The sequence below is a fragment of the Somniosus microcephalus genome, unplaced genomic scaffold, assembly GCF_052327205.1.
Source record: "Somniosus microcephalus isolate GS21.2 unplaced genomic scaffold, FLI_Smic_1.0 unresolved_chr5, whole genome shotgun sequence".
Classification (NCBI taxonomy): Eukaryota; Metazoa; Chordata; class Chondrichthyes; order Squaliformes; family Somniosidae; genus Somniosus; species Somniosus microcephalus.
The window spans coordinates 43438577-43582755 of record NW_028225183.1 but is presented as its reverse complement, the minus strand read 5'-3'; the positions used below and the strand labels follow the sequence as shown (position 1 = coordinate 43582755).

General features: G+C 41.5%; 30 non-coding genes across 30 annotated transcripts; all 30 read right to left on the bottom strand.

The window, feature by feature from the left end:
- Positions 1–61497: 61497 nt before the first annotated feature.
- trnak-uuu (transfer RNA lysine (anticodon UUU)) lies at positions 61498–61570 on the bottom strand. The gene has a single exon. It is a non-coding gene; the product is annotated as a tRNA-Lys (tRNA).
- Positions 61571–63289: 1719 nt separating this feature from the next.
- trnak-uuu (transfer RNA lysine (anticodon UUU)) lies at positions 63290–63362 on the bottom strand. The gene has a single exon. It is a non-coding gene; the product is annotated as a tRNA-Lys (tRNA).
- A 1719-nt stretch (positions 63363–65081) lies between these two features.
- Positions 65082–65154, bottom strand: trnak-uuu (transfer RNA lysine (anticodon UUU)). The gene has a single exon. It is a non-coding gene; the product is annotated as a tRNA-Lys (tRNA).
- Positions 65155–66873: 1719 nt separating this feature from the next.
- Positions 66874–66946, bottom strand: trnak-uuu (transfer RNA lysine (anticodon UUU)). The gene has a single exon. It is a non-coding gene; the product is annotated as a tRNA-Lys (tRNA).
- Positions 66947–68665: 1719 nt separating this feature from the next.
- On the bottom strand, positions 68666–68738 carry trnak-uuu (transfer RNA lysine (anticodon UUU)). Its single transcript has one exon. It is a non-coding gene; the product is annotated as a tRNA-Lys (tRNA).
- A 1719-nt stretch (positions 68739–70457) lies between these two features.
- On the bottom strand, positions 70458–70530 carry trnak-uuu (transfer RNA lysine (anticodon UUU)). The gene has a single exon. It is a non-coding gene; the product is annotated as a tRNA-Lys (tRNA).
- A 1719-nt stretch (positions 70531–72249) lies between these two features.
- On the bottom strand, positions 72250–72322 carry trnak-uuu (transfer RNA lysine (anticodon UUU)). The gene has a single exon. It is a non-coding gene; the product is annotated as a tRNA-Lys (tRNA).
- A 1719-nt stretch (positions 72323–74041) lies between these two features.
- trnak-uuu (transfer RNA lysine (anticodon UUU)) lies at positions 74042–74114 on the bottom strand. Its single transcript has one exon. It is a non-coding gene; the product is annotated as a tRNA-Lys (tRNA).
- Positions 74115–75833: 1719 nt separating this feature from the next.
- Positions 75834–75906, bottom strand: trnak-uuu (transfer RNA lysine (anticodon UUU)). Its single transcript has one exon. It is a non-coding gene; the product is annotated as a tRNA-Lys (tRNA).
- Positions 75907–77625: 1719 nt separating this feature from the next.
- trnak-uuu (transfer RNA lysine (anticodon UUU)) lies at positions 77626–77698 on the bottom strand. The gene has a single exon. It is a non-coding gene; the product is annotated as a tRNA-Lys (tRNA).
- A 1717-nt stretch (positions 77699–79415) lies between these two features.
- On the bottom strand, positions 79416–79488 carry trnak-uuu (transfer RNA lysine (anticodon UUU)). Its single transcript has one exon. It is a non-coding gene; the product is annotated as a tRNA-Lys (tRNA).
- Positions 79489–81191: 1703 nt separating this feature from the next.
- On the bottom strand, positions 81192–81264 carry trnak-uuu (transfer RNA lysine (anticodon UUU)). Its single transcript has one exon. It is a non-coding gene; the product is annotated as a tRNA-Lys (tRNA).
- Positions 81265–82997: 1733 nt separating this feature from the next.
- Positions 82998–83070, bottom strand: trnak-uuu (transfer RNA lysine (anticodon UUU)). Its single transcript has one exon. It is a non-coding gene; the product is annotated as a tRNA-Lys (tRNA).
- Positions 83071–84767: 1697 nt separating this feature from the next.
- trnak-uuu (transfer RNA lysine (anticodon UUU)) lies at positions 84768–84840 on the bottom strand. The gene has a single exon. It is a non-coding gene; the product is annotated as a tRNA-Lys (tRNA).
- A 1725-nt stretch (positions 84841–86565) lies between these two features.
- Positions 86566–86638, bottom strand: trnak-uuu (transfer RNA lysine (anticodon UUU)). Its single transcript has one exon. It is a non-coding gene; the product is annotated as a tRNA-Lys (tRNA).
- Positions 86639–88335: 1697 nt separating this feature from the next.
- Positions 88336–88408, bottom strand: trnak-uuu (transfer RNA lysine (anticodon UUU)). Its single transcript has one exon. It is a non-coding gene; the product is annotated as a tRNA-Lys (tRNA).
- A 1703-nt stretch (positions 88409–90111) lies between these two features.
- trnak-uuu (transfer RNA lysine (anticodon UUU)) lies at positions 90112–90184 on the bottom strand. The gene has a single exon. It is a non-coding gene; the product is annotated as a tRNA-Lys (tRNA).
- A 1701-nt stretch (positions 90185–91885) lies between these two features.
- trnak-uuu (transfer RNA lysine (anticodon UUU)) lies at positions 91886–91958 on the bottom strand. Its single transcript has one exon. It is a non-coding gene; the product is annotated as a tRNA-Lys (tRNA).
- Positions 91959–93655: 1697 nt separating this feature from the next.
- trnak-uuu (transfer RNA lysine (anticodon UUU)) lies at positions 93656–93728 on the bottom strand. The gene has a single exon. It is a non-coding gene; the product is annotated as a tRNA-Lys (tRNA).
- Positions 93729–95439: 1711 nt separating this feature from the next.
- Positions 95440–95512, bottom strand: trnak-uuu (transfer RNA lysine (anticodon UUU)). Its single transcript has one exon. It is a non-coding gene; the product is annotated as a tRNA-Lys (tRNA).
- Positions 95513–97233: 1721 nt separating this feature from the next.
- trnak-uuu (transfer RNA lysine (anticodon UUU)) lies at positions 97234–97306 on the bottom strand. Its single transcript has one exon. It is a non-coding gene; the product is annotated as a tRNA-Lys (tRNA).
- A 1697-nt stretch (positions 97307–99003) lies between these two features.
- Positions 99004–99076, bottom strand: trnak-uuu (transfer RNA lysine (anticodon UUU)). Its single transcript has one exon. It is a non-coding gene; the product is annotated as a tRNA-Lys (tRNA).
- Positions 99077–100809: 1733 nt separating this feature from the next.
- trnak-uuu (transfer RNA lysine (anticodon UUU)) lies at positions 100810–100882 on the bottom strand. Its single transcript has one exon. It is a non-coding gene; the product is annotated as a tRNA-Lys (tRNA).
- A 1697-nt stretch (positions 100883–102579) lies between these two features.
- On the bottom strand, positions 102580–102652 carry trnak-uuu (transfer RNA lysine (anticodon UUU)). Its single transcript has one exon. It is a non-coding gene; the product is annotated as a tRNA-Lys (tRNA).
- A 1697-nt stretch (positions 102653–104349) lies between these two features.
- trnak-uuu (transfer RNA lysine (anticodon UUU)) lies at positions 104350–104422 on the bottom strand. The gene has a single exon. It is a non-coding gene; the product is annotated as a tRNA-Lys (tRNA).
- Positions 104423–106125: 1703 nt separating this feature from the next.
- On the bottom strand, positions 106126–106198 carry trnak-uuu (transfer RNA lysine (anticodon UUU)). Its single transcript has one exon. It is a non-coding gene; the product is annotated as a tRNA-Lys (tRNA).
- Positions 106199–107929: 1731 nt separating this feature from the next.
- Positions 107930–108002, bottom strand: trnak-uuu (transfer RNA lysine (anticodon UUU)). The gene has a single exon. It is a non-coding gene; the product is annotated as a tRNA-Lys (tRNA).
- Positions 108003–109733: 1731 nt separating this feature from the next.
- Positions 109734–109806, bottom strand: trnak-uuu (transfer RNA lysine (anticodon UUU)). Its single transcript has one exon. It is a non-coding gene; the product is annotated as a tRNA-Lys (tRNA).
- Positions 109807–111511: 1705 nt separating this feature from the next.
- On the bottom strand, positions 111512–111584 carry trnak-uuu (transfer RNA lysine (anticodon UUU)). The gene has a single exon. It is a non-coding gene; the product is annotated as a tRNA-Lys (tRNA).
- A 1724-nt stretch (positions 111585–113308) lies between these two features.
- Positions 113309–113381, bottom strand: trnak-uuu (transfer RNA lysine (anticodon UUU)). The gene has a single exon. It is a non-coding gene; the product is annotated as a tRNA-Lys (tRNA).
- Positions 113382–144179: the final 30798 nt, after the last annotated feature.

The window sequence follows — 144179 nt, the reverse complement described above, 5'->3', positions numbered from 1 at the left end:
GGCAGCGTTGGACTTCGTCATCGACGGCTGCCCTTGTTGAGAGTAGGCTCCCGAGAAATGGGAAGTGGTCCACGTTGTCCAAGGCCTCGTCGTGGATTTTGATAACTGGGGGGCAGTACTGTGTGGCGGGGGCAGTTTGGTAGAGGACCTATGTCTTACGGATGTTTAGTGTAAGGCCCAGTCTCTCGTCCTTTTCGGTGAAGGAGTTGATGATGGATTGGAGTTCGACCTCAGAGTGTGTACAGACACAAGCGTCGTCTGCATACTGTAATTTGACGACAGTGGATGGAACGACTGTGGATCTGGACTGGAGGCAACGGAGGTTGAAGAGATTACCATTTGTTCTGTAAATTAGCTGCACTCGAGTGGGGAGCTTACTGAGGGTCAGATGGAGTATTGCAGCGAGGAAGATCCAGAAGAGCGTTGGTGCGATGACACAGCCTTTTTTGACCCGGGTCCGTAGTTGAATTGGGTCTGTGGTAGAACCATTGTTCAGGATCACGGCTTGCATGTCGTCTTGAAGCAGGCAGAGGATGGTGAAAAACTTTTGAGAGCCGCAGAATTTGAGGAGGACATTCAATAAGCCCTCACAGTTGACAGTGTAGAAGGCCTTTGTGAGATCAATGAAGGCCATGTCCCGCGGTTGGTGCTGTTCCCTGCATTTCCCTTGTAGTTGATGTGTGGTGAAGATCATGCCCATTGAGCCCCTCAGTGGGCAGAATCCGCATTGTGACTCTAGGAGGAGCTCTTCGGCCACTGGGAGAAGGCGATTGGGGAGGATTCTTGCAATTACTTTCCCTGTGGCAGACAGCAGGGAGACTCCTCTGTTATTATCGCAATCGGACTTGTCACCTTTCTTGAAGATGGTCACGATTATGGAACCTTAGAGATCCACTGGCATGCTTTCCTCCTTCCAGATAAGAGATATTAGTTCATGAATTCATGCCAGCAGTGCTTCTCCACCATGCTTTAGTGCCTCGGCAGGGATTACATTTGCTCCTGAGACTTTGTTGTTCTTCAGTTGTCGGATGGCTTTTTCAAACTCCTGCTGGGCTGGGGTTGTGCTGAGGTGGTGACGGGTAGTATGCTTTGAGATGGAGTTGAGGACACTCACATCGAAGACAGAGTCTTGGTTAAGGAGATCTTCAAAGTGCTCCTTCCAGCGGGCACTGACTGCCTCTCTGTCCTTGATGAGTACTTCTCCATTCTTGGCCCGCAGTGGGTTAGGACCTTGCGTTCTTGGGCTGTAGGTAGCTAAAACATCCACTCACGTCATGGTTGTCGGCTAGCTGCTGGATCTCCTGCGCTTTCTCCACGCACCATCTGTTCTTTAGGTTGTGTTCAGGCGTCTGTCGAGCTGCTTTCTTGCTCTCGAGTTGTGCTGCTGTTTCCAGATCATGAATGACTTGTGCTTTCCGCTTATTAGTGCCTGGATCTCCTGGGTGTTCTCATCGAACCAGTCTTGATGTTTCCTAGTAGAGTGACCGAGCGTCTCTTCACAGGTGCTGATTATGGAGGCCTTGAGTGCAGACCAGGTGCTGTGGACACTCTGTTTCTCTGAATCACTGGGAGTCGCCCGGTTGGATGTGGGACTGAGGCTGATTTGGGCTTTCTTAGCAGGGTGTTTGAGTGCTCCAGCTTCGATTTTCCTGCGGAATTTTTTCTGCTGCCGCCATCTTTTGGGTCTATATTGATGGAGATGACAGAGCGGATTAAGTGGTGGTCCGTTCAGCAGTCGTCAGCTGCTGTCATGGCGCGAGTGATGTGGACATCCTTGCGGTCCCTCACTCGGACAATGGCATAGTCCAGCAGATGCCCGTGTTTGGAGCGAGAATGTAGCCATGAAGTCTTGTACTTGTCCCTCTGATGGAACACAGTGTTGGTTATGACAAGGCCATAGGTAGACACATAGAAAGAGACAGGCAGACAGACAAACAGACAGGCAGAGGTACGCAGATGGACAGAGACACAGACAGCAACACAAACCGACAGAGAGAGCGAGAGAGACAGAAAGATAGAGCCGGAGGGAGGGAGAAAGCGACAGACAGAAATAGAGACAATCAGAGACAGACTCACTGAGACAGGCAGTCAGACAGAGACAGACACGCAGCAAGAGACAGACAGAGACAAGCAGACAGGTTGTGACAGACAGACAGAGAGAGACAGCCAAACAGAAAGAGACAGACTGAGAGACAGAGAGGACAGACAAAGAAAGACTGAGACAGTGGCAAACTGAATCTGAGAGAAACTGATAGAGAATGAGGCAGAATGAGACTGGCAGACTGTGAAAGGCAATCAGACAGAGACTTAAAATCAGAGAGAGACAGAGAGACAGAAAAAGCCAGAGACACAGGCAGCGAGACAGAGGCAGAGACATACAGAGATATACAGAAAGAGAAAAAGAGGACACAACAGGGACACAGACAGGCACACAGATAGACAGATTAACAGACAATGGCAGGCAGACACAGACAGACAGCGATGGAGACAGACAGAGAATTGGAGACTCAGACAGACAGAGATAGAGAAACAGACAGAAGCAGAAAGACAGACAGAGACACAAATGGAACATAATAGACAGTAGGGACCGACGAACAAAATCAGACAGACAGTGATGCGCCATCAATTACTCAAAAGACTGAGGTTAAGCGAGTAACAACCAGGCTTTTATTAACTAAAGAATGAAGGTCTTGTCTCAAGTGGTCGACCCGTCCAGAATACTAAGGGACTGGGAGGTAGTCACTTATATACCTGGAATAGTGGGAGGAGTCAGCCTGTACCTAGTGGAATACACATACACATACAGACAGGTATAACAGTGGTTTACCACATTCACCCCTTGTTTAAAAATGAGTCCGGCGGGGTGAAGTGTATTTAAAAGTTCGTGTATTGGAGTCTCTCTGGAGGTCTTGTCTGCTGCTGTGATCGACGTGGCGACGGCAGGGGTGGTGGAGCTTCCGGCGTCGTGTCCCGTGTTGCGTCCCGTGTAGGCTGGGGCCCTGGAGTGTAATCCTCGTGGGTGACGGTCCAAGGCGAGCCGGCTGCTGGGGTTGGATATCGGGTCATGGGGAGGGGTGGTAATGGATAGTGGGTTACAGCAGTCCGCGAGGGTGCGAGGTCTCGTATGGAGACTGTGTCGTAGTGGGTTACAGCGGTCCCCGAGGGTGCGAGGTCTCGTATGGAGACTGTGTCCTCCCGCCCGTCCGGGTATGCAATGTAAGCATACTGGGGGTTGGCGTGGAGGAGGTCGACCCTCTCGACCAGGGGGTCCGTTTTATTGGCCCTCACGTGTCTTCTCAGTAGTACCGGCCCTGGGGACATCAGCCATGGCGGTAACGATGTCCCCGATGTGGACTTCCTTGGGAAGACAAACATTTTCTCGTGAGGGGTAGCATTGGTGGCAGTGCAGAGCAGTGACCGAATCGAGTGGAGCGCATCGGGGAGCACCTCCTGCCAGCGGGAGGTCGGAAGGCCCCTAGACTTTAAGGCTAGTAGGGCGGCCTTACAAACTGTTGCATTCTCTCTTTCCACCTGTCCGTTCCCCCGGGGGTTGTAACTGGTGGTCCTGCTTGTGGCTATACCCCTAGCGAGCAGGTACTGGTGGAGTTCGTCGCTCATAAACGATGAGCCCCGGTCGCTATGGATATAGCTGGGGAAACCGAACAGGGTGAAGAGGCTGTTCAGAGATTTAATGACCGTGGCACTGTTCATGTCCGGTTAGGGGATAGCGAACGGGAAACGGGAGTACTCGTCAATGATGTTGAGGAAGTACACATTGCGGTCGGAGGAAGGGAGAGGCCCTTTAAAATCGATGCTCAGGCGTTCGAAAGGGCGAGTGGCTTGTATCAGGTGGGCTCTGTCTGGTCTATAAAAGTGCAGTTTGCACTCAGCACAGACTTGGCAGTTCTTGGTCATGGTCCTGACCTCCCCGATGGAGTAAGGCAGGTTGCAGGCCTTGATGAAGTGGAAGAACCTGGTGACCCCCGGGTGGCAGAGGTCATTGTGGAGGGCCCTCAGCCTATCGATCTGTGCGCTGGCGCAGGTGCCATGAGATAGAGCATCTGGGGGTTCATTGAGCTTCCCGGGCTGGTACAAGATCTCGTAATTGTAGGTGGAAAGTTCGATTCTCCACCTCAAGATCTTGTCATTTTTGATTTTGCCCCTCTGCTTGTTGTTCAACATAAAAGCAACTGAACGCTGGTCAGTGAGCAGGGTAAATTGTTTTCCGGCCAGGTAGTGCCTCCAATGACGCACAGCCTCCACAATAGCCTGGGCCTCCTTCTCGACCGCGGAGTGTCTGGTCTCCGGGCCCTGGAGGGTTCGTGAGAAGAATGCCACAGGTCTCCCCGCCTGATTAAGGGTGGCGGCCAGAGCAAAGTCGGACGCATCGCTTTCCACCTGGAAGGGGATGGATTCGTCCACTGCATGCATGGTGGCTTTGGCAATGTCCTCCTTGATATGGTGGAAGGCCAAGTGGGCCTCTGCCATCAGGGGAAAAGAGGTGGTTTTGATCAGCGGACGGGCTTTGTCTGCATAGTAGGGGACCCACTGAGCGTTGTAGGAAAAAAACCCTAGGCACCTCTTCAGAGCTTTTAGGCAGTGGGGCAGTGGGAGTTCCATAAGGGGACGCATCCGCTCTGGGTCGGGACCGATGACCCCGTGTTCCTCAACACAGCCAAGGATGGCGAGGCGGTCTGTGTGGAATATGCACTTCTCCTTGTTATATGTCAGGTTCATGAGTTGGGCGGTGCGGAGGAATTTCTTGAGGTTTGCGTCATGGTCCTGCAAGTCCTGGCCACAGATGGTCACATTGTCTAGGTAAGGGAAAGTGGCCTGCAGCGCGTTTTGATCGACCATCCGTTCCATCTCCCTTTGGAAGACGGAGACCCCGTTGGTAACGCCGAAGGGAACCCTAAGGAAGTGATAGAGGCGGCCGTTTGCCTCAAAAGCAGTATACTGGCGGTCTTCAGGGCGGATGGGGAGCTGGTGGTATGCTGATTTCAGGTCAATGGTCGAAAAGAAGCGGTACTGCGCGATCTGGTTGACCATGTCAGCGATGCGGGGGAGTGGGTAGGCATCCAGCAGGGTGTAGCGGTTTATTGTTTGGCTGTAGTCGATGACCAGGCATTGTTTCTCGCCGGTCTTAACGACCACAACCTGGGCTCGCCAGGGGCTGGAGCTGCCCTCAATGATCCCCTCCTTCAGGAGCCGCTCCACTTCGGCTTTGATGAAAACCCTGTCCTCGGCACTGTATCGCCTGCTCTTTGTGGCGATGGGCTTACAGTCGGGGGTGAGGTTAGCAAACAGTGGGGGGGGTGGGACTCTGAGTGTGGAGAGGTTGCACCTGGTGCGTGGCGGGCAATTTGGAGGCTGCTGGTTGCGGACTATGAGTGGGGGGAGGGGGCCACCGTACGCCAGTGTAACGCTTTTGAGGTGGCACTGGAAATCCAACCCCAGTAGGACGGCAGCGCAGAGGTCGGGCAGGACCAGGAGTTTAAAATTATTGAACACAGTCCCGTCTACTACTAGTGTCACCACACAGAAGCCACCAATGTCCGCTGACTGGGACTCGGAGGCCATAGAATTCCGCTGGTGCGCAGGCAGGACTGGGAGAGAGCAACGCCGCACCGTGTCGGGGTGGATGAAGCTCTCTGTGCTCCCGGAGTCAAAAAGGCAGTTTATTGCATGGCCGTTTATCTTAACGTCCATTTTGGACCGAGCTAGTTGGTGCGGTCTCGTTTGGTCCAGCGTAACAGAGGCCAGCGTAGGGGTCGGTGTGTCGCTGCGGGTATCAGATGGGGGGGGTTGGCGGTCTGCTGCGTCCCAGCTGGTGTCCAAGATGGCGGCGTCCATGATTCCCATGTGGCTGGAGTCGTCCAAGATGGCTGCTGCTGTGGTGGTTCGCACATGGCTGGGGAGGCCCAAGATGGCGGCCCGCACGGCCCACAAGTGGCGCTGTTGGGGGCCCAAGATGGCGGCTCACACAGCCCACACGTGGCACTGCTGGCATTCGGGGTGGCTTTGGCCTTGCAGACGCTGGCGTAGTGTCCCTTTTTCCCGCAGCCCGAGCAGGCCGCATTCTTCGCCAGGCAGCGCGCTCTGGGGTGTTTGGCCTGGCCACAGAAGTAGCATTTCTGGCCTTGGGATACTGCTGTCTGGCTTTGGGACACTGCTGCGGTAGTTGGGCCATTGTTGGGCTGTGGCTGGGGTGGCACGGTGCTATGGGGCTGTCCTACCATGTCCCAGGTTGTCGTTCCCCACGGCATCCACGGTGCAGAGGAGTAGGCTTCCATGCCCCGGTAGGCTGCATCCAGCGTTAGTGCGATTTCGGAGGCTTTGTCGAGGGTGAGGTCACTCTGCTCCAGCAGTCGCTGTCGGGTGTAGTTGGACCTGTGGCCCGCTACGAAGGCATCCCGGATCAGTTCCTCCGTGTACTTAGCGGGCGTTACCGCCTTACACCCACAGGCCCGGCGAAGCACGGACAGTGCTTGGAGGTATTCCTCAGTCGATTCCCCAGGTTCTTGCTTGCGACTCCCCAGAAGGTGCCTGGCGTATACTTCGTTCACAGGGCGCGTGTACTGGGTCTTGAGGAGCTGGAGGGCGGCTGTGTACGAGGTCGCGTCCCGGATGACTGAGTACACTCGGTGGTTCACCTTGGAGATCAGGACAGACAGTTTGTCCGCATCCGTTATGACCGCAGTGGAGGCAGTCAGGAATGTCTCGAAGCACGTGAGCCAGTGAGCAAACTTAGTGGAAGCGTCCGCTTCCCGACTGTCCAGGTCCAGGCATGCGGGTGTGAGGATCTTCTCCATTATAAAAAATTTAGTTAATAAAATTGATGCGCCATCAATTACTCAAAAGACTGAGGTTAAGCGAGTAACAACCAAGCTTTATTAACTAAAGAATGAAGGTCTTGTCTCGAGTGGTCGACCCATCCAGAATACTTAGGGACTGGGAGGTAGTCACTTATATACCGGTAGTAGTGGGAGGAGTCAGCCTGTACCTCGTGGAATACACATACACATGCAGACAGGTATAACAGTGGTTTACCACAGACAGAAAGGGAGAAAGATAGACATACAGAAACAGCGACAGAGAGAGATATGCAGAGACAGAGGGAGAGACACAAACAGAGACCCGGACAGACATAAAGAGAGAGTTAAAAAGTAACAGACAGAGACTGGTAGAGAGATAGAGACAGACAGAGACAAACAAAGTGAGAGATACAGACAGACAGTGACAGACAGACTGAGATAGTCAGATGGACATAGGCAGAGAGACAGATACATAGAGAGAGACAGGAACACAGAGACACAGAAAGACAGAGACAGACAGAGATAGAGAGGCAGAAAGAGGAATATACTCAGACTGACAGAGCCAGACAGAGTTAAACACAGAGAAAGAGACAGTCAGACAGAGAGAGGGGCGCAGATGGACGGAAAACAGACAGTAACCCCAAATGTCAGAAAGAGAGAGAGAGAGAGAAAGACAGAGAAAACGGGAGAGAGGAAGACAGATACAAACAGAAATAGAGACAGTCAGAGACAGACATAATGTGACAGGCAGGCTGCAGACAAACGCACTGACATAAACTGCCAGCTTGAAAGACAAAGGCAGAAAGAGCCAGAAAGACAGCAACAGCAATAAACAGACAGAGGGAGATAGACAAACAGAGACAACGATGTACAGTGACAGACCAGGGACAGATATGCAGAGATAGAAGGACAAGCAGGGACAGACTCAGACTAACAGACACAACAGAGGGAGAAACACCAGAGAGAGAGAGAGAGAGAGAGATTAAGAGAGAGAGAGATGGGCGAAAAGATACAGACAGACAGAGAGAAACAGAGGGACAGACAGAGACAGAGAAAGAGACAGAATGAGACGAAGAAACAGACAGAGGTAGGCAGGGGAAAGAAACAGGCAGGTAGAGACAGAATGACAGAGCTAGGGACACAGACGGGCAGAGACAGAGACTGCGACAGAAACTGACAGAGAGAGAGAGAGAGAGAACAGACAGAGACAGAGAAACATAGCCAGAATGTGACAGACAGGCAGAAAAAGAGATACAGATGGACAGAGAGAGAACGATAGTCAGAGAGAAGTATGTGGACAGAGAAACAGGCAGACAGAGAAAGAGTCAGACAGGGATATAGACAGACTGAGACAGAGAGACAACAACAAGGAGAGGCAGAGAGAGACAGAAAGACAGGCAGAGCCAGACAGAGAGAGAGACATAGGCAGAGATATGTAAATTGACTTACCAAGACAGACCAATAGACAGAGACAGACAGAAACAGACAGGCAGAGCACAGACGGACAGACAGAGGAATAGACTCAGGTTGACAGAGCCAGACAGAGGTAGACACAGAGAATGAAATAGATGGAGAAAGACAGGCAGAAAGAGAAATGGATGCAGACGTACTGAAACACAGACAGCAACATCAACTGACAGAAATAGAAGTGAGACAAAGAATGACAGGGCCAGACAGAGAGACAGACAGACAAGCAAACAGACTGAGACAGGCAGACAGCAGACAAAGACAGCAGCTGAAACTGACATAGTGAATGGCAAAGACAGACACAGCCAGAGAGAGGGACAGAGACAGACAGACACAGACAGAGAATCAAACACAAAGACACACACAGGCAGACAGATACACATTCAGACAAGAACATAGACAGACAGTGACAGACACAGATGGACATCGACGGTCCAACAGAAACAGACACACAGACATGGACATACAGACAGGGACAGATATGCAGAGACAATCAGACAGGCAGTGCCAGACACGGACTGAGAGGGACAACAGAGCGTGAGGACCAGAGATAGAGAGACAGAAAGATAGATAAACCAGACAGTGAGAGAGATATCCATAGAAACAGAGAGCCAGAGACCCAGGCAATCAGAGAGAGATTGACCGGCATACACAGAGAAAGAGACAGTCAAAGTGACAGATGCAGACAAAGAGGCATACAGACAGGGAGATAGACAGAGTCAGACAAACAAGCCTCAGTCTGACAGACAGATGCAGATAGTGAAACACAGACAGACAGAGACAGAGAGACAGAGAACGAGACAGGTAGACAGATACAGACAGACAGAGACATTGTTCTATATGGAGAGAGACACCGATAGCGACAGAAACAGACAAAGAGAGGTAAAGACAGAGAAAGACAGACATAGTTCAAATTTATTTGCTACCTGATACCATCCTGCAATCCAACGCCATAATCATAACCTTCTTCAAGAAAGGTGACAAGTCCGATTGCGGTAATAACATAGGAGTTTGGCTGCTGTCTGCCACAGGGAAAATCATCACAAGAATCCTCCTGAATCAAAATGACCTCTTAAAATATTCTTTCAAATAAAAGTGATTTGCAATGCAATAGCACATTGAAATGGAATATAACTTTGCAATTTAATCGTCATTTGCAATAAAATAGCACATTGCAATGGAATATCACATTGCAATATAAAAGTGCTTTGTTGCAGAAACTTCCTTTGCAATGGAATCAGACTTTGCAATGTAATAGTCATTTCCAATTCAATTGCTCATTGCAATGGAATATCACTTTGTAATATAATAGTCCTTTGAGGTGCAATAGCTCATTGCAATCTAATATCATTTTGTAATGTAATAGTCGCTTGCAATGCAATGGAACATTGCAATGGAATATCACTTTGCAATATAATAGGTTTTTGCAATGCGATGGAACATTGCAATTGAATATCACTTTGAAATATAATCAACATTTGCAATGCAATAGAACGTTGCAATGAAATATCAATTAACAATATCGCAGTCATTTGCAATGCAATAGAATATTGCAATGGAATATCACTTTGCAATATAATAGTCAGTTGCAATGCAATAGAATATTGCAATGGAATCTCACTTTAAAATATAATATTAATTTGCAATGCAATAGCAGATTGCAATGGAATATCACTTTGCAATACAATAGTCATTTGCAGTGCAATAGAACACTGCAATGGAATATAATTTTGTAATATAACTGTCATTAGAAATGCAATAGAACAATTCAATGGAATATCGCTTAGCAATAGCATAGTCATTGGCAATGCAATAGAACATTGCACTGGAATTTTGTTTGAAATATAATCGTCATTAGCAATGCAAAAGAACAATTGGACATTACAAGGAAACTTCACTTTTTAATATAACAGTGGTTTTCAATGTAATAGAAAATTGCAATGTCAAATAACTTTGCAAGATAATAGTCATGCCATGCAATAGGAAATTGAAATGGAAAATCTCTTTGCAATAGTCATTTGCAATTGAATAGAACATTTCAATTGAATATCCATTTGCAATATAATTGTGCTTTGCAGTGGATTCTGCACTTGCAAAGGACTCTGACTGCAATAGCCATTGCAATGGAATCTCACTAAGCAATAGCGTAGTCATTTGTAATGCAATAGAACATTGCAGTGGAATTTCACTCAGCAATATAAACGTCATTTGCAATGCAATGGAACTTTGCAATGGAAAATTACTTTGCAATATAATAGTCATTTGCAATGCAATTGCACTTAGCAACGGAATATCGCTTTGCAATTTAATCGTCATTTGCAATATAATAGAATATTGCAATGGAACATCACTTAACAATATCGTTGTCATTTGTAATGAAATAGAACATTGCAATGGAGTATCACTTAGCAATATAACTCTCATTTGCAATGCAATGGAATATTGCAATGGAATATCACTTTGCAATATAATCTTCATTTGCAAATCAATAGCACGTTGCAATTGAATATTACTTTGAAATATAATCGTCATTTGCAATGCAATAGAACATTGCAATGGAATATCACTTTGCAATACAATATTAATTCACTATTCAATAGCACATTGCAATGGAATATCGTTTTGCAATATAATCGTCATTTGCAAGCAATAGCACATTGCAATGTAATATCACTTTACAATGTAATCGTCATTTCCAATGCAATAGAACATTGCAATGGAATCTCACTTTAAAATAAAATATTAATATGCAATGCAATAGCACATTGCAATGGAATATCACTTTGCAATACAATAGTCATTTGAAGTGCAATAGAACACTGCAATGGAATATCAGTTTGTAATATAACTGTCATTGGAAATGCAATAGAACGATTCAATGCAATATCACTTAGCAATATCATAGTCATTTGCAATGCAATAGAACATTGCACTGGAATTTTGCTTTGATATATAATCGTCATTTGTAATGCAACATAACAACTGGACATTACAATGGAACATCACTTTTTAATATAACAGTGATTTTCAATGTAATAGAAAATTGCAATGTAACATCACTTTGCAAGATAATAGTCATGCCATGCAATAGAAAATTGCAATGGAATATCTCTTTGCAATATAATAGTCATTTGCAATTGCATAGAACATTTCAATTGAATATCCATTTGCAATATAATTGTGCGTTGGAGTGGATTCTGCACTTGCAATGGAATCTGACTGCAATATAATAGTCATGTGTAATGCAATAGCCATTGCAATGGAATCTCACTAAACAATATTGTAGCCATTTCTAATAAAATATAATATTGTAACAGAATATCACTGCAATATAATAGTCATTTGCTATGCAATAGCACAAAGCAATGTAATTTTGCTTTGCAATTTAATCGCCATTTGCAATATGACAGAACATTGCAATGGAATATCACTTAACAATATCGTAGTCATTTGTAATGCAATAGAACATTGCAATGGAATATTACTTAGCAATATCAACGTCATTTGCAATGCAATGGAACTTTGCAATGGAAAATCACTTGGCAATATAATCGCTATTTGCAATGCAATAGCACATTGCACTTGAATATCGCTTTGCGCTATAACCGTCATTTGCAATGCAAAAGAATATTGTAACGGAATATCAATTGGCAACACAATATTAATTTACAATTCAATCACACATGGCAATGGAATATTGCTTTGTAATATTATCATCATTAGCAATGCAATAGCACATTGCAATGGAATATCACTTTGCAATACAATCATCATTTGCAATGAAATAGCACATTGCAATGGAATATCGCTTTGCAATATAAGCGTCATTTGAAATGCAACAGCACCTTGCAATGGGATATCACTTTGCAATATAATAGTCATTTGCAATACAATAGCAAATAGCAATGGACTATTGCTTTGAAATATAATCATCATTTGCCATGCAAAAGAACAATGCAATCTAATATCACGCAGCAATATAATTGTCAACATGCAATTCAATAGAAGGTTGCAATGGAACATCACTTTGCAATATAATTGTCATTTGCAATGCATTAGCAAATTGCAATGAAATATCACATTGCTATATAATAGTCATTTCCAATGCAATAGCACATTGTAATGGAATATCACTCTGCAACATAATCGCCATTTGCAATGCAATGGAATATGGCAATGGAATATCTGTTTGCAATATAAAAGTCATTTGCAATGCAATGGTATATTTTAATGCGATATCACTTTGCAATATAATCATCATTTGCAATGCAATAGCACATTCCAATGGAAAATCACATTGCAAATAAGGTGGATGAACTGAAGCTGTTGATGAACATATGGGAGTATGATATTGTTGCTATTACGGAGACATGGTTGAGAGAGGGGCAAGACTGGCAGCTCAATATTCCGGGGTATAGAATCTTCAGGCGAGACAGAGGGGGGTGGGGTAAAAGAGGAGGGGGTGTCGCAATATTAATTAAGGAGTCAATTACTGCTGTAAGGAGGGATGATATATTAACAGGTTCATCTAATGAGGCCACATGGGTAGAAATTAAAAACAAAAAGGGGGGAAGCACTTTGCTGGGAGTGTACTATAGGCCCCCAAACAGTCAGGGGGAGATAGAGGAACAGATATGTAGGTAAATCTCAGACAAATTTGCAAATAATAGGGTAATAGTAGTGGGGGATTTCAACTTCCCCAATATTAACTGGGATAGTCAGAGTGTGAAAGGCTTAGAGCGTGCAGAATTTTTAAATTCCATCCAGGAGAGCTTTTTGAGCCAGAATGTAGAAAGTCCTACAAGAGAGCTGGCGGTACTGGACCTAATTCTAGGGAATGTGGCCGGGCAAGTGGTAGAAGTGTTAGTAGGTGAGCACTTTGGTGACAGTGACCATAATTTGGTGAGATTTAAGGTAGTCATGGAAAAGAACAGAGATGGACCAGAAATAAAGGTTCTAAATTGGGGGAAGGCCGATTTTAATATATAAGGCAGGATCTGGCCAAAGTGGACTGGGATCAGCTACTTGTAGGAAAATCCACATCGGAGCAATGGGAGTCTTTCAGAAAGGAAATTGAGAGAGTACAATGGCAACATGTTCCCGTAAAGGTCAAGGGTGGGTCAAGCAAGCCCAGGGAACCTTGGATGTCAAGGGATGAACGAGAATGGATTAGGAAAAAAAGGGGGGCTTTTGGCAGATACAAAGGACTAAAGACAGAGCAAGCCCTAGAGGAGTAAAAAAAGTGCAGGGGGATAATTAAAAAAGAAATTACGAGAGCGAGGAGGTGCCATGGAATAACGCCGCTGAGCAAAATAATGGAAAATCCTAAGGTGTTTTAATAGTATATTAAGGGCAAGAGGATAACTAGGGAAAGAGTAGGGCCCATTAGGGACCAAAGTGGCAATCTGTGTGTGGAGCCAGAAGATGTAGGTGGGGTTATAAATGAATTTTTTGCATCTGTGTTCACTATGGAGAAGGACGATGTAGATATAGAAATCAGGCAGGGGGACTGTGATATACTTGAACATATTAGCATCGAGAGGGAGGAGGTACTAGCGGTTTTAGCTGGCTTAAAAGTGGATAAATCCAAAGGCCCGGACAAAATGTATCCCAGGCTGCTGTGTGAGGCAAAGGAGGAGATTGCAGGGGCTCTGACACAAATTTTCAAAACCTCTCTGGCCACAGGGGATATGCCAGAAGACTGGAGAACAGCTAACGTAGTACCATTATTCAAGAAGGGTAGTAGGGATAAACCAGGGAATTACAGGCCAGTGAGCCTAACATCAGTGGCAGGGAAATTATTGGAAAACATTCTGAGGGACAGAATTAGTCTCCACTTGGAGAGGCAAGAATTAATCAGGGATTGTCAGCATGGCTTTGTCAAGGGAAGATCATGTCTGACCAATTTGATTGAATTTTTCGAGGGGGTGACAAGGTGTGTGGATGAGTGAAGCGCAGTGGATGTGTTATACATGGATTTTGGTAAGGCTTTCAATAAAGTCCTGCACAGGAGACTGGTCAGGAAGGTAAGGGCCCATGGGATCCAGGGTGCCTTGGCACATTGGATCCAAAACTGGCTTGGTGGCAGAAGGCAGAGGGTGATGGTCGAAGTTGGTTTTTGTGACTGGAAGCCTGTGTCCAGTGGGGTACCGCAGGGATCAGTGCTGGGTCCCTTGCTGTTTGTGGTCTACATTAATGGTTTGGATGTGAATGTAAAAGTTATGATCAGTAAGTTCGCAGATGACACGAAAATTGGTGGGGTGGTAAATAGCAAGGAGGGGAGCCTCAGTCAGCTGGATGATATAGATGTGTTTGTCAGATGGGCGGAACAGTGGCTAATGGAATGTAAACCTGAAAAGTGTGAGGTGATGCATTTTGGAGGGAGTAACAAGGCAATGGAATACACAATGAATGGTAAGACCCTAGGAAAGACAGAGGATCAGAGGGAACTTGGTGTGCATGTACATAGATCCCTGAAGGCAGCAGAACAGGTGGATAAGATGGTTAAAAAGGCATATGGGATACTTGCCTTCATTAGCCGAGGCATAGAATATAAGAGCAGGGGGGTTATGATGGAGCTGTACAATATGCTAGTTAGGCCACAGCTGGAATGCTGTGTGCAGTTCTGATCATCACGCTATAGGAAGGATGTGATTGCTTTGGAGAGGGTGCAGTGGAGATTCACCAGGATGTTACCTGGGCTGGAGCGCTTCAGCTATGAAGAAAGACTGGACAGGCTGGGGTTGTTTTCCTTGGAGCAGAGAAGGCTGAGGGGGGACCTGATTGAGGTGTACAAAATTATGAGGGGCATAGATAGAGTAGATAGAAAGGAACTTTTTACCTTAGTAGAGGGTTCAATAACGAGGGGGCATAGATTCAATGTAAGGGCAGGAGGTTTAGAGGGAATTTGAGGAAGAACTTTTTCACCCAGAGGGAGGTTGGAATATGGATCTCGCTGCCTGAAAGTGTGGTAGAGGCAGGAACCCTCACAACATACAAGAAGCATTGGGATGAGCACTTGAAATGCCATAGCATACAAGGCTATGGACCAAATGCTGGAAAATGTGATTAGATTAGACAGGGCTTGATGGCGCAGACGCGATGGGTCGATGGGTCTCTTTCTGTGCTTTATAACTCTATGACTATGACTCTATGACATTGCAATATAATCGTCATTTGCAATGCAATAGAATATTGCAATGGAATATCTGTTTGGAATATAATAGTCATTTGCAATGCAATAGAACATTAAAACGGAATATAATAGTCATTTGCTATGCAATAGCACCTTGCAATCTAATATCACATTGCAATATAATAGTCAATATTCAATGCAATAGAAGAAAGCAATGGAAAATCACTTTGCAATATAATCGTCATTTGCATTTGCACAATTCAATGAAACGTCACTTTGGAATGTAAACGTCATTTGCAATGCAATAGGACATTGCAATGGAATATCAGTTCACAATATAATAGTCATTTGCAATGCAATAGCACATTGCGATGGAATATCACTTTGCAATATAATTTTGCTTTGGAGTGGAATCTGCATTTGCAATATAATAGTCATTTGCATTGCAATTGTACAATGCAATGAAATATGAATTCCCATTATAATAGTCATTTGTAATGCAACAAACCATTGCAATGGATTATCAATTTGCAATAAACTAGTCTTTTGCAATGCAATAGCACATTGTAATGGAATATCGCTTTGCAATATAATCGTCATTTGCAATGCAATAGCACATTGCAATGGAATTTAACTTTGCAATATAATCGTGATTTACAATGCAGTAGAGTATTGCAATGGAGTATCTCTGCTATATAATAGCCATTTCAAATGCAATAGCACGTTGAAATTTAAATTAATTGGCAATATAATAGTCATTTGCAGTGCAATATAACATTGCAATGGAATATCATTTTGCAATATAATAGGCATTCACAATGCATTAGGACATTACAATGGAATATCATTTAACAATATCATACTCAATTGCAATCTAATAGAACATTGCAATGTGATATCGCTTAACAATATCGTAGTCATTTGCATTGAAATAGATCATTGCACTGGAATATCACTTAACAATATAGTAGTCATTTGCAATATTTGAAATCTCAGAGACCTTCTCCTTCTTCTGCTTCTTCAGATTCACCCTCCTGACTTCACCTTCTCCTTCTCCTTCAGTTTGCAAATGACTATTATACCTCAAAATGATATTCAATTGCAATGTTCTATTGCATTGCAAATGACAAACACATAGCAAGGCAATATGCCATTGCTACGTGCTATTGCATTCCAAATGACTATTTTATTGCAAAGCTCTATTCCATTGCAATTTTCTACCGCATTGCATATGACCATCATATTGCAAGGCAATATTCCCTTGCAATATGCTATTGCATTGCAACTGACTATTATACTGCAAGGTTAAAATTCCTTTGTGTTGTTCTACTGTATTGCAAATAACGATTATGTTGCAGTGATGTTCGATAATGCAATGTGCTATTGCATTGCAACTGACTATTGTATTGCAAGGTGATATTCCATTGCAATGTTCTATTGCATTGCAAATGACGTTGATATTGTAGCGATATACAATTGCAATGTGCCATTGCATTGCAAATGAAAATAATATTGTCAGTTGATATTCCATTGCAATATTCCATTGCATTGCAAATGACTATTATTTTGAAAAGTGATATTCCATTGCAATATCCTATTGCCTTGCAAATGACTATTATGTTGCAAAGCGATATTCCATTGCAATGTTCTATTGCATTGCAAATGACGAATATATTGCAGTAATATTTCATTGCAATGTTCTATTGCATTGCAAGTGACTAGTATATTGCCAAGTGATATTCCATTGCAAATCGATATTCCATTGCAATATGCTGCTGCATTGCAAATGACTATTATATTGCAAAGTGATATTCCATTGCTATCATAGAATCACAGAATCAAAGAATGTTACAGCATGGAAGGAGGTCATTTCGGCTCATTGTGTCCATGCCGGCCAACTAAGAACTATCCGGCCTAATCCCACTTCCCACCTCTTGGGCCATAGCCCTGCATCTTAGAGCTTCCCAAGTGTAAATCCAAGTACTTTTTGAGTGTGGTTAGGGTTCCTGCCTATATCACCCTTTCAGGCAGTGAGTTTTAGACTTCCACGCCACTCTGGGTGAAGACATTTCCCCTCAAAGCCCCTCTAAAACTACCCACAATTACTTTAAATCTATGCCCTCTGGTTTTTCACCACTCTGCTATGAGAAATAGGCCCTTTTTATCCACTTTATCGATGCCTTTCAGAATTTTATGCACCTCAATAAGGTGTCCCCTCAGCTTCCGCTGTTCCAAGGAAAACAGACCCAGCCTATGCAGTCTTTCCTCACAGCTAAGGTTCTCTACTCCCAGCAACATCATGGTAAATCTCCTCTGTACCCTCTCTAGAGCAATCACATCTTTTCATAATGTGGTGACCAGAACTGCACGCAGTACTCTAGCTGTGCCCTAACTAGTGTTTTATACAATTGAAGCATAATCTGTTCTTTCATTCTGTGCCATGGCTAATAAAGTCAAGCATTCCATATGACTTCTTAACCACCTTATCTACTTGGCCTGTTACCTTCAGTGATCTGTGGACATGCACTTCAAGGTCCCTTTGTTCCGCTACACTACTCAGTGTCCTACCATTTAATTTGTATTTCCTTTCCTTGTTAGCACTGCAAATGACATTTATATTGCAGTGATCTTCTATTGCAATGTGCCGAATGGCCTACTCCTGCTCCTATCTTCTATGTCTGTATGATACTATGGCCTAGAAATTGGGTATAGCCTGGCTTGAGGCATTAGAACTGGCGCTGTGCAAAGTTTATAGCCAGATGAAATTTATCGCCGCCTGGCGCGATATTGGGTTGCATCGCCCCTAAAGATGATTGAGGCACAAATTCAGGCATTACACAGGACTCCTAAGGTGCTAAACTTCCAGCGCAACCCAATATTGGAGTGGACGGGCTCAGCGCATCTGCACTCAATTACCAATGACCACGAGACTTCCAGGCGCCGGCTAGCTCTTAAATGGGCGGGGCAGTCAGCTTCAGCATCCACACTCTGCGCCTTACAGGCCTCAGAATCGGCGCAGGCCCTTCTCTGGTGATAAAAACTTGGACCAGATGGAGAAGGTGAGACAGAGAGCATAGCGCTTCATCAATGAGGCTCTGGAGCAATTGGTGGCCGCAGTGGAGCGCCGGCAAGATGTTCTCTACCCAGGCAAGGGCAGGAGGCCGAATCATAAGGACTACCGATGAGCTTGGAGGGATGTATGCCAGAGGGTCTACTCCAGCAGCATGGTGACCAGGAGCCCTGTCCAATGCAGAAAGAAATTCAACGACCTCACATGGGTTGTGAGGGTAGGTGTTGTTCCTGCAAACTTCTGCATCCCTTCATTTGCACCTGACTTTATGGCTACAGGGTGGCCTGTGCCCCATTGGCCATCTGCCAGCAAGCACCCATGGCCCTTTCTGGGCAAACACATGCACATTTGACTCAGGGCATCATGTAAGGGCTCTTACACCATGGGGGGCATGTGATGATCACTGAGGGCATCAGGTAACATAAATTCCCCTCTTTTCCCCTGCAGTCCATGCTGGCGAGGATTGGCAAATTCCCCCTTAGCACCAGTGGAGGACATCCACAAGTGGTCACTCTCATGGATCTCGAGGAGAGAGTCCACCAGATTCTTGGAGGATGTCTGAGTGATCCTGTAACCAATGCAGCTACCGACCCTATTGTTGAAAGCGATGGTAAGGTTCTCACCTCTTACAACTGTCTCCTTCTACTTGTTCCCCCCGCCAGCATGCTTTCTCACTGTGGACCCATGTCATAGCCTTGCCACAATCTGGCATCCCTTGCTGTGAACCTGTCCTTTTGCTAAATCCACTCTTCCACCTCCCCGCTTTCAGATGCTGCATCACCAGCTCAGGAGCCGGGCCCTCAAGCTGCCAGTGCCAGTGCCTCCGATGGCTCAATGAGAAAATTACTGTCCAACAGAAGGTCAGCAACTCACTCCAGCAACGATTAGGATGGCCAGCCCAAATGGCTGCAGCTTTTATACTCGTGCTGTCCCCTTTAAATAGCGGCCCCGAGTCCGAGAATGGCCTGGGAACGCTCCATCCAACTGTCATTAATAGCGCCAGGCGGAAAGGTTGCGGGCGCCACCGAATATCCGGTCCGGGGTGCAAAAGTGGTGTTGCACAAAGAAATGACATCATGATCTGCCTGCACCCGCGGGCGCACGCAAAGAGTTAGCGCCAGTGCTAAAATCATACTCAATATGGGAGGTGGCGCTGTATTCACAGCGCCCGCCCAAAAATTGGGTAACGCCCCAATTCTCAGTCTCTTTAGGCGCTAATCACTGGCACTACCAAGCGAATTTCTAGGCCTATGTCATTTGCAATGCAAAAGAACATGGCAGTGGAATATCCCTTTGCAATATAATAGTCATTGCAATGCAATGGAACAGTTCAATGGAATATTAGTTTGCAATATAATAGTCATTTGCAATGCAACATGACATTGCAGTGGAATATCGCTTTGCAATATGAAAGTTATTTGCAATGCAATAGAAGATTGCAATGTAATATATCTTGGTAATATCATAGTCATTTTCAATGCAATAGAACATTGCAATGGAATATGGCCTTGTAACGTGATCATCATTTGTACTGCAATAGAACATTGTACTGGAGTAACACTTTGCAATATATAAGTAATTTGCAATGCAATAGAACATTGCAATGGAATATCACTTTGCAATATAATATTCATTTGCAATGCAATAGAACGTTGCAATGGAATATTAACTTGCAATATTATATTCATTTGTAATGCAATAGCACATTGCAAAGGAATATCGCTTTGCAGTACCATCACCATTTGCAATGCAATAGGATATTCCAATAGTATATCACTTTGCAATATAATATTATTTTGCAATCCAATTCCACAGTGCAATGGAATATCACTTTGCACTATAATATTATTTTGCAATGCAATAGAATATTGCAATGGAGTATCAATTTGCAATACAATATTTATTTGCAATGCAATAGGACGTTGCAATGGAATATTAACTTGCAATATTATATTCATTTGCAATGCAATAGCACATTGCAGTGGATTTTCACTTTGCAGTACCATCGCAATTTGCAATGCAATAGGATATTACAATGGTATATCACTTTGCAATATAATATTTTCTTGCAATCCAATACCACATTGCAATGGAATATCACTTTGCAATATAATATTATTAACCAATGCAATAGAATATTGCAATGGGGTATCACTTTGCATTGCAACATTAATTTGCAATGCAATAGGATGTTGCAATGGAATTTTGACTTGAAATAATATATACATTTACAATGCCACAGGACATTGCAATGAAATATCACTTTGCAATATAATAGTCATTTGCAATGCAATTGCACATTGCAAGGGAATAATACTGCACCATTGTCGTCAGTTGCAGTGCAATAGAACATTGCAATGGCATATCAATTTGCAATATTAAAGTCATTCGCAATGCAATAGCACATTGCAGTGGAATATCACTTTGCAATATAATTTTATTTGACAATGCAATAGAACATTGCAATGGAATATCACCATGCAATATAATATTCATTTGCAATGCAATAGAATACTGGAATGGAATTTTAACTTGCAGTATTATTTTCATTTGCAATGGAAAATGACATTGCAATGTAATATTACTTTGCAATATGAAAAACATTTGCACTGCAACAGAACATTGCAATCGAATATCTCATTGCAATATGACCGTCATTGCAATGCAAATCAACCTTGCAATGGAATATAAGTTTGCAATATAATCGTCATTTGCAATTCAATAGAACATTGCAATGGTATACCGCTTTGCATTATAATAGTCATTTGCAAGGCAGTAGCACATTGCAATGAAATATGACATTGCAATATAATAGTCGTTTGCAATGCAATAGAATATTGCAATGGAATATCAACTGGCAATAATATTTTCATTTGCAGTGCAATGGTACATTGCGATAGAAGATCGCTGCAATAGAAACGTCATTTGCAATGCAATAGAACATTGCAATGCAACATCATTTTGCAATATAATAGCAATTTGCAATGCAATTGCACTTTGCAATGGAATGTCACTGCAATATAATCATCATTTGCAATGCAATAGAACATGGCAGTGGAATATCACTTACCAATATAATAGCCATTGCAATCCAATGGAACATTGCAATGGAATATCAGTTTGCAATATAATAGTAATTTGCAATGCTGTACAACATTACAATGCAAAGAGATCTTGCAATAAAATATCAGTTTGCCATATAATCGTCATTTGCAATGCAATAGTAGATTGCAATGGAATACTGCTTTGCTATTTAATATTCAATTGCAATGCAATAGCAAATTTTAATGAAATATTAAATTGCAATATAATAGTCGTTTGCAATGCAATACAACATTGCAATGGAATATCAACCGGTGATATTATTTTCATTTGCAATACATTGGCACATTGCAATAGAATATCACTGCAATATACACGTCATTTTCAATGCAATAGAGCATTGCAATGGAATATAAACTTGCAATATTATTGGCAGTTGCAATGCAATAGCACATTGGAAGGGAACATCACTTTGCAATATATACAACATTGCAATGAAATATCACTTTGCAATATTAACTTGCAATATTTTATTCATTTTCAATGCAATAACATATTACAATGGACTATCGCTTTGCAATATGATCACCATTTGCAATGCAATAGGAGAGTGCAATGAAGTATCACTTTGCAATAGAAATTAATTTGCAATGCAATTGAACATTGCAATGGAATATCATATTACGATATAATAATAATTTGCAATGCAACAGAACATTGCAATGGAACATCGCTTAGCAATACAGTAGTCATTTGTAATGCAATTGCACATTGCAATGGAATATTTATTTGCAATATAATAGTCAATGCAATGCAATGGAACATTACAATGGAAATTAAGCTTGCAATATAATACAATATTGCAATGGAATATCGCTTTGCAATATGAAAGTCATTTGCAATGCTACAGAACATTGCAATGGAATATCACTGCAAAACAATTGCAATTTGCCATGCAATAGCATATTATGATAGAATAATTCTTTGCAACAGCATAGTCATTGCTACGCAATGCAACATTGCAATGGGATATCAGTTTGCAATATGAATGTAATTTGCCATGCAATTGAACATTTCAATGGAATATCACTTTGCAATATAATAGTCATTAGCAATGCAATAGAACATTGCAATGGAATATTAACTTGCAATATTATATTCATTTTCAATGCAATAGCACATTGCAATGGAATAATGCTTTGCAACATGAACAACATTTGCAATGCAATACGATATTGCAATGGAATATCACTTTTCAAAATAAATTAATTTGCAATGCAATTGAACATTGCAATGGAATAGCAGATTGCAATATAATAGTCATTTGCAAAGCAATTACACATTGCAATGGAATATCGCTTTGTAATATGATCATCATTTGCAATGCAATAAAACATTGCAATCAAATATCACTTTGCATGATAATAGTCATTGCAATGCAATGCAATATTACAATGGAAATTAAGCTTGCAATATAATAGCCATCTGCAATGCAATAGAAAATTGCAATGGAATATAGCTTTGCAATATGTTCGGCATTTGCAATGCAATATAACATTGCAATGAAATATCACTTTGCAATATACTAGTCATTTGCAATGAAATAGATTATTGCAGTGGAATATCACTTTGCAACATAATCATCGTTTGCAATGCAAAAGAACATCGCAAAGGAATATCACTGCAATACTATCATCATTTGCAATGCAATAGAACATTGCAAGGAATATGAATTGGCAATTTATTAGTCATTGCAATGCAGTGGAACATTGCAATCAAATTACAGTTTGGAATATAATAGTCATTTGCAATGCAGTAGAGCATTGCAATGGAAGATCACTTTGCAATATGATCGTTATTTGGAATGCAATATGACTTTGCAGTGGAACAGCACTTTGCAATAGAGTAGTCGTTTGCAAAGCAATAGAACATTGCATGGAATATCACTATGCACTCTAATAGTAATTTGCAAAGCAATTGCTCGTTGCAATGGAATATCACTTTGCTATATAATTCCTTTGCAATGCAATAGCACTTTGCAATGGAGTATCACTTTGCAATAGAAAATTCATTGCAATTCAATGGAACATTGCAATGAAATATCACTTTGCAATGTAATATATGTGCAATATAGTTGCACATTGCAATGGAACATCACTGCAAAATAATCATCATTTGCAATGCAATAGAATATTGCAATGGAATATCACCTTTCTATATAATAGTCAGTAGCAGTACAATAGCACATTGCATTGGAATATTGCCTTGCAATGTGATCGTCCTTTGCAATGCAATGGAACATTGCAAGGGAATATCACTTTGCAATGTATTAGTAATTTGCAATGCAATAGAACATTGCAATGAGATTTTGCGTTGTAATATGTTCGGCCTTTGCAAAGCAATAGAACATTGCAGTGCAATATACCTTTTCAGTATAATTCCTTTGCAATGCAATAGCACATTGCTATGGAACAGCAATTTGCAATGTAATAGTCATTTGCAATGCTATATGACGTTGCAATGTAATATCTCTTTGCAATATGATTGTCATTTGCAATGCAGTAGCATATTGCAACGGAATACCGCTTTGATATATAATAGTCATTTGCAATGCAATAGCACATGGCAATGGAATATCAGTTCGCAATATGATCATCATTTGCAATGAAATAGGACTTTGCAATGGAACATCACTTTGCAATATAATAGTAATTTGCAAGAGAGCATTGCAATGCAATATCACTGCAATATTATCATCATTTGCAATGCAATGGAACATTGCAATGGAATAGCAATTTGCAATATAAAAGTAATTACATTGAAATGGAAAATTGCAATAGAATATCAGTTTACAATGTTATTGCCATTTGCAATGCAATGCAGCATTGCAATGGAATGTAACTTTACAATATAATAGTCATTGACATGCAATGGAATATTTGAATGGAAAATCAGTTTGCAATATATTAGTCCCTTGCAATGCAACAGAATATTGCAATGGAATGTCACTTTGCAATATGATCGTCGTTTGCAATGCAATATCACTTAGCAATATAGTAGTCACTTTCAGTGCAATTGCACATTACAATTGAATATCACTGCAATACAGTCGTCATTTGCAAAGCAATAGAACATAGTAATGGCGTATCGCTTTGCAATATACTGGTCATTGCAATGCAATGGAACATTGCAAAGAAATATCAGCTTGCAATATAATCGTCATTTGCAATGCAATAGAACATTGCAATGGAATATTGCTTTGCAATATGATAGTCATTTGCAAGGCAATAGCATAATGCAATGGAATATAACTAATAAATAGAATTCATTTGCAATGCAATATAACATTTCAATTGGATATCGTATTGCAGTATAATTCTTTTGCAATGCAATGCCACATTGCAATGGAATATTGCTGCAATGTAATCGTCATTTGCAATGCAATAGAAAATTGCAGTGGAATATCACCTTGAAATATAACAGTCATTTGCAATGTAATAGCACATTGCAATGAAATCTCACTTTCCAATATAATTCATTTGGAATTGCATACAACTTTGCAATATAGTAGTCATGTGCAATGCAATAGAACATTGCAATGGAGTACCACTTTCAATATAATTCATTTGCAATGCAATACCACGTTGCAATGGAATATCACCTTGCAATGTAAAAGTCGTTTGCAAAGCAATAGCGCATTGAATGGAATATCACTTTAAATATAATTAATTTGCAATGCAATAGCACATTGCAATGGAATATCACCTTGCAGTATAATTTACATTTGCAATGCAATAGAACATTGCAATGGAGTATCCCTTTGCCATATAATTATCATTTGCAATGCAATAGAATTTTGGAGTGAAATATCATTCAGCAATATAATCCTCATTGCAAAGCAATGGAACATTGCAATGGACTATTTCTGTGTAATATAATAGTCATTGCAATGCAATGGAACATTGCACTGGAATATCGGTATGCAACATAATAGTAATATGCAATGCAATACAACATTGCAATGGAATATCGCTTTGTAATACGATCATCATTTGCAATGCAATAGAACATTGCAATGCAAAATTACTTTGCAATATAATCGTCATTTGCAATGCAATAACACATTGCAGTGGAATATCACTGCAATATAATAGTCATTTGCAATGCAATATGACATTGCAATGGACTATTAACTTGTAATATAATAGTAATTTGCAAAACAATAACACATTGCAATGGAATATCGCTTTGCAATATGATCATCGTGTGCAATGCAATGGAATATTGCAATGGATTAGCGTGTTGCAAAATAATTGTCATTTGAAATGCAATAGAACATTGCAGTGGAATTTTAACTTGCAATATTATATTTAGTGCAGTGCAATAGGAGGTTGCAATGGACTATCAGTTTGCAACATAGTAGTCATTTGCAATGCAACAGAACATTGTAATGGATAATCACTGCAATATAATCGTCATTTGCAAAGCAATAGCACGTTGCAATAGAATATCACTTTGCAATATAATAGTCATTGCAATGCAATGGAATTTTGCAATGTAATATCAGTTTGCAATATAATCGTCATTTCCAATGCAATAGAGCTTTGCAATGGAATATCAGATTACAATGAAATAGTGATTTGCAATGATAAAGAACATTGCAATGGAATAGGACATTGCAATCGAATAACACTTAGCAACATAGTAGTCATTGGCAATGCAACTGCACATTGCAATGGAATAGCACTGCAATATAATCATCATTTGCAATTCAATAGAGCATTGGAATGGAATTTCACTTTGCAATATAATTGTCATTGCAATGCATTGGAACATTGCAATGGAATATCACTTTGCAATATGATTGCCATTTGCAATGCAATAGAATATTGCAATGGAATATCACTGCAAATAATCGTCACCTGCAATTCAGTAGAATACTGCAGTGGAATATCACTTTGCAATATCATTGTCATTGCAATGCAATGGAACGTTGCAAAATAATATCAGCTTGCAATATAATCATTATTTGCAATGCAAAGAACCTTGCAATGAAGTATCAGTTGGCACTAAAGTAATTATTTGAAATGCAATAGCACATTTCAATGGAATTTCGCATAGCAATATAATAGTCATTTGCAGTGCAATAGAACATTGCAATGGATTATCACTGCAACATATTTGTCAATTGTAATGCAGTAGCACATTGCAATGGAATATTGCTTCGCAATATAATAGTCATTTGAAATGAAATAGCACATAGCTATGGAATATCACTTTGCAAAATGATCATCATTTGCATTGCAATATTACATTGAAATGTAATATCAATTTGCAATATAGTATCCATTTGCAATGCAATAGAACATTGCAGTGATATATCAGTTTGCAATATAATAATGATTTGCAATGCAATAGAACATTGCAATGAAATATCGTATTGCAACATGATCATCATTTGCAAAGCAGTAGGACTTTGCAATGGAATATCGGTTTGCAATAAAGTAGTCATTTGCTATGCAATAGAACATTGCAATATAATATCACCTTGCAATATAATAATCAGTGGCAATGCAATAGCACGTTGCAACGGCATATTGCCTTCCAGTTTGATCGTCATTTGCAATGCTATGGAACATTGCAATGGAGTATCACTTTGCATTTTAATAGCAACTTGTAATGCAATAACACTTAAAAATGGAATATCCGTGCAGTATAATCATCAATTGCAACGCAATAGCACATTGCAATGGAATATCACTTTGCAATATAATTGATATTTGCAATGCAATAGAACATGGCAATGGAGTATCCCTTTGCCATATAATCATCATTTGCAATGCAATATAATTTTGGAATGAAATATCATTTAGCAATATAATAGTCATTGCAAAGCAATGGAACATTGCAATGGGCTATTACTGTGTAATATAATAGTCATTGCAATGCAATAGAGCATTGCAATGGAATATTGCTTTGTAATATGATCATCATTTGCAATGCAATAGAACATTGCAATGCAATATCACTTTGCAATATAATCATCATTTGCAATGCAATAGCACATTGCAATGGAATATCACTGCAATATAATAGTAATTTGCAATGCAATATGACATTGCAATGGACTATTGACTTGCAATATAATAGTAATTTTCAAAGCAATAACGCATTGCAAAGGAATATCACTTTGCAATATGATCATCGTGTGCAATGCAGCAGAACATTGCAATGGATTAGCGTGTTGCAAAATAATTGTCATTTGAACATAAGAACATAAGAAATAGGAGCAGGAGTCGGCCAATCGGCCCCTCGAGCTTGCTCCGCCATTCAATAAGTTCATGGCTGATCTGATCCTAACCGCCAATCCACTATCACAGAACCATCTCCTGAATCTAACAGAATTAGACACAGAAAATAGGAGCAGGATCAGGGTACAAGGCCCCTGGGCCCGCTCCGCAACCTAAAGGGCCATGACCGATCCGAATCTAGACTCATGTCCAAATTCCTGCCCGCTCCCCGTAACCCTAAATTCCCTTTACTTCTAGGAAACTGTCTATTTCTGTTTTAAATTTATGTAATGATGTAGCTTCTACAGCTTTTTGGGGCAGCATATTTCATGGACCTACCACCCTCTGAGTGAAGTAGTTCCTCCTCATCTCAGTTTTGAAAGAGCAGCCCCTTATTCTAAGTCTATGCCCCCTAGTTCTAGTTTCACCCATCATCAGGAACATCTTCCCCGCATCCACCCAATCCAACCCCTTCACAATCTTATATGTTTCAATATGATCGCCTCTCATTCTTCTGAACTCCAATGAGTAGAGTCCCAATCTACTCAACCTCTCCTCATATGTCCATCACCTCATCCACGGGATTAAGTGAGTGAACCTGCTTTGTACTGACTCGACAGGAAGTATGTCCTTTCTTAATATGGACACCAAACTGTACGCAGTATTCCAGGTGCGGTCTCAACAATACCTTGTACAACTGAACCAATACCTTGCTATTTTTATATTCTATCCCCCTAGCAATGAAAGCCAACATTCCATTGGCCTTCTTAATCACTTGCTGCACCTGCATGCTAAACTTTTGAGTTTCGTGCACCAGGACCCCCAGATCCCTTTGTACTTCAGTACTTTCCAGTTTCTTGCCATTAAGATAATAACTTGCTCTACGATTTTTCCTGTCAAAGTGCATAACCTCACACTTTCCAGTATTGTATTCCATCTGCCAAATCCCTGCCCACTTATTTAGCCTGTCTATGTCCCCTTGCAGGTTTTTTATGTCCTCCTCAATCTCTACTTTCCCTCCCATCTTAGTATCATCTGCTAACTTTGATATGTTACACTTGGTCCCCTCCTCCAATTCGTTAATATAGATTGTAAAGAGCTGGGGATCCAGCACTGACCCCTGCGGAACACCACTAGTTACTGATTGCCAGTCTGAGAATGAACCATTTATCCCAACTCTCTGCCTTCTGTTAGATAGCCAATCCTCTATCCATGCCAGAATATTACCCCCAATCCCATGATTTTTTATCTTAAGCAATAATATTTTGTGTGGCACCTTGTCAAATGCCTTTTGGAAGTTTAAATTCACTACGTCCACTGGTTCCCATTTATCCACCCTATATGTTACTGCCTCAAAGAACTCCAGCAATTTTGTCAAACATGACTTCCCCTTCATAAAACCATGCTGACTTTGTCCTATTAAATTATGATTATCCAAATGTCCTGTTACTGTCTCCTTAATGATGGACTCCAAAACTTTACCTACCACAGATGTTAGGCTAACCGCTCTATAGTTTCCAGTCTTCTGTCTACTGCCCTTTTTAAATAAGCGTGTTACATTAGCAGTTTTCCAGTCTGCCGGGACCTTTGCCAAGTCCAGGGGGTTTTGGAAAATTATTACCAATGCATCCACAATCCCTACCGCCACTTCCCTCAAGACCCTAGGATGTAAGCCATCAGGTCCAGGTGATTTATCCGCCTTGAGTCCCATTATTTTACCGAGTACCACTTCCTTAGTGATTTTGATCGTGTTTAGCTCCTCCCCCCCCCTTTAGCCCCCTGTTTGTCCAGTGTTGGGATATTCTTAGTGTCTTCTTCTATAAAGACTGATACAAATTATTCATTCAGTATTTTTGCTATCTCCATATTTCCCACCATTAATTTCCCGGTCTCATCCTCTAAGGGACCAACATTTACTTTAGCCACCCTTTTTCTTTTCATGTAACTATTAAAATTCATACTATCTGTTTTTATATTTTTTGCTAATTTACTTTCATAATCTATGTTCCCTTTCTTAATCCACCTTTTTGTTATTTTTTCTGTCTTTCAAAGTTTTCCCAATCCTCTATCCTCCCGCTAGATTTGGCTACCTTATATGCCCTTATTTTTAGTCGAATACTATCCTTAATGTCTTTACTTAGCCACGGATGGCTGTCTTTTCTTTTACACCCTTTTCTTCTCAGTGGAATATGTTTTTTTTTGGAAGTTGTAAAATAACTCCTTAAATGTACACCACTGATCATGTATCGTCTTACCCTTTAATCTATTTTCCCAATCCACTCTACTCAATTCCGCTCTCATACCTTCATAGTCTCATTTATTCAATCTTAGCACGCTTGTTTGAGATCCAACCTTCTCACCCTCTAATTTAAGATGGAATTCAAACATGTTATGATCACTCATTCCAAGGGGATCCTTTACTGGGACATTTTTAATTAATCCTGTCTCGTTACACAGGACCAGAGCTAAGGTTGCTTGCCCCCTGGTTGGTTCAGTTACATACTGCTCAAGAAACCCATCCCTAATACACTCAATGAACTCATCCTCAAGGCAGCCCTGCCCAATTTGATTTGTCCAATAAATATGATAGTTAAAATCCCCCATAATTGTAGATGTCCCTTTATTACAAGCCTCAAATGCAATAGAACATTGCAATGGAATTTTAACTTGCAATATTATATTTTTTTGCAAAGCAATAGGAGGTTGCAATGGACTATCAGTTTGCAACATAGTAGTCATTTGCAATGCCACAGAACATTGTAATGGATTTTCACTGCAATATAATCGTCATTTGCAATGCAATAGCACATTGCAATAGAATATCACTTTGCAATATAATAGTCATTGCAATGCAATGGAATTTTGCAAATTAATATCATTTTGCCATATAATTGTCATTTGCAATGCAATAGAGCTTTGCACTGGAATATCAGATTGCAATGAAATAGTGATTTGTAATGCGAAAGAACATTGCAATGGAATAGGACATTGCAATGGAATAACACTTAGCAACATAGTAGTCATTGGCAATGCAACTGCACATTGCAATGGAATAGCACTGCAATATCATCGTCATTTGCAATTCAATAGAGCATTGGAATGGAATTTCACTTTACAATATAATTGTCATTGCAATGCATTGGAACATTGCAATGGAATATCAGTTTGCAATATGATCGCCATTTGTAATGCAATAGGATATTGCAATGGAATATCACTTTTCTTATAAAATTCACTGCAATGCACTGAATCATTGCATTGGAATATCAGTTTGCAATAAATAGTCATTTTCAATGCAATAGAACATTGCAATGGAATATCACTGCAATATAATCGTCACTTGCAATTCAGTAGAATACTGCAGTGGAATATCACTTTGCAATATCATTGTCATTGCAATGCAATGGAAAATTGCTTTGGAATATCAGTTTGCATCATAATCATCATTTGCCCTGCAAAAAAACATTGCAATGAAATATCACTCTGCGGTATAAAAGTCAGTTGCAATGCAATAGCACATTGCAATGGACTATTTCCTTGCAATGTGATCGTCATTTGCAATGCAACTGAACATTGCAAAGGATTATCAATGCAATATATTCGGCATCTGTAATGCAATAGCACATTGCAATGGAATATTGCTTTGCAATATGATCATCATTTGCAATGCAAAAGATATTGCAATGGAGTATAACTTTGCAACATAGTAGTCATTTTCAATGCAACAGAACATTGCAATGAATAGCACTTTGCAATATAATAGTCATTTGTAATGCAGTAGAACATTGCATTGCAATAGAACGTTGCAATGGAATATCACTTCACAATATAAAAGTCATTTGAATTGCAGTAGCGAACTGCAATGGAATATCGCTTTGCAAATGATCATCATTTGCATTGCAATAGGATATTGCAATGGAATATCACTTTGCAATATAGTACTCATTTGCAATGCGAGGGAACATTGCAATGGAATATCACTCCAATATAATCTTCCTTCATTTGCAATGCAATAGGATATTGCAATGGTATATGATTTTGCAGTATAATAGTCATTGCAATGCAATTGCACATTGCAATACAATATCACTTTGCAATATGATATGCATTTGCAATGCAGTAGCACATTGCACCGTACTATTAAATTCCAAAATAATAGATATTTCAAATACAGTAGAAGATTGCAGTGGAATATCATTTTGATATATAATAGTCACTTCCAATGCAATAGTACATTGCAATTGAATATCGTTTTTCAATATAGTACAATTTGCAATGAAGTAGAGCATTGCAATGGAATATTAATGCAATAAAATCGTGATTTGCAAAGCAATAGAATATTGCAATGGAATATCGCTTTGTAATATGATCGTCATTTGCACTGCAATAGAATATTGAAGTGCAATATCACATTGCAATATAATAGTCATTTGCAATGCAATAGCACATTGCATTGTAATATCACTCTGCAATATGATAGTCATTTGCAATGCAATAGCACATGGAAATGAAATATCACCTTGCGATATGATCGACATTTGCAATGCAATGCAAACGATTGTGTGGCTGTTCATGGTTCCAACACCATCATCAAGTTTGTGGATGATACCACGGTAGTAGGCCAGATCTCCAACAATGATGAGTCAGCCTACAGGGAGGAGGTCCAGCATCTCGTGAAGTGGTGCGCCGATAACAACCTGGCCCGTAACATCAAGAAAACCAAAGAAAGCATTGTGGACTTCAGGATGTCTAAAGGTGGAAGTCACACCCCCATCCACATCAATGGGGCTGTGGTGGAAATGGTGGCCAGCTTTAAGTTCCTCGGAGTCCACATCACGGAAGAACTCTCCTGGTCCCTCAATATCTCCTCTCTGGTGAAGAAGGCCCAGCAGTGCCTATATTTCCTAAGGAGGCTGAAGGGATGTAACCTGTCACCCCTGATCCTCTCTAACTTTTACCGCTACACAATAGAGAGCATCCTGACGAACTGTATCACAGTATGGTATGGCAGCTGTAGCTACTATGACCGGAAAGCCCTGCAGCGGTTAGTCAAAACTGCCCAACGCATTAACGGCACCCAGCTACCGACCATAGAGCACATATACCAGAAATGCTGTTTACCGAGGTCATGGTCCATCATCAAAGACCCTACCCACCCCAGCCACAGTCTGTTCACCCTCCTGCCATCTGGGAGATGCTACAGATGCATTCGCACCCATACGACCAGATTTAGGAACAACTTCTTTCCCAGGGCTGTCATCCTACTGAACTCCACCAATAAACTCTAAAGCCTGCACATCTGCCAATGCACTTTATTATGGTTATGTTTATGTTAATGTATTTCAAGCCAAATGTATGTTGAATGTTTAAATGCCTTAATCTAAATGTGCACTCTCAGGAGCCGCAAGCCTAAATTTCGTTGTGCTGCACTTGTGCACTAACAATGACAATAAAAGTTGATTTGATTTGATTTGATAAAATTGCATTGGAATATAACTTCACAATATAATAGTCATTTGCAATGCAATAGCACATTGAAATTGAATAGCACCTTGCAACAAGATCGTCATTTGCAATGCAATAGCACATTGCCTTGTAATATCACTCTGCAACATTATAGTCATTTGCAATGCAATAGCTCATGGAAATGGAATATCACCTTGCAATATGATCAACATTTGCAATGCAATATAAAATTGCATTGGAACATATCTTTGCAATATAATAGTCATTTGCAATTTAATAGCACATTGCAATAGAATATCACTTTGCAATATCATAGTAATTTGCAATGCAATAGCACATTGAAATGGAATATCACCTTGCAATACGATCACCATTTGCAATGCAATATAAAATTGCATTGGAACATAACTTCGCAGTATAATACTCATTTGCAATGCAATAGCACATTGAAATGGAATAACTCCTTGCAATACGGTCATCATTTAAAATGCAATATAAAATTGCATTGGCATATAAATTTGCAATATAATAGTCATTTGAAATACAATAGCACAACGCAATCGAATATCACTTTGCAATATAATAGTCATTTGCAATGCAATAGCAGATTGCAATGGAATATCACTTTGCAATTTAATGTTCACTTGCAATGCAACAGAACATTGCAATGGAATAATAATTGGCAATTTTATAATTGCAAAATACTGTGGATGCTGGAAATCTGAAATAACAACAGAAAATGCTGGAAATACTCAGCAGGCCAGGCAGCACCCGTGGAGAGAGAAACAGAGTTAACATTTCAGGTCTGGGACCCTTCATCAGAACTGGAAAAAGCTGGAGATGAAACAGATATTAAGCAGGTACAGAGACAGGGGGGAGGGTTAGCAGGGGAGGGAGAAATAGAAAGAACATCCTGTACTTGTGTAAGAGGCAGGAAAGATAAAATGTTGCAAATGGAAATGGCAAAAATCATACTGCATGAAAAATGGGGGCAGGGTTAATTATCTGAAATTGTTGAACTCAATGTTGAGTCCGGCAGGCTGCAAAGTGCCCAATCGAAAGATGAGGTGCTGTTCCTCGAGCTTCCGTTGAGCTTCATTGGAACAATGATATATCCTGAGGACAGAGAGATCAGAGTGGGAGTGAAGCGGTGAATTGAATTAACAGGCAACTGGAAGCTCAGGTCACCCATATGGACTGAACGGAGGTGTTCTGCAAAGCGGTCGCCCAATCTGCATTTGGTCTCCCCAATGTAGAGGAGACCGCATCATGAACAGCGAATACAGTATGTTGCAAGAAGTACAAGTAAATCGCTGTTTCACCTGGAAGGGGTGTTTGGGGCCCTGTACAGTGGGAAGGGAGGAGGTAAAAGGGCATGTGCTGCTGCTCCTGCGCTTGCACGTGAAGGTGCCAGGTGAAGGAGCAGGGCTGTTGGGTGTGATTGAGGAGTGGACCAGGGTGTCACGGAGGGAGTGGTCCCTTGGGAATGCTGAAAGGGGAGGTGAGGGGAAGAGGTGCTTGGTGGTGGGATCACGTTGGAGGTGGCGGAAATGGCGGAGGATGATCGGTTGAATGTGGAGGCTGGTGGGGTGAAAGCTAAGGCAAGGGGAACCCTACCGTGGTTCTGGGAGGGGCGTGCAGGGCTGAGAGCAGAAGTGCGGGAAATAGAACGGACACGGTCAAGGGCCATATAAACCATGGTAGAGGGGAATCCTCGGTTGAGGAAAAAGGAAGACATGTCAGAAGCACTAGTATGGAAGGTGGCATCGTCAGAACAGATGCGGCGGAGACAGAGAAACTGGGAGAATGGAATAGAGTACTTACAGGAAGCGGGGTGGGAGGAAGTGTAGTCCAGGTAGCTGTGGGAGTCGGTGGGCTGTTAGTGGATGTTTGTTGAAAGCCGATCGCCGGAAATGGAGAGGGAGAATCAAGGAAGGGAAGGGAAGAGTCAGGGATGGACCATGTGAAGGTGAGGGAAGGGTGGAAATTGGAAGTAAAGTGAATGAACTTATCTAGTTCAGGGCGAGAGCAGGAAACGGCACCAATGCAGTCATCGATGTATCAGAAAAAGAGGGGAGGGAGGGGACCTGAGTAGGACTGGAACAAATTTTATACTCATTTGCAAGCGAAAAGCTCATAGCAATGGAATAATGGTTCGCAATATGATCGTCATTTGCAATGCAATATGACATTGCAATGGAATAGAACATTGCAGTGAAATATTACCTCGAAATATAATACACATTTGCAATGCAATAGCGCATTGAAATGCATAATCGACTTGAAATAACATCGTCATTTGCAGTGTACTTTAAAATTGCATTGGAATATAACTTTTGAATATACAAGTCATTTCCAGTGCAATAGAACATTGCAATGGAATGTCGCTTTGCAATATGATATTCTTTTAAAATGCAATAGGAGTTTGCAATGGAACATGACTTTGCAATATTGTTTTCATTTGCAATGCAATTGCACATTGCAATGGAATAGCACTGCAATATAATCGTCATTTGCAATGCAATAGAACATTGCAATGGACTATTAGCTTGCAATATAATAGTCATTTGCAATACAATAGCACATTGCAATGGAATACTAAACTGCAACATGATTGCCATTTGAAATGCAATAGGCCATTGCAATGGAAGATCACTTTGCAACTTAGTAGTCCTTTGTAATGCAACAGAAAATTGCAATGGAATATCGCTTGGCAATATAATATTCAGATGCAATACAATAGCACATTGCAAGGGAATCTTGCCTTGCAAAGTGATTGTAATTTGCAATGCAATAGAACATTGCAATGGAGTATCAATTTACAATATAATAGTCATTTGCAATGCAATAGAACATTGCAATAGCATAGTAGTTTGCAATGTAATAGTCATTTGCAATGCAATAGAAAATTGCAATGGAAAATTAACCTGCAATATTATATTCATCTGCAATGAAATAGCACATTGCAATGGAATATCCCTTAGCAATATGATCGTCATTTGCAATGCAATAGGACTTTGCAATGGAACATCACTTTGCAATACAATAGTCATTTGCAACATAATAAAACATTGCACTGGAATATTACCTTGCAATATAATAGTTACTTGCAATGCATTAGCACATTGACATGGAATATCGCCTTGCACTTGATCATCATTTGCAATGGACAAATCATTGCAATGGAAAAGCACTTTGCAATATAATAGGAATTTGCAATGCAATAGAACATTGCAATGGAATTTGACTGCAATGTTATTGTCAATTGCAGTGTGATAGAACATTGGTATGGATTTTTAATTTGCGATACAATAGTCATTGCAATGTCATGGAACATTGCAACAGAATATCAGTTTGCAATATAATCGTCATGTGCAAAGCAATATTACTTTGCAATGGAATATATCTTCGCAATATAATAGTTATTGCAATGCAATGCAAAATTGCAATATCAGTTTGCAATATGATTGTAATTTGCAATGCAATAGTATTTTGCAATGGAACATCGCTTGGCAATATAGTAGATATTTGCAGTGCAGTAGAATTTTGCAATGGAATATCACTTTGCAATATAATAATAATCTGCAATGTAATACATCATTGCAGTGTAATATCACTTTGCAATATACCAGTCATTTGCAAGGCAATTCCACATTGCAATGGAATATTACTTAGGCAATATAATAGTCATTTTCAATGCAATAGGACATTGTAGTGGACGATTAACTTGCAATATAATAGTCATTTGCAATGCAAGGGAACATTGCAATGGACTATCAACTTATAATATTTTCATTTGCAATGCAATAGCACAATGGAATAGACTATCACTGCAACATAAACATTATCTGCAATGCAACAGAACATTGCCATGGAATATCACCTTGCAATATTTTAATCAGTTGCAATGCCACAGCACATTGCAATGGAATATTGCGTTGCAATATGAACGTCATTTACAAAGCAATAGAACATTGCAATGGAATATCAGTTTGCAATATATTAATAATTTGCAATGCAATAGAATATTGCAATGGAATATCGCTCTGCAATTTAATAGTAATTTGCAATGCAATGTAACATTGCAATGGAATATCACTGCAACATAATCGTCAATTTCAATGTAGTAGAACATTGCAATGGAATATCGCTTTGCAACATAATAAGTCATTTGCAATGCAATAGCACATTGCAAGATCACTTTGCAATATAATTCAATTCCAATGCAATAGCACATTGCAATAGAATATCACTTTGCAATATAATTGACATTTGCAATGCAATAGAACATTGCAATGGAATAGCACCTTCCAATATAATATTCATTTGTAATGCAATAGAACATTGCAATGGAATATTGCTTTGTACTTTGATCGTCATTGGCAATGCAATACAACATTGCAATGGAATAGCACTTTCCAATATAATATTAATTTGCAATGCAATAGACATTGCAATGGAATGTTAACTTGCAATATTATATTAATTTGCAATGCAATAGCACATTGCAATGGAAGTGCAGTTGGCAACACAGTAGTCATTTGCAAAACAACAGAACGTTGCAATGAAATATCACTGCAAAACAATCGTCATTTTCAATGCAATAGAACATTGCAATAGAATATTTCTTTGTAACAGAATAGTCATTGCAGTGCAATGGTATATTGCAATGGAATTTTAGTTTGCAATATTAATGTATGTTGCAATTCAATAGAACATTGTAATGAAATGTCACTTTGCAGTATAACAGTCATTTGCAATGCAACTGCACATTGCAATGGAATATCACTTTCCAATAAAATAGACATTTGCAATACAATTGCACATAGCAATTGAATATCACTTTGCAATATGATCGTCATTTGCAATGCAAAAGCACATTGCAATGGAATATTGCTTGGCAATATCATCGTCATTTGCAATGCAATAGGACTTTGCAATGGAGCATCACTTAGCTATACAATAGTCATTTGCAATATAATCGAATATTGAAATGGAATATCGCCTTGAATATCGATCCGCGCATTGTTTCAATACCTGTGTTAGAAGGCGCTGGTATAACTGTTGAGTTTGTAGTGAACACGAAGCAGGCAGGATGGTGTTGGCCAGCTTCAGCACCACTGACACTAATTCAGGACGCACGTTATCATACAATATATCCCCAGGTCGGGTGAACACCAGCCCACTAGCAGGTCCCTTTGTCATGTGGGGCATGTCAGTGGTTCGCGCTCTCGGGAGGATGGTGTCACGGAAGCCAGTGGGGGTGGGGGTGTGGGTGGGGCACCCCAGTAGCATTCAATCACAGGAGGTTTCCCGGGATCCTCGTATTGTTCTGTAATCCTGAAAGTTTCACATCTCTAGGGTGTACGTACATAAGGGGTCCCAACGCCCGGCATTATTCTGGCAGCATATCCTGTCCTTCCTTCCTGTGATTTTACTGGTACAGACCCCCTTGTGTGTTTTGTGTGGACCAGTAGTCATCTCACAGAAAAAGGGGGCGCCCGGCCGGTCGACGCTGAACCCCAGCACCATGGAGGGTGTTGTTTGTTGGCTGAACAGTAACCCTATCATTCCCAAGATAAGCCACCCCATCGTTATTCTATACCACCGCCATGCATAAGGAGTCCAGTTCATTTAGCATTCTCGGCACTAGCTTGTGGTAACTAACAGGCTCTCCCTCTCTCACCCTCTGTCTGCCTCCAAGCCCCTTTCGGTCTGTCCTGCTGTTAGCCGTGGGCGCAAGGCTCAGAGCGATGTTAAGGCTACTGCATACCTGGCATTGCGGCAGAGGCGGTGTGACAGTGGCTCAATATAACTGACTTGACTTTTCGTAATTCGGTGAGGGTTAGCAGCCATCAGACGGGAATGTGTGAAGACAGGTTGCACTGCCCTCCTTCGGAGGCAGGAGGGCCTATAAAATGGAGTGGATATCCCCTCGGGAACGTCCTCCAGTCCCGACACCAGCAGTTCCCAAAGAGCAGCTGTGTGTCGGAACCGGTCTATCTCCTCTGTGCGGGGTGGGGTAAATAAAAGATTCTGAGTTCTGTTGGGATGTATAACGAGGGGTCCGGTAGTGCTACGAAAAAAGGGAGATAATCGGAACTCTAGAGTGAAGGGGTGAGTTCCGAGGAAGGTTAGAGTCGTATAGTAGTGAGAGTTCGCAGGATCTCTGGTTAAGTCAAAAAACTGGACTGCAGAAAGGTCGACATCCCCGGAAGTGGTGGCAGTACTGAGGTCGGGCCCGCTCATCTGTAAGAAAGAGACAGGTAAAATAGCGACCCGAAGAATCGAATTAGTTCTTCCAAATCCGGCCCTGATCAAATATAGGGGAGAAAAGAGAGGTCAATACTCGTTATTATTTCCTTTTAATCATAGGGTCCCCAAGAGATGAGGAAATCTCTTCCCCGGGCTCCATCACTGGCTTGCTCTGGCTCCAGTGTCTCCATTTTTCATCCAATTTTTCCTGTAGGCAAACGGTGAATCCTGTACTTAGGAGGCTCTGGAAGGGCCGATCCCACCGTGGCTCAAAGGTACCTGGAACCGGTCGCTGAACTATCACCCACCGTCCTACAGGAGGGGGCGCTTCCCAAATTCCCCTTTGTCTTTTGGCATCATGTGCCTCCTGTAAGTGTTGAACCCGAAAGTGGGTGGCCTGATTTGCCTCACTGATCAGGCATAGTTATGTCAGGAGAGTTGTCTGGAATTGGGAAGTGTCCCCGTACCCTGACGAGGTGTGTCATGTGGTGACACCATAGCTCGTCCTGTCATTAGTCCAAACGCAGTTAAGCCAGTGCCTTTGGCTGGCGTGGCTCGTAAGCCACAAAAAATGGCGGGGAGGACTGCGTGCCACCCCTTTCTGGTCTGTAAATTGGCCTTAGTCACAGACTGAATTAAAGTGCGGCTCATCCGTTCCACCATTCTTGAGGATTGTGGATGGGATGTTGACCAGTTGTCAAACACCCAGGAGGGCTAAAGCCTGTTTCATGGCCTTGCCGGTGAAGTGGGTTCCCTGGTCGAAATCTATCTGGTAAGGCACCCCCCCATCGGGGAATGTCTTCCATCGCTAGGATTTTCGCAGCTGCTTCGGCTATATTACTCCTAGTGGGGAAAGCCTCGGCCCAACGGTTAAAAAGATCGATGACTACAAGGACATGGTTATACCCGCCGCTGGGGGGAAGGGGTCCTTTGAAATCCATTTGTAACTGCGTCCAGGGTCCCCTGGGACACCGGGCGTGCCCCCTACGTATACATATGTGACTCCCGATTCCCGTTTGGAGGCAAGGTAGACATAGGCGCCCATACTCGTGGAACTTTCTGGCCATGCTGGGCCACCACCAGGTGTCAGCTATAATCTAATATAACTTATACCCTCCGAAATGCACGGGCTCGTGGTAAGATTGTATCAGGGCATGTTGAATCGATGTAGGAACCACGTACTGGGCCTCGTGACGCCAAAACCCACTAGTGTCCGATGAGCTTCTGATCGGAGCGCGGATTGTCGGTGGGCCTCGTGTTAGGGACCGTGGAGCCTCACTGGATCCATCACTGCTCTACCACAGTCTAATTTGTGAGTGGCCCATGTAAGTGTGTAAGCCTCGCAAACTCTCCCCAATGGTCCTTCCTCCGCCCATGTGCACTTAACCGGGTGGAGGGCTTGGACTCTGCCTTGACCCACCAGGTATGAACTCATAGCGACAGTTGCCGGGGAAGTGGAACACTCCGATGGAGGATCACCCTTTCTCCACTAACCCCAGTTATCTGAATGCTTTGAGCTAAGGTGGGAAATTCTGTGTCAGTTATCGACACCGATGCCCCCGTGCCTAAAATGGCGCAGTACTGCCGGCCTCCTAACAGTACATTTAGACACGGGCGTTTGGACTTCGATTCCCCGGCCGTGGAGACCGTCACATCCTAGTAGCTGGCGAGGAGGGCTCGGAACGCCTCCATCTCTTGGTGAGACAAGGCTCTCTTGGGTATTCCCTGGGGGGCCTAAAGCGGGCCGGTTCGATCTCTGCCCCTCTCTCCCTCCACCCTGTCGGTAACAGTCGGCCTGTTGAAGCACTGTCCGCCCGCAATTAGTAAACCATCTCTCGGCTGGTGCATTCCTTAGCCAGGTGGCCCGGTGCATTATAATTGTAACAGAGTCGAGCCTCTTGTATGACTGCTACAGGTTCTGCTTTAATGCCCGGGGCTGCTATGGTGGACCATAGTACTGATTTGTACTGGTCCAACCTTCCCCAGAACCGATTCCCATATCCCAGGAATTTGCAACCCTCCCCCTTGCACCATTCCTCCAGCAACGTATTCATCTGAAAGATCCTTCTATTTCTACTCTGACTAGCACGTGGCACTGGTAGCAATCCTGAGATTACTAACTTTGAGGTTCAATTTTTATTTACCTCCTAACTCCCTATATTCAGCTTTTTGGACCTCGTCGCGTTTTTACCTATAAAATTGTTACCTATATGCTCCACGACAATTGGCTGTTCATCCTCCCCTTCCAAAATGTTCCGCAGCCAATCTGAGACATCTTTGACCCTTGCACCAGGGAGGCAACATACCATCCCGGAGTCACGTTTGTGGCCACAGAAACGCCTCTCTATTCGCCTTAAATTAGAATCCCCCATTAATATAGCTCTACCCCTCTTTTTGCTCCCGTCCTGTGCAGCAGAACCATCTGTGCCAGGAAGTTGGCTGCTGCTTCCTTCCCCTAATAAGCCATCCTCCCCAACAATATCCAAAGCGGTATATCTCTTTGAGAAGGGGTTGGTCACAGGGGACATCTGCACTAACTGCATGCGCCTACTACTCTGCCTGGAAGTCACCCATTCTCTTCCTGCCTGTGCAGCCTTTACCCGCGGTGTGATCAACTCCCTAAACGCTGAACTGTGGAACTCTGCACTTGGAATATTGGTATAAGGGAAGTAAAAAATCTCGGCTGCCTGGCAGGAGACTGATCGCTGAAGCGATTGTTCCCATTGGAAGCAGGAAGGCAGCAGTAGTATGCACACCACCGTTCATTTCCCGGAATCAAAGGCTCTATTTTTATACATTAGATAATAGAGTATATTTGCACTCCTAATCACAAGTTCATCAGATAAATGGAATGAAAAACAAATCTGACCCTCATCCTGAACACAGGTTCCAGCTCACCACCTGTTTATAGTGAATGGATCTTCTCTTATCGTTGTCTTATTGTAACGTTCACTGTCTGGATCGGACAGGTTGAGAATATATTCTTGTTATACTAATCAGATTGGGCCGGAGCAGCAGGTGAGCTCCGCTGTTCAACAGGGAAGTTTGGAAGGGCGAACGAGGAAGCGGCTGTGAGATGTTGGGTGCAAGAGTGGCAGCAAGCGTGGCGCGGTCGATAGATTATAAGGACTGGAAAAAAGGTTTAACCTGGGCCTCAGATTCTGGAACGCCTAAAACAACATTTTGCCGAAAAGGAAGCTGTGAGAAACAACATTTGGAAATAGCTGGGAATTGAACCCAGGACCTCATACATGCGAAGCATGCGCTCAACCACTGAACTACATCCAGAACTGATGCTTTGTTGTAATGTAGTAGAGAAGACCTGGCTGCCTTTTCTTTCTAATCTTCCTTTGTTTTCTATGTCTGTGCTGAAGAAGGAGCACCTGATGCAACTGTGGGTGAAGAGAAGAATTCTGGCCTCGTCACTCCAGGAAAAATGGAATGTGAAATGAGATGGAAGTCTTTGGTAATTATTTGGCCTATTGCTTCTCGGAAAAATGTAGACTGAGAGTAGAGCTCATGTAGGCATTTGACATTAAGGAGAGGTTAAAATCATAGACTGTCATGCCTTTGAAAGTGATGTCCAATTTCATCTCACACCCCAGCGTTTTTCCAACGAGCCTGCAGATTAATTCCATTCAAAAACATGTCCAATTTCCTTTTGAAGTTGCTTCGAATCTGACTCCACTACCTTTTTAGGTAATATGTTCCTGCACTTAACAAGCGTTTGTGCGCCAAAATATATTACATCTATAACCTCTGGTTACCATTCCACTTGTCAGAGGAAATAGTTTTCCTACTTTTCTATCAAATCACCTCAAGTTTTTGAATATCTCTATTAAGCCTCCCCTTTACCGTATCTGCTTTAAGGAGAACAATCCAAGGTTCCCCAATCACTCCACATAACTAAATCCCTTAACCTTGGTACCATTCTAGGAATCTCCTCTGCATCCTTTCCAAGGCCTTGCCATCCTTCCCAAAATATATGCCGATAATTCAGCAAATTACTCCCGCTGAGTGTAACCAGTGTTTTAGGAAGATGTAGCGTAACTTCTTTACTTTTTTCACTATTCCTCTATTGATAAAGCCAACTTCCCATAAGCTTTCATTCATATTGCCTCTCCTCATTCGTCCTAACAAATTATACTACGCCACACCTTTCTGCCTTAACTTCCATCTGCCATGTGTTTTCCCAACATTCTTGAAGGCGATCAGAGAGTAAGCACCTATAACACCAGAGTGCAACGCATTACTGCTCTCTGGAACAGTAATACCGCTAAAATCCAGTCTATTACTCCCTCTGTGTCAGTTTGAGAATACATTCTTGATATATTAATCGGAATGGAGCGCAGGAGCAGATGGGAGGTGCTGTTCAACCGGTAAGTTTGGAAGGGGGAACAGGGAAGCGGCGGTGAGATGGTGGCAGCAAGGAGCAACAAAATGATAAAAGTGGTGGAATCTGAGTAAGTGAGATGCAGCACGCGTGGAGACGTGAGAGTGAACAGAAATGATGGCATCGAAAGTTTAAGAAGTGAAATAGATATTGGTAAAACTAGCCAGTCTGCACAATATAACGCTTTTTGTGAACCAACACAATTTAAAAATGCCGCAATAACTGGCAGCGGTGGGATTCGAAGCCTCGCCTCAGAAAAAATCAGAGCTTAAAATCCATTTCGTTACACCATTCGGCCACGCTATCAGAGAGACAGTATTAGCGTGTGAAACTAGTGACTGGTGATTCAAAAGTGGCATTGTGTTTCAAAGGGTAACAAAGGAAATTCAAGTAGTCGACGGCAAACTCTCTTCTGATATTGCAACACACTAGATCAGACGAAACTACTTGTTCACAGGGCAACACCCATAAATAGATGGATGTTTGAACACACCAATTGCAAATTTAATTCAAAATTGATCCCGAAAGCAACAGTACGAACAAAACTAGAGATATCTGGTCATTATCAAGTTGTTGCCTTTCGGAGCTTGCTGTGCGCAAAATGGCTGCGGCTTTTCCTGCATTACAACAGGAATTACACTTTAAAGTACTTCTTTGGCTGTACAGCGCTCTGGGCCGTGTTCAGGTCGTGAATGGCGCTAAAGTAATACAAGTTTGAGCAGAGCGTGCGAGCCTGAGGGGAAACAGTGAAAGAGGACAACAAATGAAAGTGGGAGAACCGGCGGCAGAGAGTCAGCGAGAGCGGACTGAACGAGCCTGAGGGAAGAAAGAACCAACGGTAGAAAGCAAGAAAAATAATCAATTCCATATGGAAATATTTGAGAATTTTGCCAATTGTGGGAATAACTTTCCGAGTAAAGGCGTCATCTTTTCATCTTTGCTCAAATGCTCTCTCTGAACTGAACTATTCCGGCCGCATTGAGGCTGAAATTTACCATAATTAGAAGAGGAGAGAATAATATGGGATATTTGACCTCCTAATCACAATTTCCGCAGACTAATGGAATTTAATCCAATATGATCCACTGCGCCACTCTGCTAGCGGTTGGTGCAGGAGCCTGGCTGGTGTTTAGGGTCCGATGCTCCACAGTGCTGCGTGTTAGCGAGACAAATTACAGTATCCAGGCTGTGTTGAAAGGTATAGCCTGGCCCGCAAACAGCCCAGAGACCCGGATCCCGCAGCAACTGTGTTGGCAGCCTCACATGGCTGCACAATATCACAAGGACATTCAGAATTACACCACCCACAATGGGACAGACACAGACAACCAGCAAGGGTCTTGTTAGCCACACAGAGGGAGCGACAGAGAAAGGCATCGAAGAAACCAGAAGGAGAGAGAGACAAACAGACTGAATAACATGAGGGGGAGACCGAGACTGAGGGAAAGACCGAGACTGCGAGAGAAACAGAGAGGGATGTAGACAGACAGGGAAACGGAGACTGAGATGAAGAGGAAGTCTTGCATGAAGGTGCTTTCTGCTGTGTAAAGAAATTCCCTGTTGTGTAAAGATGTCCCCTGTTATATAAACGTGTTCTCTGTTGTGTAAAAATGTTCGCTGTTGTGTAACGGTTTTCCCTGTTGTTTAGAGATGTTGTCTGCTTTGTAAAGATGTCCGCTATTGAGTAATATGTTTCCTGTTGTGTAAAGGTTCTCCGTGTTGTGTAACGGTGTACCCTCTTGTGTGAAGCTATTCCCTGTTGTGTAAAGGACAAGAGCACCATCTGGTGCTGGAGAGGCGGCGCTGCAGGAATGCGTGGAGAGAAAGAGGAAGGGCAAGGCTGCTGCAAGTATGCAGCATTTGCAACTTATGTTGGTGCATATAAATTGATTCGAAATTTGGGTTGTAGGTTATTGTGTTTATTGCAAGAAGGAAGTTGCTGTAAGTAAAGCGTAAAGTGCGATAAAAATATCTGCCGCACTGAGCCTGAAATTTACCATAATTATAAGAGGAGAGAGCAATAGGGAATATTTGCCCTCCTAATCACAAGTGTTTCAGACTAATGGTATGAAAAACACATCTGACTAACATCCTGAACACAGAGTCCTGATCCCCCCAAGTTTTTTTACATTGAAGAATGGATCATCTTTTAACAATTTCTTAATGTAATGTCTGGATAGGTTAGATTGAAAGAATATATTCGTGTTATATTAAGCGGATTGGAGCACAGGAGCAAATGGGAGGTGCTGCTGAACGTTTTGAAGGGCGAACGGGGAAATGACAGAGAGATGGTGGGTGTGAGAGTGACAGCAATGGGGGGCGCGGTCGATTGATTGCAAGAAATGGAAGAAACACAAATGTAAAAGTGCTGTATATCTGAATAAGTGAGGTGTGGAGAAGAGTGAGAAAACTGCCTGAATTCAGTTTCTTGGGTGACGGTGTATCTAATGTTCGCTGCTGGGCTCAGGCCAATTATGGACCAGAGGAAATTCTTCAAATCGCATCTACCTTCTAACAACCACTAAAAGACAGTCATGAAGAAATGACATGATACGAACAAGCCTCCCTGTCTGCATGGTTAACTGCTCTGGATGAAGCAGCGAAATTTATAAAAGCCACAATATCGAGCAGTGGTGGGATTTGACCCCATGTTTCCGCAGGGACGAAAACCTGAATCCAGCTCCTTCAACCGCTCGCCTAGGCTACCACATAAACTAACCGCGGTTTTGAAACTAGTAACTGATGATTGAACTGTGTCTTTGTCTTGCTAAATAAAGGGGAAATAAAAGGAATTTAAATTAGTAGACGGCAAAATCTCTTCTGATGCAACCCACTAGATCAGAAGAAGCAACGTGTTCACCGGGCAACACTAATACATAGATGTTTGTTGGAGCACAAAGATTGTAAATTTAATTCATAACTTATCCCAAAATCAACAGCACGAATAAAACAGTTGAGCTGATCATTATCACATTGCTGCTTGTGGGAGATTTTTTGTGCAAATTGGCTGCGGCGTTTCCAACATTGCAAAATAAAAACACTTCAAAATACTTCATTGGTTGTAAAGCGCTGTGGGTCGTCCTGAGGTGGAGAAAGGCACTAAGGCAATACAAGTCTGAGAAAAGCGTGCGAGCCTGAGGAAAACAGTGCAAGAGGACAAAAAATAAACTGTGGAGAACCGACGGTAGAGAGTCAGTGAGAGCAGAGAAAGAGAGCCTGAGGGAAGAAAGAAACAACGGTAGAAAAAATGAAAAATTATCATTTCCATATGGAAATATTTGAGAAATTAGCCAATTGTGGTATTAAAATTCTGAGGATAGGCGGCACATTTTGAGCTTCCTGCTAGCTCTCTCTCAACTGACTTATTCCTGCCGCATTGAGCCTGAAATTTGGCATAATTATAAGAGCAGAGAATAATAGGGAATATTTGCCCTACAAATCACACGTTCTCAGACTAATGGAATAGAAACACATATGACACTCATCCTGAACACAGAGCCCATCTCAACACCTAATTATACAGAAGGGATCTTCTCTGATCCTTGCCTGAATATAACTTTCACTGTCTGGATAGGTTAATTTGAAATAAAGTATTACTGTTATATTGTATCAGGGCGTCCAGAGGCGCTGAGGGCGAGGGTCTACCAATGAGAATGTCATCTACTTATTGAAGACAGGCAGGATCTTGCATTTGGGTATCTGCCAATGCCGGCTGGAGAGCCTTTTCCAGGCTCTCGTGAAAAATAGTAGGGGCATTGTGAAATCCCTGAGGCAAACAGGTCCATGTATATTGAATGGACCGTACAGTGAAAGTGAAACACTCTTGGGATCCAGGAGCCAACGGACATGTCCTAAATCCGTTTCGGATGTCCAGCGCCGAATATGGACAGGGCTGGGTGGAGGCCGTTATAAAAAAGTGGCGGGATTCCCCACTAAGGCATGGAGCTTGGGAGTGACCCGATTTAGAGCAGTATAATCAATGGTCATTCGCCGGGATCCATCTGGTTTCTGCACTGGCCATACCGGGGAGCTGGTCTTTGTCACCATACCGGTTTGTAATAAGTCTGCTATTATTGGCTCAACTGCCCATTCAGCTTCTGATCGGAGGGGGTCCCTAACTTCATTCTGCCACAGTCTAATTTGTGGTTGGCCCATGTGAGATGGTAAGTCTAGCAAACTCTCCCACATGGCCTTATTTCCACCCATGTGAGAGTAGAAGTTCGCACAGACTCTCCCATCATGGCCCTGTCTCTGCTTATGGTGAGAAGGTAAGTCGGCGGGATTCGAACATGCGCGGGGAAGTCCCAGCGGATTTATGAGTCAATCGCCTGAACCACTCGGCCACGACAGCCCCGACGATCGATTAGAGCCATACAGCTTCGCATTTGCTGCAAAATGGGTGCCTCTGCTGTGAAGGATCTGGTATATAATCAGTGGGTTCCTGTGGAATAATTCCAATTGCAAAGTATTTTTCATCTGTCTCTGTGGCGGAATGGGCTAGCACGTTCGGCTGCTAACTTAAAAGTTGTTAGTTCGAGACGTAAGCAGCTTTTAATTTTCGCAAACATATCTATTGTATAAAAATGGAATTTTTGATTCCGTGAAAGGAACAGTGGTGAGCTTGCTGCTGCTGCCTTCCTGCTTAGAATGGGAACAATCGCTTCATCGATCAGTCTTCTGCCAGGCAGCCTGGATATTCTACTTCCCTTATACCAATATTACTAGTGCAGCGTTCTTGCCATGAAAATCAAGTTGGAAAATCGGCCACAGTAGATAATCCATTCTGAAAGACCTTTTCTACACTTTCCTCAGTTTTACACTTACATGGATAAGAACGGAAAGCTTGAAGCAATAGCAATTGCCAGACAACTTCAGCTTCCTTGCATCGCCCCGCACCCTGATCACGTGACAACACCCATTCAATCAAAAACAGCGGCGCGAGAACGCCCCCATTTGAATGTGTCCATTCAGGGCCTGAGGAATGAGCTGTTCCGTCACAATCAGCTCCAGTACGTTGGAGGACTCGGTTGTGAGCGGTTGACTTGTTCCTGTCGCTGGCGCCGCGGCCGAGAAGCGAGCAGCCCCTGCGATGTCTTGTTTTAAGCCAAACGCTAGAGTTATGAATTTCCAATCACAAAATCTTTGACGCGAGCTGATTTGGTTGCTGCGTTTGAATGCGGTTTAGTGACTCGCACGGGCCTTGTGCTTTTCTTTTTGCAGTGTGTGATCGGTTAACGTTTTGAGACTGAAATGAAGTGCAATGTCTGATTCAAATTGCTGCTTCATATGGCGTTCGGCCAAATTGAGGCAATTCGACACTACGAATGCGATTCAAATTGCCTTTTCTCTCGTGTGCTGCTTTTGTCCCTTTATACGGCCACGTGCCTGTCAGAGAATATGGTTGGAGAATAAATCTGCGGCTGCATTCTATTTCCTGCTGCTTGTCTATCCAGTTAAACATTGTTTGCTGTGGTGAAAAGAAATCAGCAGATTCTACGAAGGTAGAACAGTTAAATTATTTCAGTGCTTGACTGGGCGGATGCTGAGAGATTGTGTACCCTAGCTGTGGAGTCCTGAACTAGGGGTCAACGTTTCAGAATAAGGGGCCGGCCGGTTAGGATTGAGATGGGGAGAAATTGCTTCATTCTAAGAGTTGTGTATCTTTTGAATTTTCCACCGCAGAAGGCTGTGGCTTTTCAGTCGTTGAGTACATTCATAACCGAGATGGATTTGTACATTACGGAAATCAAGGTATATGGGGTTCGGTAGGTAATTTTCAGTTGAGGTAGAGGATCAGCTATGATCTTATTGAAAGGCGGAGCAGGATCGATGGCCGCATGGCCAAATCCTGCTCCTATTTCTTTTGATCTAATGTACCGATCTTGGCCGGCGGGGTTGAGAACTGTGGCCGGTCTGGCTTAGTTCATTAATAAGCATCGCAGTAGGAAGTAGCATAAACTGGAAAATGGCTGCTCGGGCGACATGCATTTTCTTCAATGGGTTACCAAATAAATATTTTCGACGGTTAAAATTGCTATCACGGTTTCAAGAGCATTAAACAACGTAATATTTCACCTGTGGTCTAGGCCTCTCGTGATGCCGTGATGTAATAATGGGGTGAAGTGCTTGTTTTACTTTCTGCTTGAATCTTTGTTTGATTGTAGATTTGATTGTGTCTCAGGAACCGAAAGGCAGCGGTTAAATTGCAGTAAAAACGGGTCATTTGGGACGACGTTCTCATTTCCATATGTCGAACGGAATCGAATCTCCGCGGGGAAACACCAATGGATTTACAAGTCCATCGTCTTAACCACTCGGCCACGACTACCGCGTTAGGCAGTTGGACCCACGCACCTTCACCTTTGCTGCAAAATCGGTGCCTCTGCTGTGAACGCTCTGTTACATAATCACTTGGGTTCCTGTGGAATAATTCCAATTGCAAAAGTTTTTTTTTAGCTGTCCCTGTGGCGCAATGGGCCAGCGCATTCGGCTGTTAATTGAAAGGTTGGTGGCTCGAGCCCATCCAGAGACGTAACCAGGTTTTACTATTTGCAAACATATCTATCTATTGTATATAAATGGAGTCTTTGATTCCATGAAAAGAACAGTGGTGAGCAAACTGCTGCTGCCTTCCTGCTTCCAATGGGAACAATGGCTTCATCGATCAGTCTTCTGCCAGGCAGCCTGGAGTTTCTACTTCCCTTATACCAATATTCCAAGTGCAGAGTTCTTGCCATGAAAATCCAGCAGGAAAATCGGCCACAGTAGATAATCCATTCTGAAAACACTTTTCTATACTTTCCTCAGTTATAAACTTACATGGATTAGAACGGAAAGCTTGAAACAATAACAATTGCCAGACAACTTCAGCTCCCTTGCATCGCTCCACACCCTGATCACGTGACAACAACCAACCAATCACATACAGCGGCTCGAGAACTCCCCATTTGAATGTGTCCAATCAGGGCCTGAAGATTGAGCTGCTCCGTCACAATCAGCTCCAGTAGTTTGGAGGACTCGGTTGTGAGCAGATGACTTGTTCCTGTCACTGGCGCTGCGGCCGAGAAGCGAGCAGCCCCTGCAATCTCTTGTTTTCAGCCGAATTCTAGAAGTATGAATTTCTAATCACAAAATCTTTGAAGCGAGCTGATTTGTTTGCTACGTTCGAATGCGGTTTAGTGACTCTCACGGGCCTTGTGCTTTTCTTTTTGCGTGCGGTTTGCAGTGTGTGATCGCTTAACGTTTTGAGACTGAAACGAAGTGCAATGCCTGATTCAAATTGTTGCTTCATATGGCGTTCGGCAAAATTGAGGCAATTCGACACCAGGAACTGGATTCAACTCGCCTTTTCTCTCATGTGCTGCTTTTGTCCCTTTATACGGCCGCGTGTGTGTCAGAGAATGTGGTTGGAGAATAAATCTGAGGCTGCATTCTATTTCCTGCTGGTTGTCCATCCACTTAAACATTGTTTTCTGTGGTGAAATGAAATCAGCAAACTGTTCGAAGGAAGAACATGTTAATTCTTTCAGTGCTTGACTGAGCGGATGCTGAGACGCTATTTACCCTGGCTGTGGAGCCCTGATCTAGGGGACAAAGTTTCAGAATAAGGGGCCGGCCATTTAGGATTGAGTTGAGGAGAAATTGCTTAATTTTAATGATTGTGTATTTTTTGGATTCTCTACAGCAGAGAGCTGTGGCTGTTCATTCGTAGAGTACATTCCTAACATAGATGGATTTTTACATTACGGAAATCATTCTATATGGGACTAGGTCGGTAATTTTCAGTTGAGGTAGAGGATCAGCCATGATCCTATTGAATGGCGGAGCAGGATCGAGTGCCGCATGACCAAATCCTGCTCCAATTTCTTATGATCTAATGTACCGATCTTGGCCGGCGGGGTTGAGAACAGTGGCTCGTCTGGCTTAGTTCATTAAATAAACATCGCAGTAGGAAGCAGCTTCAACTGGAAGATGGCTGCGCGGACGACGTGCATTTTCTTCAATGGGTTGCAAAATAAATATTTTCGATGGTTAAAATTGCTTTCACGGTTTCAAGAGCATTAAACAACATAGTATTCGCCTGCGGCCGAGGTCTCTATTGATGCCGTGATGTGCTTGTAATACTTTCTGCTGGAATTGTTGTTTGATTATAGCTTTGAATCTCGGCACAGAATTAAGTAAACACGGATCATTTGGGACGACGTCCACGGTGCCGTAGTCGGCAGAATTTGAACCTGCGCGGGGAAACCCCAACTGGATTTTTAGTTCATCGCCTTAACCACTCGGGCATGAGAACGCTGACCGTGGATTAGACCCACGCAGCTTCTCATTTGCTGCAAAATAGGTGCCTCTGCTGTGAGCGCTCTGCCATATAATCACTTGGGAGGCTGTGGAATAATTCCAATTGCAAAGAATTTTTCGTATGTCCCTGTGGCGCAATGGGCCAGCGCGTTCGGCTGTTAACTAAAATGGTTGGTGGTTCGAGCCCACCCAGGGACAAAAGCGGCTTTTAATTTTTGCAAACATATCTATTGTAGAAAAATGGAGTCTTTGATTCCGTGAAATGAACAGTGGTGAGCATACTGCTGCTGCCTTCCTGCTTCCAATGGGAACAAGCGCTTCAGCGATCAGTCTTCTGCCAGGCAGACTGGATATTCTACTTCGGTTACACCAATATTCGAAGTGCAGCGTTCTTGCCATGAAAATCAAGTTGGAAATTCGGCCACATAGATCATCCATTCTGAAAACACTTTTATACACTTTCCACAGTTTTACACTTACATGGACAAGAATGGGAAGCTTGAAGCAATAACAATTGCCAGACAACTTCAGCTTCCTTGCATCGCCCCACACCCTGATCATGTGTCAACAACCATTCAATCTCTTACAGTGGCGAGAGAACACCCCCATTTGAGTGTGTCCAATCAGGGCCTGAGGATTGAGCTGCTCCGTCACAATCAGTCACACGTTGGAGGACTCGGTTGTGAGCGGATGACTTCTTCCTGTCGCTGGGGCCGCGACCGAGAAGCAAGCAGCCCCTGCAATCTCTTGTTTTCAGCCAAATGCTAGAGGTATGAATTTCTAATCACAAAATCTTTGACAACTGATTTGGCTGCTGTATTTGAATGTGTTTTAGTGACTCGCACGGGCCTTGTGCTTTTCTTTTTGCGTACGGTTTGCATTGTGTGATCGCTTAACGTTTTGAAACTGAAATTTAATGCAATGTCTGATTCAAATTGTTGCTCCATATGGCGTTCGGTCAAATGAAGGCAATTCGACACTACGAACGGGATTTAAATCGCGTTTCCTCTGGTGTGCTGCTTTTGCTCTTTACAGGGCCGCGTGCGTGTCAGGGAATGTGGTTGGAGAAAAGATCTGCGGCTGCATTGTATTTCCTGCTGGTTGTCCATCCAGTTAAACATTGTTTTCTGTGGTGAAATGAAATCAGCAGACTCGACGAAGGAAGAAGATGTAAATTCTTTCCAGGCTTGACTTAGCCGATGCTTAGAGGTTGTTTACCCTTGCTGTGGAGTCCTGAACTAGGGGTCAAAGTTTCAGAATAAGGGGCCAGCCATTTAGGATTGAGATGAGGAGAAATTGCTTCATTCTAAGGGTTGAGTGTCTTTGGAATCTTCTACCGCAGTGGGCTGTGGAAGTCTGAGTACATTCCTAACAGAGATGGATTTTTCATTACGGAAATCAAGGCATATGGGGCTAGGTCGGTAATTTCCAGTTGAGGTAGAGGATCAGCCATGATCTTATTGAATGGCGGAGCAGGATTGAGTGCCGCATGGCCAAATCCTGCTCCTCTTTCTTATGTTGTCATGTACCGATCTTGGCCGGCGGGGTTTAGAACTGTGGTTGGTCTGGCTTAGTTCATTAATAATCATCGCAGTAGGTAGTAGCATGAACTGGATAATGGCTGCGCGGACGACGTGCATTTTCTTCAATGGGTTGCAAAATAAATATTTTCGACGGTTAAAATTGCTTTCACCGTTTCAAGAGAATTAAACAATGTAGTATTTCTCTTGTGGCCCAGGCCTCTCATGATGCCTTTATGTAATAATGGGGTGAAGTGCTTGTTTAACTTTCTGCTTGAATCGTTGTTTGATTGTAGCTTTGAATGTGTCTCAGGAACCGAAAGGCAGCGGTTAAAATGCAGTAAAAACGGATCACTTGGGAAGAGGTCCTCATTTCCGTAGTCGGCAGGATTCGAATCTGCAGAGGGAAACCCCAATGGATTTTAAATCCATCGCATTAACCACTCGGCCTCGACTACCCCGATAGTCGATTGGACCCAAGCACCTTCTCATTTGCTGCAAAATCGGTGCCTCTGCTGTGAATGCTCTGTTACACAAGCACTTGGGTTCCTGTGAAGTAATTCCAATTCCAATTGCAAAGCACTTTTGATCTGTCTCTGTTGCGCAATAAGCCAGTGCGTTCGGCCGTTAATTAAAAGATTGGTGGCTCCAGCCCATCCAGAGACGTGACCAGGTTTTTCTTTTTACAAATATATCTATTGTATAAAAATGGAGTCTTTGATTCCGTGAAAGGAACAGTGGTGAGCATACTGCTGCTGCCTTCCTGCTTCCAATGGGAACAATCGCTTCATCGATCCGTCTTCTGCCAGGCAGCCTGGATATTCCACTTCCCTTATACCAATATTCCAAGTGCAGATTTCTTGCCATGAAAATCCAGCAGGAATATCGGCCACAGTAGATAATCCATTCTGAAAACCCTTTTGTATACTTTCCTCAGTTTTACACTTACATGGATTAGAACGGAAACCTTGAAACAATAACAATTGCCAGACAACTTCAGCTTCCTTGCATCGCTCCGCACCCTGATCACGTGGCAACAACCACCCAATCACATACAGCGGCGCAAGAACGCCCCCATTTGAATGTGTCCAATCAGGTCCTGAGGATTGAGCGCTCGGTTAGCGTCAGCTCCAGCAGGTTGAAGGACTCGGTTTTGAGCGGATGATTTGTTCCTATCGCTGGCGCTGCGGCCGAGAAGCGAGCAGCCCCTGCAATCTCTTCTTTTCAGCCAAATTCTAGAGGTATGAATTTCTAATCACAAAATCTTTGAAGCGAGCTGATTTGCTTGCTATGTTTGAATGCAGTTTAGTGACTGTCACGGGCCTTGTCCTTTTCCTTTTGCTTGCGGTTTTCAGTGTGTGATCGCTTAACGTTTTAAGACTGAAATGAAGTGCAATGTTTCATTCAAATTGCTGCTTCATATGGCGTTCGGCCAAATTGAGGCAATTAGACACTACGGACGGGAGTCTAATCGCCTTTTCTCTCGTGTGCTGCTTTTGTCCCTTTATACGGCCGCGTGCGTGTCAGAGAATGTGCGAGGAGAAGAAATCTGTGGCAGCTTGTCCATCCAGTTAAACATTGTTTTCTGTGGTGACATGAAATCAGCAGACTGTACGAAGGAAGAACATATATATTCTTTCAGGGCTTGACTGTGCGGATGCTGACAGGCTGTTTACCCTTTACTTTTTTTTTTCATTGATGCGATGTGGGCGTCGCTGGCCGGCTACGCCTGCATTTAGTGCCAATCCCTAATTGCCCTTGAGAAGGTGGTGGTGAGCCGCCTTCTTGAACAGCTGCACAACCACAATGCTGTTAGGAAGGGAGTTCCAGGATTTTGCCCAGCGACAGTGAAGGAACGGTGATACAGGTCCAACTCAGGATGTTGTGTGGCTTGGAGGGGAGTTTGTAGGTGGTGATCTTCCCATGTGTCTGCTGCCCTTGTCCTTCTAAGTGGTAGAGGTCGCGGGTTTGGAAGGTGCTGTTGAAGGAGCTTTGGCGTGTTGCTGCAGTGCATCTTGTAGATGGTACACACTGCAGCCACAGTGCGCCGGTGGTGGAGGGGATGAATTTTGAAGGTGGTGGATGGAGTGCCAATCAAGCGGGCTGCTTTATCCTGAATGGTGTCGAGCTTCTTGAGTGTTGTTGGAGCTGCACTCATCCAGGCAACTGGAGAGTATTCCATCACACTCCTGACTTGTGCCTTGCAGATGTTGGAAAGGCTTTGGGGAGTCAGGAGGTGAGACATCGACGCAGTATTCCCAGCCTCTAGCCTGCTCTTGCAGCCACAATATTTATATGGCTGGTCCAGTTCAGCTTCTGATCAATGGTAACCCCCAGGATGTTGATAGGGGGGGATTCAGCAATGGTAATGCCATTGAATGTCAAGGGGAGATGGTTAGAGTCTCGCTTTTTGGAGATGGACATTGCCTGACACTTGTGTGGTGCGAATGTTACTTGCCACTTGTCAGCCCAAGTCTGAATTTTGTCCAGGTCTTGCTGCATATGGGCACGGACTGCGTCAGTATCTGACGAGTTTCGAATGGTGCTGAACAGTGTGCAAACATCAGCGAACATCCCCACTTCTGACCTTATGATGGAGGGAAGGTCATTGATGAAAAAGCTGAAGTTGGTTGGGCCTAGGACACTGCCCGGAGGAACTCCTGCAGTGATGTCATGTGATTGAGATGAATGACCTCCAACAACCATAGCCAACTTCCTTTGTGCTAGGTATGATTCCAACCAATGGAGAGTTTTCCCCATGATTCCCATTGACTTCAGTTTAGCTAGGGCTCCTTGATGCTACACTTGATCAAATGCTGCCTTGATGTCAAGGGCAGTCACTCTCATCTTACCTCTTGAGTTCAGCTCTTTTGTCCATGTTTGGACCAAGGCTGTAATGAGGTCAGGAGCTGAGTGGCCCTGGCGGAACCCAAACTGGGCGTCAGTTAGCAGGTTATTGCTGAGTAAATGCCGCTTGATAGCACTTTCGACGACATCTTCCATCACTTTGCTGATGATTGACAGTAGACTGATGGGATGATAATTGGCCGGTTCGGATTTGTCCTGCTTTTTGTAGACAGGACATACTTGGGCAATTTTCCACATTGCCGGGTAGATGCCAGTGTTGTAGCTGTACTGGAACAGATTGGCTAGGGGCGCAGCTAGTTCTGGAGCACAAGTCTTCAGTACTATTGCCGGAATGTTGTCAGGGCCCATAGCCTTTGCAGTATCCAGTGTCTTCAGCCGTTTCTTGACATCACGTGGAGTGGATTGAATGGGCGGAAGACTGGCATCTGTGATGCTGGGGACCTAAGTAGGAGGCCGAGTTGGATCATCCACTCAGCACTTCTGGCTGAAGATAGTTGCAAATGCTTCAGCCTTGTCTTTTGCACTCACGTGCTGTGCTCCACCATCATTGAGGATGGGGATATTTTTTGAGCCTCCTCCTCCTGTTTACTGTTTAATTGTCCACCACCACTCACGACTGGATGTGGTAAGACTGCGGAGCTTTGACTTGTTCCGAAGGTTGTGAGATCGCTTAGCTCTGTCTATCGCATGTTGCTTCCGTTGTTGGGCATGCAGGTAGTCCAGTGTTGTAGCCTCACCAGGTTGCAACCTCATTTTTCGGTGTGCCTGGTGATTTTCCCGGCATGCTCTCCTGCACTCTTCGTTAAACCAGGGTTGATCTCCCGGCTTGATGGTAATGGTAGAGTGAGGGATATTCCGGGCCATGAGGTTACAGATTGTGGTTGACTACAATTCTGCTGCTGCTGATGGCCAACAGCGCCTCATGGATGCCCAGTTTTGAGTTGCCGGATCTTTTCGAAATCTGTCCCATTTAGCACGGTGGTAGTGCCACACAACACGGTGGAGGGTATCTTCAACATGATGACGGGGCTTTGTCTCCACAAGGAGTGTGCGGTGGTCACTTCCACCAATGTTGTCATGGACAGATGCATCTGCAACAGGTTGATTGGTGAGGACGAGATCAAGTAGCTTTTTCCCTCTTGTTGGTTCCCTCACCACCTGTCGCAGACCCAGTCTGGCAGCTATATCCATTAGGATTCGGCCAGCTCAGTCAGTTGAGGTGCTACCGAGCCACTCTTGGTGATGGACTTTGAAGTCCCCCACCCAGAGGATATTTTGTGCCCTTGCCACTCTCAGAGCTTCTTCCAATTGGTGTTCAACATGAAGGAGTACTGATTCATCAGCTGAGGGAGGGTGTTAGGTGGTAATTAGCAGGAGGTTTCCTTGCCCATGTTTGACTTGATGCCATGAGACCTCATGGGGTCCTGAGTCAATGTTGCGGTCTCCCAGGGCTACTCCCTCCCGACTGTATACCACTGTGCCACCACCTCTGGTGGGTCTGTCCTGCCAGTGGGACAGGGCATACCCAGCGATGGTGATGTCTGGGACATTGGTTTTAAGGTAAAATTCGGTAATTATGACTATGTCAGGCTGTTGCTTGACTAGTCTGTGGGACAGCTCTCCCAATTTTGGCACAAGCCCCCAGATGTTGGTAAGGAGGACTTTGCAGGGTCGACAGGGCTGGGTTTGCCGTTGTCGTTTCCGGTGCCGAGGTCGATGCCGGGTGGTCTGTCCGGTTTTATTCTTATTGTTTTTTGTAGCGGTTGTTTACAACTGAGTGGCTTGCTAAGCCATTTCAGAGGGCATTAAGAGTCAACCACATTGCTGTGGGTCTGGAGTCACATGTGGGCCAGACCAGGTAAGGACGGCAGATTTCCTTCCCTAAAGGACATTACTGAACCAGATGGGTTTTTGCAACAATCGACAATGGTATCATGGTCGCCATTACTAAGTCTAACATTTTAATTCCAGAATTAAATTTAAATTCCTCCAGCTGCCGTGGTGGGATTTGAACCCATATGCCTCAAAGCATTTGATCGAGTTTCTGGCTTACAAATCTAGTGACATAACCACGACGCCACCGATATTTCATCGCAATGCTATATATTTCATTGCAAATTACTACGATATTGTTTAGTGCTATTCCATTCTAATGTCCTATTGCAATGCTAATGACTGTTATATTGAAAAATGATATTGCACTAAAATTTTCTATTGCATTGCAAATGACTGCGATATTATTAATTGGCATTCCATTGCCATGTCCTATTGCACTGCAAATGAATATTATATTGCAAATTGATATTCCATCGCAATGCTCTATTTCATTACAAATGACTACGGTATTGTTAAGTGGTATTCCATTCTAATGTCCTATTGCATTGCTGATGACTGTTATATTGCAATATGATATCCCATTGCAATGTTCTATTGCACTGCAAATGACTATTATATTGCAAAGTGATATTCCATTGCAATGTGCTGTTGAATTGCAATGATGATTTTATTGAAAAATCGATATTGCATTGTAATGTTCTCTTGCACTGCAAATGACTATTATGTTGCAAAGTGATATTCCACTGCTATGTTCTATTGCATTACAAATGACTACGATATTTTTAAGTGGTATTCCATTGTAATGTGCTATTTCATTGCTAATGACTGCTATACTGCAAAATGATTTTCCATTGCAATGTTCTATTGCATTGCAAATGACGATATTATTCCAAAATGATATTCCATTGCAATGTGCTATTGCATTTTAAATGACAATTATATTGCTAAGTGATATTCCATTGCAATATGCTACTGCATTGCAAATGACTACGATATATTAAGTTGTATTCCATTGTAATGTCCTATTCCATTGCTAATGACTGTTATATTGCAAAATGATATTCCATTGCAATGTTCTACTGCACTACAAATGACTATTATATTCAAAATTAATATTCCATTGCATTGTGCCATTGCTTTTCAAATGATTATTACATTGCTAAGTGATATTCCATTGCAATATGCTTTTGCATTGCAAATGACATTTAAATTGCAAAGAGTTATACCATTGCAATGTTCTATTGCATTTCAAATGACGATTAAATTGCAAAGCGATATTCCATTGCAGTAATCTATTGCATTGCAAATTACTATGATATTGCAAAGTGATATTCCATTGCTATGTCCTATTGCTTTTAAAATGACAGTTGTCTTGCAAAATCTTATTACATTCCAATGTGCTATTGCATTGCAAATGACTATTATATAGCAAAGATATATTCCATCATAATATACTATTGCATTGCAAATGACTATTATATAGCAAATATATATTCCATTACAATATTCAATTGCATTGCAAATGACTACGATATATTAATGGCCCAGAAATTCGGGTCAGAGGCTTCCCGCGGGTGCAAGCACCCGATGTGCACTTACCTTGTGTGCCGGCTGTTGAGCTGCGGGTCCCCATGGAATTCCGATCCTGGGCCTGGTCCAGCAGCCAGTGTGCAGGGCTTGCGTATCCCAGGGTCGCAGTTAGTACGATGCATCTCCTGGGATCACGTGGGCCATGGGCAGCCAATTGGAGCGGGTAATGCTTCATTCATAATCTGACTGGAAGAACTGTCAAGACTTATAAATACTGTTGAGGAGCAAAGAGGTTTAAGAGTCCCAGTTCAAAAATTATTATTAGCTTGTAGACATGGAGCAAAGACATTTGATAAAGTCCCGCATATGGGACATTGGGCTAAATTTGAAACGCATGTAATTGAAGGCAAATTATTTACCTGGTTAGGAAATTGGTGGCACGGCAGGAGACAAAGTTTGCAGATGATGATCAGGTACATTAATTGGCAGAATATGACGAGTGGTGTCTCTGATTGATCACTTTTGGGAACTCAACTAATCACCGATTTCATTAACGACTTACTTGATGGGATTGAGAGCCACACATCCAAGTTTGAGGATGACAAATAAGATAGGCGGCATTATAATCAGTTGAGATGGAAGCAAGAAATTTGACCAGATATTAATAGATTAAGTGAATGTGCAATTTTCTGGCAAATTGATTTAAATATTAGCAAGTGTGACGTGATTCACTGCCGATCTTTATAGGAGTATTTAGAATACACTCCTTATAATGTTAAGCTGGAAACAGTTGAGATCCAAATAGACTTGTGTCCCTGTACAAATGTTATTAAATGGTCATGGACAGGTACAGAAAAGATTCAAAAAGCTAATTGAAAAGTGATACTTATATCTGTAGGATTACAATATAAGAGGGTGAAATGATGCCACAGCTGTACATAGCACTGGTTAGGCCACAGCTGCGGTACTGTGTTCAATTCTTGGCATCACAGCTTGGGAATGTATTATTAGGCTTAAAAAGTGAAGGAGACATAGAGTCCAAGGGACAAATTACAACGGGATATTGCACAAACTCGGGTTTTTTTCCTGGAATTTAGAAGCTTAAGTGGTGATTTGATTGAAGTATTCACGATATTAAGAGGAAATGCCAGTGTAGATAGCGAGAAGCTATTTCTGAGGATTGACCCATCTGGGAGAAGGGGCCATAGCCTCAACATTAGATCCAAGCGTTTCAGGAGAGAAATTTGTGTGACAGAAATTTGTAACACACTTCCGCAAACAGCAAATAAAGCTGGGCCAGTTGTCAATTTTGAACTTGAGATTGAGAGATGTTTGTTAACCAAAGGTATTAAGGGATCTGGAGCAAAGGAATGCAAACGGATATCGATCGATGACTTAATTAAATGGCAGAAAGGCTCCAGAGGCATGAAATGGCCTGCTCCTGTTGTTATTTTCTTTGCTAAATGATCAAAGTGCGAATGTAAAGTTGAGTATCGCGATTTAAAACAGCGTCCGAACAGGGACTTGAACCCTGGACCCTCAGATTAAAAGTCTGATGCTCTACCGACTGAGCTATCCGGGCTCTTGCAATTCAAAGCTCACAAAAGTACTTTCATTGGCTGCAGTGGATCATTGCATCTCCGACAAATTGAATTTACTTGTCCATAATCCAACCTGTACAGCACATTTCTCCCACAAATCCAGATTGACTGCCTCAGACCAGCATCACTTCAGAAATATTAACACACCCACAAAAGACACGCTCGTTAGCAGCGGAGTCAGATGTGACAAGTGCCGTCCCCCAGATATCTATATTAGATCATCAACTGTTCACCGTATTTATGACTGACTTGGATGGAGCACTGTACATCATATTATGAAGATCGCACTAAGTTAGACGATCCGCTCGTAGTGCAGTTGGGAAATGGAGGTAACCAAATGGACAGAGACAGTAAGCCGGCCAAAACAAATGCAAATCGAGTTCAATGTACGCAAGTGTGACACCAGCCACTTTGGAACAAAGTAATATAGTTCTGAGTATTTTCTCAATAATGGGAAGCTATTAACTGTTGAGGAGCAAAGAGGTTTATGAGTCCCAGTTCAAAAATTATTATTAGCTTGTAGACATGGAGCAAAGACATTTGATAAAGTCCCGCATATGGGACATTGGGCTAAATTTGAAACGCATGTAATTGAAGGCAAATTATTTACCTGGTTAGGAAATTGGTGGCACGGCAGGAGACAAAGTTTGCAGATGATGATCAGGTACATTAATTGGCAGAATATGACGAGTGGTGTCTCTGATTGATCACTTTTGGGAACTCAACTAATCACCGATTTCATTAACGACTTACTTGATGGGATTGAGAGCCACACATCCAAGTTTGAGGATGACAAATAAGATAGGCGGCATTATAATCAGTTGAGATGGAAGCAAGAAATTTGACCAGATATTAATAGATTAAGTGAATGTGCAATTTTCTGGCAAATTGATTTAAATATTAGCAAGTGTGACGTGATTCACTGCCGATCTTTATAGGAGTATTTAGAATACACTCCTTATAATGTTAAGCTGGAAACAGTTGAGATCCAAATAGACTTGTGTCCCTGTACAAATGTTATTAAATGGTCATGGACAGGTACAGAAAAGATTCAAAAAGCTAATTGAAAAGTGATACTTATATCTGTAGGATTACAATATAAGAGGGTGAAATGATGCCACAGCTGTACATAGCACTGGTTAGGCCACAGCTGCGGTACTGTGTTCAATTCTTGGCATCACAGCTTGGGAATGTATTATTAGGCTTAAAAAGTGAAGGAGACATAGAGTCCAAGGGACAAATTACAACGGGATATTGCACAAACTCGGGTTTTTTTCCTGGAATTTAGAAGCTTAAGTGGTGATTTGATTGAAGTATTCACGATATTAAGAGGAAATGCCAGTGTAGATAGCGAGAAGCTATTTCTGAGGATTGACCCATCTGGGAGAAGGGGCCATAGCCTCAACATTAGATCCAAGCGTTTCAGGAGAGAAATTTGTGTGACAGAAATTTGTAACACACTTCCGCAAACAGCAAATAAAGCTGGGCCAGTTGTCAATTTTGAACTTGAGATTGAGAGATGTTTGTTAACCAAAGGTATTAAGGGATCTGGAGCAAAGGAATGCAAACGGATATCGATCGATGACTTAATTAAATGGCAGAAAGGCTCCAGAGGCATGAAATGGCCTGCTCCTGTTGTTATTTTCTTTGCTAAATGATCAAAGTGCGAATGTAAAGTTGAGTATCGCGATTTAAAACAGCGTCCGAACAGGGACTTGAACCCTGGACCCTCAGATTAAAAGTCTGATGCTCTACCGACTGAGCTATCCGGGCTCTTGCAATTCAAAGCTCACAAAAGTACTTTCATTGGCTGCAGTGGATCATTGCATCTCCGACAAATTGAATTTACTTGTCCATAATCCAACCTGTACAGCACATTTCTCCCACAAATCCAGATTGACTGCCTCAGACCAGCATCACTTCAGAAATATTAACACACCCACAAAAGACACGCTCGTTAGCAGCGGAGTCAGATGTGACAAGTGCCGTCCCCCAGATATCTATATTAGATCATCAACTGTTCACCGTATTTATGACTGACTTGGATGGAGCACTGTACATCATATTATGAAGATCGCACTAAGTTAGACGATCCGCTCGTAGTGCAGTTGGGAAATGGAGGTAACCAAATGGACAGAGACAGTAAGCCGGCCAAAACAAATGCAAATCGAGTTCAATGTACGCAAGTGTGACACCAGCCACTTTGGAACAAAGTAATATAGTTCTGAGTATTTTCTCAATAATGGGAAGCTATTAACTGTTGAGGAGCAAAGAGGTTTATGAGTCCCAGTTCAAAAATTATTATTAGCTTGTAGACATGGAGCAAAGACATTTGATAAAGTCCCGCATATGGGACATTGGGCTAAATTTGAAACGCATGTAATTGAAGGCAAATTATTTACCTGGTTAGGAAATTGGTGGCACGGCAGGAGACAAAGTTTGCAGATGATGATCAGGTACATTAATTGGCAGAATATGACGAGTGGTGTCTCTGATTGATCACTTTTGGGAACTCAACTAATCACCGATTTCATTAACGACTTACTTGATGGGATTGAGAGCCACACATCCAAGTTTGAGGATGACAAATAAGATAGGCGGCATTATAATCAGTTGAGATGGAAGCAAGAAATTTGACCAGATATTCATAGATTAAGTGAATGTGCAATTTTCTGGCAAATTGATTTAAATATTAGCAAGTGTGACGTGATTCACTGCCGATCTTTATAGGAGTATTTAGAATACACTCCTTATAATGTTAAGCTGGAAACAGTTGAGATCCAAATAGACTTGTGTCCCTGTACAAATGTTATTAAATGGTCATGGACAGGTACAGAAAAGATTCAAAAAGCTAATTGAAAAGTGATACTTATATCTGTAGGATTACAATATAAGAGGGTGAAATGATGCCACAGCTGTACATAGCACTGGTTAGGCCACAGCTGCGGTACTGTGTTCAATTCTTGGCATCACAGCTTGGGAATGTATTATTAGGCTTAAAAAGTGAAGGAGACATAGAGTCCAAGGGACAAATTACAACGGGATATTGCACAAACTCGGGTTTTTTTCCTGGAATTTAGAAGCTTAAGTGGTGATTTGATTGAAGTATTCACGATATTAAGAGGAAATGCCAGTGTAGATAGCGAGAAGCTATTTCTGAGGATTGACCCATCTGGGAGAAGGGGCCATAGCCTCAACATTAGATCCAAGCGTTTCAGGAGAGAAATTTGTGTGACAGAAATTTGTAACACACTTCCGCAAACAGCAAATAAAGCTGGGCCAGTTGTCAATTTTGAACTTGAGATTGAGAGATGTTTGTTAACCAAAGGTATTAAGGGATCTGGAGCAAAGGAATGCAAACGGATATCGATCGATGACTTAATTAAATGGCAGAAAGGCTCCAGAGGCATGAAATGGCCTGCTCCTGTTGTTATTTTCTTTGCTAAATGATCAAAGTGCGAATGTAAAGTTGAGTATCGCGATTTAAAACAGCGTCCGAACAGGGACTTGAACCCTGGACCCTCAGATTAAAAGTCTGATGCTCTACCGACTGAGCTATCCGGGCTCTTGCAATTCAAAGCTCACAAAAGTACTTTCATTGGCTGCAGTGGATCATTGCATCTCCGACAAATTGAATTTACTTGTCCATAATCCAACCTGTACAGCACATTTCTCCCACAAATCCAGATTGACTGCCTCAGACCAGCATCACTTCAGAAATATTAACACACCCACAAAAGACACGCTCGTTAGCAGCGGAGTCAGATGTGACAAGTGCCGTCCCCCAGATATCTATATTAGATCATCAACTGTTCACCGTATTTATGACTGACTTGGATGGAGCACTGTACATCATATTATGAAGATCGCACTAAGTTAGACGATCCGCTCGTAGTGCAGTTGGGAAATGGAGGTAACCAAATGGACAGAGACAGTAAGCCGGCCAAAACAAATGCAAATCGAGTTCAATGTACGCAAGTGTGACACCAGCCACTTTGGAACAAAGTAATATAGTTCTGAGTATTTTCTCAATAATGGGAAGCTATTAACTGTTGAGGAGCAAAGAGGTTTATGAGTCCCAGTTCAAAAATTATTATTAGCTTGTAGACATGGAGCAAAGACATTTGATAAAGTCCCGCATATGGGACATTGGGCTAAATTTGAAACGCATGTAATTGAAGGCAAATTATTTACCTGGTTAGGAAATTGGTGGCACGGCAGGAGACAAAGTTTGCAGATGATGATCAGGTACATTAATTGGCAGAATATGACGAGTGGTGTCTCTGATTGATCACTTTTGGGAACTCAACTAATCACCGATTTCATTAACGACTTACTTGATGGGATTGAGAGCCACACATCCAAGTTTGAGGATGACAAATAAGATAGGCGGCATTATAATCAGTTGAGATGGAAGCAAGAAATTTGACCAGATATTAATAGATTAAGTGAATGTGCAATTTTCTGGCAAATTGATTTAAATATTAGCAAGTGTGACGTGATTCACTGCCGATCTTTATAGGAGTATTTAGAATACACTCCTTATAATGTTAAGCTGGAAACAGTTGAGATCCAAATAGACTTGTGTCCCTGTACAAATGTTATTAAATGGTCATGGACAGGTACAGAAAAGATTCAAAAAGCTAATTGAAAAGTGATACTTATATCTGTAGGATTACAATATAAGAGGGTGAAATGATGCCACAGCTGTACATAGCACTGGTTAGGCCACAGCTGCGGTACTGTGTTCAATTCTTGGCATCACAGCTTGGGAATGTATTATTAGGCTTAAAAAGTGAAGGAGACATAGAGTCCAAGGGACAAATTACAACGGGATATTGCACAAACTCGGGTTTTTTTCCTGGAATTTAGAAGCTTAAGTGGTGATTTGATTGAAGTATTCACGATATTAAGAGGAAATGCCAGTGTAGATAGCGAGAAGCTATTTCTGAGGATTGACCCATCTGGGAGAAGGGGCCATAGCCTCAACATTAGATCCAAGCGTTTCAGGAGAGAAATTTGTGTGACAGAAATTTGTAACACACTTCCGCAAACAGCAAATAAAGCTGGGCCAGTTGTCAATTTTGAACTTGAGATTGAGAGATGTTTGTTAACCAAAGGTATTAAGGGATCTGGAGCAAAGGAATGCAAACGGATATCGATCGATGACTTAATTAAATGGCAGAAAGGCTCCAGAGGCATGAAATGGCCTGCTCCTGTTGTTATTTTCTTTGCTAAATGATCAAAGTGCGAATGTAAAGTTGAGTATCGCGATTTAAAACAGCGTCCGAACAGGGACTTGAACCCTGGACCCTCAGATTAAAAGTCTGATGCTCTACCGACTGAGCTATCCGGGCTCTTGCAATTCAAAGCTCACAAAAGTACTTTCATTGGCTGCAGTGGATCATTGCATCTCCGACAAATTGAATTTACTTGTCCATAATCCAACCTGTACAGCACATTTCTCCCACAAATCCAGATTGACTGCCTCAGACCAGCATCACTTCAGAAATATTAACACACCCACAAAAGACACGCTCGTTAGCAGCGGAGTCAGATGTGACAAGTGCCGTCCCCCAGATATCTATATTAGATCATCAACTGTTCACCGTATTTATGACTGACTTGGATGGAGCACTGTACATCATATTATGAAGATCGCACTAAGTTAGACGATCCGCTCGTAGTGCAGTTGGGAAATGGAGGTAACCAAATGGACAGAGACAGTAAGCCGGCCAAAACAAATGCAAATCGAGTTCAATGTACGCAAGTGTGACACCAGCCACTTTGGAACAAAGTAATATAGTTCTGAGTATTTTCTCAATAATGGGAAGCTATTAACTGTTGAGGAGCAAAGAGGTTTATGAGTCCCAGTTCAAAAATTATTATTAGCTTGTAGACATGGAGCAAAGACATTTGATAAAGTCCCGCATATGGGACATTGGGCTAAATTTGAAACGCATGTAATTGAAGGCAAATTATTTACCTGGTTAGGAAATTGGTGGCACGGCAGGAGACAAAGTTTGCAGATGATGATCAGGTACATTAATTGGCAGAATATGACGAGTGGTGTCTCTGATTGATCACTTTTGGGAACTCAACTAATCACCGATTTCATTAACGACTTACTTGATGGGATTGAGAGCCACACATCCAAGTTTGAGGATGACAAATAAGATAGGCGGCATTATAATCAGTTGAGATGGAAGCAAGAAATTTGACCAGATATTCATAGATTAAGTGAATGTGCAATTTTCTGGCAAATTGATTTAAATATTAGCAAGTGTGACGTGATTCACTGCCGATCTTTATAGGAGTATTTAGAATACACTCCTTATAATGTTAAGCTGGAAACAGTTGAGATCCAAATAGACTTGTGTCCCTGTACAAATGTTATTAAATGGTCATGGACAGGTACAGAAAAGATTCAAAAAGCTAATTGAAAAGTGATACTTATATCTGTAGGATTACAATATAAGAGGGTGAAATGATGCCACAGCTGTACATAGCACTGGTTAGGCCACAGCTGCGGTACTGTGTTCAATTCTTGGCATCACAGCTTGGGAATGTATTATTAGGCTTAAAAAGTGAAGGAGACATAGAGTCCAAGGGACAAATTACAACGGGATATTGCACAAACTCGGGTTTTTTTCCTGGAATTTAGAAGCTTAAGTGGTGATTTGATTGAAGTATTCACGATATTAAGAGGAAATGCCAGTGTAGATAGCGAGAAGCTATTTCTGAGGATTGACCCATCTGGGAGAAGGGGCCATAGCCTCAACATTAGATCCAAGCGTTTCAGGAGAGAAATTTGTGTGACAGAAATTTGTAACACACTTCCGCAAACAGCAAATAAAGCTGGGCCAGTTGTCAATTTTGAACTTGAGATTGAGAGATGTTTGTTAACCAAAGGTATTAAGGGATCTGGAGCAAAGGAATGCAAACGGATATCGATCGATGACTTAATTAAATGGCAGAAAGGCTCCAGAGGCATGAAATGGCCTGCTCCTGTTGTTATTTTCTTTGCTAAATGATCAAAGTGCGAATGTAAAGTTGAGTATCGCGATTTAAAACAGCGCCCGAACAGGGACTTGAACCCTGGACCCTCAGATTAAAAGTCTGATGCTCTACCGACTGAGCTATCCGGGCTCTTGCAATTCCAAGCTCACAAAAGTACTTTCATTGGCTGCAGTGCATCATTGCATCTCCGACAAATTCAATTTACTTGTCCATAATCCAACCTGTACTGCACATTTCTCCCACAAATCCAGATTGACTGCCTCAGACCAGCATCACTTCAGAAATATTAACACACCCACAAAAGACACGCTCGTTAGCAGCGGAGTCAGATGTGACAAGTGCCGTCCCCCAGATATCTATATTAGATCATCAACTGTTCACCGTATTTATGACTGACTTGGATGGAGCACTGTACATCATATTATGAAGATCGCACTAAGTTAGACGGTCCGCTCGTAGTGCAGTTGGGAAATGGAGGTAACCAAATGGACAGAGACAGTAAGCCGGCCAAAACAAATGCAAATCGAGTTCAATGTACGCAAGTGTGACACCAGCCACTTTGGAACAAAATAATATAGTTCTGAGTATTTTCTCAATAATGGGAAGCTATTAACTGTTGAGGAGCAAAGAGGTTTATGAGTCCCAGTTCAAAAATTATTATTAGCTTGTAGACATGGAGCAAAGACATTTGATAAAGTCCCGCATATGGGACATTGGGCTAAATTTGAAACGCATGTAATTGAAGGCAAATTATTTACCTGGTTAGGAAATTGGTGGCACGGCTGGAGACAAAGTTTGCAGATGATGATCAGGTACATTAATTGGCAGAATATGACGAGTGGTGTCTCTGATTGATCACTTTTGGGAACTCAACTAATCACCGATTTCATTAACGACTTACTTGATGGGATTGAGAGCCACACATCCAAGTTTGAGGATGACAAATAAGATAGGCGGCATTATAATCAGTTGAGATGGAAGCAAGAAATTTGACCAGATATTCATAGATTAAGTGAATGTGCAATTTTCTGGCAAATTGATTTAAATATTAGCAAGTGTGACGTGATTCACTGCCGATCTTTATAGGAGTATTTAGAATACACTCCTTATAATGTTAAGCTGGAAACAGTTGAGATCCAAATAGACTTGTGTCCCTGTACAAATGTTATTAAATGGTCATGGACAGGTACAGAAAAGATTCAAAAAGCTAATTGAAAAGTGATACTTATATCTGTAGGATTACAATATAAGAGGGTGAAATGATGCCACAGCTGTACATAGCACTGGTTAGGCCACAGCTGCGGTACTGTGTTCAATTCTTGGCATCACAGCTTGGGAATGTATTATTAGGCTTAAAAAGTGAAGGAGACATAGAGTCCAAGGGACAAATTACAACGGGATATTGCACAAACTCGGGTTTTTTTCCTGGAATTTAGAAGCTTAAGTGGTGATTTGATTGAAGTATTCACGATATTAAGAGGAAATGCCAGTGTAGATAGCGAGAAGCTATTTCTGAGGATTGACCCATCTGGGAGAAGGGGCCATAGCCTCAACATTAGATCCAAGCGTTTCAGGAGAGAAATTTGTGTGACAGAAATTTGTAACACACTTCCGCAAACAGCAAATAAAGCTGGGCCAGTTGTCAATTTTGAACTTGAGATTGAGAGATGTTTGTTAACCAAAGGTATTAAGGGATCTGGAGCAAAGGAATGCAAACGGATATCGATCGATGACTTAATTAAATGGCAGAAAGGCTCCAGAGGCATGAAATGGCCTGCTCCTGTTGTTATTTTCTTTGCTAAATGATCAAAGTGCGAATGTAAAGTTGAGTATCGCGATTTAAAACAGCGCCCGAACAGGGACTTGAACCCTGGACCCTCAGATTAAAAGTCTGATGCTCTACCGACTGAGCTATCCGGGCTCTTGCAATTCCAAGCTCACAAAAGTACTTTCATTGGCTGCAGTGCATCATTGCATCTCCGACAAATTCAATTTACTTGTCCATAATCCAACCTGTACTGCACATTTCTCCCACAAATCCAGATTGACTGCCTCAGACCAGCATCACTTCAGAAATATTAACACACCCACAAAAGACACGCTCGTTAGCAGCGGAGTCAGATGTGACAAGTGCCGTCCCCCAGATATCTATATTAGATCATCAACTGTTCACCGTATTTATGACTGACTTGGATGGAGCACTGTACATCATATTATGAAGATCGCACTAAGTTAGACGGTCCGCTCGTAGTGCAGTTGGGAAATGGAGGTACCCAAATGGACAGAGACAGTAAGCCGGCCAAAACAAATGCAAATCGAGTTCAATGTACGCAAGTGTGACACCAGCCACTTTGGAACAAAGTAATATAGTTCTGAGTATTTTCTCAATAATGGGAAGCTATTAACTGTTGAGGAGCAAAGAGGTTTATGAGTCCCAGTTCAAAAATTATTATTAGCTTGTAGACATGGAGCAAAGACATTTGATAAAGTCCCGCATATGGGACATTGGGCTAAATTTGAAACGCATGTAATTGAAGGCAAATTATTTACCTGGTTAGGAAATTGGTGGCACGGCTGGAGACAAAGTTTGCAGATGATGATCAGGTACATTAATTGGCAGAATATGACGAGTGGTGTCTCTGATTGATCACTTTTGGGAACTCAACTAATCACCGATTTCATTAACGACTTACTTGATGGGATTGAGAGCCACACATCCAAGTTTGAGGATGACAAATAAGATAGGCGGCATTATAATCAGTTGAGATGGAAGCAAGAAATTTGACCAGATATTCATAGATTAAGTGAATGTGCAATTTTCTGGCAAATTGATTTAAATATTAGCAAGTGTGACGTGATTCACTGCCGATCTTTATAGGAGTATTTAGAATACACTCCTTATAATGTTAAGCTGGAAACAGTTGAGATCCAAATAGACTTGTGTCCCTGTACAAATGTTATTAAATGGTCATGGACAGGTACAGAAAAGATTCAAAAAGCTAATTGAAAAGTGATACTTATATCTGTAGGATTACAATATAAGAGGGTGAAATGATGCCACAGCTGTACATAGCACTGGTTAGGCCACAGCTGCGGTACTGTGTTCAATTCTTGGCATCACAGCTTGGGAATGTATTATTAGGCTTAAAAAGTGAAGGAGACATAGAGTCCAAGGGACAAATTACAACGGGATATTGCACAAACTCGGGTTTTTTTCCTGGAATTTAGAAGCTTAAGTGGTGATTTGATTGAAGTATTCACGATATTAAGAGGAAATGCCAGTGTAGATAGCGAGAAGCTATTTCTGAGGATTGACCCATCTGGGAGAAGGGGCCATAGCCTCAACATTAGATCCAAGCGTTTCAGGAGAGAAATTTGTGTGACAGAAATTTGTAACACACTTCCGCAAACAGCAAATAAAGCTGGGCCAGTTGTCAATTTTGAACTTGAGATTGAGAGATGTTTGTTAACCAAAGGTATTAAGGGATCTGGAGCAAAGGAATGCAAACGGATATCGATCGATGACTTAATTAAATGGCAGAAAGGCTCCAGAGGCATGAAATGGCCTGCTCCTGTTGTTATTTTCTTTGCTAAATGATCAAAGTGCGAATGTAAAGTTGAGTATCGCGATTTAAAACAGCGCCCGAACAGGGACTTGAACCCTGGACCCTCAGATTAAAAGTCTGATGCTCTACCGACTGAGCTATCCGGGCTCTTGCAATTCCAAGCTCACAAAAGTACTTTCATTGGCTGCAGTGCATCATTGCATCTCCGACAAATTCAATTTACTTGTCCATAATCCAACCTGTACTGCACATTTCTCCCACAAATCCAGATTGACTGCCTCAGACCAGCATCACTTCAGAAATATTAACACACCCACAAAAGACACGCTCGTTAGCAGCGGAGTCAGATGTGACAAGTGCCGTCCCCCAGATATCTATATTAGATCATCAACTGTTCACCGTATTTATGACTGACTTGGATGGAGCACTGTACATCATATTATGAAGATCGCACTAAGTTAGACGATCCGCTCGTAGTGCAGTTGGGAAATGGAGGTAACCAAATGGACAGAGACAGTAAGCCGGCCAAAACAAATGCAAATCGAGTTCAATGTACGCAAGTGTGACACCAGCCACTTTGGAACAAAGTAATATAGTTCTGAGTATTTTCTCAATAATGGGAAGCTATTAACTGTTGAGGAGCAAAGAGGTTTATGAGTCCCAGTTCAAAAATTATTATTAGCTTGTAGACATGGAGCAAAGACATTTGATAAAGTCCCGCATATGGGACATTGGGCTAAATTTGAAACGCATGTAATTGAAGGCAAATTATTTACCTGGTTAGGAAATTGGTGGCACGGCAGGAGACAAAGTTTGCAGATGATGATCAGGTACATTAATTGGCAGAATATGACGAGTGGTGTCTCTGATTGATCACTTTTGGGAACTCAACTAATCACCGATTTCATTAACGACTTACTTGATGGGATTGAGAGCCACACATCCAAGTTTGAGGATGACAAATAAGATAGGCGGCATTATAATCAGTTGAGATGGAAGCAAGAAATTTGACCAGATATTCATAGATTAAGTGAATGTGCAATTTTCTGGCAAATTGATTTAAATATTAGCAAGTGTGACGTGATTCACTGCCGATCTTTATAGGAGTATTTAGAATACACTCCTTATAATGTTAAGCTGGAAACAGTTGAGATCCAAATAGACTTGTGTCCCTGTACAAATGTTATTAAATGGTCATGGACAGGTACAGAAAAGATTCAAAAAGCTAATTGAAAAGTGATACTTATATCTGTAGGATTACAATATAAGAGGGTGAAATGATGCCACAGCTGTACATAGCACTGGTTAGGCCACAGCTGCGGTACTGTGTTCAATTCTTGGCATCACAGCTTGGGAATGTATTATTAGGCTTAAAAAGTGAAGGAGACATAGAGTCCAAGGGACAAATTACAACGGGATATTGCACAAACTCGGGTTTTTTTCCTGGAATTTAGAAGCTTAAGTGGTGATTTGATTGAAGTATTCACGATATTAAGAGGAAATGCCAGTGTAGATAGCGAGAAGCTATTTCTGAGGATTGACCCATCTGGGAGAAGGGGCCATAGCCTCAACATTAGATCCAAGCGTTTCAGGAGAGAAATTTGTGTGACAGAAATTTGTAACACACTTCCGCAAACAGCAAATAAAGCTGGGCCAGTTGTCAATTTTGAACTTGAAATTGAGAGATGTTTGTTAACCAAAGGTATTAAGGGATCTGGAGCAAAGGAATGCAAACGGATATCGATCGATGACTTAATTAAATGGCAGAAAGGCTCCAGAGGCATGAAATGGCCTGCTCCTGTTGTTATTTTCTTTGCTAAATGATCAAAGTGCGAATGTAAAGTTGAGTATCGCGATTTAAAACAGCGCCCGAACAGGGACTTGAACCCTGGACCCTCAGATTAAAAGTCTGATGCTCTACCGACTGAGCTATCCGGGCTCTTGCAATTCCAAGCTCACAAAAGTACTTTCATTGGCTGCAGTGCATCATTGCATCTCCGACAAATTCAATTTACTTGTCCATAATCCAACCTGTACTGCACATTTCTCCCACAAATCCAGATTGACTGCCTCAGACCAGCATCACTTCAGAAATATTAACACACCCACAAAAGACACGCTCGTTAGCAGCGGAGTCAGATGTGACAAGTGCCGTCCCCCAGATATCTATATTAGATCATCAACTGTTCACCGTATTTATGACTGACTTGGATGGAGCACTGTACATCATATTATGAAGATCGCACTAAGTTAGACGGTCCGCTCGTAGTGCAGTTGGGAAATGGAGGTAACCAAATGGACAGAGACAGTAAGCCGGCCAAAACAAATGCAAATCGAGTTCAATGTACGCAAGTGTGACACCAGCCACTTTGGAACAAAGTAATATAGTTCTGAGTATTTTCTCAATAATGGGAAGCTATTAACTGTTGAGGAGCAAAGAGGTTTATGAGTCCCAGTTCAAAAATTATTATTAGCTTGTAGACATGGAGCAAAGACATTTGATAAAGTCCCGCATATGGGACATTGGGCTAAATTTGAAACGCATGTAATTGAAGGCAAATTATTTACCTGGTTAGGAAATTGGTGGCACGGCTGGAGACAAAGTTTGCAGATGATGATCAGGTACATTAATTGGCAGAATATGACGAGTGGTGTCTCTGATTGATCACTTTTGGGAACTCAACTAATCACCGATTTCATTAACGACTTACTTGATGGGATTGAGAGCCACACATCCAAGTTTGAGGATGACAAATAAGATAGGCGGCATTATAATCAGTTGAGATGGAAGCAAGAAATTTGACCAGATATTCATAGATTAAGTGAATGTGCAATTTTCTGGCAAATTGATTTAAATATTAGCAAGTGTGACGTGATTCACTGCCGATCTTTATAGGAGTATTTAGAATACACTCCTTATAATGTTAAGCTGGAAACAGTTGAGATCCAAATAGACTTGTGTCCCTGTACAAATGTTATTAAATGGTCATGGACAGGTACAGAAAAGATTCAAAAAGCTAATTGAAAAGTGATACTTATATCTGTAGGATTACAATATAAGAGGGTGAAATGATGCCACAGCTGTACATAGCACTGGTTAGGCCACAGCTGCGGTACTGTGTTCAATTCTTGGCATCACAGCTTGGGAATGTATTATTAGGCTTAAAAAGTGAAGGAGACATAGAGTCCAAGGGACAAATTACAACGGGATATTGCACAAACTCGGGTTTTTTTCCTGGAATTTAGAAGCTTAAGTGGTGATTTGATTGAAGTATTCACGATATTAAGAGGAAATGCCAGTGTAGATAGCGAGAAGCTATTTCTGAGGATTGACCCATCTGGGAGAAGGGGCCATAGCCTCAACATTAGATCCAAGCGTTTCAGGAGAGAAATTTGTGTGACAGAAATTTGTAACACACTTCCGCAAACAGCAAATAAAGCTGGGCCAGTTGTCAATTTTGAACTTGAGATTGAGAGATGTTTGTTAACCAAAGGTATTAAGGGATCTGGAGCAAAGGAATGCAAACGGATATCGATCGATGACTTAATTAAATGGCAGAAAGGCTCCAGAGGCATGAAATGGCCTGCTCCTGTTGTTATTTTCTTTGCTAAATGATCAAAGTGCGAATGTAAAGTTGAGTATCGCGATTTAAAACAGCGCCCGAACAGGGACTTGAACCCTGGACCCTCAGATTAAAAGTCTGATGCTCTACCGACTGAGCTATCCGGGCTCTTGCAATTCCAAGCTCACAAAAGTACTTTCATTGGCTGCAGTGCATCATTGCATCTCCGACAAATTCAATTTACTTGTCCATAATCCAACCTGTACTGCACATTTCTCCCACAAATCCAGATTGACTGCCTCAGACCAGCATCACTTCAGAAATATTAACACACCCACAAAAGACACGCTCGTTAGCAGCGGAGTCAGATGTGACAAGTGCCGTCCCCCAGATATCTATATTAGATCATCAACTGTTCACCGTATTTATGACTGACTTGGATGGAGCACTGTACATCATATTATGAAGATCGCACTAAGTTAGACGGTCCGCTCGTAGTGCAGTTGGGAAATGGAGGTACCCAAATGGACAGAGACAGTAAGCCGGCCAAAACAAATGCAAATCGAGTTCAATGTACGCAAGTGTGACACCAGCCACTTTGGAACAAAGTAATATAGTTCTGAGTATTTTCTCAATAATGGGAAGCTATTAACTGTTGAGGAGCAAAGAGGTTTATGAGTCCCAGTTCAAAAATTATTATTAGCTTGTAGACATGGAGCAAAGACATTTGATAAAGTCCCGCATATGGGACATTGGGCTAAATTTGAAACGCATGTAATTGAAGGCAAATTATTTACCTGGTTAGGAAATTGGTGGCACGGCTGGAGACAAAGTTTGCAGATGATGATCAGGTACATTAATTGGCAGAATATGACGAGTGGTGTCTCTGATTGATCACTTTTGGGAACTCAACTAATCACCGATTTCATTAACGACTTACTTGATGGGATTGAGAGCCACACATCCAAGTTTGAGGATGACAAATAAGATAGGCGGCATTATAATCAGTTGAGATGGAAGCAAGAAATTTGACCAGATATTCATAGATTAAGTGAATGTGCAATTTTCTGGCAAATTGATTTAAATATTAGCAAGTGTGACGTGATTCACTGCCGATCTTTATAGGAGTATTTAGAATACACTCCTTATAATGTTAAGCTGGAAACAGTTGAGATCCAAATAGACTTGTGTCCCTGTACAAATGTTATTAAATGGTCATGGACAGGTACAGAAAAGATTCAAAAAGCTAATTGAAAAGTGATACTTATATCTGTAGGATTACAATATAAGAGGGTGAAATGATGCCACAGCTGTACATAGCACTGGTTAGGCCACAGCTGCGGTACTGTGTTCAATTCTTGGCATCACAGCTTGGGAATGTATTATTAGGCTTAAAAAGTGAAGGAGACATAGAGTCCAAGGGACAAATTACAACGGGATATTGCACAAACTCGGGTTTTTTTCCTGGAATTTAGAAGCTTAAGTGGTGATTTGATTGAAGTATTCACGATATTAAGAGGAAATGCCAGTGTAGATAGCGAGAAGCTATTTCTGAGGATTGACCCATCTGGGAGAAGGGGCCATAGCCTCAACATTAGATCCAAGCGTTTCAGGAGAGAAATTTGTGTGACAGAAATTTGTAACACACTTCCGCAAACAGCAAATAAAGCTGGGCCAGTTGTCAATTTTGAACTTGAGATTGAGAGATGTTTGTTAACCAAAGGTATTAAGGGATCTGGAGCAAAGGAATGCAAACGGATATCGATCGATGACTTAATTAAATGGCAGAAAGGCTCCAGAGGCATGAAATGGCCTGCTCCTGTTGTTATTTTCTTTGCTAAATGATCAAAGTGCGAATGTAAAGTTGAGTATCGCGATTTAAAACAGCGCCCGAACAGGGACTTGAACCCTGGACCCTCAGATTAAAAGTCTGATGCTCTACCGACTGAGCTATCCGGGCTCTTGCAATTCCAAGCTCACAAAAGTACTTTCATTGGCTGCAGTGCATCATTGCATCTCCGACAAATACAATTTACTTGTCCATAATCCAACCTGTACTGCACATTTCTCCCACAAATCCAGATTGACTGCCTCAGACCAGCATCACTTCAGAAATATTAACACACCCACAAAAGACACGCTCGTTAGCAGCGGAGTCAGATGTGACAAGTGCCGTCCCCCAGATATCTATATTAGATCATCAACTGTTCACCGTATTTATGACTGACTTGGATGGAGCACTGTACATCATATTATGAAGATCGCACTAAGTTAGACGGTCCGCTCGTAGTGCAGTTGGGAAATGGAGGTACCCAAATGGACAGAGACAGTAAGCCGGCCAAAACAAATGCAAATCGATTTCAATGTACGCAAGTGTGACACCAGCCACTTTGGAACAAAGTAATATAGTTCTGAGTATTTTCTCAATAATGGGAAGCTATTAACTGTTGAGGAGCAAAGAGGTTTATGAGTCCCAGTTCAAAAATTATTATTAGCTTGTAGACATGGAGCAAAGACATTTGATAAAGTCCCGCATATGGGACATTGGGCTAAATTTGAAACGCATGTAATTGAAGGCAAATTATTTGCCTGGTTAGGAAATTGGTGGCACGGCAGGAGACAAAGTTTGCAGATGATGATCAGGTACATTAATTGGCAGAATATGACGAGTGGTGTCTCTGATTGATCACTTTTGGGAACTCAACTAATCACCGATTTCATTAACGACTTACTTGATGGGATTGAGAGCCACACATCCAAGTTTGAGGATGACAAATAAGATAGGCGGCATTATAATCAGTTGAGATGGAAGCAAGAAATTTGACCAGATATTCATAGATTAAGTGAATGTGCAATTTTCTGGCAAATTGATTTAAATATTAGCAAGTGTGACGTGATTCACTGCCGATCTTTATAGGAGTATTTAGAATACACTCCTTATAATGTTAAGCTGGAAACAGTTGAGATCCAAATAGACTTGTGTCCCTGTACAAATGTTATTAAATGGTCATGGACAGGTACAGAAAAGATTCAAAAAGCTAATTGAAAAGTGATACTTATATCTGTAGGATTACAATATAAGAGGGTGAAATGATGCCACAGCTGTACATAGCACTGGTTAGGCCACAGCTGCGGTACTGTGTTCAATTCTTGGCATCACAGCTTGGGAATGTATTATTAGGCTTAAAAAGTGAAGGAGACATAGAGTCCAAGGGACAAATTACAACGGGATATTGCACAAACTCGGTTTTTTTTCCTGGAATTTAGAAGCTTAAGTGGTGATTTGATTGAAGTATTCACGATATTAAGAGGAAATGCCAGTGTAGATAGCGAGAAGCTATTTCTGAGGATTGACCCATCTGGGAGAAGGGGCCATAGCCTCAACATTAGATCCAAGCGTTTCAGGAGAGAAATTTGTGTGACAGAAATTTGTAACACACTTCCACAAACAGCAAATAAAGCTGGGCCAGTTGTCAATTTTGAACTTGAGATTGAGAGATGTTTGTTAACCAAAGGTATTAAGGGATCTGGAGCAAAGGAATGCAAACAGATATCGATCGATGACTTAATTAAATGGCAGAAAGGCTCCAGGCATGAAATGGCCTGCTCCTGTTGTTATTTTCTTTGCTGAATGATCAAAGTGCGAATGTAAAGTTGAGTATCGCGATTTAAAACAGCGCCCGAACAGGGACTTGAACCCTGGACCCTCAGATTAAAAGTCTGATGCTCTACCGACTGAGCTATCCGGGCTCTTGCAATTCCAAGCTCACAAAAGTACTTTCATTGGCTGCAGTGCATCATTGCATCTCCGACAAATTCAATTTACTTGTCCATAATCCAACCTGTACTGCACATTTCTCCCACAAATCCAGATTGACTGCCTCAGACCAGCATCACTTCAGAAATATTAACACACCCACAAAAGACACGCTCGTTAGCAGCGGAGTCAGATGTGACAAGTGCCGTCCCCCAGATATCTATATTAGATCATCAACTGTTCACCGTATTTATGACTGACTTGGATGGAGCACTGTACATCATATTTTGAAGATCGCACTAAGTTAGACGGTCCGCTCGTAGTGCAGTTGGGAAATGGAGGTAACCAAATGGACAGAGACAGACACAGTAAGCCGGCCAAAACAAATGCAAATCGAGTTCAATGTACGCAAGTGTGACACCAGCCACTTTGGAACAAAGTAATATAGTTCTGAGTATTTTCTCAATAATGGGAAGCTATTAACTGTTGAGGAGCAAAGAGGTTTATGAGTCCCAGTTCAAAAATTATTATTAGCTTGTAGACATGGAGTAAAGACATTTGATAAAGTCCCGCATATGGGACATTGGGCTAAATTTGAAACGCATGTAATTGAAGGCAAATTATTTGCCTGGTTAGGAAATTGGTGGCACGGCAGGAGACAAAGTTTGCAGATGATGATCAGGTACATTAATTGGCAGAATATGACGAGTGGTGTCTCTGATTGATCACTTTTGGGAACTCAACTAATCACCGATTTCTTTAACGACTTACTTGATGGGATTGAGAGCCACACATCCAAGTTTGAGGATGACAAATAAGATAGGTGGCATTATAATCAGTTGAGATGGAAGCAAGAAATTTGACCAGAAATTCATAGATTAAGTGAATGTGCAATTTTCTGGCAAGTGTGACGTGATTCACTGCCGATCTTTATAGGAGTATTTAGAATACACTCCTTATAATGTTAAGCTGGAAACAGTTGAGATCCAAATAGACTTGTGTCCCTGTACAAATATTACTAAACGGTCATGGACAGTACAGAAAAGATTCAAAAAGCTAATTGAAAAGTGATACTTTTTTTCTGTAGGATTACAATATAAGAGGGTGAAATGATGCCACAGCTGTACATAGCACTGGTTAGGCCACAGCTGCGGTACTGTGTTCAATTCTTGGCATCACAGCTTGGGAATGTATTATTAGGCTTAAAAAGTGAAGGAGACATAGAGTCCAAGGGACAAATTACAACGGGATATTGCACAAACTCGGTTTTTTTTCCTGGAATTTAGAAGCTTAAGTGGTGATTTGATTGAAGTATTCACGATATTAAGAGGAAATGCCAGTGTAGATAGCGAGAAGCTATTTCTGAGGATTGACCCATCTGGGAGAAGGGGCCATAGCCTCAACATTAGATCCAAGCGTTTCAGGAGAGAAATTTGTGTGACAGAAATTTGTAACACACTTCCGCAAACAGCAAATAAAGCTGGGCCAGTTGTCAATTTTGAACTTGAGATTGAGAGATGTTTGTTAACCAAAGGTATTAAGGGATCTGGAGCAAAGGAATGCAAACAGATATCGATCGATGACTTAATTAAATGGCAGAAAGGCTCCAGGCATGAAATGGCCTGCTCCTGTTGTTATTTTCTTTGCTAAATGATCAAAGTGCGAATGTAAAGTTGAGTATCGCGATTTAAAACAGCGCCCGAACAGGGACTTGAACCCTGGACCCTCAGATTAAAAGTCTGATGTTCTACCGACTGAGCTATCCGGGCTCTTGCAATTCAAAGTTCACAAAAGTACTTTCATTGGCTGCAGTGCATCATTGCATCTCCGACAAATTCAATTTATTTGTCCATAATCCAACCTGTACAGCACATTTCTCCCACAAATCCAGATTGACTGCCTCAGACCAGCATCACTTCAGAAATATTAACACACCCACAAAAGACACGCTCGTTAGCAGCGGAGTCAGATGTGACAAGTGCCGTCCCCCAGATATCTGTATTAGATCATCAACTGTTCACCGTATTTATGACTGACTTGGATGGAGCAATGGAGCAATGTACATCATATTTTGAAGATCGCACTAAGTTAGACGGTCCGCTCGTAGTGCAGTTGGGAAATGGAGGTAACCAAATGGACAGAGACAGACACAGTAAGCCGGCCAAAACAAATGCAAATCGAGTTCAATATACGCAAGTGTGACACCAGCCACTTTGGAACAAAGTAATATAGTTCTGAGTATTTTCGCAATAATGGGAAGCTATTAACTGTTGAGGAGCAAAGAGGTTTATGAGTCCCAGTTCAAAAATTATTATTAGCTTGTAGACATGGAGCAAAGACATTTGATAAAGACCCGCATATGGGACATTGGGCTAAATTTGAAACGCATGTAATTGAAGGCAAATTATTTACCTGGTTAGGAAATTGGTGGCACGGCAGGAGACAAAGTTTGCAGATGATGATCAGGTACATTAATTGGCAGAATATGACGAGTGGTGTCTCTGATTGATCACTTTTGGGAACTCAACTAATCACCGATTTCTTTAACGACTTACTTGATGGGATTGAGAGCCACACATCCAAGTTTGAGGATGACAAATAAGATAGGTGGCATTATAATCAGTTGAGATGGAAGCAAGAAATTTGACCAGATATTAATAGATTAAGTGAATGTGCAATTTTCTGGCAAATTGATTCAAATATTAGCAAGTGTGACGTGATTCACTGCCGATCTTTATAGGAGTATTTAGAATACACTCCTTATAATGTTAAGCTGGAAACAGTTGAGATCCAAATAGACTTGTGTCCCTGTACAAATATTACTAAACGGTCATGGACAGGTACAGAAAAGATTCAAAAAGCTAATTGAAAAGTGATACTTATATCTGTAGGATTACAATATAAGAGGGTGAAATGATGCCACAGCTGTACATAGCACTGGTTAGGCCACAGCTGCGGTACTGTGTTCAATTCTTGGCATCACAGCTTGGGAATGTATTATTAGGCTTAAAAAGTGAAGGAGACATAGAGTCCAAGGGACAAATTACAACGGGATATTGCACAAACTCGGGTTTTTTTCCTGGAATTTAGAAGCTTAAGTGGTGATTTGATTGAAGTATTCACGATATTAAGAGGAAATGCCAGTGTAGATAGCGAGAAGCTATTTCTGAGGATTGACCCATCTGGGAGAAGGGGCCATAGCCTCAACATTAGATCCAAGCGTTTCAGGAGAGAAATTTGTGTGACAGAAATTTGTAACACACTTCCGCAAACAGCAAATAAAGCTGGGCCAGTTGTCAATTTTGAACTTGAGATTGAGAGATGTTTGTTAACCAAAGGTATTAAGGGATCTGGAGCAAAGGAATGCAAACGGATATCGATCGATGACTTAATTAAATGGCAGAAAGGCTCCAGAGGCATGAAATGGCCTGCTCCTGTTGTTATTTTCTTTGCTAAATGATCAAAGTGCGAATGTAAAGTTGAGTATCGCGATTTAAAACAGCGCCCGAACAGGGACTTGAACCCTGGACCCTCAGATTAAAAGTCTGATGCTCTACCGACTGAGCTATCCGGGCTCTTGCAATTCCAAGCTCACAAAAGTACTTTCATTGGCTGCAGTGCATCATTGCATCTCCGACAAATTCAATTTACTTGTCCATAATCCAACCTGTACTGCACATTTCTCCCACAAATCCAGATTGACTGCCTCAGACCAGCATCACTTCAGAAATATTAACACACCCACAAAAGACACGCTCGTTAGCAGCGGAGTCAGATGTGACAAGTGCCGTCCCCCAGATATCTATATTAGATCATCAACTGTTCACCGTATTTATGACTGACTTGGATGGAGCACTGTACATCATATTATGAAGATCGCACTAAGTTAGACGGTCCGCTCGTAGTGCAGTTGGGAAATGGAGGTAACCAAATGGACAGAGACAGTAAGCCGGCCAAAACAAATGCAAATCGAGTTCAATGTACGCAAGTGTGACACCAGCCACTTTGGAACAAAGTAATATAGTTCTGAGTATTTTCTCAATAATGGGAAGCTATTAACTGTTGAGGAGCAAAGAGGTTTATGAGTCCCAGTTCAAAAATTATTATTAGCTTGTAGACATGGAGCAAAGACATTTGATAAAGTCCCGCATATGGGACATTGGGCTAAATTTGAAACGCATGTAATTGAAGGCAAATTATTTGCCTGGTTAGGAAATTGGTGGCACGGCAGGAGACAAAGTTTGCAGATGATGATCAGGTACATTAATTGGCAGAATATGACGAGTGGTGTCTCTGATTGATCACTTTTGGGAACTCAACTAATCACCGATTTCTTTAACGACTTACTTGATGGGATTGAGAGCCACACATCCAAGTTTGAGGATGACAAATAAGATAGGTGGCATTATAATCAGTTGAGATGGAAGCAAGAAATTTGACCAGAAATTCATAGATTAAGTGAATGTGCAATTTTCTGGCAAGTGTGACGTGATTCACTGCCGATCTTTATAGGAGTATTTAGAATACACTCCTTATAATGTTAAGCTGGAAACAGTTGAGATCCAAATAGACTTGTGTCCCTGTACAAATATTACTAAACGGTCATGGACAGTACAGAAAAGATTCAAAAAGCTAATTGAAAAGTGATACTTTTTTTCTGTAGGATTACAATATAAGAGGGTGAAATGATGCCACAGCTGTACATAGCACTGGTTAGGCCACAGCTGCGGTACTGTGTTCAATTCTTGGCATCACAGCTTGGGAATGTATTATTAGGCTTAAAAAGTGAAGGAGACATAGAGTCCAAGGGACAAATTACAACGGGATATTGCACAAACTCGGTTTTTTTTCCTGGAATTTAGAAGCTTAAGTGGTGATTTGATTGAAGTATTCACGATATTAAGAGGAAATGCCAGTGTAGATAGCGAGAAGCTATTTCTGAGGATTGACCCATCTGGGAGAAGGGGCCATAGCCTCAACATTAGATCCAAGCGTTTCAGGAGAGAAATTTGTGTGACAGAAATTTGTAACACACTTCCGCAAACAGCAAATAAAGCTGGGCCAGTTGTCAATTTTGAACTTGAGATTGAGAGATGTTTGTTAACCAAAGGTATTAAGGGATCTGGAGCAAAGGAATGCAAACAGATATCGATCGATGACTTAATTAAATGGCAGAAAGGCTCCAGGCATGAAATGGCCTGCTCCTGTTGTTATTTTCTTTGCTAAATGATCAAAGTGCGAATGTAAAGTTGAGTATCGCGATTTAAAACAGCGCCCGAACAGGGACTTGAACCCTGGACCCTCAGATTAAAAGTCTGATGTTCTACCGACTGAGCTATCCGGGCTCTTGCAATTCAAAGTTCACAAAAGTACTTTCATTGGCTGCAGTGCATCATTGCATCTCCGACAAATTCAATTTATTTGTCCATAATCCAACCTGTACAGCACATTTCTCCCACAAATCCAGATTGACTGCCTCAGACCAGCATCACTTCAGAAATATTAACACACCCACAAAAGACACGCTCGTTAGCAGCGGAGTCAGATGTGACAAGTGCCGTCCCCCAGATATCTGTATTAGATCATCAACTGTTCACCGTATTTATGACTGACTTGGATGGAGCAATGTACATCATATTTTGAAGATCGCACTAAGTTAGACGGTCCGCTCGTAGTGCAGTTGGGAAATGGAGGTAACCAAATGGACAGAGACAGACACAGTAAGCCGGCCAAAACAAATGCAAATCGAGTTCAATATACGCAAGTGTGACACCAGCCACTTTGGAACAAAGTAATATAGTTCTGAGTATTTTCGCAATAATGGGAAGCTATTAACTGTTGAGGAGCAAAGAGGTTTATGAGTCCCAGTTCAAAAATTATTATTAGCTTGTAGACATGGAGCAAAGACATTTGATAAAGACCCGCATATGGGACATTGGGCTAAATTTGAAACGCATGTAATTGAAGGCAAATTATTTACCTGGTTAGGAAATTGGTGGCACGGCAGGAGACAAAGTTTGCAGATGATGATCAGGTACATTAATTGGCAGAATATGACGAGTGGTGTCTCTGATTGATCACTTTTGGGAACTCAACTAATCACCGATTTCTTTAACGACTTACTTGATGGGATTGAGAGCCACACATCCAAGTTTGAGGATGACAAATAAGATAGGTGGCATTATAATCAGTTGAGATGGAAGCAAGAAATTTGACCAGATATTAATAGATTAAGTGAATGTGCAATTTTCTGGCAAATTGATTCAAATATTAGCAAGTGTGACGTGATTCACTGCCGATCTTTATAGGAGTATTTAGAATACACTCCTTATAATGTTAAGCTGGAAACAGTTGAGATCCAAATAGACTTGTGTCCCTGTACAAATATTACTAAACGGTCATGGACAGGTACAGAAAAGATTCAAAAAGCTAATTGAAAAGTGATACTTATATCTGTAGGATTACAATATAAGAGGGTGAAATGATGCCACAGCTGTACATAGCACTGGTTAGGCCACAGCTGCGGTACTGTGTTCAATTCTTGGCATCACAGCTTGGGAATGTATTATTAGGCTTAAAAAGTGAAGGAGACATAGAGTCCAAGGGACAAATTACAACGGGATATTGCACAAACTCGGGTTTTTTTCCTGGAATTTAGAAGCTTAAGTGGTGATTTGATTGAAGTATTCACGATATTAAGAGGAAATGCCAGTGTAGATAGCGAGAAGCTATTTCTGAGGATTGACCCATCTGGGAGAAGGGGCCATAGCCTCAACATTAGATCCAAGCGTTTCAGGAGAGAAATTTGTGTGACAGAAATTTGTAACACACTTCCGCAAACAGCAAATAAAGCTGGGCCAGTTGTCAATTTTGAACTTGAGATTGAGAGATGTTTGTTAACCAAAGGTATTAAGGGATCTGGAGCAAAGGAATGCAAACGGATATCGATCGATGACTTAATTAAATGGCAGAAAGGCTCCAGAGGCATGAAATGGCCTGCTCCTGTTGTTATTTTCTTTGCTAAATGATCAAAGTGCGAATGTAAAGTTGAGTATCGCGATTTAAAACAGCGCCCGAACAGGGACTTGAACCCTGGACCCTCAGATTAAAAGTCTGATGCTCTACCGACTGAGCTATCCGGGCTCTTGCAATTCCAAGCTCACAAAAGTACTTTCATTGGCTGCAGTGCATCATTGCATCTCCGACAAATTCAATTTACTTGTCCATAATCCAACCTGTACTGCACATTTCTCCCACAAATCCAGATTGACTGCCTCAGACCAGCATCACTTCAGAAATATTAACACACCCACAAAAGACACGCTCGTTAGCAGCGGAGTCAGATGTGACAAGTGCCGTCCCCCAGATATCTATATTAGATCATCAACTGTTCACCGTATTTATGACTGACTTGGATGGAGCACTGTACATCATATTATGAAGATCGCACTAAGTTAGACGGTCCGCTCGTAGTGCAGTTGGGAAATGGAGGTAACCAAATGGACAGAGACAGTAAGCCGGCCAAAACAAATGCAAATCGAGTTCAATGTACGCAAGTGTGACACCAGCCACTTTGGAACAAAGTAATATAGTTCTGAGTATTTTCTCAATAATGGGAAGCTATTAACTGTTGAGGAGCAAAGAGGTTTATGAGTCCCAGTTCAAAAATTATTATTAGCTTGTAGACATGGAGCAAAGACATTTGATAAAGTCCCGCATATGGGACATTGGGCTAAATTTGAAACGCATGTAATTGAAGGCAAATTATTTGCCTGGTTAGGAAATTGGTGGCACGGCAGGAGACAAAGTTTGCAGATGATGATCAGGTACATTAATTGGCAGAATATGACGAGTGGTGTCTCTGATTGATCACTTTTGGGAACTCAACTAATCACCGATTTCTTTAACGACTTACTTGATGGGATTGAGAGCCACACATCCAAGTTTGAGGATGACAAATAAGATAGGTGGCATTATAATCAGTTGAGATGGAAGCAAGAAATTTGACCAGATATTCATAGATTAAGTGAATGTGCAATTTTCTGGCAAGTGTGACGTGATTCACTGCCGATCTTTATAGGAGTATTTAGAATACACTCCTTATAATGTTAAGCTGGAAACAGTTGAGATCCAAATAGACTTGTGTCCCTGTACAAATATTACTAAACGGTCATGGACAGTACAGAAAAGATTCAAAAAGCTAATTGAAAAGTGATACTTTTTTTCTGTAGGATTACAATATAAGAGGGTGAAATGATGCCACAGCTGTACATAGCACTGGTTAGGCCACAGCTGCGGTACTGTGTTCAATTCTTGGCATCACAGCTTGGGAATGTATTATTAGGCTTAAAAAGTGAAGGAGACATAGAGTCCAAGGGACAAATTACAACGGGATATTGCACAAACTCGGTTTTTTTTCCTGGAATTTAGAAGCTTAAGTGGTGATTTGATTGAAGTATTCACGATATTAAGAGGAAATGCCAGTGTAGATAGCGAGAAGCTATTTCTGAGGATTGACCCATCTGGGAGAAGGGGCCATAGCCTCAACATTAGATCCAAGCGTTTCAGGAGAGAAATTTGTGTGACAGAAATTTGTAACACACTTCCACAAACAGCAAATAAAGCTGGGCCAGTTGTCAATTTTGAACTTGAGATTGAGAGATGTTTGTTAACCAAAGGTATTAAGGGATCTGGAGCAAAGGAATGCAAACAGATATCGATCGATGACTTAATTAAATGGCAGAAAGGCTCCAGGCATGAAATGGCCTGCTCCTGTTGTTATTTTCTTTGCTGAATGATCAAAGTGCGAATGTAAAGTTGAGTATCGCGATTTAAAACAGCGCCCGAACAGGGACTTGAACCCTGGACCCTCAGATTAAAAGTCTGATGCTCTACCGACTGAGCTATCCGGGCTCTTGCAATTCCAAGCTCACAAAAGTACTTTCATTGGCTGCAGTGCATCATTGCATCTCCGACAAATTCAATTTACTTGTCCATAATCCAACCTGTACTGCACATTTCTCCCACAAATCCAGATTGACTGCCTCAGACCAGCATCACTTCAGAAATATTAACACACCCACAAAAGACACGCTCGTTAGCAGCGGAGTCAGATGTGACAAGTGCCGTCCCCCAGATATCTATATTAGATCATCAACTGTTCACCGTATTTATGACTGACTTGGATGGAGCACTGTACATCATATTTTGAAGATCGCACTAAGTTAGACGGTCCGCTCGTAGTGCAGTTGGGAAATGGAGGTAACCAAATGGACAGAGACAGACACAGTAAGCCGGCCAAAACAAATGCAAATCGAGTTCAATGTACGCAAGTGTGACACCAGCCACTTTGGAACAAAGTAATATAGTTCTGAGTATTTTCTCAATAATGGGAAGCTATTAACTGTTGAGGAGCAAAGAGGTTTATGAGTCCCAGTTCAAAAATTATTATTAGCTTGTAGACATGGAGTAAAGACATTTGATAAAGTCCCGCATATGGGACATTGGGCTAAATTTGAAACGCATGTAATTGAAGGCAAATTATTTGCCTGGTTAGGAAATTGGTGGCACGGCAGGAGACAAAGTTTGCAGATGATGATCAGGTACATTAATTGGCAGAATATGACGAGTGGTGTCTCTGATTGATCACTTTTGGGAACTCAACTAATCACCGATTTCTTTAACGACTTACTTGATGGGATTGAGAGCCACACATCCAAGTTTGAGGATGACAAATAAGATAGGTGGCATTATAATCAGTTGAGATGGAAGCAAGAAATTTGACCAGAAATTCATAGATTAAGTGAATGTGCAATTTTCTGGCAAGTGTGACGTGATTCACTGCCGATCTTTATAGGAGTATTTAGAATACACTCCTTATAATGTTAAGCTGGAAACAGTTGAGATCCAAATAGACTTGTGTCCCTGTACAAATATTACTAAACGGTCATGGACAGTACAGAAAAGATTCAAAAAGCTAATTGAAAAGTGATACTTTTTTTCTGTAGGATTACAATATAAGAGGGTGAAATGATGCCACAGCTGTACATAGCACTGGTTAGGCCACAGCTGCGGTACTGTGTTCAATTCTTGGCATCACAGCTTGGGAATGTATTATTAGGCTTAAAAAGTGAAGGAGACATAGAGTCCAAGGGACAAATTACAACGGGATATTGCACAAACTCGGTTTTTTTTCCTGGAATTTAGAAGCTTAAGTGGTGATTTGATTGAAGTATTCACGATATTAAGAGGAAATGCCAGTGTAGATAGCGAGAAGCTATTTCTGAGGATTGACCCATCTGGGAGAAGGGGCCATAGCCTCAACATTAGATCCAAGCGTTTCAGGAGAGAAATTTGTGTGACAGAAATTTGTAACACACTTCCGCAAACAGCAAATAAAGCTGGGCCAGTTGTCAATTTTGAACTTGAGATTGAGAGATGTTTGTTAACCAAAGGTATTAAGGGATCTGGAGCAAAGGAATGCAAACAGATATCGATCGATGACTTAATTAAATGGCAGAAAGGCTCCAGGCATGAAATGGCCTGCTCCTGTTGTTATTTTCTTTGCTAAATGATCAAAGTGCGAATGTAAAGTTGAGTATCGCGATTTAAAACAGCGCCCGAACAGGGACTTGAACCCTGGACCCTCAGATTAAAAGTCTGATGTTCTACCGACTGAGCTATCCGGGCTCTTGCAATTCAAAGTTCACAAAAGTACTTTCATTGGCTGCAGTGCATCATTGCATCTCCGACAAATTCAATTTATTTGTCCATAATCCAACCTGTACAGCACATTTCTCCCACAAATCCAGATTGACTGCCTCAGACCAGCATCACTTCAGAAATATTAACACACCCACAAAAGACACGCTCGTTAGCAGCGGAGTCAGATGTGACAAGTGCCGTCCCCCAGATATCTGTATTAGATCATCAACTGTTCACCGTATTTATGACTGACTTGGATGGAGCAATGGAGCAATGTACATCATATTTTGAAGATCGCACTAAGTTAGACGGTCCGCTCGTAGTGCAGTTGGGAAATGGAGGTAACCAAATGGACAGAGACAGACACAGTAAGCCGGCCAAAACAAATGCAAATCGAGTTCAATATACGCAAGTGTGACACCAGCCACTTTGGAACAAAGTAATATAGTTCTGAGTATTTTCGCAATAATGGGAAGCTATTAACTGTTGAGGAGCAAAGAGGTTTATGAGTCCCAGTTCAAAAATTATTATTAGCTTGTAGACATGGAGCAAAGACATTTGATAAAGACCCGCATATGGGACATTGGGCTAAATTTGAAACGCATGTAATTGAAGGCAAATTATTTACCTGGTTAGGAAATTGGTGGCACGGCAGGAGACAAAGTTTGCAGATGATGATCAGGTACATTAATTGGCAGAATATGACGAGTGGTGTCTCTGATTGATCACTTTTGGGAACTCAACTAATCACCGATTTCTTTAACGACTTACTTGATGGGATTGAGAGCCACACATCCAAGTTTGAGGATGACAAATAAGATAGGTGGCATTATAATCAGTTGAGATGGAAGCAAGAAATTTGACCAGATATTAATAGATTAAGTGAATGTGCAATTTTCTGGCAAGTGTGACGTGATTCACTGCCGATCTTTATAGGAGTATTTAGAATACACTCCTTATAATGTTAAGCTGGAAACAGTTGAGATCCAAATAGACTTGTGTCCCTGTACAAATATTACTAAACGGTCATGGACAGGTACAGAAAAGATTCAAAAAGCTAATTGAAAAGTGATACTTATATCTGTAGGATTACAATATAAGAGGGTGAAATGATGCCACAGCTGTACATAGCACTGGTTAGGCCACAGCTGCGGTACTGTGTTCAATTCTTGGCATCACAGCTTGGGAATGTATTATTAGGCTTAAAAAGTGAAGGAGACATAGAGTCCAAGGGACAAATTACAACGGGATATTGCACAAACTCGGGTTTTTTTCCTGGAATTTAGAAGCTTAAGTGGTGATTTGATTGAAGTATTCACGATATTAAGAGGAAATGCCAGTGTAGATAGCGAGAAGCTATTTCTGAGGATTGACCCATCTGGGAGAAGGGGCCATAGCCTCAACATTAGATCCAAGCGTTTCAGGAGAGAAATTTGTGTGACAGAAATTTGTAACACACTTCCGCAAACAGCAAATAAAGCTGGGCCAGTTGTCAATTTTGAACTTGAGATTGAGAGATGTTTGTTAACCAAAGGTATTAAGGGATCTGGAGCAAAGGAATGCAAACGGATATCGATCGATGACTTAATTAAATGGCAGAAAGGCTCCAGAGGCATGAAATGGCCTGCTCCTGTTGTTATTTTCTTTGCTAAATGATCAAAGTGCGAATATCGCGATTTAAAACAGCGCCCGAACAGGGACTTGAACCCTGGACCCTCAGATTAAAAGTCTGATGCTCTACCGACTGAGCTATCCGGGCTCTTGCAATTCCAAGCTCACAAAAGTACTTTCATTGGCTGCAGTGCATCATTGCATCTCCGACAAATTCAATTTACTTGTCCATAATCCAACCTGTACTGCACATTTCTCCCACAAATCCAGATTGACTGCCTCAGACCAGCATCACTTCAGAAATATTAACACACCCACAAAAGACACGCTCGTTAGCAGCGGAGTCAGATGTGACAAGTGCCGTCCCCCAGATATCTATATTAGATCATCAACTGTTCACCGTATTTATGACTGACTTGGATGGAGCACTGTACATCATATTATGAAGATCGCACTAAGTTAGACGGTCCGCTCGTAGTGCAGTTGGGAAATGGAGGTAACCAAATGGACAGAGACAGTAAGCCGGCCAAAACAAATGCAAATCGAGTTCAATGTACGCAAGTGTGACACCAGCCACTTTGGAACAAAGTAATATAGTTCTGAGTATTTTCTCAATAATGGGAAGCTATTAACTGTTGAGGAGCAAAGAGGTTTATGAGTCCCAGTTCAAAAATTATTATTAGCTTGTAGACATGGAGCAAAGACATTTGATAAAGTCCCGCATATGGGACATTGGGCTAAATTTGAAACGCATGTAATTGAAGGCAAATTATTTGCCTGGTTAGGAAATTGGTGGCACGGCAGGAGACAAAGTTTGCAGATGATGATCAGGTACATTAATTGGCAGAATATGACGAGTGGTGTCTCTGATTGATCACTTTTGGGAACTCAACTAATCACCGATTTCTTTAACGACTTACTTGATGGGATTGAGAGCCACACATCCAAGTTTGAGGATGACAAATAAGATAGGTGGCATTATAATCAGTTGAGATGGAAGCAAGAAATTTGACCAGATATTCATAGATTAAGTGAATGTGCAATTTTCTGGCAAGTGTGACGTGATTCACTGCCGATCTTTATAGGAGTATTTAGAATACACTCCTTATAATGTTAAGCTGGAAACAGTTGAGATCCAAATAGACTTGTGTCCCTGTACAAATATTACTAAACGGTCATGGACAGTACAGAAAAGATTCAAAAAGCTAATTGAAAAGTGATACTTTTTTTCTGTAGGATTACAATATAAGAGGGTGAAATGATGCCACAGCTGTACATAGCACTGGTTAGGCCACAGCTGCGGTACTGTGTTCAATTCTTGGCATCACAGCTTGGGAATGTATTATTAGGCTTAAAAAGTGAAGGAGACATAGAGTCCAAGGGACAAATTACAACGGGATATTGCACAAACTCGGTTTTTTTTCCTGGAATTTAGAAGCTTAAGTGGTGATTTGATTGAAGTATTCACGATATTAAGAGGAAATGCCGGTGTAGATAGCGAGAAGCTATTTCTGAGGATTGACCCATCTGGGAGAAGGGGCCATAGCCTCAACATTAGATCCAAGCGTTTCAGGAGAGAAATTTGTGTGACAGAAATTTGTAACACACTTCCGCAAACAGCAAATAAAGCTGGGCCAGTTGTCAATTTTGAACTTGAGATTGAGAGATGTTTGTTAACCAAAGGTATTAAGGGATCTGGAGCAAAGGAATGCAAACAGATATCGATCGATGACTTAATTAAATGGCAGAAAGGCTCCAGGCATGAAATGGCCTGCTCCTGTTGTTATTTTCTTTGCTAAATGATCAAAGTGCGAATGTAAAGTTGAGTATCGCGATTTAAAACAGCGCCCGAACAGGGACTTGAACCCTGGACCCTCAGATTAAAAGTCTGATGTTCTACCGACTGAGCTATCCGGGCTCTTGCAATTCAAAGTTCACAAAAGTACTTTCATTGGCTGCAGTGCATCATTGCATCTCCGACAAATTCAATTTATTTGTCCATAATCCAACCTGTACAGCACATTTCTCCCACAAATCCAGATTGACTGCCTCAGACCAGCATCACTTCAGAAATATTAACACACCCACAAAAGACACGCTCGTTAGCAGCGGAGTCAGATGTGACAAGTGCCGTCCCCCAGATATCTGTATTAGATCATCAACTGTTCACCGTATTTATGACTGACTTGGATGGAGCAATGGAGCAATGTACATCATATTTTGAAGATCGCACTAAGTTAGACGGTCCGCTCGTAGTGCAGTTGGGAAATGGAGGTAACCAAATGGACAGAGACAGACACAGTAAGCCGGCCAAAACAAATGCAAATCGAGTTCAATGTACGCAAGTGTGACACCAGCCACTTTGGAACAAAGTAATATAGTTCTGAGTATTTTCTCAATAATGGGAAGCTATTAACTGTTGAGGAGCAAAGAGGTTTATGAGTCCCAGTTCAAAAATTATTATTAGCTTGTAGACATGGAGTAAAGACATTTGATAAAGTCCCGCATATGGGACATTGGGCTAAATTTGAAACGCATGTAATTGAAGGCAAATTATTTGCCTGGTTAGGAAATTGGTGGCACGGCAGGAGACAAAGTTTGCAGATGATGATCAGGTACATTAATTGGCAGAATATGACGAGTGGTGTCTCTGATTGATCACTTTTGGGAACTCAACTAATCACCGATTTCTTTAACGACTTACTTGATGGGATTGAGAGCCACACATCCAAGTTTGAGGATGACAAATAAGATAGGTGGCATTATAATCAGTTGAGATGGAAGCAAGAAATTTGACCAGAAATTCATAGATTAAGTGAATGTGCAATTTTCTGGCAAGTGTGACGTGATTCACTGCCGATCTTTATAGGAGTATTTAGAATACACTCCTTATAATGTTAAGCTGGAAACAGTTGAGATCCAAATAGACTTGTGTCCCTGTACAAATATTACTAAACGGTCATGGACAGTACAGAAAAGATTCAAAAAGCTAATTGAAAAGTGATACTTTTTTTCTGTAGGATTACAATATAAGAGGGTGAAATGATGCCACAGCTGTACATAGCACTGGTTAGGCCACAGCTGCGGTACTGTGTTCAATTCTTGGCATCACAGCTTGGGAATGTATTATTAGGCTTAAAAAGTGAAGGAGACATAGAGTCCAAGGGACAAATTACAACGGGATATTGCACAAACTCGGTTTTTTTTCCTGGAATTTAGAAGCTTAAGTGGTGATTTGATTGAAGTATTCACGATATTAAGAGGAAATGCCAGTGTAGATAGCGAGAAGCTATTTCTGAGGATTGACCCATCTGGGAGAAGGGGCCATAGCCTCAACATTAGATCCAAGCGTTTCAGGAGAGAAATTTGTGTGACAGAAATTTGTAACACACTTCCGCAAACAGCAAATAAAGCTGGGCCAGTTGTCAATTTTGAACTTGAGATTGAGAGATGTTTGTTAACCAAAGGTATTAAGGGATCTGGAGCAAAGGAATGCAAACAGATATCGATCGATGACTTAATTAAATGGCAGAAAGGCTCCAGGCATGAAATGGCCTGCTCCTGTTGTTATTTTCTTTGCTAAATGATCAAAGTGCGAATGTAAAGTTGAGTATCGCGATTTAAAACAGCGCCCGAACAGGGACTTGAACCCTGGACCCTCAGATTAAAAGTCTGATGTTCTACCGACTGAGCTATCCGGGCTCTTGCAATTCAAAGTTCACAAAAGTACTTTCATTGGCTGCAGTGCATCATTGCATCTCCGACAAATTCAATTTATTTGTCCATAATCCAACCTGTACAGCACATTTCTCCCACAAATCCAGATTGACTGCCTCAGACCAGCATCACTTCAGAAATATTAACACACCCACAAAAGACACGCTCGTTAGCAGCGGAGTCAGATGTGACAAGTGCCGTCCCCCAGATATCTGTATTAGATCATCAACTGTTCACCGTATTTATGACTGACTTGGATGGAGCAATGGAGCAATGTACATCATATTTTGAAGATCGCACTAAGTTAGACGGTCCGCTCGTAGTGCAGTTGGGAAATGGAGGTAACCAAATGGACAGAGACAGACACAGTAAGCCGGCCAAAACAAATGCAAATCGAGTTCAATATACGCAAGTGTGACACCAGCCACTTTGGAACAAAGTAATATAGTTCTGAGTATTTTCGCAATAATGGGAAGCTATTAACTGTTGAGGAGCAAAGAGGTTTATGAGTCCCAGTTCAAAAATTATTATTAGCTTGTAGACATGGAGCAAAGACATTTGATAAAGACCCGCATATGGGACATTGGGCTAAATTTGAAACGCATGTAATTGAAGGCAAATTATTTACCTGGTTAGGAAATTGGTGGCACGGCAGGAGACAAAGTTTGCAGATGATGATCAGGTACATTAATTGGCAGAATATGACGAGTGGTGTCTCTGATTGATCACTTTTGGGAACTCAACTAATCACCGATTTCTTTAACGACTTACTTGATGGGATTGAGAGCCACACATCCAAGTTTGAGGATGACAAATAAGATAGGTGGCATTATAATCAGTTGAGATGGAAGCAAGAAATTTGACCAGATATTAATAGATTAAGTGAATGTGCAATTTTCTGGCAAATTGATTCAAATATTAGCAAGTGTGACGTGATTCACTGCCGATCTTTATAGGAGTATTTAGAATACACTCCTTATAATGTTAAGCTGGAAACAGTTGAGATCCAAATAGACTTGTGTCCCTGTACAAATATTACTAAACGGTCATGGACAGGTACAGAAAAGATTCAAAAAGCTAATTGAAAAGTGATACTTATATCTGTAGGATTACAATATAAGAGGGTGAAATGATGCCACAGCTGTACATAGCACTGGTTAGGCCACAGCTGCGGTACTGTGTTCAATTCTTGGCATCACAGCTTGGGAATGTATTATTAGGCTTAAAAAGTGAAGGAGACATAGAGTCCAAGGGACAAATTACAACGGGATATTGCACAAACTCGGGTTTTTTTCCTGGAATTTAGAAGCTTAAGTGGTGATTTGATTGAAGTATTCACGATATTAAGAGGAAATGCCAGTGTAGATAGCGAGAAGCTATTTCTGAGGATTGACCCATCTGGGAGAAGGGGCCATAGCCTCAACATTAGATCCAAGCGTTTCAGGAGAGAAATTTGTGTGACAGAAATTTGTAACACACTTCCGCAAACAGCAAATAAAGCTGGGCCAGTTGTCAATTTTGAACTTGAGATTGAGAGATGTTTGTTAACCAAAGGTATTAAGGGATCTGGAGCAAAGGAATGCAAACGGATATCGATCGATGACTTAATTAAATGGCAGAAAGGCTCCAGAGGCATGAAATGGCCTGCTCCTGTTGTTATTTTCTTTGCTAAATGATCAAAGTGCGAATATCGCGATTTAAAACAGCGCCCGAACAGGGACTTGAACCCTGGACCCTCAGATTAAAAGTCTGATGCTCTACCGACTGAGCTATCCGGGCTCTTGCAATTCCAAGCTCACAAAAGTACTTTCATTGGCTGCAGTGCATCATTGCATCTCCGACAAATTCAATTTACTTGTCCATAATCCAACCTGTACTGCACATTTCTCCCACAAATCCAGATTGACTGCCTCAGACCAGCATCACTTCAGAAATATTAACACACCCACAAAAGACACGCTCGTTAGCAGCGGAGTCAGATGTGACAAGTGCCGTCCCCCAGATATCTATATTAGATCATCAACTGTTCACCGTATTTATGACTGACTTGGATGGAGCACTGTACATCATATTATGAAGATCGCACTAAGTTAGACGGTCCGCTCGTAGTGCAGTTGGGAAATGGAGGTAACCAAATGGACAGAGACAGTAAGCCGGCCAAAACAAATGCAAATCGAGTTCAATGTACGCAAGTGTGACACCAGCCACTTTGGAACAAAGTAATATAGTTCTGAGTATTTTCTCAATAATGGGAAGCTATTAACTGTTGAGGAGCAAAGAGGTTTATGAGTCCCAGTTCAAAAATTATTATTAGCTTGTAGACATGGAGCAAAGACATTTGATAAAGTCCCGCATATGGGACATTGGGCTAAATTTGAAACGCATGTAATTGAAGGCAAATTATTTGCCTGGTTAGGAAATTGGTGGCACGGCAGGAGACAAAGTTTGCAGATGATGATCAGGTACATTAATTGGCAGAATATGACGAGTGGTGTCTCTGATTGATCACTTTTGGGAACTCAACTAATCACCGATTTCTTTAACGACTTACTTGATGGGATTGAGAGCCACACATCCAAGTTTGAGGATGACAAATAAGATAGGTGGCATTATAATCAGTTGAGATGGAAGCAAGAAATTTGACCAGATATTCATAGATTAAGTGAATGTGCAATTTTCTGGCAAGTGTGACGTGATTCACTGCCGATCTTTATAGGAGTATTTAGAATACACTCCTTATAATGTTAAGCTGGAAACAGTTGAGATCCAAATAGACTTGTGTCCCTGTACAAATATTACTAAACGGTCATGGACAGTACAGAAAAGATTCAAAAAGCTAATTGAAAAGTGATACTTTTTTTCTGTAGGATTACAATATAAGAGGGTGAAATGATGCCACAGCTGTACATAGCACTGGTTAGGCCACAGCTGCGGTACTGTGTTCAATTCTTGGCATCACAGCTTGGGAATGTATTATTAGGCTTAAAAAGTGAAGGAGACATAGAGTCCAAGGGACAAATTACAACGGGATATTGCACAAACTCGGTTTTTTTTCCTGGAATTTAGAAGCTTAAGTGGTGATTTGATTGAAGTATTCACGATATTAAGAGGAAATGCCGGTGTAGATAGCGAGAAGCTATTTCTGAGGATTGACCCATCTGGGAGAAGGGGCCATAGCCTCAACATTAGATCCAAGCGTTTCAGGAGAGAAATTTGTGTGACAGAAATTTGTAACACACTTCCGCAAACAGCAAATAAAGCTGGGCCAGTTGTCAATTTTGAACTTGAGATTGAGAGATGTTTGTTAACCAAAGGTATTAAGGGATCTGGAGCAAAGGAATGCAAACAGATATCGATCGATGACTTAATTAAATGGCAGAAAGGCTCCAGGCATGAAATGGCCTGCTCCTGTTGTTATTTTCTTTGCTAAATGATCAAAGTGCGAATGTAAAGTTGAGTATCGCGATTTAAAACAGCGCCCGAACAGGGACTTGAACCCTGGACCCTCAGATTAAAAGTCTGATGTTCTACCGACTGAGCTATCCGGGCTCTTGCAATTCAAAGTTCACAAAAGTACTTTCATTGGCTGCAGTGCATCATTGCATCTCCGACAAATTCAATTTATTTGTCCATAATCCAACCTGTACAGCACATTTCTCCCACAAATCCAGATTGACTGCCTCAGACCAGCATCACTTCAGAAATATTAACACACCCACAAAAGACACGCTCGTTAGCAGCGGAGTCAGATGTGACAAGTGCCGTCCCCCAGATATCTGTATTAGATCATCAACTGTTCACCGTATTTATGACTGACTTGGATGGAGCAATGGAGCAATGTACATCATATTTTGAAGATCGCACTAAGTTAGACGGTCCGCTCGTAGTGCAGTTGGGAAATGGAGGTAACCAAATGGACAGAGACAGACACAGTAAGCCGGCCAAAACAAATGCAAATCGAGTTCAATATACGCAAGTGTGACACCAGCCACTTTGGAACAAAGTAATATAGTTCTGAGTATTTTCGCAATAATGGGAAGCTATTAACTGTTGAGGAGCAAAGAGGTTTATGAGTCCCAGTTCAAAAATTATTATTAGCTTGTAGACATGGAGCAAAGACATTTGATAAAGACCCGCATATGGGACATTGGGCTAAATTTGAAACGCATGTAATTGAAGGCAAATTATTTACCTGGTTAGGAAATTGGTGGCACGGCAGGAGACAAAGTTTGCAGATGATGATCAGGTACATTAATTGGCAGAATATGACGAGTGGTGTCTCTGATTGATCACTTTTGGGAACTCAACTAATCACCGATTTCTTTAACGACTTACTTGATGGGATTGAGAGCCACACATCCAAGTTTGAGGATGACAAATAAGATAGGTGGCATTATAATCAGTTGAGATGGAAGCAAGAAATTTGACCAGATATTAATAGATTAAGTGAATGTGCAATTTTCTGGCAAATTGATTCAAATATTAGCAAGTGTGACGTGATTCACTGCCGATCTTTATAGGAGTATTTAGAATACACTCCTTATAATGTTAAGCTGGAAACAGTTGAGATCCAAATAGACTTGTGTCCCTGTACAAATATTACTAAACGGTCATGGACAGGTACAGAAAAGATTCAAAAAGCTAATTGAAAAGTGATACTTATATCTGTAGGATTACAATATAAGAGGGTGAAATGATGCCACAGCTGTACATAGCACTGGTTAGGCCACAGCTGCGGTACTGTGTTCAATTCTTGGCATCACAGCTTGGGAATGTATTATTAGGCTTAAAAAGTGAAGGAGACATAGAGTCCAAGGGACAAATTACAACGGGATATTGCACAAACTCGGGTTTTTTTCCTGGAATTTAGAAGCTTAAGTGGTGATTTGATTGAAGTATTCACGATATTAAGAGGAAATGCCAGTGTAGATAGCGAGAAGCTATTTCTGAGGATTGACCCATCTGGGAGAAGGGGCCATAGCCTCAACATTAGATCCAAGCGTTTCAGGAGAGAAATTTGTGTGACAGAAATTTGTAACACACTTCCGCAAACAGCAAATAAAGCTGGGCCAGTTGTCAATTTTGAACTTGAGATTGAGAGATGTTTGTTAACCAAAGGTATTAAGGGATCTGGAGCAAAGGAATGCAAACGGATATCGATCGATGACTTAATTAAATGGCAGAAAGGCTCCAGAGGCATGAAATGGCCTGCTCCTGTTGTTATTTTCTTTGCTAAATGATCAAAGTGCGAATGTAAAGTTGAGTATCGCGATTTAAAACAGCGCCCGAACAGGGACTTGAACCCTGGACCCTCAGATTAAAAGTCTGATGCTCTACCGACTGAGCTATCCGGGCTCTTGCAATTCCAAGCTCACAAAAGTACTTTCATTGGCTGCAGTGCATCATTGCATCTCCGACAAATTCAATTTACTTGTCCATAATCCAACCTGTACTGCACATTTCTCCCACAAATCCAGATTGACTGCCTCAGACCAGCATCACTTCAGAAATATTAACACACCCACAAAAGACACGCTCGTTAGCAGCGGAGTCAGATGTGACAAGTGCCGTCCCCCAGATATCTATATTAGATCATCAACTGTTCACCGTATTTATGACTGACTTGGATGGAGCACTGTACATCATATTATGAAGATCGCACTAAGTTAGACGGTCCGCTCGTAGTGCAGTTGGGAAATGGAGGTAACCAAATGGACAGAGACAGTAAGCCGGCCAAAACAAATGCAAATCGAGTTCAATGTACGCAAGTGTGACACCAGCCACTTTGGAACAAAGTAATATAGTTCTGAGTATTTTCTCAATAATGGGAAGCTATTAACTGTTGAGGAGCAAAGAGGTTTATGAGTCCCAGTTCAAAAATTATTATTAGCTTGTAGACATGGAGCAAAGACATTTGATAAAGTCCCGCATATGGGACATTGGGCTAAATTTGAAACGCATGTAATTGAAGGCAAATTATTTGCCTGGTTAGGAAATTGGTGGCACGGCAGGAGACAAAGTTTGCAGATGATGATCAGGTACATTAATTGGCAGAATATGACGAGTGGTGTCTCTGATTGATCACTTTTGGGAACTCAACTAATCACCGATTTCTTTAACGACTTACTTGATGGGATTGAGAGCCACACATCCAAGTTTGAGGATGACAAATAAGATAGGTGGCATTATAATCAGTTGAGATGGAAGCAAGAAATTTGACCAGATATTCATAGATTAAGTGAATGTGCAATTTTCTGGCAAGTGTGACGTGATTCACTGCCGATCTTTATAGGAGTATTTAGAATACACTCCTTATAATGTTAAGCTGGAAACAGTTGAGATCCAAATAGACTTGTGTCCCTGTACAAATATTACTAAACGGTCATGGACAGTACAGAAAAGATTCAAAAAGCTAATTGAAAAGTGATACTTTTTTTCTGTAGGATTACAATATAAGAGGGTGAAATGATGCCACAGCTGTACATAGCACTGGTTAGGCCACAGCTGCGGTACTGTGTTCAATTCTTGGCATCACAGCTTGGGAATGTATTATTAGGCTTAAAAAGTGAAGGAGACATAGAGTCCAAGGGACAAATTACAACGGGATATTGCACAAACTCGGTTTTTTTTCCTGGAATTTAGAAGCTTAAGTGGTGATTTGATTGAAGTATTCACGATATTAAGAGGAAATGCCAGTGTAGATAGCGAGAAGCTATTTCTGAGGATTGACCCATCTGGGAGAAGGGGCCATAGCCTCAACATTAGATCCAAGCGTTTCAGGAGAGAAATTTGTGTGACAGAAATTTGTAACACACTTCCGCAAACAGCAAATAAAGCTGGGCCAGTTGTCAATTTTGAACTTGAGATTGAGAGATGTTTGTTAACCAAAGGTATTAAGGCATCTGGAGCAAAGGAATGCAAACAGATATCGATCGATGACTTAATTAAATGGCAGAAAGGCTCCAGGCATGAAATGGCCTGCTCCTGTTGTTATTTTCTTTGCTAAATGATCAAAGTGCGAATGTAAAGTTGAGTATCGCGATTTAAAACAGCGCCCGAACAGGGACTTGAACCCTGGATCCTCAGATTAAAAGTCTGATGCTGTACCGACTGAGCTATCCGGGCTCTTGCAATTCCAAGCTCACAAAAGTACTTTCATTGGCTGCAGTGCATCATTGCATCTCCGACAAATTCAATTTACTTGTCCATAATCCAACCTGTACTGCACATTTCTCCCACAAATCCAGATTGACTGCCTCAGACCAGCATCACTTCAGAAATATTAACACACCCACAAAAGACACGCTCGTTAGCAGCGGAGTCAGATGTGACAAGTGCCGTCCCCCAGATATCTATATTAGATCATCAACTGTTCACCGTATTTATGACTGACTTGGATGGAGCACTGTACATCATATTTTGAAGATCGCACTAAGTTAGACGGTCCGCTCGTAGTGCAGTTGGGAAATGGAGGTAACCAAATGGACAGAGACAGTAAGCCGGCCAAAACAAATGCAAATCGAGTTCAATGTACGCAAGTGTGACACCAGCCACTTTGGAACAAAGTAATATAGTTCTGAGTATTTTCTCAATAATGGGAAGCTATTAACTGTTGAGGAGCAAAGAGGTTTATGAGTCCCAGTTCAAAAATTATTATTAGCTTGTAGACATGGAGCAAAGACATTTGATAAAGTCCCGCATATGGGACATTGGGCTAAATTTGAAACGCATGTAATTGAAGGCAAATTATTTGCCTGGTTAGGAAATTGGTGGCACGGCAGGAGACAAAGTTTGCAGATGATGATCAGGTACATTAATTGGCAGAATATGACGAGTGGTGTCTCTGATTGATCACTTTTGGGAACTCAACTAATCACCGATTTCTTTAACGACTTACTTGATGGGATTGAGAGCCACACATCCAAGTTTGAGGATGACAAATAAGATAGGTGGCATTATAATCAGTTGAGATGGAAGCAAGAAATTTGACCAGATATTCATAGATTAAGTGAATGTGCAATTTTCTGGCAAGTGTGACGTGATTCACTGCCGATCTTTATAGGAGTATTTAGAATACACTCCTTATAATGTTAAGCTGGAAACAGTTGAGATCCAAATAGACTTGTGTCCCTGTACAAATATTACTAAACGGTCATGGACAGTACAGAAAAGATTCAAAAAGCTAATTGAAAAGTGATACTTTTTTTCTGTAGGATTACAATATAAGAGGGTGAAATGATGCCACAGCTGTACATAGCACTGGTTAGGCCACAGCTGCGGTACTGTGTTCAATTCTTGGCATCACAGCTTGGGAATGTATTATTAGGCTTAAAAAGTGAAGGAGACATAGAGTCCAAGGGACAAATTACAACGGGATATTGCACAAACTCGGTTTTTTTTCCTGGAATTTAGAAGCTTAAGTGGTGATTTGATTGAAGTATTCACGATATTAAGAGGAAATGCCAGTGTAGATAGCGAGAAGCTATTTCTGAGGATTGACCCATCTGGGAGAAGGGGCCATAGCCTCAACATTAGATCCAAGCGTTTCAGGAGAGAAATTTGTGTGACAGAAATTTGTAACACACTTCCGCAAACAGCAAATAAAGCTGGGCCAGTTGTCAATTTTGAACTTGAGATTGAGAGATGTTTGTTAACCAAAGGTATTAAGGCATCTGGAGCAAAGGAATGCAAACAGATATCGATCGATGACTTAATTAAATGGCAGAAAGGCTCCAGGCATGAAATGGCCTGCTCCTGTTGTTATTTTCTTTGCTAAATGATCAAAGTGCGAATGTAAAGTTGAGTATCGCGATTTAAAACAGCGCCCGAACAGGGACTTGAACCCTGGATCCTCAGATTAAAAGTCTGATGCTGTACCGACTGAGCTATCCGGGCTCTTGCAATTCCAAGCTCACAAAAGTACTTTCATTGGCTGCAGTGCATCATTGCATCTCCGACAAATTCAATTTACTTGTCCATAATCCAACCTGTACTGCACATTTCTCCCACAAATCCAGATTGACTGCCTCAGACCAGCATCACTTCAGAAATATTAACACACCCACAAAAGACACGCTCGTTAGCAGCGGAGTCAGATGTGACAAGTGCCGTCCCCCAGATATCTATATTAGATCATCAACTGTTCACCGTATTTATGACTGACTTGGATGGAGCACTGTACATCATATTTTGAAGATCGCACTAAGTTAGACGGTCCGCTCGTAGTGCAGTTGGGAAATGGAGGTAACCAAATGGACAGAGACAGACACAGTAAGCCGGCCAAAACAAATGCAAATCGAGTTCAATGTACGCAAGTGTGACACCAGCCACTTTGGAACAAAGTAATATAGTTCTGAGTATTTTCTCAATAATGGGAAGCTATTAACTGTTGAGGAGCAAAGAGGTTTATGAGTCCCAGTTCAAAAATTATTATTAGCTTGTAGACATGGAGCAAAGACATTTGATAAAGTCCCGCATATGGGACATTGGGCTAAATTTGAAACGCATGTAATTGAAGGCAAATTATTTGCCTGGTTAGGAAATTGGTGGCACGGCAGGAGACAAAGTTTGCAGATGATGATCAGGTACATTAATTGGCAGAATATGACGAGTGGTGTCTCTGATTGATCACTTTTGGGAACTCAACTAATCACCGATTTCTTTAACGACTTACTTGATGGGATTGAGAGCCACACATCCAAGTTTGAGGATGACAAATAAGATAGGTGGCATTATAATCAGTTGAGAAGGAAGCAAGAAATTTGACCAGATATTCATAGATTAAGTGAATGTGCAATTTTCTGGCAAGTGTGACGTGATTCACTGCCGATCTTTATAGGAGTATTTAGAATACACTCCTTATAATGTTAAGCTGGAAACAGTTGAGATCCAAATAGACTTGTGTCCCTGTACAAATATTACTAAACGGTCATGGACAGTACAGAAAAGATTCAAAAAGCTAATTGAAAAGTGATACTTTTTTTCTGTAGGATTACAATATAAGAGGGTGAAATGATGCCACAGCTGTACATAGCACTGGTTAGGCCACAGCTGCGGTACTGTGTTCAATTCTTGGCATCACAGCTTGGGAATGTATTATTAGGCTTAAAAAGTGAAGGAGACATAGAGTCCAAGGGACAAATTACAACGGGATATTGCACAAACTCGGTTTTTTTTCCTGGAATTTAGAAGCTTAAGTGGTGATTTGATTGAAGTATTCACGATATTAAGAGGAAATGCCAGTGTAGATAGCGAGAAGCTATTTCTGAGGATTGACCCATCTGGGAGAAGGGGCCATAGCCTCAACATTAGATCCAAGCGTTTCAGGAGAGAAATTTGTGTGACAGAAATTTGTAACACACTTCCGCAAACAGCAAATAAAGCTGGGCCAGTTGTCAATTTTGAACTTGAGATTGAGAGATGTTTGTTAACCAAAGGTATTAAGGGATCTGGAGCAAAGGAATGCAAACAGATATCGATCGATGACTTAATTAAATGGCAGAAAGGCTCCAGGCATGAAATGGCCTGCTCCTGTTGTTATTTTCTTTGCTAAATGATCAAAGTGCGAATGTAAAGTTGAGTATCGCGATTTAAAACAGCGCCCGAACAGGGACTTGAACCCTGGACCCTCAGATTAAAAGTCTGATGTTCTACCGACTGAGCTATCCGGGCTCTTGCAATTCAAAGTTCACAAAAGTACTTTCATTGGCTGCAGTGCATCATTGCATCTCCGACAAATTCAATTTATTTGTCCATAATCCAACCTGTACAGCACATTTCTCCCACAAATCCAGATTGACTGCCTCAGACCAGCATCACTTCAGAAATATTAACACACCCACAAAAGTCACGTACGTTAGCAGCGGAGTCAGATGTGACAAGTGCCGTCCCCCAGATATCTGTATTAGATCATCAACTGTTCACCGTATTTATGACTGACTTGGATGGAGCAATGGAGCAATGTACATCATATTTTGAAGATCGCACTAAGTTAGACGGTCCGCTCGTAGTGCAGTTGGGAAATGGAGGTAACCAAATGGACAGAGACAGACACAGTAAGCCGGCCAAAACAAATGCAAATCGAGTTCAATATACGCAAGTGTGACACCAGCCACTTTGGAACAAAGTAATATAGTTCTGAGTATTTTCGCAATAATGGGAAGCTATTAACTGTTGAGGAGCAAAGAGGTTTATGAGTCCCAGTTCAAAAATTATTATTAGCTTGTAGACATGGAGCAAAGACATTTGATAAAGACCCGCATATGGGACATTGGGCTAAATTTGAAACGCATGTAATTGAAGGCAAATTATTTACCTGGTTAGGAAATTGGTGGCACGGCAGGAGACAAAGTTTGCAGATGATGATCAGGTACATTAATTGGCAGAATATGACGAGTGGTGTCTCTGATTGATCACTTTTGGGAACTCAACTAATCACCGATTTCTTTAACGACTTACTTGATGGGATTGAGAGCCACACATCCAAGTTTGAGGATGACAAATAAGATAGGTGGCATTATAATCAGTTGAGATGGAAGCAAGAAATTTGACCAGATATTCATAGATTAAGTGAATGTGCAATTTTCTGGCAAATTGATTCAAATATTAGCAAGTGTGACGTGATTCACTGCCGATCTTTATAGGAGTATTTAGAATACACTCCTTATAATGTTAAGCTGGAAACAGTTGATATCCAAATAGACTTGTGTCCCTGTACAAATATTACTAAACGGTCATGGACAGGTACAGAAAAGATTCAAAAAGCTAATTGAAAAGTGATACTTATATCTGTAGGATTACAATATAAGAGGGTGAAATGATGCCACAGCTGTACATAGCACTGGTTAGGCCACAGCTGCGGTACTGTGTTCAATTCTTGGCATCACAGCTTGGGAATGTATTATTAGGCTTAAAAAGTGAAGGAGACATAGAGTCCAAGGGACAAATTACAACGGGATATTGCACAAACTCGGGTTTTTTTCCTGGAATTTAGAAGCTTAAGTGGTGATTTGATTGAAGTATTCACGATATTAAGAGGAAATGCCAGTGTAGATAGCGAGAAGCTATTTCTGAGGATTGACCCATCTGGGAGAAGGGGCCATAGCCTCAACATTAGATCCAAGCGTTTCAGGAGAGAAATTTGTGTGACAGAAATTTGTAACACACTTCCGCAAACAGCAAATAAAGCTGGGCCAGTTGTCAATTTTGAACTTGAGATTGAGAGACGTTTGTTAACCAAAGGTATTAAGGGATCTGGAGCAAAGGAATGCAAACGGATATCGATCGATGACTTAATTAAATGGCAGAAAGGCTCCAGGCATGAAATGGCTTGCTCCTGTTGTTATTTTTTTTGCTAAATGATCAAAGTGCGAATGTAAAGTTGAGTATCGCGATTTAAAACAGCGCCCGAACAGGGACTTGAACCCTAGACCCTCAAATTAAAAGTCTGATGCTCTACCGACTGAGCTATCCGGGCTTTTGCAATTCAAAGTTCACAAAAGTACTTTCATTGGCTGCAGTGCATCATTGCATCTCCGACAAATTCAATTTATTTGTCCATAATCCAACCTGTACAGCACATTTCTCCCACAAATCCAGATTGACTGCCTCAGACCAGCATCACTTCAGAAATATTAACACACCCACAAAAGTCACGTACGTTAGCAGCGGAGTCAGATGTGACAAGTGCCGTCCCCCAGATATCTGTATTAGATCGTCAACTGTTCACCGTATTTATGACTGACTTGGATGGAGCAATGGAGCAATGTACATCATATTTTGAAGATCGCACTAAGTTAGACGGTCCGCTCGTAGTGCAGTTGGGAAATGGAGGTAACCAAATGGACAGAGACAGACACAGTAAGCCGGCCAAAACAAATGCAAATCGAGTTCAATATACGCAAGTGTGACACCAGCCACTTTGGAACAAAGTAATATAGTTCTGAGTATTTTCGCAATAATGGGAAGCTATTAACTGTTGAGGAGCAAAGAGGTTTATGAGTCCCAGTTCAAAAATTATTATTAGCTTGTAGACATGGAGCAAAGACATTTGATAAAGACCCGCATATGGGACATTGGGCTAAATTTGAAACGCATGTAATTGAAGGCAAATTATTTACCTGGTTAGGAAATTGGTGGCACGGCAGGAGACAAAGTTTGCAGATGATGATCAGGTACATTAATTGGCAGAATATGACGAGTGGTGTCTCTGATTGATCACTTTTGGGAACTCAACTAATCACCGATTTCTTTAACGACTTACTTGATGGGATTGAGAGCCACACATCCAAGTTTGAGGATGACAAATAAGATAGGTGGCATTATAATCAGTTGAGATGGAAGCAAGAAATTTGACCAGATATTCATAGATTAAGTGAATGTGCAATTTTCTGGCAAATTGATTCAAATATTAGCAAGTGTGACGTGATTCACTGCCGATCTTTATAGGAGTATTTAGAATACACTCCTTATAATGTTAAGCTGGAAACAGTTGAGATCCAAATAGACTTGTGTCCCTGTACAAATATTACTAAACGGTCATGGACAGGTACAGAAAAGATTCAAAAAGCTAATTGAAAAGTGATACTTATATCTGTAGGATTACAATATAAGAGGGTGAAATGATGCCACAGCTGTACATAGCACTGGTTAGGCCACAGCTGCGGTACTGTGTTCAATTCTTGGCATCACAGCTTGGGAATGTATTATTAGGCTTAAAAAGTGAAGGAGACATAGAGTCCAAGGGACAAATTACAACGGGATATTGCACAAACTCGGGTTTTTTTCCTGGAATTTAGAAGCTTAAGTGGTGATTTGATTGAAGTATTCACGATATTAAGAGGAAATGCAAGTGTAGATAGCGAGAAGCTATTTCTGAGGATTGACCCATCTGGGAGAAGGGGCCATAGCCTCAACATTAGATCCAAGCGTTTCAGGAGAGAAATTTGTGTGACAGAAATTTGTAACACACTTCCGCAAACAGCAAATAAAGCTGGGCCAGTTGTCAATTTTGAACTTGAGATTGAGAGACGTTTGTTAACCAAAGGTATTAAGGGATCTGGAGCAAAGGAATGCAAACGGATATCGATCGATGACTTAATTAAATGGCAGAAAGGCTCCAGGCATGAAATGGCTTGCTCCTGTTGTTATTTTTTTTGCTAAATGATCAAAGTGCGAATGTAAAGTTGAGTATCGCGATTTAAAACAGCGCCCGAACAGGGACTTGAACCCTAAACCCTCAAATTAAAAGTCTGATGCTCTACCGACTGAGCTATCCGGGCTTTTGCAAATCAAAGCTCACAAAAGTACTTTCATTGGCTGCAGTGCATCATTGCATCTCCGACAAATTCAATTTACTTGTCCATAATCCAACCTGTACAGCACATTTCTCCCACAAATCCAGATTGACTGCCTCAGACCAGCATCACTTCAGAAATATTAACACACCCACAAAAGTCACGTACGTTAGCAGCGGAGTCAGATGTGACAAGTGCCGTCCCCCAGATATCTGTATTAGATCATCAACTGTTCACCGTATTTATGACTGACTTGGATGGGGCAATGGAGCACTGTACATCATATTTTGAAGATCGCACTAAGTTAGACGGTCCGCTCGTAGTGCAGTTGGGAAATGGAAGTAACCAAATGGACAGAGACAGTAAGCCGGCCAAAACAAATGCAAATCGAGTTCAATGTACGCAAGTGTGACACCAGCCACTTTGGAACAAAGTAATATAGTTCTGAGTATTTTCTCAATAATGGGAAGCTATTAACTGTTGAGGAGCAAAGAGGTTTATGAGTCCCAGTTCAAAAATTATTATTAGCTTGTAGACATGGAGCAAAGACATTTGATAAAGTCCCGCATATGGGACATTGGGCTAAATTTGAAACGCATGTAATTGAAGGCAAATTATTTGCCTGGTTAGGAAATTGGTGGCACGGCAGGAGACAAAGTTTGCAGATGATGATCAGGTACATTAATTGGCAGAATATGACGAGTGGTGTCTCTGATTGATCACTTTTGGGAACTCAACTAATCACCGATTTCTTTAACGACTTACTTGATGGGATTGAGAGCCACACATCCAAGTTTGAGGATGACAAATAAGATAGGTGGCATTATAATCAGTTGAGATGGAAGCAAGAAATTTGACCAGATATTCATAGATTAAGTGAATGTGCAATTTTCTGGCAAGTGTGACGTGATTCACTGCCGATCTTTATAGGAGTATTTACAATACACTCCTTATAATGTTAAGCTGGAAACAGTTGAGATCCAAATAGACTTGTGTCCCTGTACAAATATTACTAAATCGTCATAGACAGGTACAGAAAAGATTCAAAAAGCTAATTGAAAAGTGATACTTATATCTGTAGGATTACAATATAAGAGGGTGAAATGATGCCACAGCTGTACATAGCACTGGTTAGGCCACAGCTGCGGTACTGTGTTCAATTCTTGGCATCACAGCTTGGGAATGTATTATTAGGCTTAAAAAGTGAAGGAGACATAGAGTCCAAGGGACAAATTACAACGGGATATTGCACAAACTCGGGTTTTTTTCCTGGAATTTAGAAGCTTAAGTGGTGATTTGATTGAAGTATTCACGATATTAAGAGGAAATGCCAGTGTAGATAGCGAGAAGCTATTTCTGAGGATTGACCCATCTGGGAGAAGGGGCCATAGCCTCAACATCAGATCCAAGCGTTTCAGGAGAGAAATTTGTGTGACAGAAATTTGTAACACACTTCCGCAAACAGCAAATAAAGCTGGGCCAGTTGTCAATTTTGAACTTGAGATTGAGAGACGTTTGTTAACCAAAGGTATTAAGGGATCTGGAGCAAAGGAATGCAAACGGATATCGATCGATGACTTAATTAAATGGCAGAAAGGCTCCAGGCATGAAATGGCTTGCTCCTGTTGTTATTTTTTTTGCTAAATGATCAAAGTGCGAATGTAAAGTTGAGTATCGCGATTTAAAACAGCGCCCGAACAGGGACTTGAACCCTAGACCCTCAAATTAAAAGTCTGATGCTCTACCGACTGAGCTATCCGGGCTTTTGCAATTCAAAGTTCACAAAAGTACTTTCATTGGCTGCAGTGCATCATTGCATCTCCGACAAATTCAATTTATTTGTCCATAATCCAACCTGTACAGCACATTTCTCCCACAAATCCAGATTGACTGCCTCAGACCAGCATCACTTCAGAAATATTAACACACCCACAAAAGTCACGTACGTTAGCAGCGGAGTCAGATGTGACAAGTGCCGTCCCCCAGATATCTGTATTAGATCGTCAACTGTTCACCGTATTTATGACTGACTTGGATGGAGCAATGGAGCAATGTACATCATATTTTGAAGATCGCACTAAGTTAGACGGTCCGCTCGTAGTGCAGTTGGGAAATGGAGGTAACCAAATGGACAGAGACAGTAAGCCAGCCAAAACAAATGCAAATCGAGTTCAATGCACGCAAGTGTGACACCAGCCACTTTGGAACAAAGTAATATAGTTCTGAGTATTTTCTCAATAATGGGAAGCTATTAACTGTTGAGGAGCAAAGAGGTTTATGAGTCCCAGTTCAAAAATTATTATTAGCTTGTAGACATGGAGCAAAGACATTTGATAAAGTCCCGCATATGGGACATTGGGCTAAATTTGAAACGCATGTAATTGAAGGCAAATTATTTACCTGGTTAGGAAATTGGTGGCACGGCAGGAGACAAAGTTTGCAGATGATGATCAGGTACATTAATTGGCAGAATATGACGAGTGGTTTCTCTGATTGATCACTTTTGGGAACTCAACTAATCACCGATTTCTTTAACGACTTACTTGATGGGATTGAGAGCCACACATCCAAGTTTGAGGATGACAAATAAGATAGGCGACATTATAATCAGTTGAGATGGAAGCAAGAAATTTGACCAGATATTCATAGATTAAGTGAATGTGCAATTTTCTGGCAAATTGATTTAAATATTAGCAAGTGTGACGTGATTCACTGCCGATCTTTATAGGAGTATTTAGAATACACTCCTTATAATGTTAAGCTGGAAACAGTTGAGATCCAAATAGACTTGTGTCCCTGTACAAATATTACTAAATCGTCATAGACAGGTACAGAAAAGATTCAAAAAGTTAATTGAAAATGATACTTATATCTGTAGGATTACAATATAAGAGGGTGAAATGATGCCACAGCTGTATGTAGCACTGGTTAGGCCACAGCTGCGGTACTGTGTTCAATTCTTGGCATCACAGCTTGGGAATGTATTATTAGGCTTAAAAAGTGAAGGAGACATCGAGTCCAAGGGACAAATTACAACGGGATATTGCACAAACTCGGTTTTTTTTCCTGGAATTTAGAAGCTTAAGTGGTGATTGGATTGAAGTATTCACGATATTAAGAGGAAATGCCAGTGTAGATAGCGAGAAGCTATTTCTGAGGATTGACCCATCTGGGAGAAGGGGCCATCGCCTCAACATTAGATCCAAGCGTTTCAGGAGAGAAATTTGTGTGACAGAAATTTGTAACACACTTCTGCAAACAGCAAATAAAGCTGGGCCAGTTGTCAATTTTGAACTTGAGATTGAGAGATGTTTGTTAACCAAAGGTATTAAGGGATCTGGAGCAAAGGAATGCAAACGGATATCGATCGATGACTTAATTAAATGGCAGAAAGGCTCCAGGCATGAAATGGCGTGCTCCTGTTGTTATTTTCTTTGCTAAATGATCAAAGTGCGAATGTAAAGTTGAGTATCGCGATTTAAAACAGCGCCCGAACAGGGACTTGAACCCTGGACCCTCAGATTAAAAGTCTGATGTTCTACCGACTGAGCTATCCGGGCTCTTGCAATTCAAAGTTCACAAAAGTACTTTCATTGGCTGCAGTGCATCATTGCATCTCCGACAAATTCAATTTACTTGTCCATAATCCAACCTGTACAGCACATTTCTCCCACAAATCCAGATTGACTGCCTCAGACCAGCATCACTTCAGAAATATTAACACACCCACAAAAGTCACGTACGTTAGCAGCGGAGTCAGATGTGACAAGTGCCGTCCCCCAGATATCTGTATTAGATCATCAACTGTTCACCGTATTTATGACTGACTTGGATGGAGCAATGGAGCACTGTACATCATATTTTGAAGATCGCACTAAGTTAGACGGTCCGCTCGTAGTGCAGTTGGGAAATGGAGGTAACCAAATGGACAGAGACAGACACAGTAAGCCGGCCAAAACAAATGCAAATCGAGTTCAATGTACGCAAGTGTGACACCAGCCACTTTGGAACAAAGTAATATAGTTCTGAGTATTTTCTCAATAATGGGAAGCTATTAACTGTTGAGGAGCAAAGAGGTTTATGAGTCCCAGTTCAAAAATTATTATTAGCTTGTAGACATGGAGCAAAGACATTTGATAAAGTCCCGCATATGGGACATTGGGCTAAATTTGAAACGCATGTAATTGAAGGCAAATTATTTACCTGGTTAGGAAATTGGTGGCACGGCAGGAGACAAAGTTTGCAGATGATGATCAGGTACATTAATTGGCAGAATATGACGAGTGGTGTCTCTGATTGATCACTTTTGGGAACTCAACTAATCACCGATTTCTTTAACGACTTACTTGATGGGATTGAGAGCCACACATCCAAGTTTGAGGATGACAAATAAGATAGGCGGCATTATAATCAGTTGAGATGGAAGCAAGAAATTTGACCAGATATTCATAGATTAAGTGAATGTGCAATTTTCTGGCAAATTGATTTAAATATTAGCAAGTGTGACGTGATTCACTGCCGATCTTTATAGGAGTATTTAGAATACACTCCTTATAATGTTAAGCTGGAAGCAGTTGAGATCCAAATAGACTTGTGTCCCTGTACAAATATTACTAAATCGTCATAGACAGGTACAGAAAAGATTCAAAAAGCTAATTGAAAAGTGATACTTATATCTGTAGGATTACAATATAAGAGGGTGAAATGATGCCACAGCTGTACAAAGCACTGGTTAGGCCACAGCTGCGGTACTGTGTTCAATTCTCGGCATCACAGCTTGGGAATGTATTATTAGGCTTAAAAAGTGAAGGAGACATAGAGTCCAAGGGACAAATTACAACGGGATATTGCAAAAACTCGTTTTTTTTTCCTGGAATTTAGAAGCTTAAGTGGTGATTTGATTGAAGTATTCACGATATTAAGAGGAAATGCTAGTGTAGATAGCGAGAAGCTATTTCTGATGATTGACCCATCTGGGAGAAGGGGCCATAACCTCAACATTAGATCCAAGCGTTTCAGGAGAGAAGTTTGTGTGACAGAAATTTGTAACACACTTTCGCAAACAGTAATTAAAGCTGGGCCAATTGTCAATTTTGAACTTGAGATTGAGAGATGTTTGTTAACCAAAGGTATTAAGGGATCTGGAGCAAAGGAATGCAAACGGATATCGATCGATGATTTAATTAAATGGCAGAAAGGCTCCAGGCATGAAATGGCCTGCTCCTGTTGTTATTTTCTTTGTTAAATGATCAAAGTGCGAATGTAAAGTTGAGTATCGCGATTTAAAAGCAGCGCCCGAACAGCGACGTGAACCCTGGACCCTCAGATTAAAAGTCTGATGCGCTACCGACTGAGCTATCCGGGCTCTTGCAATTCAAAGTTCACAAAAGTACTTTCATTGGCTGCAGTGCATCATTGCATCTCCGACAAATTCCTTTCACTTGTCCATAATACAACCTGTACAGCACATTTCTCCCACAAATCCGGATTGACTGCCTCAGAGCACCATGACTTCAGAAATATTAACCCACCCACAAAAGACACGCTCGTTAGCACCGGAGTCAGATGTGGCAAGTGCCGTCCCCCAGATATCTGTATTAGATCATCAACTGTTCACCGTATTTATGACTGACTTGGATGGAGCAATGGAGCACTATACATCATATTTTGAAGATCGCACTAAGTTAGACGGTCCGCTCGTAGTGCAGTTGGGAAATGGAGGTAACCAAACGGACAGAGACAGACACAGTAAGCCGGCAAAACAAAGGCAAATCGAGTTCAATGTACGCAAGTGTGACACCAGCCACTTTGGAACAAAATAAGATTGTTCTGAGTATTTTCTAAATAATGGGAAGCCATTAACTGTTGAGGAGCAAAGAGGTTTATGAGTCCCAGTTCACAAATTATTATTAGCTTGTAGACATGGAGCATAGACATTTTAAAAATTCCCGCATATGGGACATTGGGCTAAATTTGAAACGCATGTCATTGAAGGCAAATTATTAACCTGGTTAGGAAATTGGTGGCACGGCAGGAGACAAAGTTTGCAGATGATGATCAGGTACACTAATTGGCAGATTATGACGAGTGGTGTCTCTGATTGATCACTTTTGGGAACTCAACTCATCACAGATTTCATTAACGACTTACTTGATGGGATTGAGAGCCACACATCCAAGTTTGAGGATGACAAAAAAGATAGGCGGCATTATAATCAGTTGAGATGGAAGCAAGAAATTTGACCAGATATTCATAGATTCAGTGAATGTGCAATTTTCCGGCAAATTGAATTAAATATTAGCAAGTGTGACGTGATCCACTACCGATCTTTATAGGAGTATTTAGAATACACTCCTTATAATGTTAAGGTGGAAACAGTTGAGATCCAAATAGACTTGTGTCCCTGTACATATATCATTAAGTGGTCATGGACAGGTACAGAAAAGATTCAAAAAGCTAATTGAAAAGTGATACTTATATCTGTAGGATTACAATATAAGAGGGTGAAATGATGCCACAGCTATTCAAGCACTGGTTAGGCTACAGCTGCGGTACTGTGTCCAATTCTCGGCATCACAGCTTGGGAAAGTATTATTAGGCTTAAAAAGTGAAGGAGACATAGAGTCCAAGGTACAAATTACAACGAGATATTGCACAAATTGTTTTTTTTTTCCTGGAATTTAGAAGCTTAAGTGATGATTTGATTGAAGTATTCACGATATTAGGAGGAAATGCTAGTGTCGATAGCGAGAAGCTATTTCTGATGTTTGACCCATCTGGGAGAAGGGGCCATATCCTCAACATTAGATCCAAGCTTTTCAGGAGAGAAATTTGTGTGACAGAAATTTGTAACACACTTCCGCAAACAGCAATTAAAGCTGGGCCAATTGTCAATTTTAAACTTGAGATTGAGAGATGTTCGTTAACCAAAGGTATTAAGGGACCTGGAGCAAAGGAATGCAAACGGATATCGATCGATGATTTAATTAAATGGCAGAAAGGCTCCAGGCATGAAATGGCCTGCTCTTGTTGTTATTTTCTTTGTTAAATGATCAAAGTGCGAATGTAAAGTTGAGTATCGCGATTTAAAAGCAGCGCCCGAACAGGGACTTGAACCCTGGACCCTCAGATTAAAAGTCTGAGCTATCCGGGCTCTTGCAATTCAAAGCTCACAAAAGTACTTTTATTGGCTGCAGCGCTTCATTGCTTCTTCGACAAATTCAATTTACTTGTCCATAATCCAACCTGTACAGCACATTTCTCCCACAAATCCAGATTGACTGCCTCAGACCACCATCACTTCAGAAATATTAACCCACCCACAAAAGACACGCTCGTTAGCAGCGAAGTCAGATGTGACAAGTGCCGTCACCCAGATATCTGTATTAGATCATCAACTGTTCACCGTATTTATGACTGACTTGGATGGAGCAATGGAGCACTGTAGTTCATATTTTGAAGATCGCACTAAGTTACACGGTCCGCTCGTAGGGCAGTTGGGAAATGGAGGTAACCAAATGGACAGAGACAGACACTGTAAGCCGGCAAAACAAAGGCAAATCGAGTTCAATGTACGCAAGTGTGACACCAGCCACTTTGGAACAAAGTAAGATAGTTCTGAGTATTTTCTAAATAATGGGAAGCTATTAACTGTTGAGGAGCAAAGAGGTTTATGAGTCCCAGTTCACAAATTATTATTAGCTTGTAGATATGGAGCAAAGACATTTGATAAAGTCCCGCATATGGGACATTGGGCTAAATTTGAAACGCATGTAATTGATGGCAAATTATTAACCTCGTTAGGAAATTGGTGGCACGGCAGGAGACAAAGTTTGCAGATGATGATCAGGGACATTAATTGGCAGAATATGACGAGTGGTATCTCTGATTGATCACTTTTGGGAACTCAACTAATCAGCGATTTCATTAACGACTTACTTGATGGGATTGAGAGCCAGACATCTAAGTTTGAGGATGACAAAAAAGATAGGCGGTATTATAATCAGTTGTGATAGAAGCAAGAAATTCAACCAGATATTCATAGATTAAGTGAATGTGCAATTTTCTGGCAAATTGACTTAAATATTAGCAAGTGTGACGTGATCCACTACCGATCTTTATAGGAGTATTTAGAATACACTCCTTATAATGTTAAGCTGGAAACAGTTGAGCTCCAAATAGACTTGTGTCCCTGTACATATATCATTAAATGGTCATGGACAGGTACAGAAAAGATTCAAAAAGCTAATTGAAAAGTGATACTTATATCTGTAGGATTACAATATAAGAGGGTGAAATGATGCCACAGCTATACAAAGCACTGGTTAGGCCACAGCTGCGGTACTGTGTTCAATTCTTGGCATCACAGCTTGGGAATGTATTATTAGGCTTAAAAAGTGAAGGAGACATCGAGTCCAAGGGACAAATTACAACGGGATATTGCACAAACTCGGTTTTTTTTCCTGGAATTTAGAAGCTTAAGTGGTGATTGGATTGAAGTATTCACGATATTAAGAGGAAATGCCAGTGTAGATAGCGAAAAGCTATTTCTGATGATTGACCCATCTGGGAGAAGGGGCCATCGCCTCAACATTAGATCCAAGCGTTTCAGGAGAGAAGTTTGTGTGACAGAAATTTGTAACACACTTCCGCAAACAGCAATTAAAGCTGGGCCGATTGTCAATTTTAATCTTGAGATTGAGAGATGTTTGTTAACCAAAGGTATTAAGGGATTTGGAGCAAAGGAATGCAAACGGATATCGATCGATGATTTAATTAAATGGCAGAAAGGCTCCAGGCATGAAATGGCCTGCTCCTGTTGTTATTTTCTTTGTTTAATGATCAAAGTACGAATGTAAAGTTGAGTATCGCGATTTAACAGCAGAACCAAACAGGGACTTGAATCCTCAGATTAAAATTCTGATGCTTTACCGACTGAGCTATCGGGGCTCTTGCAATGCCAAGCTCACAATAGTACTTTCATTGGCTGCAGTGCATCATTGCATCTCCGACAAATTCAATTTACTTGTCCATAATCCAGCCTGCACAGCACATTTTTCCCACAAATTCATGATTGACTGCCTCAGACCACCATCACGTCAGAAATATTAACCCACCCACAAAAGACATGCTCGTTAGCAGCGGAGTCAGATGTGACAAGTGCCGTCCCCCAGATATCTGTCTTTGATCATCAACTATTCACCGTATTTATGACTGACTTGGATGGAGCAATGGAGCACTGTAGATTATATTTTGAAGATCGCACTAAGTTAGACGGTCCGCTCGTAGTGCAGTTGGGAAATGGAGGTAATCAAATGGACAGAGACAGACACAGTAAGCCGGCAAAACAAAGGCAAATCGAGTTCAATGTACGCAAGTTTGACACCAGCCACTTTGGAACAAAGTGAGATAGTTCTGAGTATTCTCTAAATAATGGGAAGCTATTAACTGTTGAGGAGCAAAGAGGTTTATGAGTCCCAGTTCACAAATTATTATTAGCTTGAAGACATGGAGCAAAAGACATTTGATAAAGTCCATTGCAATGTGCTATTGCATTGCATTTTAATTATATGGAAAAGTGATATTCCATTGCAATGTGCTATTGAATTGCAAATGATTATCATATTGCAAGTTGATATTCCATTGCAATGTGCTATTGCATTGCTAATTACTATTATATTGCAAAGTGATATTTCACTGCAATATTCTATTGCATTGCAATGACTATTATATAGCAAAGTGATATTCCATTGCAATGCTCCATTGTATTGCAATGACTATTCTATTGCAAAGTTATATTTCATTGCAATGTTTGTTTGCATTGCAAATGACGATTGTTTGGCAAAGTGCTTTTCCATTGCAATGCTCTATTGCATTGCAAATGATGATTATATTGCAGGGATAATCCATTACAATGTTCTGTTGCATTACAAATGACAACTTTGTTGCAAAGTGATATTCCATTGCAACGCCGTATTGCATTGCAAATTAACATAATATTGCAAGTTAAAATTCCATTGCAATCTTCTATTGCACTTCAAATGACAATTATATTGGAAAGTGATACTCCATTGCAATGTGCTACGGCATTGCAGATTACTGATATTTTGCAACATGATAATCCTTTGCAATGTTCTGCATTGCAAATGACGATCATGTTGCAAAGTGATATTATATTGCAATGTGATTTTGTTCTGCAAATGATTAATTTATTTCAAGTTAAAAGACCATTGCAATGTCATATTGGATTGCAAATAACCATTATATTGCAAAGTGATATTCCATTCCAATGCTCTATTGCATTGCAAATGACGATTATATTGAAGTGCTATTCCATTGCAATGTTCTGTTACATTGCCAATGAACATTAAGTTGCAAAGTGATATTCCATTGGAATGTCTTATTCCATTGCAATGTTCTGTTGCATTGCAAATTACTATTCCATTGCAAATTAATATTCCAATGCAATGCTCTATTGCATTGAAAATGACTATTATCTTACAAACTGATATTATATAGCAAAATTCCATTGCATTGCTATGACTATTATGTTGCAAAGTGATATTCCATTGCAATATTCTATTGTGTTGCAAGTGACGATGATATTTCAGTGATAATCTATTACAAATTTCTATTGCTTTGCAAATGACTACAATGTGGCAAAGGGATATTCCACTGCAACGCCCTATTGCATTGCAAATGAATGTAATATTTCAAGTTATATTTCCATTGCAATGTTCTGTTGCATTTCAAATGACAATTATATTGTAAAGTGATACTCCATTGCAATGTGCTGTTCATTGAAAATTACTATTATTTTGCAACGCGCTAATCAATTGCAATGTTCTAAAGCATTGCAAATGACTACCATATTGCAAAGCGATATTATGTTGCCATTTGGTATTGTTTTGCAAATTACTATTATATTGCAAAGTGATATTCCATTGCAATGTGCTATTGCATTGCAAAATATGTTTAAATTGCAACGTTATATTCCATTGCAATGTTCTATTTCATTGCAAATGACTATTCTATTTCAATCTGATATTCCAGTGCAATTTTCCATTGCATTGCAATGACTATTCTATTGCAAAGTAATATTCCATTGCAATTTTCCATTGCATTGCAATGGCCATGATATTGCAAAGTGCTACTTCATTCCAAACTTCTATTGCATTGCAATGAAGTGTGTTTTGCAAAGTGATACTCCAGTGCAATGTTCCATTGCATTGCAAATGTCAATTATATTGCAAAGTGATATTCCTTTGCAATGTGCCATTGCATTGTAAATTAACGTTACATTGCACATTTATATTCCAATGCAATGTTCTACTGTATTGCAAATGACGATTATATTGCAATGTGATGTTCCATTGCAATGTACTGTTGCAGTGCAAATGACAATTATATTGCAGTGATAATCAATTACAATATTCTGTTGCATTGCAAATGAATACTATGTTGCAAAAGGATATTCAACTGCAAAGTCCTATTGCATTGCAAATGAATATAATATTGCAAGTTGTATTTCCATTGCAATTTTCGGTTGCATTTCAAATGACAATTATATTTTAAAGTGATACTCCATTGCAATGTGCTGTTGCATGGCAAATTATTATTATTTTGCAATGCGCTAATCAATTGCAATGTTCTACTGCATTGCAAATGAAAATCATATTGCAAAGCGATATTATATTTCCATGTGATATTCTTTTGCAAATGCCAATTATATTGCAAGTTACTCGTCCATTGCAATGTCATATTGCACTGCAAATCTTTATTATATTGCAAACTGATATTCCAGTGCAATGTTCCATTGTATTGCAATGACTATTATATTGCAAAGTAATATTCCATTGCAATGTTCCATTGTATTTCAATGACTATTATATTGCAAAGTGATACTTCATTCCAAACATCTATTGCATTGCAAATGAAGAGTATATTGCAAAATGTTACTCAAGTTCAATGTTCTATTGCATTGCAAATGTCAATTATATTGCAAAGTGCTATTCCATTGCAATGTGCCATTGCATTTTAAATTAATGTTACATTGGAAATTGATATTCCACTGCAATGTTCTATTGCATTGCAAATGACGATTATATTGCAGTTATGTTCCATTGCAATGTGCAATTGCATTGCAAATGACTGCTACAATGCAAAGTGAGGTTCAATTGCATAGTCCTATTGCATTGCAAATCTCGAACAGAAGTCAAAGGGCTATTAAATTGTAATTTTCTATTACATTGCAAATGACTATTATATTGCAAACTGACATTCCATTGCAATGACTATTTTATTGCAATGTGTTATTCCATTGCAATGTTCTATTGAAGTGCAAATGACAATTATATTGCAGTGATAATCAATTCCAATATTCTGTGGCATTGCAAATGAATACTATGTTGCAAAAGGAAGTTCCACTGCAATGTCATATTGCATTGAAAATGAATATTATATTGCAAGTTATATTTCCATTGCAATGTTTGGTTGCATTTCAAATGACAATTATATTTTAAAGTGATACTCCATTGCAATGAGCTGTTGTATTGCAAATTACTATTATTTTGCAACACGCTAATCAATTGCAATGTTCTGCTGCATTGCAAATGACAATCATATTGCAAGGCAATGTTATATTGCCATGTGATATTGTTTTGCAAATGACTATTATATTGCAAGTTACTAGTCCATTGCAATGCCATATTGCATTGCAAATCACTATTATATTGCAACGTGATATTCTTTTGCATCGTGCTATTGTATTGCAAATGATGATTATATGGTGAAGTTATATTCAATTGCAATGTTATACTGTATTGCAAATGACTATTATATTTCAAACTGATATTCCAATACAATGTTCCAATGCATTGCAATGAGTATTATATTGCAAAGTAAGATTCCATTGCAATGTTCCATTGAATTGCAATGACTATTATATTGCAAAGTGATACTGCATTCCAAACTTCTATTGCATTATAAATGAAGAATATATTGCAAAGTCATACTCCAGTGCAATGTTTTATTGCATTGCAAATGTCAATTATATTGCAAAGTGATGTTCCATTGCAATGTGCCATTGCATTGTAAATTAATGTTATATTGGAAATTGATATTCCACTACAATGTTCTATTGCATTGCAAATGACGATTATATTGCAGTGATATTCCATTGCAATGTGCAATTGCATTGCAAATAACTGCTACAATGCAAAGTGAGGTTGAAATGCAAGGTCCTATTGCATTGCAAATGATGCTCAGAAGTCAAAGGGATATTAAAATTGTAATTTTGTATTACATTGCAAATGACTATAATATTTCAAACTGATATTCCAGTGCAATGTTCCATTGCACTGCAATGACTATTATATTGCAAAGTAATATTCCTTTGCAATGTTCCATTGCATTGTGATGACTATTATATTGCAAAGTGATACTTCATTTCTTACCTCTATTGCATTGCAAATGAAGAGTATATTGCAAAGTGATACTCCAGTGTAATGTGCTATTGCATTGCAAATGTCAATTATATTGCAAAGTTATATCCCATTGCAATGTGGCATTGCATTGTAAATTACTGTAATATTGCAAATTGATATTCCACTGCAATGTTCTACTGCACTGCAAATGACGATTATATTGCAGTGATATTCCATTGCAATTTGCAATTGCATTGCAAATGACTGCTACAATGCAAAGTGAGGTTCAATTGCAAAGACCTATTGCATTGCAAATGATGATCAGAAGTCAAACCGAAATTAAATTGTGATTTTCTATTACATTGCAAAGGACTATTATATTGCAAACTGAAATGCCATTGCAATGTTCCATTGCATTGCAATGTCTAATATATTGCAAAGTTATATTCCATTGCTATGTTTGATTGCATTACAAATGAGGATTTTATTGCAAAGTGATATTCCATTGCAATGTTCTATTGCAGTGTAAAAGGACAAATATATTACAACGTTATATTTCCATTGCAATCTTCTGTTGCATTTCAAATGACAATTATATTGTAAAGTGATACTCCATTGCAAGGTGCTATTGCATTGCAAATTACTATTATTTTGCAATGCACTAATCAATTGCAATGTTCTACTAAATTGCAAATGACGATCATATTATAAAAGCGATATTATACTGCCATGTGATATTGTTTTGCAAATGACTATTATATTGCAAGTTACTAGTCCATTGCAATGTCATGTTGCTTTGCAAATGACTATTATATTGCAAAGTGATATTCCATTTCAATGTGCTATTGCAGTGCAAATGACGATTATATTGCAAAATGATATTCCATTGCAATATTCTACTGCATTGCAAACGATGGTCAGAAGTCAGAGCGACATTGATTTGTAATTTTCTATTACATTGCAAAGCACTATTATATTGCAAACTGATATTCCATTGCAATGATCATTGCATTGCAATCACTATTCCATTTCAAAGTTATATTACATTGCTATATTTGATTGCATTGCAAATGACAATTATATTGCAAAGTGATATTCCTTTTCAATGTTAATTGCAGTTCAAAGGACAATTATATTGCAGTGATAATCAATTACAATGTTCTGTTGCATTGAAAATGTCTACTATGTTGCAAAGTGATATTCCATTGCAATATCCTATTGCATTGCAAATTAATATAATATTGCAAGCTGAAATTACATTGCAATGTCCTATTGCATTTCAAATGGCAATTATATTGTAAAGTGATACTAATTTGCAATGTGCTATTGCATTGCAAATTACTATTATTTTGCAAATTGATATTCCATTGCAATGTACTATTGCCTTGCAAATGAATTATATTGCAGAGTGATATTCCATTGAAATGTGCTATTGCATGGCAAATTACTATTATACTGCAAAGTGATATTACACTGCAATGTTATATTGCATTGCAAATGGCGATTATGTTTCAGGGATATTCAATTACAACGTGCAATTGCATTGCAAATAACTGCTACAATGCAAAGTGAGGTGCAATTGCAATGTCCTATTGCATTGCAAACAACGATCAGAAGGCAAAACGATAAACAAAGAAACATAGAAACATAGAAGATAGGAGCAGGAGTAGGCCATTCGGCCCCTCGAGCCTACTCTGCCATTCAATGCGATCATGGCTGATCATCCAAATTCAGTACCCTGTGATTAATAAAGACTCACTACGCACTTGGTTGTACATAAAGCAAGGCTTTAATCGACTTGTAACAAAACATGGAGGTCTAGTTAGTAGCCACTAGCTTCCTGTTTCTAGACTGTCTCTGGCCAAGCTGGGCCCACGCCCTAGTATTTATACTCCTCGGGCGGCGCCCTCAGCTGGCCGTTCAGTAGTACTTCCCTGTGGAAATTTCAATTTATGAAATTCTTCCTCCCTAAAAGGTTTGGAAGTCCACTCTTCCTTTAACAGACTAGGCAGACCAAAAATAGCCGTAGTCATTTAGCTTTCTGCTTGTGACCGGAGGGCACATCTCCCCGGACCGTGTCCTGGGCCCTGGGTCGCTTGGCCCGTACCGGTAAGTCGGTCGAGTCCACGTTGTCTTGATCGTCCTGTGGAGGCCTGGGAATATCATGAATCTGGGTGCGGGTCCTCACAGGCACGGAGCTGGCCTCATCCTGGGTCGTAGCCGGAGATTGTCCGGCGTCCTCATTTCGTGTGGCCATCCTACGGGGAGCATTCGGCTCCCTGAGTTGATCCGGTAGCACTGCCGGCAGATCCCTCGATGTCCCAGGTAGGGCATCATCTTCATAGGGGTGCGGAGTGTTGACATTATCGTCATGGGATCCTACATCATTCGGGCCTGTGTGACCAGTTGGGCATGGAGCCAGATCTCTGAGCGAGGCAATGGACTCCCGGCCATCAGGGTACTGCACGTGTGCATATGTTGGGTTCACCTCCGTTAACTCCACCTCGTCAACGAGAGGTTCATTCATGGCCGACCGGACAAACCTCTGGAGTAGCACGGGGCTGGAGCCACCAACCATGATGGTAGAGATGTCCCATGTGTAGAGCGATGCCAGAACTTGAAGAATCGCTCATGAGGTGTGAAATTAGTGGAGTTGGAGAGGAGAGACCTGATAGAGTGTAACACGTCAGCGGCACAGTTTCCCACTGCTGGTCTGGTAGGTTGCATGACCTCAGCGCCAGACAGACACCATTCAAGATAATGGCATTGTAGCTTTCAACCTGTCCATTGTCGATTGGGTGAGATGGTGTCGTCTTACTCAAGATGATTCCCCGTTGGGAGAGATACCTTTTAAGTTCACTCGACATAAAGGAGGGACCCCAATCCATTTGGATAAAATTGGCCATCCAGCAAAGGGAAAAGACCTGATCGAGGCGTTAAATTACCGTAGAGGTAAGCATATTAGGACAGGGAAGGCAGAGGGAAAGTGTGAATGCTCGTCTACCATTGTAAGTAGGTAGGTGTTCTGCGTCGACGAAGGCAATGGCCCTTTAAAGTCTATGCTGAGCCTCTGCATAGACTGCATTGCATGTATGAGCAAGTCATCTGATGGGCAGAAGAATTGTGGTTTCAATTCTGCACAAATCCTACAGGAGGAGCAAGTTTTCTTTATGTCTTCCGTTGAAAATGATAGATTTTTGGAGCGCACAAAGTGCAAGATAAGGGTAACCCCAGGATGGCATTAGTCCATATGCAGATCCACCAGAGTCGACGTTGATATTGAAGAGCAAAATGCCCGTGTGAAGGTATCGGGGCAAAATTTTATTTGCCGGGTCGATAAAGGATAATATATTCAAAGGCGGCCAGCTCCATCCTCCAGAGTTGAATTTTATTATTTTAAATTTTTGTGCACTTCTGGTTATCCAACATGAAGGCCATGGAGCGCTGGCCAGTTACGAGCGTGAAATGACGCCGAGCAAGAAAATGACTCCAGTGGCATACAGCCTCGATGATGGCTGTAGCCTCCTTCTCGACGGGGGGTAATGGAGTTCGCTACCCTGTATGGTCCTGGATAGGAATGCCATGGGCCGACCACCTTGATTCAAGGTAGCCGAGATCGCCACCTCCGATGCATTGCATTCAACCACAAAAGGAAGGTTTTCGTCAATGGAGTGAGGCGTGGCTTTCCCCAGCTGTCGTTTGAGGAGGTTGAAGGCAGAAATAGACGTTGCTTCTAGTGGAAAAGACTTCGCATGAAGCAGGGGCTGTATTTTATCGGAGAAGTGAGCTATCCACTTTGCATAATAAGCAAACATGCCAAGTGCCTGACGAAGAGAGCCGAGATTCGTAGGGGGAGGGAGCTCCTGAAGTGGATGAAGTCGCTCTGGGTCCGGTTTAATAACACTGTTGCCCACCCAGTAGCCGAGAATGTTCACTGATGGCACCGATTTCACTGATTTGGATTCGGTTAATGTTAAGTGGTGACGACAGAGAACGCCAAAAAATCTCTGAAGATTGGCGTCATGCTCCTTTTCATCATGGCCGGCAATAGTGATATTGTCTAAATATGGAAAGGTATATGTCAAGTTCACTTGCCGGACTAGGCCATCCATGGCCCGTTGGAAGTTGGCCAACGCATTGGTGACCCCAGATGGAAGGCAACAAAACTGATAAAGCCGACCAGTGCCCTCAAAGGCCATATACTTTTTGTCAGAGTCTTTCAGTGGTACCTGATGGTACACGCTCTTTAAATTGAAGGTTGAAAATACCTTGTATTTGGCAAGGTTGTTGACCATGACATCTATGCGTTGTATCGGGTTGGCATCCAAACCGATATATTGATTACTACTCTGTGAATAATCAATACACAGATGTGTCTTATGTTGTTTTCAAGGGTTTTTCACAATGATGACTTGAGCCCGCCAGGGGGTTGAACATGGCTCGATAATACCGTCAGCTAAAAGGCGAGAGATATCTGCCTCGATAAATGCTCGGTCGTCTTGGGTAAATTGCCTCAATTTGGTGGCTATGGGTTTACAGCGGGGGGAGAGATTGGCAAACAGGGAGGGCTCACCGAGTAAGGCCGCCGAGAGCGCACAAAGCGGCACTTTAGAAATGGTAAGCTCCGACTTCGACCCTCCAAACTCAAAAGTGATTCTTTTGTGCTGCTTCTGGAACACCTGTCCCAGAAGCCTATCGCTACATAAGTTTTTGAGTACTCCGAGCCAGGTGGAGGTAGACGTGTGACCATAGAGGATGAGGTTGACAAGACAGAAGCCAGAAGAATTGGTGGTCAGAGTCGTCAGAGCCATTGCAATCTCCCTGTCCGAGAGATAAATGCAAAGTTTTAACCTACTTACAGCCCGCTTACTAATGAAGCTGTCAGAGCTGCAGGAGTCGATTAGCATGCTTAGAGTCTGCCCATTTACTGAAACCTTCGTAGCTGCATGGGACAAACTTTGGGGAAGAACAGCTGTGATTGGAGGAGGGGTAATTTTTCCTTCGGCAGCTGTAGCCTTAGCAGTGGTTCTTGGGGGAGGAGCATCTCCATAGATAGCAGCTGTGAAGCTAACAGGAGCTCTCGACCGGTGTATTTTAGAGGATCGGCCTTTCTTGTTAGCAGAGGCCCGTGATTGGCATATCTTGGAAAAGTGCCCTTTCTTGCTGCAATGATTGCAGGTCGCATTACGAGCCAGGCAAAATTTTCTGTAATGGAATACACCCCCACAAAAGAAACACTTTCTTCCTCATTGCCAGGATGCTGCTAGGGCGGGGTCATCATCAGCAAAGGCCTCTAGGGTAGGGTCGTCGTCCGTTAGAGTAGAGTCATCATCAGCTGGGGCATCAACACGAGACATATCGAAAGAATTATTGAGGGTGATAGCCGCCACCCGTCCATTTGGTGGGATATAAGTGCCTGCATTCTTCTTGTCCAAGTCCAGGGAACACGCCTGGTCACAAACAGCCCGTAAATTGAGGGTTTTATTTTCCAGCAGGCGCTGATGTATAAAAGGGGACACAATCCCGTTGATAAAGGAATCGCTGATTAGTTCCTGTTGATACTGTTCAGCTGCACCGCATTAAGGTTACAATCTTTGCTGAGCCTGCGAAGTTTCTGGAGGAATTCTTCGAATGCTTCCCCAGGCTGCTGCCGATTTGTGGCCAATAGGTGTCCAGCAAAGATTTCATTCAGGGACTTGAAAAACACCTGCTGTAAAATTTCGATAGCAGTGTCGTAGTCTATACAGTCCTCAATATAATCATACACATGAGGGGATACGTAGTTAATAAGCATTCATAACTTATTAGAGGCACCTGCCCCACATTCTTCAAGAAAGTTGCTAAAGGTACGAAATGAATGCTTCCATACCTTCGCTGCCACAGGTGCATTCGCATCCAAGTCAAGATGAGTGGGTCTAAGGAGTTTTTCCATGATGGATCAGTTTCTTGCCCAGGTCCCTTTCTGCAGTTCGACTTGCAGCTGGCTGTGCCGAATCACCCAAGGCTTGGAGACGATAACAAGTCGATTAAATTGACGTAATAAAGACTCACTATGCACTTGGTTGTACATAATGCAAGGCTTTAATCGACTTGTAACAAAACATGGAGGTCTAGTTAGTAGCCACTAGCTTCCTGTTTCCAGAATGTCTCTGGCCACGCTGGGCCCACGCCTGAATATTTATACTCCTCGGGCGGCGCCCTCAGCTGGCCGTTCAGTAGTACTTCCTGAGTTACTTCTTGTAGAAGTTGCGATTTATGACACACCATTTACACGACTGCAATTTTTCAGAAAGAGCATGACTCAAGTCAGCTATATGGTTCGATTCAACAGTCATAAGTAATTCTTCAAAAACGCAGTTTAGCAATCTTTCTTGTTGCACAATTGGCCCTGATTTTTCTATCAGAGGCTTCCTAAGTTTGGATGCTCCCAATCTGGAAAAAATATTACGCCCTTACCTGTGGGTTCCAGAGCTCCAGAAACTTCCACTCCTGTGCTTCACCTGGTGCACGTGCGCAGAGGACCTGGTATCCCTGAAATGCAGGCAGTTTGCAAGCTTCCCCGGGATCAATGGAACCAATCGAAGGAGGGAATCACCCTTCACAGTTTTGACCGGCCTCTCAGCTTAGACCTTTCAAAATTTTGAATGGTGATCAATCAAAAAAAACTAAAACTTTGAAAAAAATAATTACTTTTTTAAGGGGCTAAAAATAAACTTAGCTTTTCTGAAAGCATTTTTAAAATATAAGTGAGCAAATAACCTTTTTAAAAAGAAAAATGAAACTCTTATGCTGGTAAAAGAAGCCCTCACACCTACCTTTACCAGGCATAAGATTTTTAAATGTTATCAGTGGGCAGAGATTCTGCAGAAAGTGGAATTCTCCACCTGCAGAGGCCATTCTCCAGGGCAGGCGTGCGATCTCTAAAGAGGATTATTGATAGATCGGCAGTATCGGTTTTCAGCGCGTGCGGAAAATACGGGCTAAAATATTTCCACTTTACACTGAAAAATGTAGCAGCGCCGTGTTCAGTCACTAATTATCTGCAGTTACTGCACGGAGCAGAGAGGGCGATCAGAGCATTACCATTATTGAACACATCTGTGCAATATTAAAAAAATAATTTCCGTAGGCGTTAAATAACGACATTTAAAATACAACTGGAGGTTCTTCTGTTATATTCATACAATTTACTATCATAGATTCCGCATCAGATAGAACAACAACAACTTCCTGTCAATTGGTTACAGCTTGATGTAAGAGCAGGAAGTTCCCGCACCGTTCACAGGAGGAGAAGGTTTGATTGACAGCTGCAGACTGCGTGCATACATAAGCACGTGGAGTTCTTTGACAGTTTATGGAGGGGAAGGTACTCCCTTCACCTATTTCTGCAAACAGGCTACAGCTGTCAATCACAATTTCTCCTCCAGGGATTTGTCAGCGGATTTCTGCTCTTACATCGAATTGCAAAGAATTGACAGGAACACCTTGCTCTATTTGATTGATAATCTATGACAGCTCATCGCACCCACTGGATTGGCAACTGTTGAATGTATGCAGAGATAAGTGCAGAGATGTTGAGGATGTTCGGTGGAGGCGTGTGAAGCTGTTGATATTAGATGAATTGCGGAGGAGCTGAGCGTGTTAAATGGGACTGGTTGTAACTGAGGCTATCAGGTGGGTTGGGGAGGAGCTGAGAATATTAGGAAGATGGAGGAGTTGATGCAGTTAGGTGGGGTGGTGGGTAGCTGAGGATATTAGGTGGAGTGTGGAGGAGCTGAGGATATTAGGTGGGGTGGGGAGGAACTGAGGTTAATAGGTGGGTTGTGGAGGATCTGAGGATATGAGCAGGTGAGCAATGAGCTGAGGATATTAGGTTGTGGCGCAGAGTAGCTGAGGATATTAGATAGATTGTGGATGAGCTGAGGATATAGGTGGGGTGGGGAGGGGCAGAAATCATAGTTGCTGTGGGGAGGAGATGAGGATATTAGATGAGGTGGGGAGGGGCTGAGGATATTAGTTGATGTGGGTGGGTTTGAATATATTAGGTGGGGTGGGGAGGAGCTGAAGATGTTGCTGGGGTGTGGAGGAGCAGAGGATAGGGGTGGGGTCGGGGGGAGCAGAGATATTAGTTGGTGTGGGGAGGAGCTGAGTATATTAGGTGGGGTGGGAGGAGCTGAGATAATTAGGTGGGCTGTGGAGGAGCTGAGCATATTAGGTGGGATGGGGAAGAGCTAAGGTATTAGTTGTGGTGAGGAGGAGATTTGGATATTCTTGGGGTGGGGAGGAGATGACGATATTAAGGAGGAGCTGCGCCGGGTAAGTGGCTGGGTGGAGTTGAGAATATATGGTGGGGTGGGGTGGAGCTGAGGATATTGTGTGGGGTGTGTGGAGCTGCTGATATTAGGCGGTGTTGGGAACAACTGAGGATAATGAGGAACTTATGTCGAACACCAGAAATCTCCAAGCAGTTTACAGCCAATGAAGTCCTTCTGGGGTGAAGTAACAGTTGTCATGTAAGATACGCGGTAGCCTACTCCCACAAACAGCAATGTGCTAATGACCCGATAATCTGTTTCTGTTATGTTGTTTGAGGGATAAATATTGACCTGGTCACCGGGAAGAACTGCCGTGCTCTCCTTCGAAATAGTGCCACAGGATCTTTTACCACTACCTGATAGAGCAGACGGGAATAACAACAGAAAATGCTGGAAAAACTCAGCAGGCCAGGCAACATCCGTGGAGAGAAATAGCGTCAAGGTTTCAGGTCGAAACACTTTGTCAGGACGGGAGCAGATGGGATCTCGGTTTAAAGTCTCATCCAAAAGACAGCACCTCCTGCAGTGCAGCACTCCCTCAGCATTGCACTGGAGTGTCTGCTGAGCTTTATGTGCTTAAGTCCCTGGAAGTGGGATTGGAAGCTACAACTTTCTGATTCAGAGGCGAATGTGCTACTCACTGAGCCAGAGCTGAAACCTAAAGATATAAATAGTTAATGAAAGACACAAAGAGGCTCTGATGCAAACAGGACAGCAGTTCTCTTTGTTGAAATAAATACAAATTTCATCCACTTTTTCGAAAAGCAATCGTACAAAGTGACAAACAAGGAGTTTACTCTGCAATAAATCTTCAGATTTTCTGATGAAATTATCAAAACCTCACACAGTTGTAGATATCTGCCTTTATTTATTATTATTGCTTTTATTCAACACAACTGATGCTTCGCTTCAAATATTGAAGACATTTTTCACTAAATGACATCTCACAAAAGAGATAAGAAAACTTGCAGACTGTGCTGTTAAGTGGCAAATGAACCTTAACATAGATGAATGCGAGTTGATAGAAAAATAGGAACTTCATGAGTGCAATGTGGTTCATGGTGTGTGGGTGGATTTTCAAAAGGTGTTTGCAGAAGTAGCACAGAATAGAACTGTTCATAAAATTGTCACCCATGGGATTAAAGGGGCAGACAGTGGTGTACGCCAGGGGTCGCTATTAGTTCTAATGCTCTGTTTGATGCATATTAATAAGCTAGGGTTGGGTAAGCATGACACCATTTTATAGTTTGCAGATGAAGCGAAACTCGGAATTGTAGTACACAATGAGGACAATAGTAACAGACTTAGCTTTATGTAGAATGACTGGTCAAAATAAGACCACAAGAAATAGGAGCAGGATTAGGCCATTCGGCCCTTCGTGCCTGCTCCACCATTCAATAAATCATGGCTAATCTTCGGTTAAAAACACATTCATGTAACACCAACTAACTGACCATCATTCCTGCATAAACAGTTATCTGCTTACTCAGTTTACTGGTATATTTTGCATTAACGGAATAAAATTTCAGTACCGCCTAAAATGGACCCTAAATCCACAGCAAATTTGGCTGGGCCTTGACCACAAAATGTGGTTTTATAGTTAATTCAGAGGAGGGCTGCGACAAAATACAGGAAGACGTTAATAAACCTGCAGAATGGGCGTGTAATTGGCAAACTAACTTCAAAATAGAGAAGTATGAGGTAATGCATTTTAATAGGAAGATTATGGATGTCACATACTCCTTGGGAAATAAGTGTCTCAATGGGATTGAGGAACAGAGGGATGTGATGGTAGAGATACAATAATCACTAACAGTCGCGATGCAGGTTGATAAGGCCATAAAAGACAAATAGAACACATGGATTCATTTCCAGAGGGATAGAATTGTAAAGCAGATAATTTATTATTATAACTTATATAAAACATGGGTTAGACCGTACTTGGAGCACTGCGAAAATTACTGGTCTCCAGCATATAAAATGGGCAAATTGGCACTGGAGTAGGTGCAAAAAGGATTTACTAGAATGATACCAGAGCTGAGAGGTTATATCTACCAGGACAGATTGCACAGGCTGAGGCTCTTTTCGACTGAAAGGAGAAGACTGAGGCGTGACCTGATAGAGATCTTTAGAGTTGTGAAAGGCTTTGATGGGATAGACGTTGAGAAGATAATTCCACTTGCGGGAGGGAACAGAACTCCAGGCTACAGATATATGATTGCCACCAATAAACCCAATAAAAAATTCAGGAGGAAATGAGTTCCCTATTTACTTGTCAGAATGTGGACTCGCTACCACAAGCCGTAGTTGATGCGAAGAGCTTGGATGTATTGAAGGGGAGGTGAGTTAAGCAGTCGAGGGTGAAATGAATAGAAGGGTATTTTGACTGTGTTGAAAGAAGGAGAGTGGGAGGAGGTTGGTCTGGAGCTTGAACACCGACATGGACATTTGGGGCCGAATGGCCTGTCATTGTGCTGTAACTGATTCGTAATTTGTGTTACATTTGTATAGGACCCTGGTCAGCTCACACTTAGAGAACTCTGCATAGTTGTGGTTTCCATACTTTAAAAAGGACATGGATGTAAGTGGAGAAAGTGCATTATTTTCCTGTAAAAAAAGAGCTTGCATTTATATAGCGCCTTTAACATAGTTTAATGTACGAAGGTGCTTCACAGGAGCGTCATCAATTAATATTGACACCGAGCCACATGGGAAATATTAGGACAGATTACCTAACACTTGATCGAATAGGTAATGTTTGAGGAACATATTAATGGAGGGGAGAGAGTTAAGGAGGGAAAGCTTTAGGGAGGGGATACCAATACTCAGGGCCCAGGCAGCTGAAAGCACCTCCGGTAATGGCGGCGTGGTTAAAATCATGCATGTGCAAGGTGCCAGATTTGGAGGATTCAGAGATCTCGGTGGGTGTGGAGCGGTGCTGCGTACGTAGAGCTGGTGGTGGTTACAGAGCTAGGGAGGCCATGTAGAGGTTTGCAATCAAGGATGATAATTGTAAGATTAAAGTGTTGACGAACAGGGAGCCAATGTAGGTCAGCGAGCTCAGGGGTGGTGGGTTACCGGTCTTTGGTGCGAGTTGACGCCTTGATTCTGTCAAAAGCAAACCAGACGAGTATGTGAGAGAAAAGGTAACAGAAAGATAAGCTGAAAGGCAGGGATGAGGAAGATGCAGTGGGAGGAGACAAGTGTGGAGCATAGATATCATAGAATAGTTGAGACGAATGGCCTGTTTATATGCTGTATATTCTATGAAATCTAATCCTCCTAATTTCTGCACTAAATAGCTGAATTGACTCTTTACAGAAGAGCTTAGGTGACATTCAGCAAACTACTGGTCCTGTCCCGAAAGAAAATAACGGAACTGTCAGTCAGAAATAGTGCCATGACCTATTTTCAGATCACCAGCGAATCCTGGTGTATTTCAGATGCTGGGAGTCTGGCGCTAAATATTACATTCCTGGACTGGAAACACTGGGACCCGCCTCTGGCCTGAGCTCAGTTGTTGTGATTCGTAATTAATTGAATAATTGAGGTAACCGGATATTTCACCACACTCTTCACCTGCTCTCTGAGCTTGGACTGGGTCACCCCATAAATAAACGTGTTTGTGCAGCAACTTCAACTCCGCAGCATATATCCAACTTCTTCAAATGTATACAAAGAATCATTATAATAATAGGGATTTGTTCCTCCAATACAATAATATAAGAAATCTATAACAAATACCAACCACAGGAGTATGAAGCTGCCGGATATGGTGAAGAATAAAACCATAGAGTTCCTTCTGCTCTCCATCTCTGGGTCTCTGCCATTCTCTCCCTTGCTCTCACCCCTCAGCCCCTTACCGACCCGACTGGCCATTAAAATGTGTCTGACTGTCAGAGCGTTGAGCCACAGAATTAAAGCGAATGGGAGCAGTGGGGTTAAAACCGTATAAAACCAGTCAAATCCCACCCATTTGGGCTCAGTAAAATAGCTTGGCTTTACATAACAGAACTACGGCACATTGTCGGTTATCTGTCTATGTTCATATATAAAGTAGAAGGGAACGCTTTTTAAACAGAGCAGAATGCAACTTGTTGCTACAACCACAGCTGCAGTTTTCTCGGTGCAATATTTTGGTTTCAGCTTCTGGCTGCAAATGGCCACAAATCGATCAAAAGTGAAAGTGATGGTGAACCAGGTAGAATAGCCTGCGGTTGCACGACTCAGGATACTTTGAACACTACACACAGGGGTGATGTCCAGGAAAGATCCTGGGAAATAATAGTAACTGATCTGCCACAATATGACCTCAGTGATAATGACCATTAGATCCGCGACTGCCATGGCAACCAGGTAGCGAGTGGTTCAGGTGGAAAGCCCGCACTTTCCCCGGGACAGGATCACAATCGCCACAAAATTAACTGCAAGAAAAAGGAGAAAAGTCTGGACATTACTAATCAAACATTCTCCTCGATAAAGCCAAGAAAGTAAGGGCTGTATTTCAGCACCAAAAACGGCAGGATTGGAGTCTGTTCGGACAGTAAAATATAAAAATTCTTCATCCCGACTCCAGCTCGCCACTTCCGGGTTAAACCGATGCGGAGCAGGGGGCGGGCAATGGAGTGCTCCCAGAAGGTGGGCTAGCAATTTAATAATCTATTGCGGCTGGCAGCCTTTGATTTAACCTGGTATACGCGTTTAATTGTGGCGGGTTGGGTTTCCCAAACCTCGCGCGAAACCTGGTAGCTGAAGGGAGGCGAGGACAGTTTCGAGGAGACAGTAACTGTCTTCACAGCACTGCTTGTGGGCCAGGAGGAGCTGGAGTGCTTCCCCCCACCCCCAACGGGGAACTACAGACCAGTTAGCCTGACATCAGTAGTAGGGAAAATGCGAGAATCTATTGTTTAGGACGTGGTAACAGGACACTTTGAATATAATAATATTGGGCCAGAACTTCGGGTCACCAAGGGTGAGTATGCGTTGGGCACTCACGCGTAGGCCCAACGAAAGTGCCAGTTTCGTGCATGCACTGCACATGCGCGGGAAACCAGAAATTCTGTTGAATTAAACGAAGCGCCTCACAGGCCGATCGAGTGCAGTTTCCTCTGGGAGGGTTAATTTCCAGGAGCTACGCTTTTAAGAAGCAGTCGGAAGAGCTGCTTTTAACAAGGTAAGTGGTGAATTAAGTAAAATTAAAACATTTTTTCCACAGTTTTATTATTTTTAAATATTTCAGAGAAAGGTAAATTTATTTTTCGTCGCGTTAGAAACTGTAATTAACATTTTCAAAAATTTAAATTATTGTTTAAAACAGTTATTGTATGTAAATTATAGACATTTAAAAAATGTGATGTTTTTTAAAAATTTATTTGAAGTTTTAGTTATGATTTGCGATTGACCTGTATTCATAAATTGACAGGTCTTCCTGTCAAATCTATGAATAGAGATTCCCTGCTACGTTTGGCTCACGTGATCCCAGGGGACGCTTCGCACTAACTGCGCCCCTGGGATACGCAAGCACTGCGTGCAGGCAGTTTGAGGTGGCCCAGCATCAGAATCCCAAGCGGGCCCAGAGCGCAACGGCCGGCGCGCTAGGTAAGTGCAGGTCGGGGGCTTGCACACGAGGGAAGCCTCCGATCCGAATATCTGGGCCGATTTGGCAGACAACATGGATTTATGAAACGGAAATCCTGTTTGACGAATCTGTTAGAGATTTTTGAGTTTGCAGCTGATAGAATAGATAAGGGGGAACGAGTTGATGTGGTGTATTTGGGTTTTCAGATAGCTTTCGATTGAGTGACGTACAAGAGGTCATCAAACAAACCCAGTGCTTATTGGATTGGGAGCAATATACTATCAGGAATTGAGGATTTATTATAGGAAAGAAAACACAGATTAGGGAAAAACGGGTCATTATTTGGTTGGCAGGCTGTAACTAGTGGGCTAGCGGAAGGACCAATATTCAGTTTCAGCTATTCTCAATCTACAGCAATGATTTGCATGAGGGGAAACGTTTTATACATAAAAGTTTGCTGATGATAGAAATCTGAGTGGGAATATAAGTTTTGAGGGGGGTGCAAGGAAGCTTCAAGGGGATATTGACAGGTTACGTGAGTGGGAAAGAACATGGCAAATTGAGGAGAATTATGAAGTTATCCACTTTGGTAGGAAAAGTAGCAAAGCAGATTATTTTTAAATGGTGAAAGATTGGGAAATGTTGGAGTTCAGTCGGACGTGGGTGTCCTTGTACACGAATCAGTGAAAGTTCACATGCACGTACAGTAAGCAATTAGGAAAGCAAATGGTATGCTGGCCTTTATTGTATGATGATTTGAGTATAAGTGTAAAGACGTTTTTCTGCAATTATATAGGACCCCGGTGAGACCACACCTGGAGTATTGTGCACAGTTTTGATCTCTTTATCTAAGGAAAGATATACTTGCCATTGAGAGAGTGCAACAATTGTTTACCAGACTGATTCCTGGATTGGAGGGATTGTCTTAATGGGGAGGGATTGAGTAGACCAGGCATATATACTCGTGAGTTTAGAAGAATGAGAGGTGATCTCATTGAAACATGCACAATTCTTGCAGTGCTTGACAGGGTAGATGCAGGGAGAATGATTTCCCTGGCTGGGAAGTCTAGATCCAGGGGTCACATACTCAGAATATGGGGTCGGCCATTTAGGACTGTGGTGAGGAGAAATTTCTTCACTCAGAGCGTGGATAATTTTTGGAATTCTCAAAACCAGTGTGCTAGGGAGGATCAGTCTTTGAGTATATTCAAGAGAGAGATCGATAGGTTTTTTAATATTAACGGAATCACAGGATATGGGGATAGCGCAGGAAAATGGAGATAAGGTAGAAGATCAGCAATTAACTTCTTGAATGGCAGAGCAGGCTAGAGGGGCCAAATGGACTACTCCTCCTCCTATTGTTATGTTCGTATGTTCTTATGTGGAGAGAGAAACAGTTAAATTTTCAGGTCGATCACCTTTCTGCAGAAGTGGAAGATATTACAGATGAACACTTTTATAGGATTGATAGAGCTGGAGAAATCTGGGGTAGTGGAGGAAACAAGAACGCGGAGGTCTGTGATCGGCTGGATGGCAAGTGTGATTCAATAGCAAAAGTGTGATGATGATGCTGAATGGGACAATTAAAAAATACTGGTCCAGAGGCGGTGTAAATGTTTATAGCAGAATAGCGCAGGGAGGGAATTATGGTAAATCTCGCAAAGCAGAGAAGGATCCTATGGCCCGGGATTGTGATGGAGAAAAGAGGGTAAAGTGCGGGTTGGCCACAGGGGTTTGGACCAGCCCCAGGCTGTGCACCGATAGGGGATCCCCTCCGAGAGCACCAGCTCAAACCTCCTCCACTCCCATTGGCTCCAGATTAACCATCCCCCATTACCAGCTCATGCTGTCTGAGAAAACGGGAGAGGTGGTTATGACCTGAAGTTTGTAACCTTCCTGTTCAGTCCGGCAGACAATAAAGAGCCTAATCGAAAAATACAGAGCTGTTTCTCATTGAAATCTATTGGATCAGTGCAGGAGGCCGAGGATAGAGTGACGATAGCGGGATTTAGACGTATAATTGAAGCAGCAAGCGACTGGAAGCTCCGGGTCAGCTTGCAGACTGAACCAAGATCTTCAGCAAAGCTTTCACCCAATCTGCGTTTATCCTCCCCAATGAAAAGGGTACTGCATCCTGAGAAGTGAATACAGTACACTGAACTGGAAGAAGTACAAGTAAATCGCTAATTGTGAGGAAGGAATGTTTGGCATCCTGGACGGTGAAAAGGAAGGACGTGAAAGGGTAAGTGCTGCAACTTCTCTGTTTGCATAGATTGGTGTCAGGGGAAAGGCAGCGGATGTTGGGGGTGATGGAAGAGTGGACCAGGCAGACGCAAGGGGATGGGGTATGGGAGGGGCGGAGAAGGAGTGAAAAATATGTTTGCCAACAGCCTTAGCTAGATTTGGTGGAAATTGCAGAGCATGATCTGTTGAAGGTGGAGGCAGTTGGAGTGGAAGGTGAGGACCAGGGGAACCCTATCTTGGTTCCAGCAGGGAGAGTACGGGGTGATGACATTAATGCTGGAAGTTGGATTGACATGGTCTTGGGCCATGTCTACCACAGTGGACGGGAATCCATGGCTGTGGAAGAATGAAGAGATTTCGGAAACTCAGAAGATCCAGCAGAGATGGAGAAACTGGCAGAATGGAACAGCGTTATTCCTGGAAGCAGGCTCGGAGGAGGTATAGTGAAGATACCTGTGGGAGTCGGTGGGTTTATAGTAGATATTAGTGGACAGCCGATCCTCTGAAATGGAGATAGAGGCGCAGAGCAAGTTTAGGTAAGTTTCAAAGATGGAAATTTTGAAGATGATGGAGGATCGGAAATTAAATGCAATTTTAATGAATCTTTGCAGTTCAGTTAACAGACAGAAAATAGTCCCAGTCATCAATATATTTTAAAATGTATTGGAGATGGCACCAGTCATCAATATAATGGAGAGTTTTCTCGAACAATATGCCATGTAACCAACCAGGGAACAGGCTATTTTAACTTTTCTATTGTGTAATGAGACAGGGTATATTAGCAATCGCATACTAAAGGAGCCTCTGGGGCAGAGTGATCATAATATAATGGGTGAGAAATTCGGGTTGGAAGCTTCCCGCAGGCACAAGCCCCCGATTTGCAATTACATAGTGCACCTGCCGTTGTGCTGTGGGCCTACGTAGGATTCCGATCCTGGGCCTCCTCCAGCTGCCGGCATGCAGTGCTTGCGTATCCAAGTGGCGAAGCTAATTTGCAGCATCACCTGGGACCACGTGGGCCATGGGGAGCCAATCGGAGCAGGGAATCAATATTCATAGATTTGACAAGAAGACCTTTCAAATCTATGAATAGAGAACGGTCCTAAGTAAAACGTCAAATATTTTTTTAAATCACATTTTGTAAATAACAATTAACATAAATTTCAAACAAAAATTTAAATTTTTGCAAGAATTAATTAAATTTTATAACGGGGCTAAAAATAAACTTACTTTCTTTAAACTATTTTGAAATGAGTAACCTGTGGAAAAAATGTTTTACTTTTACTTAATTAACCTCTTACCTTGTTAAAAGCAGGCCTTGCAACTGCTTTTTACTTGCACAACTGCGGGGGACTTATAGCAACGGAGAAAACTGTAAAAAAATCAGAAGTTCCAGGCGTACACGCTGCCTCTCCGGTGCACGCGTTTGACCAGTGAATCCCTTCCTTCAAGGGAATGGAAGTTCCAGGTTCCAGCGCAAGCGCAGTGCATGCACAGCACTGGTACTTCCGTTGGCCCTTTGCGTGAGTTCACAGTGCACACTCACCCTTGGGGACCCGAGTTTCTGGCCCGATAGAATTTTACATTAATTTTGAGAATAACTTGCCTAAGTCCGAAATTAGTGTCCTAAACTTAAAGAAAGTCAATTACATAGATATGAGGGGCACGTTGGCTAAGGTAGTTAGGAAAAAAAGATTAAAAGGTATGGCGCTGGAGAAGCAGTGGCTAGCATTTAAAGACATATAACATAATTCTCAGCAAAAATACATTGCATTGAGAAGCAAAAACTCCACGGGAAAAATCATCCAACCGTGGCTAACTAAAGAAGTTAAGGATGGTATTAGATTTAAAGAAGATGCTTATAATGTTGCAAAGAATACTGAGCATGAGGATTGGGAACGTTTAAGAAACTAGCAAAGGATGACGAAAAAATTGATGAAAGGCGAAAAAATAGAATATGATAGAAAAAAGGCAAGAAATATAAAAACAGATTGTAAGAGTTTCTAAAAGTATGGAAAAAGGAAAAGAGTAGCAAAAGTAAACGTTGGTCCCTTAGAAGCTGAGACTGGAGAAATTATTATGGGGAATAAGGAAATGGCACAAAGGTTAAGCAACTATCTTGTATCAGTCTTCACAGTTGAAGACACATAAAGCATACCAAAAATGGTGGGGAACCCAGGGTCTAATGAGTGTGAGGAACTTCATGTAATTAATATAAGTAGAGAAAATGTACTAGAGGAACTAAGGTGATTAAAGGCCAAAAAATCCCCTGGACCTGACGTCCTACATTCTAGGGTTCTAAAAGAGGTGGCTGAAGAGATAGTGTATGCATTGGTTTTGATCTTCCAAAAGTTCCTAGATTCTGGAATGGTCCCAGTGGATTGGAAGTTCGCAAATGGAACACCGCTTTTCCAGAAAGCAGGGAGACAAAAGACATTGAACTTCAGGCCAGTTAGCCTGGCATCAGTCGTCGGGAAATTACTGGAATCCATTGTTAAGGAAGTGGTATGAAGTCACTTAGAAAATCATAACAGAATTAGGCAGAATCATATGGCTTTATGAAAGGGCAATCGTGTTTGACAAATTTATTACAGTTGTTTGAGGATGTAACTAACAGGATAGATAATGGAGAACCAGTGGGTGTATTATATTTGGCTTTCCAAAAGGCATTCGCTAACTTGCCACATACAAGGTTATTACAAAAGATTCGGGCTCATGGGGTTGGGGGTAATATAGTAGCATGGATAGATGATTTATAAACGGAAAGCAAACGGATCGTTTTCAGGTTGGCAGGCTTTAAATAGTGTTGTGTCGCAAGGATCAGTGTTGGGGCCTCAGGTATTTACAATCCATATTAATGACCTAGATGAAGGGACCGAGTGTAATATATCCAAGTTTGCTGATGATACAAAGCTAGTTAGGACAGTTAGCTGTGAGGAGAACACAGAGAGTCTGAAAAGGGGTTTAGGTAGAATAAGTGATTGTGCAGTAAGGTGGTAGATGTAGTATAGGGAAATGTGAGGCTATTCAATTTTTGGAAGAATAGCAAAGCAGAATATTTTTTTTAATTGTGAGAAACTTTCAAATGTTGGCGTTTCAAGAGATTTGGGTGCCCTCGTGCAAGAAACAGAAAGCTAGAATGCAGGTACAACATGCAATAAGGATGTCAAATGGCATGTTGGCCTTTATTGCAAGGCGGTTTGCGTACAAGAGTAAGGAAGTCTTACTACAACTGTACAGGGCCTTGGTGCGACCACACCTGGAGTACTGTGAAAAGTATTGATCTCCTTATCTAAGGAAGGATATACCTGCCTTGGAGGCGGTGCAACGAATGTTCACAAGATTGATTCCTGTGATGAAAGGGCTGTCCTATGAGTTGATATTGTGTAGAAAGGGCCTATCCTCTCTGGAGTTTGGAAGAATGAGAGCTGATCTCACTGAGACATACAAGACTCTGAAGGGGATTGACAGGGTGGATGCTGAGAGGTACTTTCATCTGGCTGGAGTGTCCAGAACTAGGCGGCATTGTCTCCGGATGAGGAGTAGGCCATTTAAGACTGAGATGAGGAAAAATTCTTCCCTCAAAGATTTGTGAATCTTGGAATGGTCTGCACCAGATGGCAGGGAATGCTGAGTCTTTCATTAAATTCAAGGCTGAGGTTGATAGATTTTTGGACTCTAGGGGAATCAAGGCATATGGAGAGCAGGCGGGAAAGTAGAGTTGAGGTCGATGATCAGCCATGATATTATTGAATAGCGGAGCTGGCTCGAGGGTCGTTTGGCCTACTGCTGCTATTAATTCTTATGTTGTTATATTCTTACTGTAAAATGGTGAAGGAGGGGACCAGATTAGGTTTTGAAATGGCCCCCATCATCAGTGTACTGCAAAACCTTGCAGGAGGGGTCCAGATTATTTTTGGAAATTGTGCTAGTCATCAATGTACAGTAAAATGTTGAGACACTGCACCGGATTATTCTTGGAACATGAAGTTTCCAAGTACACCACAAATATCCAGCCTAGCTGAGACAAATCCACGCTCCCATAGCGACACTATTTGAGAGTGGGGATATGCCAGTGTTCCCAGCCGAGGTCTATGTACCTGTGCTTTGAAGCAGGGGCACTGCACTCGGGTCAGGTCAAGAATCTCTAAGGGACATCATTCCCAGCCCAGAGTTGGAGAAGCTGAGTGGATCTCCAGCGGGAATGGCGTGTGAATGGATCCAAAACAATAAATTGCAAATGGGGCCCTAGAAATGTACAAGCCGGAGACGGTGGAGGGAAACTGGCCAGACAATGACCTCCTGGTGTCTATCAGGCGAGATACCATCCATTTTGAATTTGAGGGGAGCTCGGGTTTACCAGAGGTTGCACCGGAGAGAGGCAGAGTGACATGTATAGAAATATAAATGGACATCTGGAGCGCAGATCCGACCTCAGAAGGAAAGAAGTCACGCTTGATGTGGGACAGTAGGGGTAGAAGAAAGATATGGATGAATGTTCAGTGCCTGAAGAAGGGAGAGATGTCTGTGTGGTGTGGAATTAAACCCTGTCAAATACTAATTGACTAAATTCATCAAACAACTTCAAGACATTTAAGGAATAAAGCGGGAAGTAATTGATAAAGTAATCAAACAGCGAATAAAACCATTGGTTCAGAAGGATTGCATTAGCATATACCAAAACAGATAAGAAGAAAGAACAGATACATAAGTATATCATTGTAAAATGGCATTAGAAAACTGGCAGAGAGTAAATATTGTACGGGTACTTATAACAGAAGACTGAATAAATATCCA